The 144,179-nt window shown below is 39.5% G+C and overlaps 1 protein-coding gene and 1 long non-coding RNA gene across 6 annotated transcripts; one reads left to right on the forward strand and one right to left on the reverse strand.

Annotated features, from left to right (window-relative positions):
• Nucleotides 1-37,173: 37,173 nt before the first annotated feature.
• Nucleotides 37,174-77,133, reverse strand: LOC140620794 (uncharacterized). 2 transcript variants are annotated; one of them, XR_012020495.1, is made up of 6 exons: nt 74,848-77,133; nt 68,322-68,397; nt 61,113-61,263; nt 59,617-59,860; nt 37,447-37,680; nt 37,174-37,291 (listed from the first exon to the last, which is right to left on the reverse strand). It is a non-coding gene; the product is annotated as an uncharacterized lncRNA (long non-coding RNA). The 2 variants fall into 2 exon arrangements; XR_012020496.1 differs by lacking the exon at nt 74,848-77,133 and adding an exon at nt 70,614-70,852.
• On the forward strand, nt 75,112-110,186 carry FAM204A (family with sequence similarity 204 member A). 4 transcript variants are annotated; one of them, XR_012020493.1, is made up of 9 exons: nt 76,803-76,959; nt 81,738-81,979; nt 82,493-82,580; nt 82,708-82,738; nt 82,899-82,998; nt 94,809-94,898; nt 105,916-106,108; nt 109,397-109,503; nt 109,988-110,186. XR_012020493.1 is itself a non-coding variant. In XM_072805148.1 (9 exons), exons 3-9 carry the CDS (start codon nt 81,746-81,748, stop codon nt 110,037-110,039), a joined length of 702 nt encoding a protein of 233 aa, XP_072661249.1. In that variant the 5' UTR covers nt 76,918-76,959; nt 77,493-77,605; nt 81,738-81,745; the 3' UTR covers nt 110,040-110,186. The 4 variants fall into 4 exon arrangements, 3 of the variants coding, with proteins under 3 accessions (XP_072661250.1, XP_072661248.1, XP_072661249.1); XM_072805148.1 differs by lacking the exon at nt 105,916-106,108 and adding an exon at nt 77,493-77,605 and having other exon boundaries at nt 76,918-76,959; XM_072805149.1 differs by lacking the exons at nt 76,803-76,959; nt 105,916-106,108 and adding an exon at nt 75,112-75,231.
• Nucleotides 110,187-144,179: the final 33,993 nt, after the last annotated feature.

The raw sequence follows: 144,179 nt of genomic DNA on the forward strand, positions 1-144,179 counted from the left end.
GCCATAGTAACTTCTTGCAAGATACATCCACGAAGGCAAAAGAAACAAAAGCAAAAATGAACTATTGGGACTTCATCAAGATAAGAAGCTTTTGCACAGCAAAGGATACAGTCAACAAAACTCAAAGACAACCTACAGAATGGGAGAAGATATTTGCAAATGACATATCAGATAAAGGGCTAGTTTCCAAGATCTATAAAGAACTTATTAAACTCAACACCAAAGAAACAAACAATCCAATCATGAAATGGGCAAAAGACATGAACAGAAATCTCACAGAGGAAGACATAGACATGGCCAACATGCACATGAGAAAATGCTCTGCATCACTTGCCATCAGGGAAATACAAATCAAAACCACAATGAGATACCACCTCACACCAGTGAGAATGGGGAAAATTAACAAGGCAGGAAACAACAAATGTTGGAGAGGATGCGGAGAAAAGGGAACCCTCTTACACTGTTGGTGGGAATGTGAACTGGTGCAGCCACTCTGGAAAACTGTGTGGAGGTTCCTCAAACAGTTAAAAATATACCTGCCCTACGACCCAGCAATTGCACTGTTGGGGATTTACCCCAAAGATACAAATGCAATGAAACGCCGGGACACCTGCACCCCGATGTTTCTAGCAGCAATGGCCACGATAGCCAAACTGTGGAAGGAGCCTCGGTGTCCAACGAAAGATGAATGGATAAAGAAGATGTGGTTTATGTATACAATGGAATATTACTCAGCTATTAGAAATGACAAATACCCACCATTTGCTTCAACGTGGATGGAACTGGAGGGTATTATGCTGAGTGAAGTAAGTCAGTCGGAGAAGGACAAACATTATATGTTCTCATTCATTTGGGGAATATAAATAATAGTGAAAGGGAAAATAAGGGAAGGGAGAAGAAATGTGTGGGAAATATCAGAAAGGGAGACAGAACGTAAAGACTGCTAACTCTGGGAAACGAACTAGGGGTGGTAGAAGGGGAGGAGGGCGGGGGGGTGGGAGTGAATGGGTGACGGGCACTGGGTGTTATTCTGTATGTTAGTAAATTGAACACCAATAAAAAAAAAAAGGATAAAAATAAATAAATAAAAAAAAAATAAACCAGAAGATATATTTAGCAGTGAATTGCCTTAAATAGTGAGTCTAAAAGTAATAGACAGTTGCCAACTTATGATGGTTCGAGTTAACGATTTTTCAACTTTACAATGGTACAAAAATGATACGCATTCAGTAGAAACCATACTTCAGATTTCGAATTTTGATTTTTTTCTGGGATCCAGCAATATGCTGAACAATACTCTCTTGTGTAGCTGGTTAGTGGCAGCAACCACAGCTCCCAGTCAGTCATGCGATCTCCAGGGTAAACGACCGGCCCTTTAGAACCATCCTGCACCCATACAGCCATTCTCTATTTCACTTTCAGTAGAGTAGTTAATAAATTATGTGAGGTGTTCAACACTTGATTATAAGATGGACTTTGTGTTAGGTGATTTTGCCCAACTATAGGCTAATGTAAGTGTTCTGAGCACGTTTAAGGTAGGCTAGGCTAAACTATGAGGTTAGGCATATTAAATGCATTTTTGACTTATGATATTTTTAACTGACCATGGGCTTATTGGGATGTAACCCCCCTGTAAGTTGAGGAAGGTCTGTACTCTTAGTATGGCACTGTCATTAGAATAGTCTGAAGCAGATCTCTTTGCTAAGTCCTAAATTTGGACATGACAGGAATCTTTCCAGGAGACTGTCTTCCTGGCCTGAATTAGAATTCAGAGTGGGCTGAGATATCTTCCTCATATCTCTCCAGACACCCCCACCTTGTGTTTCTTGCTGGTATACATCAGGGTGTTTATTACACACATTCACTCTCATATATGGGAACGCAATGCAAATCCAATGATCTTCAATCTTACACACGATTCTTTGGTCTGGCCAGATTCTCCGAAGGGGCTTGGCTTCAAATGGAGCTTGAAGTAAATAGTTTATTTTTATTTTTCTATTTAAGTATCAGGAGACCATCTCCTGAGGCTTTTTTTCCCCCTAGCCATTTTAACCATATATGAATTCAGATAGCAGAGAGAATTGAGTATTTCTCTTTAAACAAGATATACTGTTTTCAACTGCAGAATAAAGGCAGGAGTTTAGATTTTTCCTGGACGCCAAATGCTGGAGCCCAAAGGGGCCCGCAGAGGATAAAGGAGTGCGGGGTTAACTAATGGAACATAGAGTCCTACAGTTCCTTCTCAGAGAGGTGACCCTAGGGAGGTGAAGAAAGGAAAAGCCAAGAGTAAGAGGTCAACCCTGATAAGTACAAAGAAGTTGCTTCCAGTGCTTTCTTGCATTGTGCCTGTTACACTTATTGGTGTGAATAATGTTGTTTTGTTTTCAGAAAGACAGTCATGAGAAAAAAAAAAAAAAGGCGAGTGATAAGCCGAGCTCAGGAAATTTGAGAATGACACGTTTGTGATAATATATGTTAATTTGGTTGGATAGATGTGAATATTTTCTTAAAGAACAAAGAGAAAGATGGACGATGGCTTAGATTCATTCGTTTAGATTTTTAGGTAGGTATTACCTGTGTTCGAAATGCACAAATCTCTTGGAAATGGTTTTCTTTTCTTTCTTTCTTTCTTTTCTTTCTTTTTTTTTTTTTTTTAAGAAAATGCATTTTGTTGTGGTGGCTTATTTATTTAAAATTACCATAGTTTTCTTGCTTTGGAGATAAAAACTCTCGTGGAGCCAGACTTCAAATAGATGATGTTCTGAGCACATCAAAACAAAGAAAGTGTTTCTGAAACCAAATAAAAGCATTTTTTGAATGACTCCCTTACCCATTCAAACCTCCTTTCAGCTTAGTGGCACTGGCTCAGATAAAGTCCTAAACACCTCACAGCCTATTCAAAGGTATCAGATTCAACTGAAGGTGAAGAAAATGGGCTATCTGCAATATTCATGAGTTGGGAACTTCTCAAGTTTGACAATTGTCTGAATGACTTTACAACTGCTTGGGGTATGTATTACATAACAGATATTCACAGGCACCCAGTGCTCCTATCAAGCCAAACCTTGTAAGTGAGTCCAAAGGGAGCACCCCCCTCTCCCCGCCCACCTCCATTCTTTCCTAATTCAGGTCCCAAGAAAAATCCTGTCTAGCCTTTGAAGTGTGCTATCCTACTCCTTTGGCTTACCAGACTGAACTAAAGGCCTCAGTAACACTTCTTCAAGTGAACTAACTGTACTAAAATGTTTTGTTTTCATGGCATTTGGGGTAGTTTTGTCTCTCTTTGGAGCAAAGCACAGTTTAGTATGCTGCAACTAAACTGAAATAAGGAGACGGATTCATTTTTTGGGACAAGCTAAGACCTAAGCAGAAAGTACTAAGTCCTTTGAGTAACCCTGGAAGGAAGGAAAGATGAGAGGAAGAAAAGAAGAATTCTGGCTATGGTCTGTCTACCAGGAGTGGATTTCTGCTACTGGATAAGGAATTATAAGATGAATGATACCTACTTTTAACATTTCCTCCTCACAGCACCCGGTACCAGCCTGATGCCCAATCTATAAGCAAGGTCAAACACAATTGCCTAGAATCTCATGTGCAGAGCATGGAGTAGTGGAAAGAGCCCCTCAGAGGTTAGTCCGAGCATTGTCACTAACTGTGACCTTGGACAAGCAACTGAATTTTTCTGACCAAGTTTTCCATCAAAATAATGAGGATACTGAATCTCATTTCTTTTTTCTTTTTTTTTTTTAAGATTTTACTTATTTATTCAGGAGAGACACTTAGAGAAAGAGAGAGAGGCAGAGACATAGGCAGAGGGAGAAGCAGGCTCCATGCAGGGAGCCCGACGCAGGACTCAATCCCGGGTCTCCAGGATCACACCCTGAGTCGAAGGCAGACGCTTAACTTCTGAACCACCCAGGCGTCCCTGAATCTCATCTCTAAAAACACACCATTTTATTATCTCCACTGTTCTCTTTCTACCCAAAACAACATTCTAGGTCGATGGCAAGCCAAGTATGAGGTCTAAGATTGACCCTAAACCTGGTGGACACAGTGGAGAATGAAGAACTTGGGAAAACCAAGGAAGCTGACTGAGCATCTGTAGTGGGTTGAACTGTGTCCCCCCAAAAGATATGTCCACATCCAAACTCCGGAACCTATGACTGTGACTTTGTTGAGAAAAAAAATCTTTGCAGATATAATTAAGCTAAGGATCTTGAGATGAGATCATTCTGGATTACCTAAGTAGGCCCCAAATCCAATGGCAAATGTCTTTATAAGAGACAGAAAAGGAGAAGACACAAACAGAGCCACCAGAAGCTGAAAGACAGAGGGAAGAATTCTTCCCTAGAATTAGGACAAGCTGGGACACCATCAAAAGAGTGCTAAGTATGAAGTAGACACCTGGACTTAGGACTCGTGGCCTCCAGAACAGGGATGGAATAACTCACTGTCATTTTAAGCTGTTGTTTGTGATAACTTGTGATGGCATCCCTGGGAAACTAATATACTGCCAGCGTGGCTGTCCCACATTTTCTCTCAAGAGGTCACAGGCACAGGCCATCTGCATTCCATAGGGCCATGGCAAGCACAGAGTGCTACATCTTTTCTTCTTGGATGCCAGTATTTGACTCCAGAAAGAGAAACATATAGGAAAGTCATAGTGCTTCTGGGCATGTATGAACTACCTCTTCCAGAGAAGGCAACTCACGTCTCCTGTCTTCCCTGAGTGTTTTCCTTCCCACTCCAGCATGGCAATTCCATGCACTTGGCTTCAAGTCCATGTTACTTGAAGGAATAACTGGTCCACTTGTATTTTTTTTTTTTTAAGTAAGCTCTACACCCAGTGAGAGATTAAGAGTCACATGCCCTACCTACTGAGCCAGACAGGTACCCCCACTTAGAAATTTTCAGAAAGGTTTTAGACCTCAGGAGGTGAAGGTTTCTGGGCAGGGGCTAATATTCACTGATCTCTGTGGAAGGCAGAGATAAAGGGTGATGAAAGGAATGTCTGCTCTGTTGTTGTTACCTGTGTCTTCTTGGCACCTGCAGGGGCATCTGGGTACTGGTCAGATGGGAAAGAATGAGGGTGTCATGGGGGTGATCCCAGACTGTAAGGGAAGAGTACTGACTGGTGACCCAACCTTTAGAGAGGTTTTTCATAGTCACTTCCACACAATTTACCAATTCTCCTAACTCCCAGGGTCTCACTGGAAGAGGGAAACCGGAATGGATGAACTAGTTGGAGGTGCTGCTTCCTCACCATGGCTCTTCACCCTCAGGTCTGGAGTTCTGACACCCCACTTCTTCAAGTGAGAGGCTGGGCTGCCTCATTGCCCAGCAGACCCAGGAGGAAAGTGAGGCACCTTCACATGGACCCCCATAGCTCATAGGGATCTCGTCCATCTGACCAGGGCTACCCTCCCTTCAGAATTCAACTTAGGTACCACTGCTTTGGGGAAGCCCTCTGTGATTTAGACTGGGTTATGTGCCTTTTTTGGGAGGCTGCTAAGCCATCTTGAAATTTCTCTATTAAAGCACCTGTTCCATTTAAATGCCAATCATACTTTTCTTACCTGCCTTTATCTCCCAGATAAACTTCTCAAGGAGGGGCAGGACATGTGCTTTTGTCATATTGTTTTGTTTTGCTTGTGTCTATCATTATATACATGACACATTAATATGGCCTCATAAGAGTTTTTCAGGTACTACATGAACGTGATCAAAAGTGAATATCCCCCCTCACCCTAATTGTACCCTCACTCTCTGTCCCAAGAGTACATTCTGATAACCATTTGTCAAGTCTCTTTCCAGACCTTTATCTTGGCATGTGTATATGCACTGTATCCATCCATCACCCATCCATCCATCCATCCATCCACCCATCATCTACCTACCTACCTAATCTTTAGTTTTACTCTATGTTTTTCTACAACTTGCTTTTTCCTTGAACACACGTCTTGGAGATCTTTTCTTGTCCATACATAGCAATCTACACAATGTCATAGTAGTCCATCCACCTGTAGATGGACCATCAGGTTTTTTTCACTGCCATGAGTCAGGCAGCAGGGCCCATCCTCATTCACACATCAATGTATATATGTAAGTATTTCTCTCAGATAAAATCCCCAGGTTAAGTTCCAAGCATCCTGGTGACTCCTCCTCCCCCGACCCTTGCCTCTGTGCTCTCTTCCAGAATTGCTCCTATGTCAGCAGCAGTTTTTCCCTTTGTGGGTTGTAGTTTTTGCTAGGCCCTATGTTTATTTCTCCTTTTATTTGATCCCTTCTTTCTATTTTTTAGAAATTCCTCAAGATCTCTCATTAACTTTCCTTATTTTCAGCACTGTTTATGAAGACAAACACACACACACACACACACACACACACACACACACACCCCTCTTCTGATTTGTGGCATTTGGGATGGGAAAGCATAGACACATGTGCTTAGCCTGCTGTTTTAAGCCAGGTTATGACAATACCTTATTTCCCACGCCCAGTACTTGACAACTGCTGTGCATGGACAAAGTCCGTGTTGAGAGAACAAATGGATTTTTGCTTTAGGCAAGTATCAACATTTGATCAAGGACAAACGTCTCCTCAAAGGGACTGATTTGGCTCTGATTTCTGTGTTGGTGGATTACCCTTCAATTAACCACTCACAATGATAAGTTAATGTGCAGCAGACTACCTATATGCAAGTGAAAGTGGGGTTACTTTTAGGGAAAGCTTTTGCATCTTTAACTTCCATGTAAATTTAGCATAAAAGGCTGTGCCATGTTGTTCATAAAGGCCTAGAAACCTCCTACCAGACAGCCACAAGTAATTTTAATGGGGCTCCATCTGATGACTTGTGTCTGATAAAAGACGGTTGGCAGACATGTCCTGCACTCAGCTGCTTTTCCATTTTTCCTTTAGAGAGTTAATCCCACTGAAATTTAAGGGGATATGTGACCGTTAATGGGGCAGCATCAAAGAATGCTTAAAAATAAGTACATGCCCAGAACACTTGGCTTAAATTTGCCAAGTTCCACGTGAGGTGCACGGAAACACTCTAGCAACCTGGATTCTGTTTGTTGAGCCCAAACGGGCCCTCGTCTGCAGCCCTGCTCTCGTGTGTGCTCCTGCTGACAGGTGCTGCAGATGTGAGCCCTGCTGGGCCTTCCTCGGCAGCCATCTGTCAGCGAGGCCTTCACTCCTCCAGGCAACAGGCGTGTTGATAAGAATATACACTTTCTGCAGTTGACAGACTTTGCTATTCAAAACACTGTAAAAAAAATGGCTATAGGAATTTAATTAGCAACTTCCATTAAGAGATTAGATGAGAAGAACAAAGAGAAACCGAAGGAAAGGCTTCTTAATAAAACCGGAGAAGCTGCAGAATATTCATAGCACAACAAAGGAAATGGAGAATCTGTTCGGTGAATTGTTAGAGGCGACAGATCTGGTCTGCTGTTTTCTCACGGCCCCGGCTGGTCTATGACTAATGAGGTGCAGTGTGAAGGGCAGAGCCTTACACTGGCTCCAGTGGGTAACAGGTGGGGGAGCCAGCAGCCCTGCGAGGCAGCAGGACCTGTGTGCTTTCTGGTGATGCTGTGTGGCCCCTGCGGTTGGTGGCTGGTTGACTTGGCACCAGCACTCAAGGCCTGACTCTAAATGGGTCGACTAGCTGCCTCTGTGGGTTGGTCACCTAGCTCACAGCTGTGGGTTGGGTCAATGGAAGTGAGAGAGTGTAAATGGACCGGAATAAATTCATCGCTTTTGCTAAGAAAATAGATGCCTACAAGGCATTCATTCAGCAGCAGTATCACTGTGTGTGTGTGTGTGTGTGTGTGTGTGTGTGTGTGTTGGTGGGAAGGTGGGGATACGCAACGCTCATATAACATCAGGGGAGCTGCAGAGCTCGTTTTGTTTATTATACCCATTAGACTGGCTAACAAAACAAATGGTTGGCTCAAGCCCCTGTGGTGAAGAACCAAGCATGGATTCCTATGATTTCTTAATGCCAATACTCTTCCTAAAAAAAAGCATCATCAAGGAAGCAGGTGAAGAGATAGTTCACGTAGCACTGCATTCTGGAAAGCAGTTCTTGGCCTAAAATGTTACCAGCCATTCCTATCGGAATCAACTGCTTCCCTCCACATGCCCCTGAGACAAAAGATGGTTTCTGTGTTACAAGGTATTTTCTGATTTTGATCTGATTCAAAAGGTTGATAAATAGATTTAGATGGGACTCCCTCACACCCTATTAGATAGTATCAGTGAAAACAACAAGGCTATTATTCTTATTTATTAATTGGCACACACTCTGATGGAATCAGATTAATTTTACACCTTCCAGAGCAAGTCCCAATAGCCACAAGAAATCTGAAAATATAAAAATTTATATAAACTCGGGTTGGCATCAAAACTGACCCATGCTATAGTTCTGCCAAACGCATGTGCATTGCACGTGCACGCACACACACACACACACACACACAGATATGTTTAGTAAAGTTGAAATGAAATTCTTATGAGATTAACTATTCTTAGCTCCAAAGTCAAAATTAGGTAAAAAATACTTTAATTAATAACTGAGTCATATCCTATATACTGTGAATACAAGATATCCCTGTAATGGGTTCTGGTTCTTAAAAGGTTAATTAATTCTTTTCTGTATTACCAAGAAAAAATAAGAGTAATTCAAGATAATGAGATAGATGGGAGGGACAGGGGTGGGGGGTGGAGACTAGAAACTTGCTGCTGTCTTGGCAAATAAGATGAAATTACCATCATTGTCTTTTGTTCTTGTGAACTTAAAGCTGTTTCATGTAGTTGTTAGTGTAAAAAGAACTAAATTAGAGAATGTGTGATTGCAGTGGTTGCTGGGTGTAGCCAGCCCTCTTTATGTGGGTCATAGGTTTTGTGCTCAAGCTTTTGTAGGTTGACAGGATGACGGCCCCGACCCCTCCTGAGGACTTCTGGCACCACTGCCACTGTTCCCTCTTGCTGGTCTCCCTAGGAGCCCTTCCTTCATCTACTCTGGGTGAAGGTCCCTTATGACTCATGACTTATAGTCATACAGCCTCTATAACTAATATGGAGAGTTGATTACCTGTGTTTGCACAGAAAGAAAAGGCTAGAAAGGGTCATTGGCAATAAACATTATTTCCTGAAAATCTTGTTCACAAGAAACTCCCCCATTACTTCCCCATTTCTACCATAATAGGGGATGGCAAAACATATTTCTCTCCAGATCTGTTTCTTTAGGTCTATCTTCAGAATTGAACAAATGTCCATCTTTCTCTCATGTACCTGGGAAGCAAAGGGCTTTCTTGACCACTTCTGCTGCCCTTGGCATTTCTCAACCAGCCAGGTCTCTCCCCTTGAATTTGAGCTACCATGCTACAATGCTCTTCAGCTTCAGCTCTGGACAGGAGTGTATTCATTCATCAACTACCTCTTGGGCACCCACCACATGTCAAGCTGGTCTAGGCACTGGAAATACAGCAGAAAAAAAACCCAAAAAACAAAAAGAAGCCAAGAAAGAAAAGACACGCATATCTGTCCTCACGGGGCTTCTGGTATTAGAGGTAATGAATAAGCAAAGAGCAATGTCAAGTGCAGTGGAGCTTCCATTAACTGAGAGAAGAAAGACTGGGAATTCCTTTTGGATGTGGTAGGCTCTGTGGAGGGAGGGTATTCACAATGCCTCACTGAGGAGGTGTTCTAGAAGGAAGGGCAGGGGCCATCTGTGCCTGTGCACTTCAGGTGTCTGCTGAGAGAATGCATATCAGACAAACTCAATAGCTCCCTTATATGGGGCCTTATGACTATTTTTCACCAACAAAGAGAAGCTCACAGAGTTAAGACTTAAACCTATATAGTCAGCTCAAGAAGTGGAGTGCTTATGGAAATTAAACACCTCCTCAGATCTTTCATTCTTTCTTTCTTTCTTTTTAGAAAACATGTAACAGGGGTTCCTGGGAGGCTCATTTGGTTAAGCATTTGACTTTGGCTCAGGTCATGATGTCAGGGTCCTTGGATCAAGTCCCATGTTGGGCTCTGAGATTAGCAGGGAGTTTGCTTCTCCTTCTCCCTCTGCCCCTCCCCCACAATATAAATAAACAAAATCCTAAAAAAAAATGTGGAAGAGAAAATCTTGGAGTGAGGAAGCATCCTTTGGCTCTTGATCTTGAGAAGTCAGAGGTGGCCAAAGCTATTTGGGGATGGAGAAGGTTATCTGATCTTTAGGGAACAGTCAGGCAGCTTTCCCCAAGATTATCCTTGTAGGAACAATGCTTTCCCTCCATCCTGCAGTATCTTTTTTAAACTTATGTTTAAATAGCTATACTTAAATGATAAAGCACCAGCCTTTCACCTCCGGGATCCTAACTGGATTCAAACTCTAGTCTTGTGGGAAATGAGTTTGGTCGTCTAAGCTGAACCCAGTGGACAAAAAGTCCTTATCTCCAAACTTCAAGCATCATCCAGCCCATCCTGGCAGGCCTGGAAGTCTGCTCTTGGGGAGAGAAAGGGGATGGGGGTTAGTTGAAAGGCAATGACTTAAGTAGTTAAATCAATCCTGAATTCAAATCCCAACAATTTAAGTTATAGCCCCTTTCTGTCTGGACTACAAAACTACTTTTCAGCAGCACACTCTCGAGCGGCATTCCAAAGGCAGAGGAAGTCACTTAGAGCAGTTAAGCCTCTGAAAATGAGGTCAAAGCTGCAAAGAGGCATCAGCTTGAGCACCTTAATAAATTTAAATTTTCTTTGAATAGTTTCCTTATCGACCTCAGAAGAATACCTCGAGTCTTTGCCCTGTCTATGCTGCAAGTGACAACCCCGACTTTTATCTCTCCTACACTCGAAGATGTCTAAACATGTCAGGGAAATAGCACGTGTGAAGATCGTGTGTTCTTGAGCAAACTGGGCAAGTTTAGAATAACACAACCAATGTTGTCCCCCAAACACTCTAAACATAAAAATAGAACAGAGCCAAGAAAAGGCTACGGAAGACCCCATCTCGTGGGCTTTGCTTGAGACTCAGAAAGGAATAATTACAGGCAAGGAGCTTTGAGGACTCAGCCTATTGATGAGAAATAGGCTATTGAGGGATACTTGGGCTGTTTTGAATAGTTTGCTTTCCAGGTATTCAGAGGCAGGCATTTCTTTCCCGCCTCTGGCCTGCTCCCAGCCCTCTGCTCTCCTCCTCTCCACGTTCCATTTATCAAGTTAGCATTTTGCTCACAATAAAATGGATGACAGTTTCATTACAGAACAGCATCACTTGTCAAACTTTGAATTACTGATCATAAAAATATCTGTTCTGCTTTGAAGGATTGTTGGAGGACTTCCATTTTTATATATATATATTTTTATCAGTAGGACTGTTTAGTGCAACATGCACAAGGAGAGAGCTGGGGAGGGGGGGAGAAGAAATCAAACCCAACCCGGGAGCCCAGGGTTGGCTGTATCCTACCCATACAAACAAGCTTCGATCACAGCTCTAGACAGCAGAAATAAAAGGGAGCTTTTTGGCTCACAGCTATAAAAAAAATTATCATAGTGATGAAGTTCCTCAGCCATCAACAGAGCTGTGATAACGCTGTTTGATGATGATTTTCCCATGAATGTTAAACAGCCGCCACTGCAGAGGGAAAGGAGCTTATCTGCACCTAATACTGATCTCTAATTCCTGCCCTTCTTGAACCATCCATTTTCTAACAGCATTAACTGGCAAATTTACATCCCATCTTAATGCTGCTAAAGAGGACAGGAGATGAAGAGTAAGTGACAGCAGTGTAATGAGGGTGGCTTTTTTCTCCTTTCTCTTTAATGGCTGAAGATTTACACAATTGTCTGTAAGCTTATATAGAGAGCTTACCTGAACCTTTTCCCAGCATGGATTCAACTTACAGGAGCTTTTGTTAACTAAACACACAGAAATATTTTTAAGGAGGTTTAATAGTGTGACTTCAAAAGAAAGCCCAAGGATGGAAAATGAAAGAAAAAAACAAATTTAAATGTCATAAATAATATAAATATCTCCAAGGGCTGATGATTTCCGAACAAATAAGGTGGGAAAAAGGATGTTCTCTTCGGTTACCGCATAGCTAGAAAAGATTTTGAATATTAAGGAATAATTAATTAAAACAAGGATTTAGAGGGAGCTATGTTCCACACTCCACCAAGACCCGGGATTTCTCTGATCATATAACATCCATCAAAATACTACCTGTTCACTAACAGGGTGTGAAGAGATAGCAGGTAATTTCAATGGTAAATCTGAATGTAGGGAGCTACAATAGCTAGATGTGGGAAAATCCCATTTGTGCATCCTGATGATAAAAGTAAAGCAAATAAAAATCACCATGGGCGAGCCATTTAACATCACAGGCTAGAAACCTTGAAGTTGTCTTTGACTCTTCCCCTCCTTTCATCCTCTTTATCCAATCCATTACCAATCCTGCTTTTCCTCCCTTTGAAATGTTTTTTGAATTTACTCGCTTTTCTCTCCTACTACTCTAACTGATGTCTCCAGCCCCTCTCATTTTAAATATGGCAGATTCCTCTTGTTTTCCCTGCTTCTTGCCTCTGTAGGTCCTTTCACTGTGTTTTTAAAATAATACTTTGGCATTTTTCACCATGTAATCTGACTTCTAAAAAAAAAAAAAGAAGGCAAACTGTGAGTGCCCTCTGTCCCTCACTGCTTATGGCAACGGTTCTTAAAGTGTGGTTCACAATAAGAAATTATGAAAGACGTGTAAGACCCATGCACCGAAAGCTACAAAACATTTTGAAGGGGAACTAAACAGATTAAATAAATGGACAGGGGGCACCTGGGTGGCTCAGTGGTTGAGCATCTGCTTTTGGCTCAGGTCATAATCCTGGGGTCCTGAGATCAAGTTCTGAACATCAGGCTCCCTGGAGGTTGATTCTCCCTCTGTCTATGTCTCTGCCTCTCTCTGTGTGTCTTTCATGAATAAATGAGTAAAATCTTTAAAAAAAAAAGTAAGTAAATGGACAGATGTGCCATATTCAAAGGTTAGAACAGAGGTAGACAAACTTTTTCTGTAAAAGGCCAGACAGTAAATATTGGTATCTTTTCAGACCTTATAGGTCACTGTGGAATATTCCCTTTTGTTTTTGTTTTTTTAAAAACAACCCTTCCAAAATGTAAAAACCATTCTTAGCTTGAGGGCATATTAGAATATTCTAGATTTGGCCTGCAGACCATAGTGTGCTGACCCTTAGGTTGGAAGTTTCAATGTTGTTATGATGGCAATCTTCCCCAAATTGATCTATAGCTTTGAAGCAATCCTAACCAAATCTAAATGGGCTTTTTAAAACAAATTAATATGTTTATTTTAAGATTTATATGAAAAAGCATAGGACCTAAAAGCTAAAACAATGTAGAAAAAGAAGATCAGAATTGGAAGACTCATACTACTTGATTTCATGACTTACCACAAAGCTACAGTCATGAAGACAATGAGGCACTAATGTAAAAATAGATCAAGGAACAGACTAAAGAATCTGGAAATAGTCCCACAGTTACATGGTCAATTGATTTTCATCAAAGATACCAACGTAATTCAGTAGAGAGAAGATAGTCTTTTAAACAAATGGTGCTGAACAAGTGATGTCTGCATCAAAACAAAACAAAACTTATCACCTCACACCATATAGAAAACTTAATTCAAAACAGGTCATGGATCTAAATGTAAGATCTGAAGTGATTAAACTTCTAGGAAAAAAATATAAGAAAATCTTTGTGATACTGGGTTGGACCAGGTTTTCTTAAACTGGACACTAAAACCAAATATTATCAAAGAAAAAAATTGATAAAATGATTTCATCAAGATTAAAAATTTCCCATCTTTGAAAGACATAATTAATAAAACTAAAAGGAAAGTGACAAACTGGGGAAAAAAATGTTCATGACATATACACCCAACAGATGCTTTGTATTCAGAATATCTAAAAAAAACCTCTAAGAATTCAATAATAAAATAACCCAATTTAAAAATGAGCAAATGAATGGGATAGACACCTTGCAAAAGATAGTCAATAAGCATCTGTAAATATGTTCAATATCACTAGTAATTCAGGAAATGCAAACTAAAACCGCAATAAGAAATCACAACAAATCCACTAGCATGGGTAAAGCAGTAGCGATTGTCCATACTGGCATTGGTAAGGATGTGGAGCAACTAGAACTCTCATGGAATTGTGGCTGGAACTCTACATGGTGCAGCCACTTTGGAAACAGTATGTCAGTGCCTTATCAAACTAAACATATATTTATGATAATATGATCCAAGAGTTCCACCCACAGATATTTACCTGGAAGCAATAAAAATACACATCCACATAAAATACAAAGGCATAAAATAAAAATACACATCCACATGTTGTATATAGCCCCAAACAGGAAGCAGCTGGAATATTTAGCAGCCGGTGAATATATAAACAAATCGTCATATACAATAGAATACTACTTGCCAATAAGAAGGAACAACATAGTAATATACACGATATGACATTAAGATTAATGTTAATCTCAAAAATATTATGCTAAATGAAAAAGGGCAAAGATTGAAGACTATGAATGATTCCGTTTATATGAAATTCTAGAAATGACAAACCGTAGTGATGGAAAGCAGATCACTGGTTGCATGAAGCTAGGAATAAGGGGAGGGAAGTGCAAAGGGGCATGAAGGAATTTTTTAGGGTAAGATGTTTTATATTTTGATACCAGTACTAAATTTCATTGCTGCTGAAGATGTAAATCTGATTAATTTTCTTGGATATAAATAATGCTGTGACAAAGAAGAAGTAAAGAAACAAATTTCCAAGTTTTGGGGTGATATCAAAGATTACCCACAATTATCTGAAAAGGCTATTATGATATTCCTTCCTTGGAGTACCTGGCTGGCCCAGTTGGAAGAGATACAACTCTTGATCTTGGGGTAATGAGTTTGAGCCCATGTTGAGTGTGGAGATTACTTAAAAATAAATAAACTTAAAAAGAAGTTACTCTTCCCTTTTCCAACTACATATGCAGATATGTGGAGTAGACTTACTTCATATGCTTCAAACCAAAACAACATATCAAGGCAGATTATGAAGAATCAGATTTGAGAATCCATTGTCCTCTATTCTATTAACAGACATGAAGGAAATTTGTAAACCTGTAAAATAGTGTCACCCTTCTCATTAGATTTTTTTTGTTGTTTTGGAAAATACAGATGTTCTTCATAAAAATGTTACTTATGTTGTAGGTATAGGTTTATTATTGTTATTTAATATTTTAATGTTAAATATTTTAATGTTTAAAAAATTCTCAGTTTTAATTTTTATATGCTAAATACCAATAAACATAACCCACACAAACAAAAGCTCTTTGGGGTTCTCAATTTTGCGAGTTATAAAGAGGTCCTGAACCTAACGACTTTAAGAACTGCAAACTAAAACTCAAAGTTCTGCATAACTCAGATGGCTTTGTTCTCATAATTCTCAACTGGAATATTTTTTCCATCTGGGCGAGGGAATCTCTATTCCCAATTTCCAGGCCAGGTTCATGATTAGCTTATGTCATTCTCTCCCTAAACCTACTAGCTTTATGACTTGGTAACTCTTTTATCCCCAAGCTCAGTTTCCTTATCTGCAAATTGAGGAGCATAATAGAATCAACTTCATAGGGTTGCTGTAGGGATTTTAAGTGATTTTATGCAGAGCATTTAGAATAGTCCCTGCCCATAGCAAGCATGCAATCCATATGATATTGTAATGGTCATTGTAATACTCTTGTTACCTTCTTGATTCCCTTCCATCTTTGTAAATGCCACTTCTCCATGTTCCCATATCCCCTCTACCATCCCCAAACTCTGACAGCCATAATGAGTGCCATTTGGTTTTGCTCTCTTTTTCTAATTGCTTGAAACACTTCAAATTATCTCCCAAAGTATATCTAAAGCTCTTTTAAACCAAACTCTCTCTTAGGCATATTTGACTTAGCACAGAACTGGGCAAGCAATAGATGCTGAAGAAACACTGAGTTGTAGGTTTCCAACTCTGTAGTATGGGAGCAATACTAGCCTCTTATTTATCTGCTTCCTGGATATGTTGTGATACTTATAAAGAGGTTGAATTTCCTTTAAAGAAAAAGAAAATCCATATGCTAACCGTGGCCCTTTTTTTGGGTCCCAATATATGGCATGATAAGGAATTTTTCCATAAACAAATTATTGTTAAGTGGATGCCCCTACTTACATATTCCCTTAGTATTCTGAATTCTTCAGTATATTGAATTTTTCGTACCTAACAATGTGTTGGGTTAAATAAAAATGTAGGGGAAATAGCAAAACTTTGGCTTTATAGGGCACGTGAAGATGACACTTTCTATTGACCTTGTTAAATAGATTCTTATTAAAGATTTGCATTGTCAAGTTTCTGTCCATGATATTCTCAGGAGGGAAGGGATTAATCCATTAAAATCCTAAATGAACAAGACCTCACCAACACTTCTGAAAGCACTTTTTTGCAGCATTACTGTAACTACTTTAATCTGTACATAATTTTTTTGGACATGGTGGTCATCAAATTTTAGCCAAAATTCTAACTTATCTCAATGTTGAGCTAAGGAAACTTGAGTAAAATAATTTCAGACGTTTTACATACACCAAAACCACAATGCTGTAAGATACCATACAGAACTCATTACAGTGATCCTATACACAACAGAATAGGAATATTAATTCATTTAAGCAACATTTATTGAGTATCAACTGTATACTCAGCACCTGGGATATACGGGATGTTCAATTCTATTAGTAGGAGACAGGGAAGAAATGAAAACTAAATAATTTTAGACAGTGATCAATGCAATAACAACCATTAAAAAAATAGGATGACGAGGCAGAGAAAGACTGGGGAGTAGGATGCTATTTTGGTAGAATGAGCAGAAATTTCAGCTGGTTATTTCTGGGATGCTCAAAAATATATCTCTAATGAAAATGCTAATGGGGGCTATCTTTTTACTATTGTCTTTTTTATACTTTTCTGTTTTTTCTATTTTTTTACTTGATATGTGCTATTTTCATAATCAAAGAAAGTTTATATAAACAGAACTTTACTCTGATAACAATCTAATTCAGTTCATGTTGGCCCTGTGAATAAAGATAGCATGGAAAAAAAAAAAGATAGCATGGAGATCTAAAATTCTAAAGAGAAAATACTGAGTTTTTAAATATTTATTATTCAGCTGCCTATTAAATAAGTTATTTGTAAAGCCCCTAGAAGAGTGCTTAGCTTAGCACCTAGTTAGTGCTAATAAAGTAATAATTAATAATAACAACAATAATAAATTTGCAAGTTGACATGATTTTTAATTCATTTTAACAAACAACTTTGGAGAACATTATCATGTGCAATCTATTTTCTAACAGCGTGGGGTAAAATAATGGATATGACATGATATAAAATTCCTATGTCTATTCTGTTTCTCTAAGAGATGTAGCAGTCCTGCCTTCAAGAAAGTTGCTAAGATAGAAAATTATGTACACAATTATCAATCCATGATACCAATGTTCCTTTTTTTTTTTCAGCAAAAATTAATGAAACTATAGGTCTGATCAAGAAAGGAAGAGTTGAATTTTTTAGGTCCAAACAAATTCCAAGGGGGCGTTTACTGACTTCCCCATTATTATTGAATTACTTTGTCTTATTGGCCAGAAGTCTCAATGTTTATCCTTTCAAGTGTGTTCATTATAGTCCACACACAGGCTTTATGAATAACCTGTGGTTATTTGTGTGGGTGAAGTGTAGTGAGGTACTGCAATGTCCCCCAAGATGAGAGATGCTTTCAACCTGGGTGCATAGACTGCACCAACCTGGACTGTTTGCAAACACAATGTGGTCCTTGATGTTTCTGGAAACGATTATCTGCACACCCACATTTGCTTGACTTTGTCGCATAAAAACAATCAGCACAAACTTCATGCCGGAAGATATCAGCTAGTGATATCAAGCAAGATGTGTACATTTGGCTGCTTCTTTTGTTAAGGTATTTCCCATCTGAGAGCCTGGAATTAATGGATTTCCCTCCGTGGATGCAGAAACTGTTGACTGCTGTGAGCCAGTTGGAAAGGGGTTTTAAGGACAACCTTAGGACCCCTTGCATGGAGATCTCTTTAGCTCAAGGAAGGAGAATTTTGATAACACAAGAAGGTTTCTTCCTCCTCTCACTTCTTGTCAACCCTTAGCCCAACAAACGTCAGCTTCTCAAAAGCCGATCTTGAAGGTACTTTTGGGAGGAAAAAAATCATGGAAAACTTTAATCTGGCATAGACAGGCAGTTTTCACTTTTCATATCTCTGCTTATTCAGCACTGCTTAATATAGATCTAAACAGAAAGTCTCCAACTTACCAATGTGCTCAGTTCTAGAAATTTACCTTCAGGTTGATTATGTGGATCTGGGAACACAGTTTCTCTCAGGAAAAAAAAAATGTTATAAATGGTTGTCAGAGTCCCAGGCAGGCCCCAAAGCCAATTTAATTTAATGTTCCTGAACATTAAAAATAGCAGCCTAAGGAAAAGAGAGAGTCTGTGTGAGACTGCGTGCTTGTTTGTGGATGGATTATTCAGCTCCAGAAGGATCCCCAGTCAACTGGATGTGGCTTCCTGGAGATACTATTTTGTGCCTTTTGAATTTTGAACCCTTAGAAATGTTATCTTAAAAAAAAAAAAAAAAGAAATGTTATCTATTCCGATTTTTAGTTAAGAAAAGGAAAGGCCACTTACAAATGATAATGATTAAATCTGTCTGGGCTGTGATCTCAGGAATACTACGAAGTGAAATGAGAGGAAGAAGGAAAAGACTTACCTACCGTAAGTAGATTAACAACCAGTCCTAAAATGTGAGGGAGCAGTGACAACAAGAAATTGCTTTTCTCTTCCTTAGACCTCTCTTCTGTCCACTGGTGTCCCTGATTCGGGGGCCCAGGCTGTCCTTACAGCTTCTTTAACCTCTCTACCTCCCCACTTGGGCTCCCATCTACTTGGAGAAAGTTGCCCCTGGCCTCCACAGTCTGGATTATATTACCCCACCCCCACCCTATCCCAAAACTGCAGACTCACCCCTACTACCATTCTGTGCTAGATACTGAGAGGCAAACAACCGCATCAAACTATTTTACAGTAGAATGCGAATGATGGAACATTTTCTAACTTTCCACAAATTATTTGTATATTTCAAAGGAATGATTCTTTCTTTATAATTTAAATTTTTAAAAATGATTTTATTTATTTATTTGAAAGAGAAAGAGCAAGTGAGAACCTAAGCAGGAGGAGGGGTAAGGCGGAGGGAGAGGGGGAAGCAGACTCCTTGCTGAGCAGGGAGCCCGACGCGGGGCTCTGTCCCAGGACCCTGAGATCATGACCTGAGCTGAAGCCAGATGCTTAGCTGCTGAGCCATCTAGGTGCCCCCAAAGGGATGATTCTTAAAAGAAAATCAGAAATGAAAGTCAAACATTCCAGGTAACGTGAGGGTGGGCATGTCTGGGCCCAGCGGGCCTCCTGGGACGGCGCCTCCTCCAAGTTGCTGTTTTCTTCCACTTCTAACTGGCAGCTCCCCAGCAAGCTTTGAGTTGCTTTAGTTACCCTGGCTTCTGGTTCTAGTGCCCAAGCAATCCGGCTCCCAGCATGCCCTTGGCTAGAGCCTTTCATCACGTTGGAGTCGTCGTTACTCTTGCCACAGAGTTCCTGCCTAAACTCTCCTGCAGCCAACATCTCTGTTAATAAAATAGCTACATCTCAGTCCAATTGCTGATAGCAACAATATTTCTATGGCACTTAGCTTTTGCCGTACACATCTACTTTGATATGCATTAAACCCTGCAAAATAGGTAGGTCCAATATTATCTTTGTTTCCATATGAGAAAGCTAGGACTCTGAGTTATTTGGTTTTGGAAATAGAGCCATTAAAACCCTTGGCTGAGATAAATGACCATTATGACCTAGACCTGAGTGCTTTTCTTACTGACTTATGCTGCCAATCCTGGTGATGCCAGTCACACAAGGAAGTCAAGTATGATTCCTAGTTGGCTTATGGTCTTGATCAAGAAGCTGGGAGTGATACTTAGTCATTCATCGGTAAATGTTTACGGAGTGCCCACGATGTGCGAGACACTATTCCAGATGCTTAGGGACACACTAGGCAACAAAAGGGAAAAAAACCCTATGGCTCAGGGCACTTGAATAGGTGGTCTATTCCTTAGAAATGCAACAATGTTAGTCCTGAGGTGAGACCTGACTCTGCCCCTTGTTTAACCTCTCCAAGTGGACATAACTATCCTGGTGACTCTAGGCTTTGTCTTGCTTTGGATCAGTGGCTCACCCCCTGAGGACCATACTCAGTCAGGAGCTGGGAGTCTGCATGGGGGTCCCTGACTTGTTCACTTGTGCAAATCTGGACAATAGTCTAGAAAATCATCTCAGAGAAGAGGCAGGAAATAAAATAAGGCTATTAGTCCTTAGTGCAGCCGTTAGAAAGGGTTGGTGACGTAACAGGGCATCTCGTAATGTCAGAATCTCGAGCAAGGCTGGATGATAACACTGAATGGAAAAAGCAGCTTCCCTATGTTGTTTCATTTTCAGCTGGCTTTACAAAGCCTCTTCACCGATGAAAATCATTTTAGAGCAAAAACATAAAATCTATATCTGGACTAAAAATACAGCATTTTGCAGTGCATGTTGAGCTTCAGCACAGAAAATAATACATAGTTGATTTGATTCACAAAATAAGCCTTAAAGATCTGTTATATGCTATAATTATCTTGGAATTCTTTGTTCGACGGGAGCATGAAAACCCAGCTCTGGGCTGTCATAAATGTTTTCCTTCATTCCTTTTTTTTTTCTTTCTAATCTTCCTTAAAGTATTGGTGTGAATTAAACTCACCAAGGAGGAAACCAGTGAACATCTTCCATAATGCAGTTATGAAAATATGAAGAGAGTTGCTATTACTCCCATCTGGGCTACCAGATGTTTGCAAACTGGGGTAGGAGTTGTAGCACATTTCTGACCTCCAACCCCAGACCTGGCTACGTGTGTTCAAAATGTTCCCCTTCCCTCTCCAGACATGTAAATGTAATTGAGGAAGAGCAAAAACAAAAATAATAATACTTATAATCTGCTATAAGAAGGCATGAGAAATAGTCACTGGCAAAGCGAAGTGACTTAATTGGAAATTGGTAGTACGTACTGTTTATAATACAGGAGGGCAGTAGAGAGTTTTGGTTATACGTGCAGGCTTTCTGTATTTTTATAAAACTACACCCTTTCTGGCTACAAAAGCAGGAAGTCCAGTACAGAAAGTGTCCTCAGAACTTTCATCGTGAAATGTCAGAAATAATATAAATTTCCTTTAGCCATATATCTACAGGGTCAAGAGTGAACACATATGACCGAACTGAACATACTCTTTCGTGAGTTGTAAAGTTTCTTTGTCATTTGTTTGAAGCCAGATGGTACACCCATTTATCATCTTAACACTAAAGTCTCAATGAAATGCCTCATCTGGGACGGGTCCTGTTGTTCATCACCTTGTCCATCCAGAATCCTGGGAGAGTAGACCTCCGTTTGTGGTCTCTGAGAGACGGCGGGGAAATGCGATGTCTAATAGAGTGCTGAACTTCTGCTACCAACCTCTGGACTTCTAGAAGCTTCTTTTAAGTACAAAATATTTGAGAAATGCCCCTGATAATATACATGTAATTTAATAGGTCTATAATATGGTTAGTTCTTCAAAGTACAGGAAAAACATACAGTAATTGTCTTGACCCACAATGAAATGAAATAGGTCTCATGACAGTTTGATGACAAAGATCCTAGGAAAGAGTTTCTGTGCAGTAAAAATAATCATGCATCTGCTTACCTCTGTTGACAGTAAAATACAGATTTCAGCTTCTTCTGTGGCTCAGGAATATACCTTGTTGAAACTCCAGTTTTCTATTCTCGGACCAAATAAGATCACAGGTATGACCTGCTGAGCAAACATCTCAAGAATTTCTTTAAAAAAAAATTAAACTTCAAGGAAACATAAATAAATAAGAAGAGAATTTGCATCATATCAGGTTAATGAATTTCTTAATGTTTACATTTATAACCAGGTAACTAATGTTACCTGGAATTTTTTGATGTAGATAATTTTTATATACACCAGACAGATTGTTATATGAATAAGCCTTGGAATGATTAATTTTGTAAGGCAGACGATTTATTTGGAATGTAAAGAATCATTCCTTAATGTACCTGTTTTGAAAGAATGGACTTTCATGGATTATCTTTTCCTGGAATGACCCAAATAAGACAAAGCTTCAATATCCCACCCTCTGCTCTTTATAATCAACAGTTGAACAGAGATGGGGAAAAAGATAAAGATATCTTTGTTCCTTGCTTAACCATGGAGAAACCATAGATCACTTTAAATCTCTCCTAATCCAAAGACATTATAGTAAAGTTTTATTCAAGCCAATGCTTATTACAACTTTTAAAAGACTACATAATTCTTCTCAGCTACAATATGGTTTCTTATCTTGCATAAATAACATTTTTATGAAATCTTTGTATAATGTCAGTGCAATGGCCAGGTAGCTCTCTACATCAGTTTCTTCATCTGCAAAATGAGGAATTAAAAATTTCCTACCTAATAACTCTCAAATCATGTGTTTATAAATCATTCTTATCACGTAGGAAAAATGGCTAAAAGTAAATTTGTATTTATGCACTTTACAATAGACTTTGAGCCTTCAAATTGAAATCTTCTCTCCCTTATAAGTATAGTCTGTATGTGGACATGATGTCAATATGCAGAACACTACCAGGCACTTACTTATTTACAATTAAGGGGACTTATTATTATAGTCTCCCACAGGCTCTGCCCAACATACTGTTATTTTCATCTCATATTTAGGACAGAGAGGATTGTTCTTCACTCCCCTTGTGGATAGAGCCAGTAATGAGAGTCTGGTATCCAAGTGCTCAACTACTAAATCTGAAACATTCAGAGGGCCTTCCTCAGCGGATGTCTTAGTGAGAGCTTCTAAATGGAGTCAGGGAAAGGATAGAAAGTTAGGTCACACTGCTCAGAGCGAAAAAAAGAGAAAATCCTTGCCAAAGAGAGAGCAGAAAGCGGGAAAGGACCCGTGCATCTATTGTTTGAGTGTGGAATCTACTTCTTTCACTGGGGACTAGGAAACAAATGCTCCCATTGGTTTTATCCTGGAGGAAACAGCTGACCCTAGATATATTATGCAGTGGAATTGTATGACCTTTCTAGTAGGTTGAGATGCTCTGGAGTTGTCTTGTATGTTTCCTGCCCCAGTTCTAGAATTAGACATTTTTCTAAGAAGCCCTAATTCCTTTTATTGGAGAATATAACCAAAATCTGGACACTGGGTGAGCTCATTGCTATTGGGGTGTCATTGCTTCTAGCACCTCTCAGTTGCCAGAGCAACGAAATATATATGTATACTAAACCATATATATATATATACATACGTATATATATATCTGTAAATATTTCTGTGTGTAATCATCTGTGCATGTTTAGTAAGGTAAACATGAATTTATACTTCTGTATCCAAGTCTAGGCCATTACTACATTGCTCACCATAGGCTCTTCCCATTGATGATCTGTAACCTTCTCTTGTGATAGTGAGTTTGTCTCATACAGTTGTAATTTGTTTGGCCATGTTTTATATTTCATTGTGACCTTCTAAATTATTTTTTAAAATTTGTATGCATTAAAATTCACTCTTTGTGCTATAAAGTTTTATGAGTTTTTAAAAAGATTTTATTTATTTTTTCGTGAGAGACACAGAGACAGAGACAGAGGCAGAGACATAGACAGAGGGAGAAGCAGCCTCCCTGTGGGGAACCCAATGTGAGATTCAATCCCAGGATCCCAGGATCACACCCTAAGCCAAAGGCAGACTCTCAACCATTTCACCCAGGCATCCCAAGTTTTACGAGTTTTAACAAAAGCACAGAGCTGTGTATTCACTGTTAGTGTATCATATGATATAACTTTACCACCTTAAAAAATCTTCTCTGCTTATATTCTTCATCTGTTCTTATATGTTGTCTATTTTTTTCCACTAGAACCATTGACATATTAATCATAGTTATTTTAAATTCCTTCTCTGATAATTCTAACATCTGTTTCATATCTGAGTCTAGTTCTGATTCTTGCTTTGTCTCCTCAGATTGTTTTTCTGTTCTTACCTTTGGCATGCCTTTTTGTTAGAAGTTGAACATGCTGTATTGGATAATAGGAATTGAGGTAAATAGGCCTTTAGTATAAAGATTTATGGTAATCTGGGTAGGAATTTAAGAAATATACCTAAGGCTACATGACTTCACAGAAATTTATATCTCGCAATTCTGGAGGCTGTAGAGTCCAAGACCAGGACTTCCCAAGAACTTGCCATCTTGGTTGGGTTCTGGTGAAAGACTTCTTCCTAATTTGTGGACAGTCGTCTTATCACATCTTCATGTGGTGGAAAGAGAAGACAAGAGAGGAAGCAAGGTCTCTCCTGTCTCTTTTTATGAGGGTACTAATATCATGAACTTAGTAGGTATTTTAAAAGTAAATGATCAGGAACAAGACAATGATGTCCACTTTTACCATAGCTATTCATATTGTACTAGAAATTCTAGCCAGAAAAAAGTAGAAAAGAAAAAGAAATAAAAGGCATCTAAATTGGAAAGAAAGAAGATTCATAGATGACATGATCCTATATAAAGAAAACCTCAAAGAGTCCACATGAATACTGCTAGAGGTAATAAACAAATTTATCAAAGTTTCAGGATATAAGATCAACCCACAAAAATCATGTGTGTTTCTGTATATCCGCAATGAAAAGGAAATTAGAAAGGCAATTCCATTTTCATCTAAAAGAATGAAATATCTGGGACTAAATTTAATCAAGTTGGTGAAAGACTTGTACAATAAAAACCCCAAAAATATTCTTGAAAGAAATTAAGAAGACCTAAATAAATGGAAAGACATTCATGTCCATTGATTGGAAGGCTTAACATTGTTAAGAGAACAATATTCCCTAAGGTGATTTACAGATTCAATGCACTCTCTATCAAATTTCTAGTGCCTTTTAATTTTTTTTTGGCAGGTCCTCAAATCCATAAGGAATTGTAAGGTGCCCCAGGTAGCTAAAACAATCTTGAGAAGGAACAAAGTCAGGATATTCTCATTTCCCAATTTCAAAATTTACTACAAAGCTACAGTAATCAAAATAATGCGCTGCTGGCATAAGGATAGATAAACCAAGGGAATAGAATTAAAAGTCAAGGAATAAACCCAAACATATACATCCAATTGACTTTGCCAAATCCATTCAATAGTGAAAGAGCACTTTCTTCAACAAATGGTAATGGGCAACTGGATTTCCACATGCAATAGAGTCAAGTTGAACCTCGACCTCAAACCATATCCAAAAATTAACCCAAAAAGGACCAACAACTTAAATAAAAGAATTGAGGTCATAAACACTTAGAAAAAAACAGAGGTAAATCTTCATGACCTTGAATTTAGCATTAGATTCTTGGATATGACCTAAGAGCACACACAACAACAGAAAAAAAAAAAAAGTTAAATGGAATTCATCAAAATTTAAAACTTCGGTGCATCAAGAAAGTGAAAAGCAACCTACAGAATGGGAGAAAGTCCTTGCAAATCATAAACACAATAAAGATTTAATATTCATAATATAATCTACAGATCCACTGATATCCCTATCAAAATTCCAGTGGCATTTTTAACAGAAATAGAACATATAATCCTAAAATTTGTATGGAACCATAAAAGACTCCAAAAGCCAAAGCAATTTTGTATATTGCTTAAGGGAAATGCAAAATGGTGCCCCTGCTGTGGAAAACAGTTGAGTGATTCCTCAAAAAGCTAAAAATACCATTACCACATGACCCAGAAATTCTGCTCATAGGTATATATCCAAAAAAATTGAAAACAGGGACTCAAATAGATACTTGTATGACAATATTCACTGCAGCATAATAGCCAAAAATGGAAACAATCTAAGGAATAAATAAAATATGGTATATACATACAATGAAATATTATTCAGTCATAAAAATGAATGAAGTTCTGGTACAAGGTTCAACATGGATGAATCTTTTTTGTTTTTTAAAGATTTATTTATTTGAGAGGGAGAAAGAGAGCACGTGCAAGCAGGGGGAGGGACCGAGGGAGAGGGGGAGGGAGAGAAGCAGACTCTGCTGAACATGGAACCTGATGTGGGGCTCAATTTTATGACCCTGAAGTCATGACCTGAGAGCCAAAATCAAGAATTGGATGCTCGGGGATTCCCTGGGTGGCGCAGCGGTTTGGCGCCTGCCTTTGGCCCAGGGCGCGATCCTGGAGACCCGGGATCGAATCCCACATCGGGCTCCCGGTGCATGGAGCCTGCTTCTCCCTCTGCCTGTGTCTCTGCCTCTCTCTCTCTCTCTCTCTCTCTCTGTGTGACTATCATAAATAAAAAAAAAAAAAAAAAAAAAAGAATTGGATGCTCAACCAACTGAGCCACAGAGGCACCCCTCAACATTGATGAATCTCTCACCTCCCGGTTTTTAAAATTTATTTTATTTATTTATTTATTTATTTATTTATTTATTTATTTATATGTATGTATGTATATTTTTTTATTGGAGTTCGATTTGCCAACATATAGCATAATACCCAGTGCTCATCCCGTCAAGTGCCCCCCTCAGTGCCCATCACCCAGTCACCCCGTCCCCCCACCCACCTCCCCTTCCACTGCCTCTTGTTCATTTCCCAGAGTTAGGAGTCTCTCATGGTATGTCTCCTTCTCAGATTTTTCCCACTCCTTTTCTCTCCTTTCCCCTATAATCCCTTTCACTATTTTTTATATTCCCCATATGAGTGAAATCATATAATGTTTGTCCTTCTCTGATTGACTTCACTCAGCATAATACCCTCCAGTTCCATTCACATTGAAGCAAATGGTGGGTATTCGTTGTTTCTAATGGCTGAGTAATATTCAACATGGATGAATCTTGAAAACATTATACCAAGTGAATTAAGCCAGACACAAAAGGACAAATATTGTAATATAATAAATAAAAAATATATAATAAATATAAAATATAGTAATAAAAATAAAATATAATGAAATAAAAATATAATTATACTATAATTCCAATTATATGAAATTTCTAGAATGATAAACTTATAGAGACAGAGAGCAGATTAGAGATTGTGGGATGGGGAATGAAGGATTATTGGTTAATGAGTAGAGAGTTTCTGTTTGAGATAATGAAAACGTCTTGGGGAAAGATAATGGTGATGGTTGTTGTGGCGTAATTAGAAATATTTGGGTTTTGTCCTAGTTCCTGGCACAGGGCAACCAGAACCTTTGTTTCCAGAGTGCTAGGAGTGTCTTTTCTTATTTGTAATAAGCCCCTTTTGATCACACCTGAGTTTATGATAATGAAATGACTTAGGGTGAGGCTCCTAGTAGAGAGGTTTCTGGGTGGGGGCTGGTGGCAGAAGGGCTAAGTTATGATTAGAAGATTGGAACTTGCAACCCTACTCCCCAGGCCTCCTCCCACCCCCATGCTCTCATCTATGGGGAGGGGAGAGGCTAGAGATTGAGCTTTATAGCTTTATAGAAACTCTTGAGCAATGAAATTCAGAGACCTTCTGAGTTAGCCGACACATTGAAGGAGGACGGCACACCTGGAGAAGGAATGTGGAGTTATTGCTTAATGGCTACAGAGTTTCTGTTTAGGTGATAAAAAATTTGGGGAGTTGTAGTGATGGTGAATGCAGTAAAAGCCAATTGATTGTATACTTCAAAATAATGAAAATGGCTACTTTTCTGCTATATATATTTTACCATATTAAAAATGGAAAAACAATTTTTTAAACTCAAGATTAGGGAAGTTGGAGAACTTGTAATCAAATAATTGGTACAGATGGAATTCAAATCCAGGTCTCTCTTATTCTGTGCTCTTACATGTTCTTACACATTACAACCTATTTGTGCTAGATTAAACTGTGCAGAACTATCTTTCACATAGAATTTTTGAGCCAATAACTGATAGAATAAGGTGGCCTTTGCCATGATCACTCTCATGGGATGGATTGTTGTGGATAAGAATAGACCCCTAGGAGGGGCTAGAAGGCTAGTGCTGTAATCCAGTGGAGATAGAACTAGTCTGGACCAGGGGCGTGGTTATGAGAATGGAAAGGAAGGTGGGGATTTGGATAATAAAGTTCAAGGAAAGGACAGAGAGTATTTGACGATGCCTGGAAATAGATAACGAAGAACACAAAAGGTCAACCCTGGAAAGACAAGAGTGGAGCGCAGCTGTTAGCAGAAATGAGGTATCTGAAAAAGCATCTCGGGGCACCTGGGTAGCTCAGTGTTTGAGCATCTGCCTTTAGCTTGGGTTGTGATCCTGGGGTCCTGGGATCAAGTCTCACATCAGGCTCCCCGTGGGAAGCCTGCTTCTCCCTCTGCCTATGTCTCTGCCTCTCTCTTTCTCTCTGTGTGTGTCTCATAATAAATAAATAAAATCTTCAAAAAAAGGAAAAGCCTCTCATCATCTTCATATGCTCCAGAATGTGTCCTCATCTCCCAATCACATGAACCCTGGGGTCCCTAACAAAACTGAGCTCATCTATACTGGTTTCTGGGCACCAGCAGGTGGAAACACAAACCCTTCTGTGGACTAGCTCCCTTCCACAGAGACAATGATTAATCTACAATGGGAACTGGGAAAGGGAGAAGACAAAGGTGAGATACAAGATGCATTCTTTCTATTTTCCACCTGAGTTAATCCAGTGATAATTAACACCTAGTTTTATCTTACCTTCCTAGGCACAAAGTTCAAAGTTCTACCTGCCTTTTGGCTAGGGAGCTAGGTTTTGTTGTTGTTGCTTTCCCATGTGGACTATAACATAAAAATAGCTAAGCACCTATCAGCACATGTGATTAGTGATGGAGAAGGAAGAAACATAAGGCCAGGACAGGGTAGTGGTGGAGCAGGAAGTAGGGGATGGTTGTGTGTGGTGTTGCTGTGGGGGTGGGGAGGGTGTTAAATTTCCACCCACCTCTGTTCTCTGGCTTCACATGCTATTTCTGCACATCTATGGCTAGAAGAGAAGCCAGTCTTCTTCCATAGCTCCTGCAGCTGATGTTAAGTTGACAAATCATCTTTGTAGCCCTTGGAGACAGAGCAGAGCTATCTAGAGACACAAAGACGGCTGAAGCTTATGCTGTACTCCTTGGTTCTCACATTTTTCCCCAAGAGACCCAAGTGATAGAGTTTTAGATAACTTGCCAGATTTTTATATTCTAACAAGCCAAAAAGAAAAAAAAAAAAACACAACAAAGCAGGTCTATTAATTCAATGAGAATTTTACATATTTATGTGCTCAATTGCCATCCCTTAGGACTCTCAAAGCTTTTCACTACAGGGAGGAGTGTATTGAAGCAGAAGGGAAATATTCCTAAAAATGTAGCATAAAAGAGGTTTCTGATCCATTTGTCATGTTCTTATATAGCAAAACAACAAGAGACATGCGAATATAAATGTTTATTGGTCTACCACATATGGTGTTATTACAAAAATAAAGCAGAGTTCTCGTATTAATATACTTAGGAAAGCGTCTGGAAATGTGATGATTATATTTCACCTTATAGTCTTGAAGTACATTGGAGCAGTGACCACATCAGTTATGTCCACCGTTGTATCTCGATGTCTAGCCCTGGTGCTTAATATATATTCACTGAGTGGAGGGGTGGTAATAACACTAATTGACTTTAGTGATGTCGTGTAATCTCTCTAACTGTATTATGCGTAAAAGATACCCTAAATGGTGGCATCAAAGTGATATAGGAGAATTTTCATGTTGCTTCAGGGCAAAAATATTGTAGTGATGAAAATTTAAATAAAAAATATTTATAAATATTTTAAGGTTACATCATAAATTGCAAGGTGATGTCATTGGCTCCTTACCTAACTGGGAGCGGAAGAAATCAGAAATTACAACCCTACCTACATCTCAAGGTTGCACCTCTCTCCACTGATTCCCCTTGAGTTTTCTGGGGATCTGTTTTGTTGTATTTGGCCAGTCTCTCTCTCTCTCTCTCTCTCTCTCTCTCTCTCTCCCTCACTCTTTGTTTTGGGGGGGGGGAGGCAGGGGCAGAGGGAGAGAGAGAATCTTAAGCAGGCTCTACACCCAGCACAGAGCCTAATGCAGGGCTCCATCTCACAACCTTGAGATCATGACCTGAGCTGAAACCAAGAGTCGGACACTTAAGCGATTGAGCCACCCGGGTGCCCCTAGCCAGCTTTACTTGAAGGATTCCAATACCCCAGACTATCTTGGCCTAGATGAGGCCACACCTCTTCTGTTTTTGGTTGACCTGAGATGAATTGGACTATTGCCAAGCTACCCGCACATACTCCATTTGGGACCATGTATCCCATATCCTCAATCACAGATGGCTCAAATGACAGTCTTCCAAAGCAGCACATCTTCAACTGTAATGTGTGTAGGAATCCCTGGGAACCTGTGACCACGCAGATTCTCACTAAAGAGGTCTGAGTGGGACATCCAGGTGAGGCTGGTGCTCCTGGTCCTCAGACCACATATTGAGGATCAAACTGGGTCTTATGCTTCTCATTTCTTTTGGCTCTATGGATATATGAGAGGCTCAGCTAAACTACTTGGTCTCCAAGCCTGAAACAATTTTTTTAAAATTTAAATTCAATTAGCCAACACATAATACATCATCAGTTTCAGATGTAGAGTTCAATAATTCATCAGTTGCATATAACCCCAGTGCTCATCATGTACCCTCTCTAATGCCCATTACCCAATTACCCCATCCCCCCACCCACCTGAAACAATTTTGAGTCCGTGACATTGCACTTTTGGTGGCATTCTCAGTCCCTTCCAAAATTTTCTTCTAAGTTTCAGTTCCAGAGGAGAGCCCAAAGACTACCCACATAATCCTGGGCTACTCAAGCTCTTTCCCCTGTATGGTTGGCCACAATCTCTGTCCTCCGAAGTGGGAAGCACCCTTCCTCTCTAGCCCCAGTGACTCTTCTCCTGGCCTGGGTTATCATGCACCGACTTTGCCAAATTTTCCACAACTTGGATCCTACTGGCCTCTACTGTTTCAGTCTCTGGGAACCCAACCCTTGTCATTGACCTGTTTTGTTTTCCTGAGTCATTTTATAAGCTGCTTGTTGAGTTCCATTCTTCACTGATGGTGACAATTTTGAACCTGGAATGACTCATGCTACCAGTCATGTGAACTGGGTCTGCTTCCACTGGCCCAGTCCAAGCCACCAAAATGTCTTACCTGGACATTGAGCTTCTTAACTCATGTGTTCAAACCACTTTTGCCCTCCTCCAATCTGCAGCTAGAATGATATTTTTGGAGTATAAATCCATTGGTCTCTCATTTTTTTTCTCTACTCCAAAAGGCAGACTCTTCCTTATCATGTCCCTGTGCTGGTGAGTGAGTTTTCTTACTTAATCTTTGCATGTCCCAGCTCCAGCAGCTCACCTCCTGTGGCCCAAGATCTCATCTTCTGTTAGCCAAACCTTGGGGTTACTGAGATCAGAAACCTCTTTAGGGGCAACAGCTTGCCAGCTCACTGCTTTTCCCAGTTTCACCTTTAATTCCAGCCGCAGAGGGTTTCCCACTCTCATGAGTTCTGCTCTACAGTAAAGAGAATATTTTTATTTCATCTCCAGCACTTCCTGGTGCTTTAGCAGGAGTATTGTTAGGGTGCCTACTCTTCCTGGCTCCAGAAGCACCTTGCTCTCCAAACTCTCCCTCCAGGCCACTCTCAGGTCTCCAGCATTTACTTCCTTGCTAGGGGTTTTAACACTGTTCTTTCCACAGAGAAGACCCTCCCTACCGAAACTTTAGACCACGATGGAAGGTCAATTACACAGCAATATGTCCTGGTTCCTTTGAGAAAGTTGAGCTCTTCTCTTACCTATGTTTCCACAATTTCTCCAAACTTTTCCTGCATAGCACTCCTTACAAGTGTGCCTGACAAAGTCCACCTCCTCTACGAGCAAAGCTCCTTTGTGGGAGGGCAAAGGCGCATTAGTCTTGTTCCGCACTGTACAAAGCCCCCAGCACAAATGTGAGTAATGATGACCATTAGCATCCAATGAGCTCTTTCTGTATGCCTCCCCAGGGATCTATTAGCATTTCCATTTTGTAAATGGGGAAACTAAGGGATAAAGAGATTAAGTTACTCAAGGTTATGAAGCAGGGCTGGAGTTAAATCCAGGCAGTCTAGCTCCAGAACCTACTGTCCTCATTTCTTTTTCTAATACATGATTGTTGCTCAGTAAATTTTTGTGGAGTGACTCTTCCTGAGAGCCTATGAGCTCCTGTGCTCCTTGGCAGAGCCAGCCAAAAACATCTCATTTCTTCATTTTTCACCATATGGCCCTTCTTAAGGCTACACAGAGGTATGGACACACCTCCTGGGGTCATTTGCCTGGTGTTCATTTGACAAGCCCTGAGCTTGGTCACATCACTGCTCTCCCTCCTCCCCCAGGTTTTCTAGGTGAACATATCCAGGTGACACATAGAAGACAACTTTTGGAACTCTACAGCTACTGATAAAGACAGATTTTGATTCAGTATGTCTGGGGTGGGGCTGCAGATTCTACATTTCCAATCACTTCCCAAGTGATGTTGGCATTGCTGGTTTGTAGATGAGGTTTGAGGAGTCGGGTGCTAATGCAACATACTCTAATCCCTGACCTTCCCTTTCCTAGTTTGTGCTTGCAGCTAATACCATTAAATATTAAAATATTAAATTGTAATATTAAATAGGAATAAAAGAATGTGTGTTAAGCACATGTTATTGGAACAGGTTAAGTGTCTGGCTAATGGTTTTCTTGCTTTTTCTAGTTTATTTTTTGAAACATGTCAATATCAAATCTGTAAAGATCTTATATTACATTACAGTACTTCCCCTGGAAATTAAAATACACACACACACAGAGCCCTTGGGCCACTTTTTTTTTTTTTTAAAGGAATCCAATCAATGAATTTAAAACATTCTTCTAACATTATGTTAGTATTAAAAAAAAAAGTAGTCACCTTCACCCCCTTGAAACTTAAATTCATTCTCCAACCACCTAACCTCCGGATATTCTCTGCCTAACTATTAAAGCCGATGATGAATCACACCAAGAAGAAATTCTTATTGCTTCTGGGTTCTCACCATTACTGCAAATCCCTAAATTGCCCAGAACTGTAGCTTTGAAGGTTGTTAGCTCCCAAGATTTCTATTATGAATTTGCACTTAATCTTTGATTCTGACATATCTTTTAGGCTTCCTATTTAATTATTTACTAAATGCATGTTTAAAGGCCCTAGAAATCAGCCTTTCCTGTGGCTCCTGTCCACTGCTCTCACCTCTTGACATGTGTTCACAACCTCCCGTCCTAGGGCCCTGTGCTATGCCCACAAGCCAATATTCTGGGGGGCCCTCCTAATGGACTGATCAAGGAACTTCTCCTGGTCTGGAACTCAGTGACTGACATTCTGACTGACACCAAGCATGAAAATCACATTACCCTGGTTGTAAAAAACCTTCACTGGCTACCTGTAAAGTACAGGATTATGTGTAAAGTCCTAGTTATTAACTTACAAGTCCTTAAATTGACTTGGTTTTGAATACCTCAGAGACATTCTGGAACCATACATCCCTGTCGTCTTCTTTGGTCTCAGTCAATTGGATTAGTTCTTTTTGGCTGAAGACATTGAGCTACGGGGCATTTTTAATGTTTGCTCTCTACTTATGGAATTTATTAACCATGGAGGCCAGGCTGTCTTACTCTCTGTCAAGCTCTCAGTTGAAATTTAAGAGGTACTCTTTCCAGTTTGCTGATTTGGTTAAATAAGCCATAAATTGATACACTGTTGTTTAGTTTTTGAATCATTGTTCTTTGGTATTTTTATGTATCTGCTCCAAGAGTTTGTCTGACATGTCAGAGTTAAATTTTATATTATTGCACTTAATATCTTTTTTCCCCCACATCTTAACTTTAAACACTGTCAAAGTGAATTTACTAATTAAATGCTTTGCATGACATATTACCTTTTTCCATCTGCTTTAGATGGGTGTCACAAGGGCAATGCGATGTTATATGTGAAAGTACTTGGATTGTGAAATATTGGGTATTATAGTCAATTATGTACATCTACTTCACCTTATTTTGTTTTTTTTTTTTTTTTTTTAAAGATTTTATTTATTTATTCATGATAGTTACACAGAGAGAGAGAGAGAGGCAGAGACACAGGCAGAGGGAGAAGCAGGCTCCATGCACCGGGAGCCCGACGTGGGATTCGATCCCAGAGCCTCCAGGATCGCGCCCCGGGCCAAAGGCAGGCGCCAAACCGCTGCGCCACCCAGGGATCCCTTATTTTGGTTAGTAATCAATCACTCCACTGTTATGGTGCTCCAAAATTAATTGTCGAATGGATGGATGAATGCTAGACCCAAAGAAGGGCAGAGGTATAGGTCACATGGGGTTTCTTTAGCAAATGTTAATCTAACATCTTTTGATAAGGTATAAATATGTTTAAAGTTAGCTAACAATAAAATATTTAAATAGCAGGCCAAGAAAAGAAGAAAAATATGGCACAGGAAACTACACAATGAATGGCCAAATATATTTCTCATATAATCCCAGCTTTATGATCTATCCATGAGGAAAGTGACACTCCTCAGGCTGTGGTAGTGAGGAAGGGTATCTGACTGAGAAGTGGGTTTATATTGGACCCGTGTGTGTGTGTGTGTGTGTGTGTGTGTGTGTGGAAATGGGTAGGCAAAGAAGAGGTGGAGAGATTGGAGAGTATTACATAAAGATGGAACGATAGCAGGAAAAAAAAACCAGGTGACTGTTATTTTTCTTTGAAGTTGGATGAGGGGCATCTAAATTCAACCCATTTGGTTGGAAGAGGATAATAAGAATAAGTAGGGATGCACTGCACATTTATCAAAATAAGATTTTCTGTTTTCTTTTAACAAGGAAAAGATACTTTTTAATTTTTTTTAGGGTCTTGAGATGCTTGGCTGGGGTCAGAGAGATAAGGTAGGTAATAATGGGGAAGTTGGTAGAGTTCCTCAGGGAAGGAGAAAATAAAACATCAGTTGCTGGGGGCGCCTGGGTGGCTCAGTCACTTAATTGTCCAGCTGGTGGTTTCAGCTCAGTTCATGATCTCAGGGACATGAGATCAAGCCTTGCATCAGCCTTTGTGCTGAGTGTAGAGTCTGCTTGTGTTCTCTCCCTCTCCCCCTACCCCACCCCCTGTGTGCACAAACACACATACACACATACTCTCTCTCAAATAAATAAATAAATAAAATCTTTAAAAAAAATACTACTTCAAAAAAAACCACATCAGTTGCTTCGTTGTATTTTCGTTCCTGTTTTGGTTTGTTTGAAGGCCAAGTGGTGGGATTGGGGTGGTAGGTAAGGTCTACTATCCAATGCTAGGACTTGATAGCTAATTTAAGAATTACTGCTCTAAACATTTTAAAATGCAAAATCTCCCGTAAAGCTCTGACATAGTCTATCAATACTGTTTGGAAAGAAATGTACTCTGGAGACAGTGCAAGAAATCATAGCCAAAGCAATCCAATCAACCTCGATTCTCCTCAACAAGTAGGAACACAGTGTCTGTGCTTTTGGTGTCATCCTTGAAGGAAGGAGGAAGCAGAGCTTGGAATCTACGTGGGAAGATGAGCCTTACGCATGGGAAGCATTTATCTATCAGACAAGAATGAGGCTGCCTAAGTACCAAGATCAATACCAAATACTGTTGCTCTGTGCTCCCAGGTTTCAGAGAAGAACTAAGGAGAAAGAGAAGGGATTTGTTTTGGGGGAGAAAATCCTGGAGCTTGCTTGCAGGAGTGGAACCCTCCATACTTGAAGAGTGGTCCATAGACCAGCAGTACCAGCATCACTTGGATGCTTGATGAAAGTGCAGAACTTCAGGTCTCATCTTAGAGATCCTGAAGCAGAATCTGCATTTTTAACAGGACTCCAGGTGATTCATATTTATATCACGGTTTAGGAAACATTGTATTAGAAGACTCCAACCAAACTATGCAAGCATGGAAATAGCAGACAAATGGACCGCTGGGACAAGAGATCAGGCCTGTGGGGAACCCCAATGGTAGCTCAATGCTCCTCAAATTCCCCTCTGGCAGATCTCCTAGAGGTTAATGGACTTTGCATGGAGTCTGTGCATGGAGTATCCAAAGACAGGGTTGGCCTCATGTGCAAGGAAAGCTCTGCTTCATAGCCAACCCTTGGCTTGAAACATACTCCTGAGCTCTGACAGAAATGTAGAAATATTTGGAAGGTGAGCACAGGCTTGGGACTATGCAAGGAGCGCAAATGCCCTCTCTAGCATGTCTGGTCCTACACATAAGTGCCTGCAGGGATGGATTTGAGCCATCGCTTTCAAAAGTTAAAAGAAAAATTATACACATGCCAAAAAAAAATGCCCACCTTCCTGTTTCTGTCATTTACGTTCATGCCTGTCTGGTTTGAATTAGAGTGGTTCATTATGGAGAAGGGAGAGAAGAGACATTTTAATGGAATTGGCAAAACCCAATGCCCAACAGAATAGGCTGGAAGTAAACAGCTATGGCCTGACTGTCTATGTATGAAGAAGGTTTCTCAGGCTTAGGATTGAGAGTGCTTGAATAACTATAGAGACCATTTTATAATTATTATAGTCCTCTCCCCTCTCCCTCCCTCCCTTCCTCATCCCCACCCTGCCCTCCTCTTCCTTTTCTCATCCCTACTCTTCCCTCCCTTACCCCCTCCCTTTCCACATCCCCCTCCTCCCCTCCCCTTTCTCCCTCCCCTCCCCTCCCTTCCCTTTCCTTTTCCTTCCCTTTCCTTCTTTCCTTCCTTCCTTCCTTCCTTCCTTCCTTCCTTCCTTCCTTCCTTCCTTCCTTTTCCTTCTTCCTCTCCCCTCCACCCCCTTTCTATAAGATTTTTAAAATAATGTGGTTTCCATGCAAATCAAAACCAGCTGAAAGCTTGCCAAGGCCAAGATGTAATTGAAGCTGGCATTTAAGCCTTTGTGTCTCCTCTGTCTCCAGAGATATCATCATAAAATAAAAGACTTCATCAGGTAATGTTTTCTTCATTATTCAACATCACAATTCTGAAGCGAAAAAAGATAATTAGACATACGGTGCTGTCGACACATAGTTTATGAGGAGCTTCTAGTTAATTAGTTATGGTAAAAGGTTTTTATATAGTCATAATTACTTTATATTTCAGAGAAAAAGAAGCAAACATACATGTATTTTATTTTACCTGGTGACAAGTTTATCGAAGCGAGGCTGGTATTTTGATGATCCTTTGGCACCTTCTTCAGACTTCTCAGGATATAATGCAAAGTGTCATGAGGAGGTTTTAACAGTACAACTCTTGTTAACTTTAATAGGAGCTACGCATCTGAAATCCTTACACATCGTCTTGCTAGATTCTATAAGAAAATATCATCCTCTTGGTGTCCTAAATTTCCTTTGTCATTGATGAAAGGCTCACCTATGGAATCATTCAGAGAAGGGTTTTAGTAATTTTGTTGAAGATATGAGACAACCCATCTTCACAAGAATGCCTTGTCTGTTTGCATTTCTGGGGGCCGGCCACTGAGCAAGAAATGATGGCAAAAATAACATCCTGGGAAATGTAGCCTTCTATACTATATTTGTTTAAAATAATTTCAATTTATGAAAGTGATCTCTTTTTTTCCACCGGCTGTTTCTGCTGAATGGCTTGTTCATCTCCATCTAAGAAATCAAGAGAATTTCAAAAGGAGGTCGATATTCTTGGTTTTTCCTTTTGTGTCTGTACTAGCTGGGGTGGTGGGGGAGAACTGGAACAGCTCTGTCAGGTCCTGTACCCACCTGGGTGTCCTGAAGCAAAGGGTGATAGCCAACCCTGAAAAAAAGTGAATCCGGTAGCAACATGCACTGATCTTCCAGTATGTCATATGGCTAACGTACCTAGGCTTGGGTTTGCCATCAAGGTGCACTCAACCATGGGGCTAGAACACAATGTTCCTCCATCTCAGTCTGGTTCTTTATTTATTAGAACAAAAGGCAGAAACCTGAGATCTGTGCTAAAGAAGGCATGTGGACTGATCTCACAGCCCAGGGCAAAATGCTAGTGTTGTCTTACCCACAGCTGGGGTTGCTAGCTATCCAGCCCCAAAGACAATGGCAGGTTCACACTTCCCTCTACTCTCCAGAGTATTTGATGTCCTAACACTTTTAGATAGATGCATGGGCATAATAATGGTTGTCATTTCTTGACTAGTTAGCAATGCCTGCACTGTGTCACATACTACATGGATTATTTTTCCCTTGAGGACTTGCCATCTTTTAGGTGAATGTCTGGGTGAGGTAATCAATCTTTCCAAGCTTTAGTTTCCTCGTCTATGAGAGTAATAACAGGAAGAAGACAGATAACAAACGTCAGGAGATTAGCACAATGCCAGACACACAGTAAATGTTTGGTTAATGTTGGCTATTGTTATTTGTATTCTGAGAATAACTCTGAGTGAGGTACTGTTATTACCTCACTTTATTGATGATAAAACTGAAACAGAGGTTAAGTTACTTAGTATGGGGTAAAGCTAGGGTCTAAAGCCCATTTCCAAGCCCAAGCTACCAGCCTCATCAGAAACAACTGTAACAACCCTGAATTGTCATCCTGTCTTGACTCTCCCCTATCACCCTCCATTCTGGTCGACATACTGGAAAACAAGATCTAAAGCTTCTGGTTCCTAGGACTTGGCACTTGTGTGGCTTTTGTGTGGATCTAGAGGACCTAGGAGCCTGGTGTATTCTGGTATTGCTCGATTTAACTTATCCAGATTTTTCTTTAAAGATTTTATTTGTTTATTCATGAGAGACACAGAGAGGAAAAAAGAGGCAGAGACACAGGCAGAGGGAAAAGCAGGCTCCATGCAGGGAGCCCAATGCGGGACTCGTTCCTAGGACTCCAGGATCACTCCCTGGGCTGAATGCAGGTGCTAAACCGCTGAGCCACCCAGGGATCTCCAACTTACCCAGATTTTAAGGCCTCCAACTTATTCATATATTTAAAGAATGAGTAGGGGAGGCTGGAGGAGGACCAATTAGAACTTCCCCTCACATCCTTGTTCTCTTAGCATAGCTGAGGGGTCTTTTGTGATGGATGACAAGGCTCTCATTGGTCTCGTTTTTTTTCCCTATAATCCTCTCTGAGTCATTTCTGTCTTAACATTGTTCTCTGGGATGTAACATATCTTTCTTGGATGAATGAGGAAGGGACTCCTCATTTCTCTAGCCAGTTTCAGCATTCAGCACCTCCAGTATCCCTTCCACTTTTCCAAGTGGAGAGAGAGAGAGAGAGAGAGAGCACTAGTGGATCTTTAGCATAGGTTTCAAGGTAGCTTGATGCAATTTTAGACTGTGCTAATACATATGAGGGTATCTCTTTAGATAGGAATCCCATTAATAAACTATGGTTTTTTATAGCCAAACTGAAGAAAATTTAGAAATACTAAACAAATTATGTTCTATTTGGGGCATACTCGGAGCCTAAATAAGTGAGATCAAATTGTTCACTGTGTTGTCATTAATGGGATTCATATCTTGCATTCCTATTACACCCTGAATCTAATCACGTGAGTTATGTCCCGGATATAGAGTTATGACACGGAATTATATCCTAGTAAAGAAGAGCCACCTTTAATCTCATTTTCTTGAGGCACATAAGACAATAGTTATGATTTCTATGTATTTTTAATAGGAATATTTTTAACTATGATTCTAATCACTGGTAATCGTCCTGTCATCTAAGAAAACAGTATAGATTAGAATGACAAAATAATGTTTGGGATTAACCTCTTTTTTGTTTCTCCTTGTAGGAATAAAAGATAAAATTATATCCTTGGTATCCAAGGATAAATGGTTTCTATGATTTGCAATACTTCAGGTCTGATCATCATCGTTAGCTTATTTATGTAGAACACTATAGTACTTAAAATTCTTTTTTTTATAGAGAGAAGGAGAGAGACAATCTTAAATAGACTCCATCTCATGATCCTAAGATCATGACTTGAGCCAAAAATCAAGAGTTGGACACTTAGCCGACTAAGCCATCCAGGTGCCCCAATATTTAAAATTCTTGAATAAAGAATTCTCAGCTTTGTTAATTAATTCTCCATTAATTATGGTAATTTATACTAATTACTAATGTAATTACAAAATTGAAGATTAACCTGGAAATTTGGAAGAGCAATGTTTCTGTTAACTAAACAGGAATAAATTACACAGGCAAGAGCAGAGGCAGGATTCTTTTTGTTTTGTTTGGCCAGCTCAACACCTTCAAAGTACAGTATAATCTGGGAACATCTGACTTTAGCAACCTACTCTCCATTTCATTACCACATGTACCCTTTGCCTTCAATATTCCGGATGTTTTCCAAAGCTGTTACTAACAACAAGATCAACTCTAGCTACAAAGGAAGAAAGAAGACTAGGTCCTGTCCTAGAGCATTTTGTCAGTGCCTGCCAAGGCTGTAGGAAAGCCACAGAACTGCTGGATCTGTTGACTATTTAAGGAAACTGAGAAACGTATCAGTCATCTTTGTCAAATCCAATGTAAAGACTCTAGAGTACATGCTCACTGGGACTGCACCTTAAATCACAGGGACCGGGATCCCTGGGTGGCGCAGCGGTTTGGCGCCTGCCTTTGGCCCAGGGCGCGATCCTGGAGACCCGGGATCGAATCCCACATCGGGCTCCCGGTGCATGGAGCCTGCTTCTCCCTCTGCCTGTGTCTCTGCCTCTCTCTCTCTCACTGTGTGCCTATCATAAATAAATAAATTTAAAAAATTTAAAAAAAAATAAATCACAGGGACCACTTTTATGCTAAGGTTCAAACAGGTAGATGTACAAGAAAATTGGAATGAGTTCCAAAGTAAGAGAAAGAATTAGGCTGTCTGAGATGATCAGCAGGATCATTCATTAGCCATTAGGAAGAAACAGAAGTAACTAGCCCTGATTCAGTCTATTGCTGCACTTTGCATACTAAATGTTATTTATAGGGCTGAAGGGGTTATGTTTCTCTATGACTTACTGACATTGATTCATTTGGTTCAGTTGGTAACCAGTGTGTGTGTGTGTGTGTGTGTACGCGCGCATGTGTGTGCAGGTGTATCAGAGAGAGAGAAAGAGAATTACTCTGTGCCAGGTTCTAGGTCTTGAGAATATAAAGATGAAAAAATAAAATTCCAGCCTTCAAGAGGCTCTCATTCAAGCAGAAGTGATGGCTCACAGTTTTCTGAAGAAAATTGTAGCTTAGAGAACACAAGTTATCAGTGGGGGGGGGGGGGGGGGGAGAAAGATCACCTTGAGAATATGACTCATTGAGCAACAATTTCCAATTCATAGTTCATAGGTTGACCTACCCTAGACTCATAGACAGAAGGATTTTGAGGGTTTGCATATGGTAGAATAATTCATCTCATTCCTGAGCAGTAAAGAAAGGGTCATCTTTGCTTTTTTCACCTCTAGGCTCAAAGAGAAGTATGTTCCTGAGAGCTGGTAAAGAAGAATCCATTGGAATTTGATACAATCTTTATTTCCCGTCCAAAAGGCTTGCTGACTGATGTTAGGTCCTAAAACTTCTTTTAACTCCTAATAAAACTCCGTTTCTTCTTCTGAGGTGGAGCACCCATGGCTCTGGAATACTGTGCAGAATAACAACAACAACAAAAAAGTTTCTAAAGTCCTTTAAACACCTCAAATGAAATTTGCCACATTAAAGCCAAATATTGTTATTAATGACAGGAATTGCCAACATGCTAAGAACAAAGGAAAGCTTCAAGCACTTATCATTCATCTTATGCTTTTTTCTTTAACAGCAGAACCTATCTTGTTGTAAATTATTAGTTGTAAATTACTTCTTTAAAATATTAGAACTGTTCATTTGAGTAAACCACGAGGTAGATTTTTCCTGTAATTTAAAAAACTACCAAAAGAGCTATAATTCATTTACTATTAACATCCATATAAAGACTATGAGCCATAAGAAGAAAATGAGTCATGGTTGCATCAAAAGAATTAACTTCAGAGATGTATTAAAGAACAAAACATTCGTTTCAGTACATTGGGATTAACTATTATCTGCAACCCAACCACCGGTAGCACTCTATTTTCTAATAGAAAGCACAAAAACACACAATTAATCCTGACCTGATATCTCTCTCTCTCTCTCTTTTTTTAAAGGATTTATTTATTTATTTATTTGAGAGAGAGAGAGTGAGCAAGGGAGCTAGCATTGGGGTAGGGAGAGGGAGAGAGAACCTCAAGTAGACTCCCCACTGAGCATGGAGCCCTTTGTGGGGTTCAATCTCAGGACCCTGAGATCACTACCTGAGCCAAAACCAAGAGTCGGATGCTAACTCAACTGCACCACCCAGGTGCCCCCTGACCTAGGATCTATTAACAATCTAGATTAGTGTCTCCTAGTCCTAGCGTGTTCCACTTCAGGGCATTTCCAGCTACCTCAAGGGATGGTATAAAATTCTTCCAAGTTCCTTAAGCAAAATTAATTTTAATTCACATTAATATTAAAAATAAATGTATACCATATGGCAGATGAGGAAAAAGAAAGTCAAATTCATAACTCAGCAATACATTCCAACTCATTAGCCAACATAAGTGAGGATTTAGATAACACTTTTTAAGCCACAGATTCTCAGGAAAGAAGAATGTAGTTCTGGAAACCATGAAAAAATATTACTGTGTTTTAAGTCCTCAAATTGCACATTGAGCTCTCTTGATGAAACACTTTTCTTTACAATGAGCTAATTCTAGTTTCAAAGACATTTACACATGTCCTTGCTTCCTCATAGTTTTGGTAAGGACAATGTCTTAGTCCTATGCTTCATAGTTTATAATACACTTTCATATATCATATCTCAGCTGCTAAGTAATGCTGGGGACTCGTCTGGCCACAGGGAGAAAAAATGAAAAGGCTGTCTGAATGAAAGATCTTCACCAAATTACATCACAGGTGGACTAAAGTTACACATTCCTGAGAGTTCATATCCAATATGGTGCATTTGGGAGAGGTGAGAAAAGGGATGGCTGTTACATTCTATTACACCTTCAGCTCTATCATATGCAGAAACTAAGCGACCTGTGGACTTGGCCTCACTCTATTCCACTCCCAGATAAAGCAGAAGGAGGAACGGTCAGGAGTCAGTGATAGAGGGGATAAAAGGAAAGAAATGATTGCTTCAGTATAAACTGAAGGAAGCATTGTGGGTAACGATAATTTGGAGAAATGGAGTGGGTTGGTGGGTGGACCCCATGGAAAGCTCAGACTGGAGCAGTTTGAAATAACACCTATGGATGAAGGCATCTGAGACCCGAAAAGAGATCCAGGAAGAGGCTCACTCACTCTTTTTAAAAAGATCAACTCTCTCACACAAATTTAAAACAAAGATGTGCTTGTTCTAACACTCAGAGTGTGGAAGAGTATTTTTTCAACCAAAATTTCCTCCCGGTTTGTGATGATATGGGCTCTTCTCATATTCTAATTTAAAAACTTATTCAGAGGAAGGTAATTAGAAATAATACTTGGACATTTTTAATGTTTTGAGCATGAATATAATTTTTAGTATATTTAAAATTCAATGAATTCGCTGAGGGCATCATTATAAGGAAGCTGAGCACTAAGGAAACTATTAATAATTTGGGAATCTCGGTTCTCATGAGAAGTGTTAAATCTACCTCCTGAAGAACTATACCACACATATATTTAACTCCTAGATCCTAGTATTATTAAAATGCAGAGCAGGATAGATATGATTTTTCATGCTATCAGGGTATCCTCTGAATCTCTTCTTGTAGGTGGCAGGCACAGAAAAAAGCCTAAATAAACTTTGAAGGGATTTCTGGTCCTTGGGAAATGGAAGAGTCATAGAACTGATTCTTCTTAGTTGGTTCGGTAGCAGTTGAGCATTCAAAACTTCTTGAAAACTCTTAGCAATCTATAGTCTTGGCCTTCTAAAAGTCACAGTTCAGTGGACACAAAGAGAATACAAGCAAGTAAAGTTAACAAGATTTAGTGAGGGCTTCAGAAGAGATAGGAACCCAAGATCCTAGAAGCTCATAGAAGGGAGTGAGGATTTCTTTGTAGGGGAGCTGGGAAAGCCCTCTCACAGACCGTAGCATCTGAACTCCCAAATGGAAAGCAGGAATTACCACGTATCAGAGAAGGTCATTCAAGACAGAAGGAAGAGCAAAATGAAAAGAAACGAGGTATGAAAAGGTGGTGCTCCAGGGAGGAGGGAGATGGCTAGAGCACCTGGGGTGTGGATGTGTGGTAGACAAGTGGAAGAAAAGGAAGCTGTACAAGATAACAGGAGGGTAGATAATGGAGGGTTAAAGGTTGAGGGGGAGGATTTAAAAAAAAAGCATCAATGGCACAAAAACCTCTAGGAAAACAGTATTGGATTTGGCAGTCATTTTAGCCTTGTGCTTACTCCCAATTCTGAACCTTCTAGTAGGTAGTTTATTCAAGAGAATATTAAGCTGAAGACAGAAATCAGCATGAAAACATGTTTTTCTCTCTAGTTTATTTGCTGTAATAGGCTTATTTTATATTGAACTCATGATTGTTATTTTAATATTTGAAATTATTTGGCAAAAAAATCTAGAAAGGATTTACATCTTGATTATTAAGAATTGTCAGATTCTTACAATTCTATTGGAAAATTAAAAAGACTTCAAGTATACGAATTTAATGAAACCACAATCCACATTTACAACTGAATACTTATAAATGAGACCAAATTTTCACCTCCTGTGTTTCCTCTGGCTATAATCTTCCCAAGTATACTAAAAGGCTGCTGGGAAGTATGCCTATCATGAAAATTGCTCAATTTTCAAAATGATCTATGAATCATAATGGGAGTCTTGGTAGTTAAGTGTCTACAATAACGTAAAAATGCCTCCCAGCCTTTTAACAGGTGGTAGAAAGAAGTCAGAAGTGACTCTTACAATGGTCTTTCTTTCATGCATTTAAATCCCAGTATATCAGACAGCATTAGGGTAAATAAAAAAAATAGAGCAAGACTATAATAAGATATATAAGCTTATAGTATAATCATGATAAGAGAGATGGGCCTCATGCCATGGAGCCAGACTGCCTGGATTACAATCCTGAATCTATCCTTTATCAGCTGTGCAATCTTGAGCAAGTTATTTAACCTTTCTGTGCATCAGTTGCTATTAAAAAAAAAAAAAAAAAAAAAAAGCACCAATAGTAGCTACTACAGGGGCACCTAGGTGGCTTAGTGGGTTAAGCACCTGCCTTCAGCTCAGGTCACAATCCCAGGAGGCTCAGGTCATGATCCCAGTGTCCTGGGATGGAGCCCCACTTGGAGTTCCCTCCTCAATGGGGAGTCTGCTTCTCCCCCTGCGTGTCCCCCTGCTCGTGTTCTCTCTTTCTCTTACTCTGCTCTCTCCCTCTCTCTCAAATAAATAAATAAATAAAATCTTAAAAAAAATAGTAGCTACTACATAGGGTTATTATGAACATCCTGAGTATCTTTTCTTTGCCTCCCCAATCCTCCTCGGACCCTTCTTCATTCTGCTTCTGTACCTTGGGAGGCTGGCCCATAAAGGTGGAAACATTGAGCTCTTTCCCCTCTGGCTTTCTGTCCTGTTTGGATGATGGGAGGCAGGACAAAAGTGAGGTCGGGGTGTTTGTTCTTGTTCCTCCCTGCCAAGTCACCATGGTTGTCCAACCCACCCACGGGCACTCTCGGGTCCCTCTAACCAGGCTCTCTGCTTGTGCCTTCAGGCCGGCCCGTGGTGGAAAGGCTTCCTGCGGCTGTGAGCCAGTGCAGCGGGTTGCACAGTCCTGTACTGCATTGTCTAAATCCCTCTCACACCTTTGTAAATATTCCTTTTGTTCAATTCACTTCGATTTATCCAATTTGAGTGCGCCATCTGTTTCCTGCCAGAATCCTGACTAATAGAATGAGTTCCTCTTTGTAAAGCACTTGGAATAATAGCTAGCCCATGAAAAGCACGATATAAGTATTTGATAGATAAATAAAATAAATGAGATTTAGAAACTTTTTTTTTTTTTTGCAGTCGATTTAAACATATCTTTCTGTGGCCTGCCATACAAAGCAAAATCTTCAGAAACATTTTCCCAAGTAAAACTGTTCTCTTCAGTAGATTTTCTGTGCATGAAGTAACCATCATTTTATTTCTAATCATGTTTGTAGTGCTTTGGTTTAAAAAATTCTAAGTAAAATATTATTAAAGTTTTAAATTCAATATGAGCCTATGGGCAATTTTTGTAACTCTACTCATTGTAATCATTACCTATAGATGTTCCCTCCCTTTTTTAATACTTCTTTATTGTCTCTTCTCTATACACCTTTTATTGCATGTACAATATTGTCTCCTTTGATGCTTTAAAACATGCTGAATGTAAACCTACGTTTCTACTCAATTGGCTAAAGGTAATTGTATTTCCTAGTTTCTAGAATTATAAGCGTATCTCTTACAAACAATAGGCTCCTTACTTCTTGCATGAAAGACACAAGGTTTTGCATGCTGGATTCCACTTTCTTCTTCTTCTTCTTCTTCTTCTTCTTCTTCTTCTTCTTCTTCTTCTTCTTCTTCTTCTTCTTTTTCTTCTTCTTTTCGGCGAGAGAGCAAAAGCAGGAGGAGGTGGAGGTGGGAGGGGCAGAGGGAGAAGAAAAGGGAGAGAGAGACTCTCAAGCAGGCTCCCCACTGAGCGCAAGCCAGACCCAGGCGAGCCTCAGGATCTCAAGACCCTGAAATCATGACCTGAGCTGAAATCAAGAGTCAGACACTTAACTAACTGAGCATCCCAAGTACCCCATCCTCATCTTTGTTTCTTAACTCTAAGGTTCCAGAGTATCTATTTTGTGCACTAGTATGTATATATATACACACACATATATATTAGTCACTTGAACCTGATAGCAGAAGTAGCCTTCTTGCTTGAGCTCATATTTACTCATTTCTTTTTATGTAGTGGTAGCCTCAAATTCATCTTACAGTAGTATCTCCATTCAATATGTTTTTTATTCTAACTCATACCTAATATTATGGAGTATGGCCTCTAGCAAGCTGCAGAAAAGAGAGTTTGAAACTTTGTGATCTGAGGATATCCTTCCTTTTCCTTTTATATCTAAGTGATGACTTGACCAAAGTGACCCAAATCTTTTTCTAAAAGTTCTGTAGATGTTACTCAAGCATCTTGCAATACTTACCATATCGAAATATGGAGACAGTCTGGTTTTACCACTTTGAAATTGAGCAAAGTTTAGAAGACTGTCATACAAAAATCACTTGTGTTTTTATATGTTAGCAGCAAACATTTGAAAAAATATAATCTTATTTTTAAAAGACACTACTGACAAAGCAACTAAATGTATAAGATATCTAGGAATAAATTGACCGAAAGTTATCTGAAACTTCATTAAAGTTTTTTGTTACACTTACAGTTACAGAGGTCCTGTACTAGCAGTCTCAGTGTCCCCTGAGATCTTGTTAGCAATGCAAATATTTGGACCCCATCACAGATGTACTGAATCAGAAACTCTGGGGGTGGGGATGGCAATCAACCCTTAATGAGTTCTCGAGGAAATTCTGATGCACACGTTGTGATTCAGGACAACACTCTGAGAACCACTGCTCTAGAGCAACTCTTAAGCACATGAATACAAATTTACTTACAAGAATGTTCACAGAAGCATTTTTTGGTAACAGCAAAAAGCTGTAAAGTCTAAATAGTTATGGAAGACAGAATAAAAAAGTGAACCAAAATATGTTCCTAGAATACTCTGATGCAGGGAGAGTGAATGAACAGCAGGGAGGTACATCCACTTGAGTGAATATCAGAAAACACATCATTAAGTAAAAAATGTAAGTTGCAGAAGAAAGTATATAGTATAATACAATTTATTAGAGTTCAAAAGCATGCAAAATTAAGCTATATATTTCTTAACAGTGAGTGCACTTATATTGGAAAGTCAAGGTATTGATAAAACTCAATATAGTCATTATTAATAGCAACGTGTATAGAGAAATACATTCAAAGAAGGGAGGATGGGAGAGTTTAACAGCATTTGGTAAGGTTTTCTTTCTTTCTTTTTTTTTTAAGGCGTTATTAAATTATTCATTAGAGACACAGAGAGGCAGAAACCTAGGCAGAGGGAGAAGAAGCAGCCTGCAGGGAGCCTGATGTGGGACTCGATCCCAGGACTCTGGGATCACATCCTGAGCCAAAGGCAGACACTCAACTACTGAGCCACTCTAGCATCTTGGTAAGGCTTTATTTCTTAAACTAAGAGTATATATATTTTTGCCGCATTATTTTGAAGTTTTTCTTGATATATGAAATTTTTCAAAATAAATTTGAAATAACAACTGTATTGCACTTTCTAAAAAATATTTTACTTATTCATGAGAGACACAGAGAGAGGCAGAGACATAGGCAGAGGGAGAAGCACGCTCCTTGCAGGGAAACCCATGTGGGACTCGATCCCAGGACTCTAGGATCATGACCTGAGTCAAAGGCAGGCGCTCAACCACTGAGCCACTCAGGTGCCCCTCTAAGCTAGGGATTCTTAACTAAGACCCACGAAACATCTGAAACCATACAGAAAATTTGTTTGCGATTTTCTTTTTTTAATCTGGGGAGAAAAATCATAATTTTGTCAGATTTCTTAAAGTGGACTGGCACTGAAAAATATTTGATTCTAAGAACTACTCTGCTCTTTTTATGTCAAAGAAAATTTGCCTCAAGTTATTTCATTAATTTCTACTCCCTCAAATTTTCCTTCTTTATATTTTTAAATTTTCCTTGTTTTTTTTAAACTTTTTTTTAAAGATTTTATTTATTTATTCATGAGAGACACAGAGAGGGGGAGAGAGAGATGCAGAGACACAGGCAGAGGGAGAAGCAGGCTCCACGCAGGGAGCCGGATGTGGGACTTAATCCCGGGTCTCCAGGATCACACCCTGGGCCAAAGGTGGCCCTAAACCGCTGAGCCACCTGGGCTGCCCTGAATTTTTCTTGTTGATAGGAATCTCGTTAGTTTCTTGGTTTAGATTTTGATTAATATCCAGATATTTTTTGTTCCACTGGAAAAAATAAAGGCTAAAATTTTAATTCCTGATTATAGTTACTGCTCGTTCTGTGAATCAGGCTGCATGATATCAAATGTTCTGTATTCTTATCATACAAAATGACATTAAAGTAAATATAGAAATATTTGTTTGAAAGAAAGAGGTTATTTCCAGTTGGCAGAATTTTGGAAAATGTGTTGGAGAAACCAATATTTGCCCTGAGCCTGTAGATGGGTGGGGATAGGAGAAAAAAGTGCTTTAGGTTTTTTAAAAAAGTGCTTTGGGATCCCTGGGTGGCGCAGCGGTTTGGCGCCTGCCTTTGGCCCAGGGCACGATCCTGGAGGCCCGGGATCGAATCCCACGTCAGGCTCCCGGTGCATGGGGCCTGCTTCTCCCTCTGCCTATGTCTCTGCCTCTCTCTCTCTGTGTGATGACTATCATAAATAAAAATTTAAAATAAAATAAAATAAAGTGCTTTAAAGTTAAAAAGGCAGCATAGCAAAGACAAGGTATCAGTAAAGTATTCAAGAATGTTAATCCTTTCAAAGAACCAATTTTTGGTCTTATTAATTTCCTATATTGTTTATATGTGGTTTTTAAAAATTTCACTAATTTCTGCTCTTCCCTCAATTTTTTTTCTAGTTAATTTGGGCTGGCTTTGCTCTTATTTTTATAGGCCAAAGCATAGGTCATTAATTTTATTTTATTCTTTTTTTCTAATAAAAGCATTTCAAGTTATATTTTCCTTGCAAGCAGTGCTTTACTTACATCCCACAGATTTTGATATATTTTCACTATCATTCAGTTTAAAATATTTTCTAATTCCCCATATGTTCCTTATATTCCCTTTATATTTTTTCATTAATCTATGAGTTACATAGAATGTGTTGTCTAATTTTAAAATATCGGAAGGGATCTAGATGTGTTTTTGCTATTGATTTCTAATTTAATTTCATTGTGGTCAGAACACATATACTTCCTTCAATTTTTTAATATCTATTTGGACTTGTATGATCCACATATGGTTTGCTTGCTGAATTTTCTACATGCACTTGAAAAATTGTGTATTCTGCTGATAGTATTCTGTAACCATCAATTAGGTCAAGATGGTTGATAATGTTGTTTCAATCACCTATATCTTAATTTTTTAAGTCAGTTTTAAAAAATCAATTATTGAGAAAAGAGAGTTAAAATTTCCAACTATGATCATGGATTTGTCTATGTTCCCCTTTAACTTGCTAAAAAATTTATTTTGAAATTCTGTTGTAAGACACACATATATTGACTATGATTATGTCTTTCTGATTTAATATATATGTAATCTACATTTGAATGCATACATTCATATGTAACGTATATGAAATCTAAAATTGTATTTTAGAATATACCTATTTCCCTATGGCATTTTTCATATATATTACATCTACATATACCAAATTTACTTAAAGTTTTTCTTTCTTTGTTTTTAAAGTTTTGTTTCTTTATTTGAGAGAGAGAGAGACTGAGAGAGAGCAGGGAGGGGAGGGTGTGAGAGAGAATCTCAGGCTGACTCCCTGCTGAGCACAGAGCCTGATGTAGGACTTGATCTCACAACTCTGGGATCATGACCTCAAGCTGAAATCCAAAGTTAGACCTTAACTGACTGAGCCACCCAGGTACCTTCAAAGTTTTTCTATCCCATTCCCTCTCCTTCTAAGACTCTAATTATATGCACATTAGATCTTTTGATATAATTTCATATGTTCTTGAGGCTCTGTTCATTTTCTCCCCAATATTTTTTCCTAAATGTCTTTCACATAGAATTATTTCTACTGATTTTTCTTTGAGTTCTCTGTTTGGCCATCTCCATTTTTGTCCGGCTGATATGATGAAATTATTATCTTTCGGTTTTGAATGTCCATTTGGTTCTTTATTATAGTTTCTAGTTATCCATTGAGATTCATATTTGTTAATTCTTTATAAGTGTATTTTCCTTTACATTCATAAGCACGGTTATAATAGCTGATTTAAAATCCTTCTCTCGGGATGCCTGGATGGCTCAGTGGTTGAGTGCCTTTGGCTCAGATCCTGATCCCGGGATCCGGGATCAAGTTCCTCATCACGCTCCTTGCAGTGTGTCTGCTTCTCCTGCCTATGTCTCTGCCTCTCTCTGTGTGTCTCTCATGAATAAATAAATAAAATATTTAAAAATAAATAAATAAGTAAAATAAAATGAAATAAAATAAAATCCTTCTGTTAATTCCAACCACCAGGTTATCTCAATGCCAGTCTCTACTGATTGCCTTTGGTCTCACATTTTCTTTTTTCCTTCAGGTGCTTAGTGTTTTAGATGACATCCAATAAATTGTGAATGATATATTGCAGAGCCTCTGGATTCTGTTGTGTTCCTCTGAAGGGCACTGATTTTTTTTTAAAGGAGTCAGCTATCTTAATGACCTCACATTCAAACTGTTTTTCTTGTAGTTGGTAGCAACAGAAATCTCCGTTCAGTTCTTTTAGCCTTAGCAGGGCTGCTTGCACACATGCTTGGGTTGTCAGTAATGATTTGTATAGAGTTTATACACAGAACCCATTGCCTCCCTTCTTTGGCTCTCTTCTTTGCACGATTCTCCCACACTTTCCAGTTACTGTAATCACCTTGAACTCTATCTCCTGGCTCTTTATGCCAGGGAGACTACAGGATTTTTATCCAAATTCTAGTCACTCCTATTTGGCACAGACTGAGTCTTCCTTTCTGGTGAAAAAACAGTAACAATGGGAAACTTGCCCATTGTCATTGCCTTCTCCAAATGCAGACTCCTCCTGTATTTCCCTGCTAGTGCCTTTGGACAGCTGCTTTTTATATTTTGTCCAGATTTATAGCTGTTATGTGCAGGAGGATTACCAGAAGCCAGAAGCCTATTCCATTTCTTTGAGTTTGCTTGTATCTCATGGGTTGTTTCTTCTTCTGCTTTATTATTTATCACTCTTTCCTCCTGGGCCCCAGCACAGCTCTTCTGGTGCCCAAAGTCTCACCGTCCTTTCTGAAGCAGTTCCAACAGACCTCATCTTTCTAGTTCCAGAGGCTCAAATCCAATCCAAGGAGCCAGACAGGAGATGAGGATAAGCTATCAATGACCTTGTCTTAGACCACACTTTAGCATTTTTTTCAGAGCAGCATAGTTTGTAGACCTGGAGTTGTTTATTCAACTCAACAAATATTTACTGAGTGTCTATAAAGTGCAGGGCTCAGCTTTTGGCCTTTTGGATACATTGCTAGACAGAACAGTTGAATATCTTTACTTATTTGGGGGAGTAACATTATGAACAGGAACACAGACAACAAGCAATAGCTGTCATTGATAAACAGGATAGTATGTTAGCAGGTGGTAAGTGGCCACCCAGGTTCTCATCCTCAAGCAGTTTGGGCTCTGGGGAATCACAATCATGTCAACATCTTCATTTCTCTTAACTTTACTAAGCTGTTTGAGTTGTTTGCCCAGAACTAAGAATTAGGCAGTGAGCACTTGGTGGCAGCTGTTGCAGTGATTCCTTTTCACCACTGAGTGGGAAAAAGAATGAAAGAAGCTAGAGAGTGATTGCAAAAGGACAGATGGCAAAGGAAAAACTATTATTCAATGATTACTAAATTCAACCTAATCTCACTTTCCATGAGATCTCTTTTACTTTTAGTGCAAAGTCACACAATCAGGTGGGACAATTTCATCACAGGGTGGTTGTTTGGTGCCTAGAAATTGAGAAAGAATTGCGTTTTTTTTGGCACTTGATTTTAAGTATGTGTGTTTTGTATATGTACTTTATTTTCACTAATAACTATTTTTTCATTTTTACATATATTGTATGTAATATATATGTATATATGTGCATGTATATCCTACTTGCATTAATACCTATATACAGCTTTTTCATATTTATTGTGTGTGTATATTATATATAAAATATACATGTTACATATAATAATATATATAGTATACAATATATATATTACATTATATTATATCATAGGCCTTTAATAAGCCATTTTAAAAATCTTTTTGTGGTATGGTCTCCATGAATGGTGATTTTCCTCATATATTTGCTATCATCATCATCACTGCTCACATTTAATAAGCTTACCATGTTACATTTCGTGTGCTAGTGTTTTGGGGTATGTAGTACTCACAGTAACCCTATCGAAGTAGATACTATCATTATTCCTATTTTACAGATAAGGAAGCTGAAGTGTAAAGAGGTTAACTCACTCAAGTTGGAACTAGGATTTTTTAAAATAATTTTATTTATTCATGAGAGACACAGAGAGAGAGACAGAGACACAGGCAGAGAGAGAAGCAGCCTCCATGCAGGGAGCCCCACGTGGGACTTGATCCTGGGACTCCAGGACCATGCCCCGCGCCAAAGACAGATGCCCAACTGCTGAGCCACGCAGGCATCAATTTATTTATTTGAGAAAGAGTATGCCTGCATGTGCTCACACAAGCTGGGAGAGGGGCAAAGACAGACGGAGAGAGAGAATTTCAAGCAGATTCCCCACTGATCATGCATCCCAATGTGAGGCTCAATCTCTTGAGCGGGTGATCATGACCTGAGCTGAAACCAAGAGCCGGACACTTAACTGACTGAGCCATTCAGGCGCCTCATGAAACTAGGATTTTTGTCAGTTTTGACTGACAAAGCCATTCTTTTTTAACCAGAGTCAGCAAACTTTTTCTGGAAAGGGCCACGTAATAAATATTATAGGCTTTGTGGGCTATACAGTCTGTGTTGCAACTACTTAACTGTGCTGTTGTAGTGTCAAAGCAGTTAGAGACAACATATAAACAAATGGGTATGGCTCTCTTCTGATAAAACTTATGAAAGGACAATTTGGAAAGGATTTGGCCTACAGGCCATAGTTGACCTGTCTCTACTCTCAACCACCAGGCTCCATTGCCTTTGTGATACAAAGATTCAGATGAAAACTGGAAGTTCTTCCTCTCTCCTGCTTCACAAAGGCATGTCACTTGACTATTCTGGGCCTCAATCCCTTAGTTCTTTGTGAGAACAGAGAAGTTTGACTGACCCTGTGGCTCTGAAATCTATAATTCTGGGTTTTTACGAACTAAGCTCAGCTATAAGGAGTGGACAGAGCCACCCAGAGTCAATGGGTGGGTAAGCCAGATCTGACATTTGGGGAATTCTAAATGTTAGTATGCATCAGATGCAATGCTAGATACTTGACAAGGCTTATTTCACTCACAATACCCTTGTGTGGGTAGGTGCAGTACTCTGGGGTGGAGGAGGAGAACCACTGGCTGTCAGTACCCAGATGGTTATAGGCAAGGGTCTCTCAGGTCAATACCTTGCCTGGGAACCTGGCAGGTCTAGAAACAAGGTATCATTAGTATGTCCAGTGATGTCAAAATCAGCTACTAAATTAATAGGCCATTTGCTCTAATGCATAGGCTGGAATATCAATTTCTTCACTTATCTGGGAGTATTCACATCCAATAAGGTAGGAAAGTTGGTTCAACAAGCATTTCTTGAACACCCAACATGTGCTAAGGCCTCCAGAACAGAGATAGGAAAGAGGACATGGACTTTGCCTATGTGAACCTTCTGACTTGGTCACTGTATGCCTCTCAAGGATGTGAGGAGTGTGGGGTAGAGATGGATCAGGGGCCATTTGAAAGTGGATTGCACCCCAGTATGGACCTACTCTTTGAAGAGCACTCATCTAGAATCTACCTATAGGATAGAAAGAAGGATATTAAACTGGCTACCCAGGAGCCCATCAGTCCTTGCTTGGCCCCAGCTTCTTTGGAGAGTTCGGACAATAATAACAGCTCATATATACTGAACACTCACAATGCAGCCAGTATTGTGTCCTAAGTACCTTACACACATGACCTTACAACTGAATCCGAATTTCCGAGTGTGATGGTGTAAGGTTCCCATAATGCAGCCCCAATATAGGGTTCTATTTTTCTCTCCTCTACATGTACCCTTATCTGAAGCCATAGTGCATTACTGTACATCGCTTTTATTTCCAGCTTCATATGACACAATCTTTTCCACTTGAATTGCCTTTTCCAATTCAGCCTATCATAATGCTGGCCATCCTTCTGGGCCTACCTTGCATATTAACCCTTCCTTGAAAATTTTCCATGGGGAGAATCTCTCTTATGAACACCAACAAAACTTTGTATCTCATTCAATAGCGTTTAAACTGCCTTAAAAAAATACCTGGTCTTAATGCTCTTAGTTCTGGTTACAAAAATAAGACATTGCTCATTGTAAATAATTCAAACAATAAAGGCAATTTTTGCAAACATGTTACAATCCTCTTACTATTTTAAGTTCCTTAGGGACAAGGACTGTGTTTTAGTTATCTTTATATCCCTCCAGAATCTTTCAGAATGCCTACCTCAGGCTTGAGTCATAGTAAAAACAAAGTAAACGTATATGTGAATGATTACTCCTATACCTAGGACTTTTATAGCTAAACTGAGAGCTGATTTTCAAAACTTAGGTGAGATTTATGGTCAGTGATGTCACTAACATGTCTATATTCTTAATATTATAATACTTCTTCTTCAAGAATTTACTAATGGGGCACCTGGGTGGCTCAGTGTTTGAGCATCTGCCTTGGGCTCATGATGATCCCAGGGTCCTGGGATCAAGTCCCACATTGGGTTCCCCACAGGGAACCCACTTCTTCTTCTGCCTATATCTCTGCCTCTTTCTCTGTGCCTCTCATGAATAAATAAATAAAATCTTTTTAAAAATTTACTAACAAAATCATTTTGTTGCTAGATTAGTGAAACGTCTGTGCTTTCTTGGAGCATGGGCCAAATCCATCTCTGATCATCTGTTATTGCTAGAAATTCTACTGCCTCTATCTTCAGACCACTTTAGAGATGAATTATTTAATTCATCCTGAGAACATTTCAGTACTCAGGATGTTCACCTTTCAAAGTTCCTCAGATATCTGTGAGAATTTGTGAGTGAAAATATTCTTGGGTTATAGGTCTTAACTTCATTGAAAATTGACTGCACATTTTTATCATTAAATCATGAGCATCACAGATGACTTTCACATTTCTGCTGAAGGTATGTTTCTTATTAGGCTAAAGCTTTTCAGCCTGTACAATTAATGGTTCATAGCACACTAGGGAACATTTATTAATTTTCATTTTCCTTGTTTTTCGAAGGTTATGAAGGCTGTAGGTTCTAAGTTGGAGTTACTGAAATTTTAAAAGGTATAAATAGGTAAATATTATGGTTCCTGGAAAAGTGAGACTTTTTTCTTTTAAGCATGTGATTAATATGACTAATAAAAATGTCATCAACCTTCCCTGCCAGGGTCATGCAGTTAGAAAGACATTTTGTATATGCGCGTGTGGTTTGCCTTCCAGATCTAACAGGATATTTTAAGAGAATGCTTAAGATAAGAAATACTTTTAAAAAAGCAGATGCTTGATTCTTTGTTGGTCTTATACAATAATTCTAAATGGAATGTAGCACCTCCCTACGCATTTACTAAATACTTTTCTTGACTACATTTGGCGGCTTATGTCAGCATTTGAGATGCAGAGAATCTTTCCCTCTTGTCAGATGACTTGACACAAATACTATTCTTTTTTGCAGGATACAGTCCTGAAAGGCAGACCTCCTTCCCACACTTTAGTAGATAGATTACTGATTTTATATCTTCATTCAATTTCATTCACGAACCACTCTCCTAAGTAGTCATTTCCTCTTACTTAGAGTTCATGATATTGGTTATATACAGTAAAATATTTAATTTGGGCATATGTCAAATGGCAGTTTTTAAACACTTATAGCAAGATTTGGTTTACATGCCACATAGTTTGCCCATCTGAAGTGCACAACCAGTGGTTTTTTAGTCAGTTCACAGATGTGCGCAATCATCACCATGGTCTAATTTTCAAACATTTTCCTCACCCTAGAAAGAAATCCTGTGTTCATTGGCAGCCACTTCTCATCTACACTTCACCTGAGCCCTAGGCAACCACTAACCTATTTTCTGTCTCCATAGATGATGTAGTATTTTTTAGAACAACTTTTAATTATCTAAAAATTTTGGTGATTTTGAGACATTATTTAAAGCTCATACAGGGGATCCCTGGGTGGCTCAGCCGTTTAGTGCCTGCCTTTGGCCCAGGGTGTGATCCTGGAGTCCCGGGATCGAGTCCTGCATCGGGCTCCCAGCATGCAGCCTGCTTCTCTCTCTGCCTGTGTCTCTCTCTCTCTCTCTGTGTGTCTCTCATGAATAAATAAATAATCTTTAAAAAAAATAAAACTAATACAGTCAATACAATCTCCAGCTAATGACATTTTTTCTTTATCTTCCTATCATTTTTATCTTTAAAATGAAACATCTGTCTGGTTTGCAATAATTTCAGATCCATTGGTAGTTCAGTTTACCTGTGCTGCCCTTCCTCTTGGTTGGTACTTGTAAGAGTTCTATATCTCTACCTACACCAATGTAGAAATGCTAAGTTAGAAAAATGGCAAATCCTTAAATGGTGAGCATAAAGCACATTTGGAAAAGAATATCTCAAACTACTGTATTTTCCTTCCTTTTCATTCTCCAGTTCCTCCCCAACACCCCCCCCCCAACACACACACACAGTGAGTAGTCATGGTCACATATGGTGGAAGATGCTAGTGACTTTATTAAGTGACAACCAGAAGTAGTAATACATGTCCAGTATTGATATATTCTTCTGCATGCTATAAAAATAACATGTGTTGTATATTTTGATTGCATATACATATGGTTTATTTCCAAATCATAGTGGGAGTCACAGAGCATTCTCCAGAGGTTAGAAGTGCAAACACAGAAAACAGAAACGTATAAAACAGTATTCTAGGTCGATGCTTGTTTCTACTAATTTTATTCAAGGCATTATCAGAAAACCTGGAGGTCATTCATCTAGTCACTCATTCTTGCACTACCTATTTATTGATTAAAGATGATGTAAAGCACAAGGCCCCAAGTAATAAGGGACACCTAAATTTGGCTTTCTTGGGAATGTTGCCCAACCACAACACATCAAAGGGAGGGCTGTCTTCTCAGAAGGAAGGAGCTCAAAGAATCATGCATCTTTTCCTTTTTTTCTTGAAAAACCACCGCCTATATTTTTCAGGAAAATTCAGCATAATTGGTGTATACCCATCTTTTTAGGTGAATTAGGCCTTAACTGACAGATAACCCATTTTGTTCTAAAATTCAACAAACTCTTGGAAAATCTTATTCCAGACAATCTTTTGAATATGTCATTTGCCATTTATATTTGATGGCCTTAAGCAAAAAAAAAGAAAAAAGTTATAAAAAGGTATTAATGCAAGTAGATAATAAAGCTGCATTCTATAAATCTATAGCAGCTTACAGTAATCATTAAAGCATGCAAAAGTCTTTCATCTATTCAAAAATATGCAGTGCACAGAATGTCTGCTAAGGTGCATGACAAGTCAGAGTTAAATATATATTAATAAATGAATTAGCTTCATAAATAATAGCCATAATGACATTTTAGGAGACAATAAGTCTGAGGATTGTCAGAAAACGGTTGATGTATGAGCTTCACGTCTCAGTGATTCTTCAAAATGAATAGGCTTTGCGAGAGAGTTCAGACCCGCGACCAGCCTATTTCCTTGAATAATTTACTTGTTGTCAATTTGTACAGCCACATTACACATGCAAATTGTGCTGCCTGTGCAAACAGCACTTGGAGATGATAAAAACAAATTTACGAAGGCTATAGAAGAAGGATTTATTTCACTTTCTCACCCAGGTCAAGCAATACATGCATCTGATGATTGTGTGTACCCAATTTTGTTGTAATTATATCAGCAAATTATTCCTTATAATCTTATTATTTTTAGCAGTCTCCTTGTGCTTGGGATAATTAGCTTTCTTCACTCAGTGTAAAAACAATTCAACTTGCCAGCCAGGCAGGGCAGAGCTCCATTATCTGTTTTGGGTTTAAATTTATTCCCTATATTCTTGGACACTTTGTGTAAATTAAAAATTTCATAGTCCCTAATACTGTACACGCTGTTCATTCAGTGATGAATTAAGGCCCCTAAACCTCTCCGTTTGCTATTAGATATCTCACCCACTTTATATGTTAATCTGTGCTAATGAATTCCACAACCCCTAGCCACAGCGAGATGACTAAAATTATTACCACTTACAGAGATATGCCTTTTTCATTTAAAGTTCAATTCAAATTGCTCCCATAAACAGTCTGCCACACAAAGATACCTCCTATAAAGGAGAGTTACTTACCTCTAAGTAGAGTTCTCTGAAGGTAGTATTATCTTGGGATGCACATTCCTAGGTCACGTGCCCTCAGGTCTCTGACGTGGGTTGGGGGAGAGAATTCATAGCTGATAGGTAAGACTTTCTTTCCTCCGGGCACTTCATTAGCTCTGTGTCCTATATTCCTGAGGGTTCTTTGTGGCACACCCCTTCACACAACCAATCCCTTCTTCGCAGAACATGCCCCAAGTGAAGTAGTAGGGCAGTGTAACTACCAAAAGAGAGTTGAGAGACTAGTTACCTACCATAAACAATTGCTGATGATCAAGAAGCACATTTTCTGTCTTCACAGATGATACCTATAAAATGATGCACCTGGTAATTGGGGAGGAAAATCTAGTTTTTTAAAACATATCATATGAAATTGAAAATCTCTATTTCCTTTTTACATAAATAACATTTTTACTGCAGAAACAACACATTCTCATTATGGGAGAATTAGCGTAAACCAAAAGAATAAAAATCACACATGTTCCCACCCATAGTCTCACCACCCAGTGACAAGTTCACTAGCGTACAGTGTCTATTTTTACAGACAAGTTCAGTACCTACATACCCTCACAATGGCAACAAAATCACTAATTTCCTCGTGTTCCTCTTCAACCCATTCCAATGAGAGGCTCTAGGACAGGACAGGAGCCTGCCCTATTTGCCCCTGTCTCTGACGTAACTCATTTTAAGAATGTTATTTGTTGTCTTCTTGTAAAATTGAGTGGTTCCTAGAGTTTCAGGTGCTGAGCCCTCTGCCTCTGCCACCCACTTTTCCTCAGCAGAACATTCAAGCAAGTTCTCACCCAGCTTTAGCTCTAAGATGCTCTTGGTGATTACCAACTCCCAAAATAGCCTTCCACAAACAGTACAGCAAGGCACAATCTGAAGGCAGGTTTTTGTGCCAGACAGCACCATATTTTGTATGCGTGAGCGTCCTATGGGTATGGGTGGTGCCCCGCATTACACTGCTGCTTCTACTGTTGAGGAAGTGGGCAGGGCAGGTGCTGTCATTCCTGTCTCACAGATGAGAATATCTGAGGTCCAAGAGGTAAAGCAACTTGCCTGTGAGAAGGTAATTAGTGCCCAGGTCTATGTGAGTCCAGAACAAAGTGTGCTTCTATTCCATTCTTGCTCTTAATTTTCCCAGTGGCATTGGGACTTAGGGTGCCTGGTGTGTTTTCAGGATTTCTTCCTAAAGACAGATCATTTACAAAGGCCAACCTTTTGGGAGTCTTTTTGGTTAGAAATTCAGAGCTTCATACATGATTTTATTTTGAAGTTCCTTAATTATTTATTACCCTGAGAAGACTATTTACATAGAGCAAATACAGTGTTTTGCTTCAGGAGAGTTTATAAGGGTCTCCCTTTTCTAGTATCCTCTGTTTAAAAGTCAAAACAGCTCCTTGGAAATGAGATTTTTTTCATCCATGATTAAGAAAATACTCACAGATTAACTTAATTCAATATCACACCTGGATGTAGCATGACTAGGGCTCAGTCTGAACCCTTCCTCACTCCGTTTGCTCTTCTGTTTTTGCCACGGGGTCACCGCTCACAGCAATACCCACCAAGCAGTTAGGATGGCATATTACATGCGACATTCAGTATGGGAGGAGCATCAACCTAGAGCAACAATTTAATGTGTCATTTAAAACTTTGAAACCATCACATGAATGCTAGATTGCACAGCCTGCTGTTAACCTGAGTTAATATTTGGCAGAGCCAGATGTACATCTCCTAACATCTAATCTCACACAAAGTGTGATAGGTTCTTTAGCTGATAAAAACCAAATGCACTTTAATTCAGCATCTTCTCTGCAACACAGTGTGTTCACCTAATTGTCTCATCTAACTTATGAATCACAAATGTGTGAGTTTGGCTTTAGCAAGACTAAGCCCAGAAAATGTTAGGTAGAAAGGGTTGGTATTCTGTGCCTCAAACTTTTTTCCAGGAGTGTCTCCTCCCATCTTCCTCCCTCTGACCCCGCTCCTTCTTCCTGGGTGCCCTGTGGTCTGCTAGTGCTCCTTCCCCTGTTAAATACCCGCTGTCCTGACACCAGCTGGTCCTTCCATCACAAAGCAGTGCAGGTAACTAATAAAACTTCCTGACTTTTCATTTCCAAGGTTATCTTCATCTTGAGTGGAGCAAATCCTGGCAAAAATATTTAGAGACCAGGTAAACATTTCCAGGGACCACCAAATAATGCGACTTAGTTCAAAGTTCTTGGTGATGAGTGATAGTTCACTTGTAGAATTGTTGACTGTTATGTGGAAGATCTGCTTCCTTCACTGGTCCATGTGACAACTTATTCTCTTTTTGGGAGGAATAGTTCACTCATATACAAAATAAAGGTAATGAAGAAATCTCTCATAATTGCTGTGATGATTTAATTACGTACTATGTGTAAAAGTAGATACTGGCATTTAGGAGGTACTCTTCGTTTTTTCGGTATTCTCGCCTTTTTCAACCTCTTCCTCTTCTTCATAGAAGAAGAGACACGGCAGAGAAGACAACACAGAGAAGAGGTTGGAAATCAAGTGATCTTGGGCTTAGATCTAGTTTCTGCTATGTGATAGTGGGCACATAACCTTTCTGAACTTTAATTTCCTTCAGTATAAAATAGGGATTATACAAGTATCTCATCCTGTTCTATTAAGTAAGAAAATACATATGTGGTGTTTAACAAGGTGTTTTTCAGGGATGTATTAATGAGTTATTGCTGTTGATGCTAATAAAGGCATACATACCATTTGAAGTCAACAGCACAGTTTTCTAAATACTGCCTCTTATAGTCTCTTAACTAAATATGATGGCAGCTTGTTTGCACTTAAGTAGTAAGAGTTTCTAGGTTTATGAACCATAAATACCATCTCCTTTATATGAATATTTTCCCACTATCCAAAACAAACAACAGCAACAAACCCACAATAGTATTATTTGGGGAAAACATTCCAATGAAGTGCTAGGGAGGTGCTAGTGAGTAGGTGGTTACCATAAAGAAAGCTTGAATATGTGGGAAAGTATGAGGTATATGTTAGTAAGACTTCAATGAACAGAAAAGTAGAAAAAAGAAAATATAGAAAATCTGTTTGAAGCAAAATTGTGGACAAAGTTCCTTGAGTTTCTTTTTATTTAAAAAATTAGAACACTTTGGAGTCCAATGGTCGCTTCTAAGTAGCTGACATGGCTTGCTAAAGCTACTACCCAGCAAAGGCTTGCTACTTTTTCTGGAAGGGAATTCCTGCCTTTTGTAACTTAGTATGCAAGTTGTTCCCTGCCTCTCAGATTGCATTCCTCAATCAAAGGGATACCAAAACTGCTTTGCTCAAAGGAAAATCAATTTTAATTTTATATGACTAATTTTCACAAAACTATAGATAATAGCAGTACAAGGATAAGAATATAAAAGTAGCGACAGAATCAAGACAAAACAATTAAAAGGAACACAGAGAGGGCTCCCCTCTTGAGCATCTAGTCTAAGTGAAAAGAAGAAAAAATTCTAGGATGAAACGGACCAGTTTATGACTGCTTGCTTTCACATAAAAAATCTAAAAAACTCCAAGTCTTTTCACTCTACCAATTTCCACATACATAAGAATAATATTGGGACAATAAATAAATAAATAAATAATAAATAAATAATTTTTAAAAATCCTATTGGGAGGAGAATTAGAAAACTTTAAAAATTATTTTTTCTCTTGGCATCTTTAAAGCTCCATTGCCATTTATGATTATATTATAATATATCAGATAATTGCCTTTATATCAGCAACAAAGAACCCAAAGCATATACCATACTGAAGTAATGATGGTCATCTACAACCTAGTTCTGGATGCTTTCCTTACACTCCCTGAGTTTTACTTCTTTCTTGTGTAAAATCTGTTGCCAAATCCTGGATGTTTGTAACCTCTTTTTCATATTTTTCTTGAAAGAGAAAGCATGGTTTTTGTTTTCAGGTTCAGTGCTACTGCAAGCACTTGTCACCCAGGTCATTGTTCAGCCTGGTCACCGGCTTCCCGGTGACAGCCTACATACCTCCATTAGCCGCCTTTAAAGCCCACCATGGTTTGATCTTTAGTCAACTTTTCTGTGTTTTTTTTTCTGATGATGAAACAGGTTCAGGTTTAAGAATTTTAAGACATTTAAGATTAAGAAGTTTAAAACATTGAACATAGTTGCGTGTATCTTTGTGCAAAGTCTAATGTCTTACTTTTAAACCAAGTTACTCTTCCCTAAGCTAACCTAAATTTCCCTAATGTGAATTTCTCTATCAGATACACTTATTAAATTCCTTATACCCTCCTAAGACCAGCATATAGCCTTCCTTTACCAAGAAAGTCTCCTGCCATACCTATCTGATTGTATTATCTCCTACTAATTGCAATCATAACACTTTGTTCTAATCTCAAGGTAGCACTTACCATTGTCTGCTTCATATTGAGGTTATTTACATCTATCTCCCCACTAGCTTTTGGGTTCTTGGATAGCAGGGAGCATGTCTTATCTGTCTTATGTAAGTATCTTTCCCTTTCATCCTAAAACAGGATTTCTCACAGTGCTTTGCATCTAATAGATATTAAATCAGTATTGGATGAATTAAATTAAAACTCCATTTTAAAATAGAATAAAGTGGGTTTCTGTGTTTTTGAAAGAAATTTCAGTGTTTTCTTTCAGTCCCAATGACAATTTTTATGAAAAGATAGCAATTATTAACTAAACATTCCTATATATAAGAATTTTTCTCAATAAAAACATATTTTGTATACATTCTGAATGTACTCCATATAGGTAAGGAAAAATCTATGCTATGTTTACTCATTATTCATCATTTAAATATTTACCAGGAGTTCAGTATATGGTACTGGAGGGCACGCAACATTTTGAGGTGGTGCCAAGCAAAAAGCGTCAGTCCTTGATCTTAAAGACTATGACCTAAAATGAATAAACTCTAACAACAACAATAGTAAAATTCTATGAGAAACACAAGGATGTTTAAGAACATATGCACCTATAGGAATTAGAAATGCTTCCAATTCCAGCCATGGCCAAGTAAGCTCTGTCTGACTAATCTTTCCACTGATAATAACTTGAGACTCTGGAAGAGGTAAGATAATTTCTTGAAGGCACTAGAGAGTGAATGAAAGCAGTCAGATACTAGTGAGGTTGGTTACCTGGAAGAAAAAGATTTCAGGAGAAGTTTAAGTTTGTTTTACAGCTGTTATCCTGAGAGAAGGCCATAGTCAGATCTGTGTAGGAAGTTTAGATATTGAACAGAAGTCTGGTCTTACTGGGTCAATCACAGTTACTAGGAAGTAAAAGGGAATCTTGAAAAGAAGTGAAATATAGAGGGTAAGCCTAAATTCTACACATAAACTATGCTGTAGTCTCTGGATGACCCTTGAACTCTGCAAGTGAAGGGCAGACTCCAAGCAGCCCAGCTAACCTAAAATCAGTGAGCTTATATTTGGGCTTCCGCCTACCATGGGGAGATGGAGCTTGTACTCTGGGCTCAGCCATTGAACTGCTTATTTGTTTTTTTTTGTTTGTTAGTTTGTTTTGAAGGGGTTCTTTGGAGGCACATAATATAGCCTAGAGTTTCCACAATATATCATACACAATTTCCAGGATGCAATCCAAAATTCTTATATAAATAAATAGGAAAACATGAGCCATTTAAAGAGAAAAGAAAATCAGTGGAAATCAATCTTGAAATGACCCATGTTTGAATAAAGGAATAAGGATTTTAAAATAGTTATGCTGAAGGATTAAAAGGAAAATATAGTGAATAAAAACATGGGAAGCATCAGTCAAGAGATCTAAACTATAAAAAAGAACTAAATAAAAATTTTGGAAGAGAAAAATAAAATACATAAAATAAAAAATTTGTTATATGGCTTATCAACATCATGGATATGTCTTAAAAGAGAACCAGACAACCTGAAGATATACCATTATAAATGATATAATCTGAAAAACAGAGACAAAGATTGTAATAAATGTTCAAAGCCTCAGGTTCCTATAGACCAATAACAAAATGAGGAGTAGAATGAGAGAATGTATGAGAAAAGACTATTTGAAGAAATAATGGCTGTAAACTCTCCAAATTTGGTTAAAGATGCAGATTTTCTAGTTTAAGAAGTTCATTCAGCTCCAAGCAAAATATGCAAATATAAACTGCACATCTAGAAACATTACAGCCAAACTGTTGCAAACCAGATAAAGAGACAATCTTGGGGCACCTGGGTGGCTCAGTGCTTGAGCGTCTGCCTTTGGCTCAGGTTGTGATCCCAGGATCCTGGGATCCAGTTGCACATCAGGTTCCCCGCAGGGAGCCTGCATCTTCCTCTGCTTATGTCTCTGCCTTTCTCTCTGTGTCTCTCATGAATAAATAAATAAAATCTTTTTTTTTTTCTTAAAGAGACAATCTTTCAGGCAGCTGAGAAAAGTGACACATTTCATACTGGAGAACAGTAGTTTGATAGACCTCTAACCTCTCATCAGAAACAACAGAAGCTAAAAGCAGGGGAACAATATTTTTTAAAATAATGAAAGAAAAAATCTAGAAAAAATATCCTTTAAAAATGAAAATGAATTCTACTTCCACCTAGCATGTAGGAAGCTAGAAAGAGCATTGCTTATACTATAAAAATGAAAAGTGCTCAGGAGACTAAGTTTTCAAAGCAAACAAGTAGCTGGAGATCCAAGAAATGACAGAGCCCATTTGAGAGAGGTAAGCGCTGGCACACTTGAATAAGGAACAGAGAAAAGCACAGAAGTAAGAAACAAAGGAAATGTGGAACAAATAGAACATAATTACAATGATAGTAGATTTAAATCTGACCATGTGAATAATTACATTAAATGTAAATACTCCAATTACAATGAAAAGACAGAGATTGATAGGATAAAGAAAGACCCACATATATATTGTCTACAAGAAACATACTTTAAATGTGACTGTATCAATGTGTTTAAGGATAAAATAATGGTAATGATGCCATGAAGATATGACTAACAAAAACCTAGAGTGACTATATAAATATCAAACAAAGTAGACTTCATAATGAAGAATTTTGCCAAGAACAAAGAGAGCTGTTATATATAATGACAAAGAGCTCAAGATGCCTGGGTGGCTCAGTGGTTGAGTGTCTGCCTTCAGCTCAGGGCTCTGCCTCGCTCTCTGTGTCTCTTAGAATAAACAAATAAAATCTTTCTTTCTTTCTTTCTTTCTTTCTTTCTTTCTTTCTTTCTTTCTTCTTTCTTTCTTTCTTTCTTTTTTTTTAAGAAACAGTACCATGTACAATATAAAAAAACATGAAATATTTGGGCAAAATCAGAAATATGTGCATAACTTATAGGTTGAAAATCACAAAATATTCATGAGAGAAATTAAAACTTAAATCAATCAGGAGTTAAATTACTCATGGATTCGAAGACTTGGTAATGTTAGGATGTTATGTCAGCTTTCTCCAAATTGATCTATAGATTCAATGCATTCCTGACCCAAACCTCAGCAGTATATAAATTTTTAATAAAAGTTGAAAAGTTCCAAAAGTTCTATGAAAAAGCAAACAACTAGAATAGCCAAAATAATTTTTGGGGAAAAAAAGAATATGGTAGGAAGACTCACATTACCCAATCTCAAAATGCACTATAAAGCCAGTTATTAAGAGAGTGTGTTATTAGAGAAAGTATATACACATAGACAAATGGGACAGAATTGAGAGTCCAGAACACAGATGTACATAAATGTGGTCAATTTGATTTTCAGAAAAGGTGCAAAAGGCAATTCAGTGGATGAAGTACTTTCAACAAATTACCCCCAAATCAATCTCCATTTATATTTTGGACCATATACATAGTTAACTTAAAATGGATCACAGATCTAAAATCTAAAACTGTAAAAGTGTTTAGAATAAAACAGAGGAAAAATATCTTTATTACTTTGGGGAAGGCAAGTATTTCTTAGACATAACACAAAAAGCACACACCATGAAAGAAAATATCAATAAAATGCACTATATTAAACCTGAAAACTTTTGTTCTTTAGAAGAAAACTTTTGTTCCATACATTGCTGATGGCAATGAACAGTGGTACAAACCACTTGGGTAAACAACTGGCAACTTCTTATATAATTAAACTTAATCTTACCCTACAACTCAGCAATCCCACTCCTTGGTATTGACTTATGAAAAATGACGGGATCCCTGGGTGGCGCAGCGGTTTGGCGCCTGCCTTTGGCCCAGGGCGCGATCCTGGAGACCCGGGATCGAATCCCACATCGGGCTCCCGGTGCATGGAGCCTGCTTCTCCCTCGGCCTGTGTCTCTGCCTCTCTCTCTCTCTCTCTCTGTGACTATCATAAATAAATAAAAATTGAAGAAAAAAAAAAAAAAAGATTAAAAAAAAAAAAATGAAATCCTTTGTTCACACAAGAACCTATATGTGAGAGTTTTTAGCATCTTTGTTTATAATTCGTAATTGCTAAGGCTGGAAAAGAATCCAAATATCCTTCATCTGCTCAATGAATAAACAAACTATGTTATAGCTATACAGTGGAACACTACTCAACAATAAGAAGGAACAAAGTGCTGATATATTCAAAATGTTCACATTCATAATGGTACATGAAATAGGCTAGACTCAAAAGACTATATACTATTTTATTTACTTACTTACATGACCTCATTCTGGAAAAGGCAAAACTATGAGGACAGAAAACATCTCAATGGTTTCCAGGACTGAAGGTGGTTTCCTGCAAAGAAGCATAAGGGAACTTGAAGTGATTGCAATATTCTGTATATCGATTGTGGCAGTGGTTATGTGATTATATGCATTTTATATAATCTCACAGATTGTGCATTATAAGAAGTGAATATTTCTGTATGTGAATTCTACCTCAATGAACCTGACTTAAAAAAAATAAAAATAATGGATGGGGCTCCTGGGTGGTCCAGTCAATTAAGGGTCCAGCTCTTGGTTTCAGCTCAACTTTGATCTCAGAGTCATGAGATAGAACCCCAAGTAGGGCTCCACATTCAGTGGGGAGTCTGCTTGAGATTCCCCCTGCCCTCTCCCACAGTCCCTCGCCCTGAGTGTACTCTCTCTCTCTCTCTCCTCTCTCTCAAATAAATAAATCTAAAAAAAAAAAAAGAATGGAGGTGAAATAAAGATATTTTCAGATACAAGAATACTAAGGAAATCCAGCGCCAGCAAAAGTACACTTTGTAAGACATATTAAAGGAAATTCTTTAGAATAAAGGTAAATGAAAGCAGATTAAATTCAGGACCATAGGATGAGATAAAGAACATTGGAAATAATAAATATGTGGGTGAATGCAAAAGATTATTTTTTTGCTCTTCATTCTTTTACTTTTTTATTTTATTTTTTAAAGATTTTATTATTTGACAGAGAGAGAGCAAGCATGAGCACGGAGAGCAGCAGAGGGAGAAGGAGAAGCAGGGAGCCCAATGCAAGACTTAATCCCAGGACCCTGGTATCATGACTTGAGCCAAAGACAGACACCTAACCAGTGAGCCACCCAGGCACCCCTGCTCTTTATTCTTTTAAAAAATATATATGGTTTAAAGCAAAACAAAACACTGTCTTGTGAGATTTACAATATGTGTAGATTTAATGTATGTGACAGCATTGAAGATGTATCAAGAACAGTAAATGGCCTGTACAGTTTCAAGGTTTCTCCATTTTACACGAACTGTTAAAATATTAGCCTTAGGTAATCTGTGAAATGTTAAGGATGGATACTGTAATTCGTATAGTGACCACTAAAATATAAGACAAAAAAATAAACATAAAAAGCCAGTATATAAATGAAAGTGATATTCTAGAAAGGGTGTAGGAAGTGAGCTGGGGAAAGGGAAGACATTGCTCTAGGGATGGGCAAGCCTGAGAGGTAGTAGGACAAGGCCTGTGGCTGAGTACCAGATTTGGTTTAATCAACTAAGAATGTGTTGATTCTCAACACATTCTTAGGACATCATCATATCCTTGAGACCACAGAATCAACTAAGAATGTGTTGATTCTCAACACATTCAAGGATATCATCATATCCTTGAGACCACAGAATGGAATGTGCTTTTCTTAACTGGAATGAAATAGGTAAACTTAGCCAAAGTTTAAAAATAGAAAGCACTTTGGGTCACCTGGGTGGCTCAGTTGGTTAAGCATCTGCCTTTGGCTTGGGTCATGATCTCGGGAGCCAAGTACCGAGTCCTGCATCAGACTCATTGCTCAGTGGGGAGCCTGCTTCTCCATCTGCCTGCCACTCCCCTGTTTGTGCTTTCTCTCTCTGACAAATAAGTTTTTTCAAATCTTTAAAAAAAGAATGTATATCTTTCTTTAAAAAGAAAGGAAGAAAGAAAAAGAAAAGAAAAGAAAAGAAAAGAAAAGAAAAGAAAAGAAAAGAAAAGAAAAAAGAAAAGAAAAGCTGTTCAAAACAATTTCCAAGATAGGACCTTGCAAGGGTAAGATTGTATGGAGGCAGATCACTAAGGATGTCCTCAGTTTAGCAAATACATAGTTTTGAGTATTTATTTCCAAAGAATTATAGGAAACTCAGAATCATTATTTCATTGGAGACACTACCCTAAATGCTAATTATATTCCCAGGTCTTAGAAGATAAGACCACATTGCAATAAAATCAAACAAAATAATTAAATAATAATATCAAATAATCCAAATGGCTCTCCCTTACTCTGATTGGTGGAAACTTTGGAAGACATCCTAAAGAGTTCTTTTGGACACGTTCAGGTGAGATGCAAATTCTTTAGTTATTTCACTTTAAACTTACAGCTTTCTTTTTCTTTGCAAGCACAACGTCATCTTGCGCTTGGCAGTTGGGATTAGTATGGTGGGTAGAGGTGTTTAATAGGTCACAGAAAAGTAGATGGAGAACAAGACACCAAAGTTACTACACTGAAACTAGAAAGAGGTTTCTAGGTGGCACACCTGTATCTGCAAGGAGGAGATTAGTTGACATGGAATTTCCATACTCTGACCTGTAAGAATCGAAGGAGAAGCAGAGATCACTTTCTACATTCTCTCTGTACCAAAAGGAAAATGTGTCAGGTCACTCTGGAAGCAGACCACTAGGAAGCCCTCTACATGACCAGTACTCTCCTGTAACAGCTTTGTTATTCTTTTTCTTTTTTTAATTTATTATTTTTAGAGTTATTCTTTAGAGTAAATTGAGGATGTGGTGCTGAAGGTGGGAAGGAGGTGAAGTGGCATACAATAGGTTGTTTGTGGGGGGTACTTGAAAGACAAATTAAAAATGTTTTATGATAGTTCATAGTTCATAGCAAAGGAGATATGTCTGAAGGGTGGGTTGAATTTATAAAATTGTGTGCAGAATATGAATTGGTGGAAAGCAGGGGACAAAAATGAGGTCAAAGGAATACAAGCAAGAACAAATGAATGAATGAGAAAAATATTAGGCTCGATGCTCAGTTTGCCCCCATCCTGTATGACCATTGTCTTTGTCCAGATGCTGATCACTTATTCTATTATGGCCTCTGAGCTGTGTGCCTTTCATGTTGGCTCAACTACCTCCAAATTCATCCTTCCTATTCACAGGAGTGTTACTTTAATTTCCCTGGAGAATCTGCATCATCATATCCTTGGTTAGAATTCTCTATTTCCTTCACTGTTTTAAAGCATAACTTGTCTGTTTGCCTGACAGGCTCCCATAGTCTGACTCAACCTGGTTTTATGTCTTACTTAAACCACAGCATTCTTTTTTTTTAATTTTTATTTATTTATTTATGATAGTCACAGAAAGAGAGAGAGAGAGAGAGAGAGAGGCAGAGACACAGGCAGAGGGAGAAGCAGGCTCCATGCACCGGGAGCCCGATGTGGGATTTGATCCCGGGTCTCCAGGATTGTGCCCTGGGCCAAAGGCAGGCGCTAAACTGCTGCGCCACCCAGGGATCCCCAAACCACAGCATTCTTGTATCTCTGCATTGATTCACATAATTCTCCTATGTCATCTTCCCCGTTTCTCTTTATTCCGTGCACTGACATCTTCGCTTCTGTCATCCATCCTCCCTCTCCACAAGCATTTACTGAGCACTTACTACTTGAAAAGGACCGAGCCTTCAAAGGGGCTCACAATCTATCCAAGTGACCTAAGACAACTAATTGTATCTTAATGGAATAAAGCCCTTGTTGTGCTATGTATCAGGTATGAAGACATAGAGAAGAAAAGCATGAACTGCACAAGTCAGGAAAGGTTTACTTAGGAGGTAATATTTGATCTTGGTTTTGAAGGTTGAAAAGATGTTCCACATGTATAAAAGAGAAAGGGTGGCACCTGGGTAGTGCAATTTGTTAAGTGTCCAACACGTGGTTTGGGTTCAGGGCATGATCTAAGGGTCATGAGATGGAGCCTCACATCAGGCTCTGTGCTAAGCAGAGAGCCTGCTTAAGACTCTCTCCCTCTCCCTCTGTCCCTCCCCACCATGGTGTCTCTCTCTCTCTTTCTCAAACAAATATGTAGATCTTTAAAAGAGTAAGCTATCCCACTGAGAGGAAATAGCATATGCTGAATCCCATCTAGCTTACGTTTCCATTCTACAGGACTTCTATAGTTTCTGCTTACACTATGCACCTCACAATTTTAGTACTCATGGTGTACAATGTATAATTTATATTCACATGAGATGTCTCAGGCTACAAACTTCTTGACAAGCCAGTTCATATACTTCATTTGTATTCTCCTTGAACCTTAGCAAAGTGCTATCATTGGGCACATAGTAAGGACCACAAAGATGTTGACAGATTAATCTGGTAATGTGTCAACATTTATGTACTCCTTATATTTTTTTTGTGAGTGTGTGTGTGTGTGTGTGTGTGTGTGTCAGAGAACTTTATTTAGGACACTAACGTTTGGACTTCGTGTAGTTTTCACCAGTAATGAACCATTGTTCTTTTGATTTTTAAAAGACTTATTTTTTTAGAGCGGTTTTAGGTTCACAGCAAAATTGAGGGAAGGTACAGAGATTCTTCCCCATATTCATTGTCCCCACACATATGCATAGCCTCCCCCATGATTTATATCCCCCACTGAGTGGTACATTTGTTGCCAGTGATAAGCCTGTGTTGATGTATCATCATCACCCAAAGTCCATACCTTACATTACAGTTCACTCTTGGTGTTGTATATTCCGTGAGTTTAAACAAATGTATAGTGACATTTATCTATTGTTTTGGCATCATGTAGCATATTTTCATTGCCCTAAAAATCCTTCTGCTGCCTGTTCAGTCTTCCTAACCTCCAACACACACACACACACACACACACACACACACACACACATACAATTCTTAGTTTTTATGTGTAAGGCAAGGAAACTAATATTTATTGACTACTGACTACATGCTAGGTTCTGTGTTAAAAGCTTCACACATGTTCCTTTATTTAGAGATATTAATCAGGCAGTGGGCTGTTTTAGGAGATGAAGGTATTGGGAAAAGGGAGCCTAATATAGACTTCAATGTAGCAAACCAGGAATGATAGAAGGGGATGCCTCTAATGGAATTTGATCATTCACTGTGTACTAAAGGGGATGGAAAGAGAAGACACATTTTGCTGCTGAAGCCTCTCTTTTCATCAGCTCCCACCAAGTACACATCCCACCCAGTAGCAGTGATGTCTATACTTTGTTGACTATACCAAGCTGGGTTTCATTAGGAACCTTAAAAGGGGCAGTGTGTGTTAATGAAAAGAGCATGATCTTCAGAGTCCAGTGAAACTTCCCACCCCAGTGTTCCGTGTTACTAGCTGTGTCACCTTAGGCAAGTTTCTTAAACCCTAAGACCTTAGTTTCCTTGCCTGTAAAATGGATACAACAGTACATATCTCGTGAAATCGTATGTTATCAGTTGCAAAATACTTAGCATACAGAAATGCTCTAAAAGCCTTCCTTTTCTGCCCTCCCATTCTTCTTATGTACAACCTATTGGAACTGAAGAAGTTGAAAATACCAGACATGACCAATAAATAAAGAGTGTATTTCTTTGTCAACATCCTTTATTACAGAAATTTTGTTTCCTCGAATGTCAATTCTTGCTGATGTCATAGTGTTAGCTGTTCAATGTATTCTTGGAATGCTAGCACTATTTATAGATGCTTCAGTTTGCAAATTTAGAAAGCAAATCCAGGTGGAGAAATGGTCACATATTTCCTAAAATTCAGAACTCCCTTGTTTCTATTCTTTTGTATAAGTCACTAGACTACTTTTCTTTCAGTGCAGAACATTAAGCACTTTGTACAGACGGAAATTAACTATTCTCTTTCTCAGTCTCAGCAAGAAGGACGTTTATTATATATTCAACAAAGTCACATTCAGTTTTCCAAACTGAGAAATATTTAAGGGACTTCATTATATTTGGGGAAATTTTCATCAATCAGAGATTTTACAGCTACCAAAAAAAAACCCTCCACAATTAATCTTTTATAACATGAGTGTGACTTGTAATCTCCACACTAAGGAAAAAAATCACTAAATATAGGGGAAAACTCTTCATAAACGGTAATATTTCTTGGCAAAGAAAAACTGCTTTATGATTTTTAAGATATGTTTGAGAATTTAAATGAAACTTACATGTTTGAAATTAGTTGCAGATGCAACACAATTCAAACCCAATTCACTAGCTGCATCACATTCACTGTGATTTAGTAAAAGGTATTCAATAATTCTATGTTTCATAGAAATCTCACAAATACAAGTATTTCATTCACAAAATGCATGGTTTGGCAGGTTTCCAGGGCAGGAATTTGCTGGAAGAGAGGTAAATTTATTGATTAAAATAAATCAAATGACTGACATTTCCCCCCAGAAAACTGGCAAAACAATGATATTCAGAGACTGGAAGTCTTACAACCGGACCCAGAAGAAAAGTCTGAGCTATTTACATTTATTATAGGAATCCAATAATATGATAAGCGTATCAGACATTTGAGAATACTCAAATATTAAACTTTACTTATTTTGGGAGTAGGACTTTCCAAAACCTTTAATATGAAATTTAGTGTTGGTAGGTCTTTGAAGTCGTTGTAATTATATTTCTCCTGTATCCTTCGTACATTTATATGTACTGAGTAATGAGTACTCTGATGGAATATATGCAGAAACAGTTCTTAAACAGGTCAGCATCACTTCCCACCGACCCTGTGTCTTACCTGTGTTCTCTCTCTCTATTCTGGTCATACTTCCACCAACAGTATTTGTTATGAACCAAATGTTTAGGTACCCACAGACTGCTGTGTTTAAACTCTAACAACCCCCACTGTGGCCACATTTGGACATGGGGCCTCTAGGGAATTAATGAAGGTTAAGTGAGGTCATAAAGATGGGGTCCTGATCCTCTAGGATTAGTGTCCTTATAAGAAGAAGCCCCAGATAGCTTTCTCCCATGCACACAGGTTCTTTCTCTACAAACACAAAAGGAAGAGATCCTGTGAGCACACCGCAAGAAGGCTGCTGTCTACAAGCCAAGAGAAAACACTCCCGGATGAAACCTACCTGCCAGCATCTTGATATTAGACTTCTCAACCTTTAGGATGGTATGAAATTAACTTCTGTTGTTTAAGCCACCCAGTGCGTGGTATTTTGTTATGATAGCATGAGCAGACTAAGACAGTAACTAAGAGGCCCAAATGCAACAGCCATAGCGGCACTTTTATACACATCCTTTCTTTAACTGCCTAACTTGTTAAAGATTTGGATTGGGGGACCCCTGGGTGGCTCGGTGGTTGGGCGTCTGCCTTCCGCCCAGGGTGTGATCCTGGAGTCCCAAGATAGATTCCCACATTGGGCTGCCTGCATGGAGCCTTTTTCTCTCTCTGCCTGTATCTCTGCCTCTCTCTCTCTGTATCTCTCATGAATAAATAAAATCTTTAAAAAAAAAAAAAAGATTTGGATTGGGGAAAAATCCTATTGAGAAGCTGGACACAATTGGCCAAGAGAGTTTCACACAGATCCTGAAATCACTCAGACCTGCTTTTTTTTTTTTTTTTTTCAAGATTTATTTATCCATGAGAGACACACAGAGAGAGAGGCAGAAACACAGGCAGAAGGAGAAGCAGGCTCCATGCAGGGAGCCTGGTGTGGGACTCGATCCCAGGACTTCAGGATCACCTGAGCCAAAGGCTGATGCTCAACCACTGAGCCACCCAGGTGCCCTCAGACCTGTTTCTATTCTAGAACCTGAGAAGGTCAGCATGAAGGACTTGAGTGACCCAAGGTTGTCAATTCAGGTTCTATTATGATTCTGGGCTTACAGAAAACTACTCCATAAACCTGGCATATCCTTCTGGGACACACTGAGGGTGAGGTAATGAATAGTTACCTAGTAAGCTTAAACATCTGTTTACACTAAATCATGATATATTAGAGTGCAATGCAAAACTCTTTCACATTTTTAGAGTATAGCTAAGACAAAATCACTGTGGTCTAGGCATTATGTTAAGGACTTTATGTGTATTTTATCATCCTCACGAACTGGAAAATAGTATACTTAAAAAAATAGGAAAGTATTTTTAGTCTTATCATTATTACAGAGCACGATTTCAGAAAATAGAAGCATTTCTAAAAATAGCCTGCTCTCTCATCACTATCACATTATCCTGCTTTATATTCTTCATAGCACTTTTTTTTTTCTAGTTTCTTTTTCCTTACTTATTTTCTATGCTCCCCCAAGTCCTGCCCGGGGGCCTGAACCAGTGGCAGTCACAGAAAAGGGGTTCGATGAGCTTTTTAGACAAGGCCCCACATCTGGTCAGTGCAGCAGCTGGTTAGCACCAGGAGAGCAGGAGTCCGGGCTGTTTCTGGCAGGGTGCCTGGTCAATAATTATGTACAGGAGGAAGAAAAAGGAAGGGAGGGAGGAGGGAAAAGGATGAATGAATGGAAATGTTCCCAGAAGAGCCTGGAGAGCATCTACATCGAACTTCCCCTCCTTGGGGGAAATGAACTCAGGTCAAGGGCTAAGCCAGCACTTTCCTCATCCTCAACAGCAGCGAGCAGCAGGGAATGGGGGGTGGGGTGGGTGGGGGGAAACCAAAGCCTTTAAAAAGGTCCAGAAGAAAAGGGAGGAAACGGTGAAGGAAAAGAAGCAGAAAGAAACGAATCCGCCGCTGCAGACACATCCGAAAGCGGAGCGAAGCGCGGCCGGTTGCCATGACGACCCGAGGCCAGAACGGCCGCAGCCCATTGGCTGAGAAGCCGGAACCAATGGGGAGGCGCGGTGTTGGCTGGGTCTTAAGATGGCTGCCGGGCGGCCGGCTCCCGACGGGTGAGTACGGCTGATGGGGAGGCCGCTTCCCGGTCGCTCCGAGTCTCCGACCTGACGGGTCCGGGAGGGCCGGGTGCGGGGAGCGAGGGGGCAAGTGTGGGCGGCCTCGCAGCCTCACGGGCGAGCCAGCGAAGCCCCCCCGGCTGGGCTCACGGGAGCGTCGGTGAGGCTGCCCCCCCCCCCCCCGCCCTCTTTGCTGGGAAGGGACGTCTCAGCGTCTTCCCGAGCCTGTTGCGGGGAGAGGGGCTCGCCGTCCCGGCCTGGCCAGAGTGAGACGGCGAGGAGGCTCCAGGGCGGGGGGGAAGCAGGCTCGTGTGGACGGCTGCGGTCGCTGGGACCGGCCGCGGGCCCGACGTCCCGCCCTGACTGTGCGGCGCTTGGTGGTGGGGCCGGGCCGGGCCGGGCGTGTCCCGCTCGGGCTCCGGGCTCCGGGCTCCGGGACGGGCAGCCCCGCAGGAAGTACTGTCACGGCGGCATCCGACCTAAAATGAGCCTCGAAGTGTTCCCGGTCAACTGTAAGTCTCTCCGCGCAGGGTCTTTCCAGGCCTTGACCGAACACGTACTTGCATCGCATCGAAACCTGTGCACACGTACAAAATCCTGCCGAACGGGTCCGGAGAATCGGACGGCGGAACTTAAACTGGAGGTCAGGCCTCTGATTCAGTCTCGTAGTTTTTACCTTTTTTTTTTTTTTTGAGAAAAAGAGAACACACTTCATGAACAGGACATGGACGCGAATGTTGATGATAACGTGCTTCGTCAAAAGTGAAGTAGTTCCAAGTCACGGAGACTGATTGTTGTGTAAATCATTTCACAGGATTGCCGGGCGGTGGTTTATAAGATTATTATGCAAGTTAGAATTAAATTCACATCAGACCAAACTCAGGTTTCTGTGATGATTCTAGTCGAAGGCGAAAGTATGGGAAATAAGACCGCTTCGTATAGTGAAAGTGGAATTGGAATTGTGGAATATCAGAGACAGGAGACTAAATGACTCAGGTTGGGTTTGGTTATAAGCAGTGGCCTTGATCTTCCAGAAAATGGTGACGTTATTACCCAAACCTCTGAATGTGGTTTTTATGTATACGTTTTCGTATAGCATCTTAACATGACTTTCGGCTTTTTAGAAAGTAAAAAAAAAAAAAAAAAAAAAAGATTAAGCAGATTTTAACAAAATTACAAGCTAGAGTCATTTCAGATCCACCCTCAAATCTTTGTCTCCAAGAATATATTGCTACTTAAATTGCATCCTCTAAAAGTTTCTAAGTCGAAGCCCATAGAGTTCTGTTTTTGTAAAATAAGCAGATCACAGTCACAGTGCGTTAGGCAAGTCAGTTCCCTCTCCTGTAAAAGGGCTGTAGATAGTAATTTCTAGTGGAAGAGTTATGGGGATTCATGGTAAAAGAATTTCTGTTACATGGTTTGTGACATTGTTTATATGCCATATATAGCATTGACTTGCTTTGTTTTTCTTTCTGGTTCTTTTTTTTTTTTCTGTATAACAGGGGTCTCCTTTGCTTTCTTTAGAGCATCTTTCAGGTGTTTGGTCTGACATGTAGTCTTACTGAAAACTAGAAATCTTGGCTGTGGTGGCAGGATTGAGGAGAGAAGCCTTATCCACTGGGGTATTGGGGTTTAATCAGTATTGCATCTGACTGGTATATCACATCCCTTGAGAATGGCTGAGTAATTTTCAGATTTAAAGGGTAATTTGGGATGATTTGCTTTAGAATAAAGGCATGGGGTGAGAGACATTTCAGAGAATTAGACAATCATCCTTAATAGCAGCCAAAACAGGAGTGAGCGCCAGGCCTAACCTAGTACCATAGTTGGTACCATGGTACGACTGGAAATGTATGCGTGACATATATATACTGTGAATTCAAAGACAGTGTTTCCAAACGTGAGCCCAAAGCAAGTCATAAAGCAGCCACTTGATATTGGCTGATTTACAGTTGAGTTGCTGCTCACGTGGGCAGCTCCACTTTGCAGGCTCCCCCAGTGAGTTATCTTTGTTTATCAGTGGCCATGGAGTTGTCCCTGTGTGTGTGTGTGTTTGTATTTAGAATCACAGGAGAATGGCATATCACTTTAAAGATGTTCGGGAATTGAGTTCAGAAATGTGTTGTCTGAATTTTGCCTTATTTTATGGATTTGGATCTACTTTCTAAAATTTATTTTAATTTTTCTTTTTCCCATGTGCACCCACAAGAAATTATTCTACCAGCCAATGTCATACTGAACAGCTAAATGTCACAGCAACGAGAGCTAAAAATAGATGATTTGGGGAAGGTCTAGAATGTGATTAAAAAGATGCTTGAAAAAAATAGTAAAAAAATAAAAAGATGCTTGAGAGGTGATGGAGAAAGGCAACTCCAGGGCAACCGAGAGTGCTCCCCAGGGTGAAGCACATTTGAGTGGCCAGAGCATAGACACACTCTATAGGGGTATTGAAGCAGTGCTCTAGCAGGAGAACTGTGCCCATCAGAGAGGTGCATGCTTTTCATTAGCAGTCACAATTGAAGTCTGGGTGGAGAGCTATTTGGCTGCTGCTGGACAGAGACGCTTGCCATGTGTGTAGAATGTTGGCTTTATGAAGTTAGATATTTTTGCCTGTCCCCATGTCTTAAAAGAGTGCCTGGCACACAGTGGCCATGCGCAAGATGTTATGGACAGGGAAAAGAAACCATGGTTTAAAACAGAACCCCCACTTTGCTAAGGAAGCTGAATCTGAAATCTGTTGGTGTTCTTAAGTTCTGAAATAGAAAATGAGCCTAAAGGTATATTATATGCCAGTGGCAAAGTCATGTTGGAGCTTATAATCATTCCCACTCTATCTACTCCTCAGAACAGTAGAAATATTTTTATTGATGGCATAGTGTCTGTTTTCAGTATTGACATATTTCACATATCTTTTGTGCTAACAGAGTATCTAAAGATTATCCATTCCAACTATTAAAATCCTCAGGCCAGGCTTAGGGATGGATCCATGTTTTATGGGGCTTGGAGCTTATATAATTTTGGGTCTCTTCTTTAAGAAAAGGAATGCAGATTCTAAATATAAAATTAGGTATAATGCTTTGGAAAGACCTGTGCAAAAGAGGAGCCTTGACACTTAGACTCCGTTATCTTTCTGCTTCTGGGTTTATTGTTCCATTTAGAAAACCAGACACCAATGTTTTTTATATAAACTTGTGTTAAACTGTGGACATCAGAGAAGTAAATGATTGGCATCAATTGCTAAGTGAATGCACCTCAACCTTAGAAACTTCAAAACTACCTTGTGAATGCTGCCACCCATAATAGAAATTATAAAAATATAATACATTGCCAAAGAAATACTAATAGCAAAAAAGCTCAGCATTGATCAAGTCCCTAGAACCTCCTAAATATTGTGGCATTTTCATAGCTTAGCTTGTTTAATTCTCAGAATAACCTTGTATGCAATATAATTATCCTTGTATTACAGTGGGAAACACTGAGGGTCAGAGGTGGTAAAAATGATTTCCTCATAGAGCTAATATATGGTGGGGTCAGGATTACAGGAGCAGTTAGATGTCAGAGCCCTTCTCAAAAAGCCAAAAGAGTATTTTGTTGAGGTTGTTTCAGAAGGCGGAAACAACTCAGCCTTCTAACAACTGAGGAGGCTGGACCCAAACCACCAGAAATAAGATCTGATTATGTGGACCTGGGAGCCTTCCTTAAAGGTTATCAGGAATCCATTATTCAGATTAGTGCAAAATCCCGTGATGCCTTTGTCTCAGAGACAATGGTGGTAGTTTCCTCATTAGGTTAATCACAATAGGAGGCAGAAAACTCAGCAAAAAAGATGTCCATCCTTGTTTTTTATTCCTTCAGGTTGGGTAGTACATCATGAGCAGTACAATCAACTTCTCTTTTTAGGCATCTTTTGAATGAAGTGGTTTTGCCTCAATATGTATACTAGGAGATTACTAGTGAAAGTATACTCAGTTATTATCATTTTAGCAAATGATTATAACTCCAGTTTTTAAAAATCATTTTTTGATAAACTTAACAATAGTTAATATTCTCTCTACCAATGCGCCATATAGCTAATGATAAATATTATCCTGAACTTCAACCTTAGCTTCCTAAACGCAGTATTGTTACTCAAAAAGGCTGTATTCTTTTGTTAAATTGTCAAGATTAACATTTAATACTCCATTATTTTAGCCAACAGTGTAAAATTTTAAACTAGGACATTCTTTTTACCACCAAGCTTTCCTCAAACCACTTGCACAGCCTAGACATTTTCCGTTGAATAATTGTTTTTCTACTCCTTTGACAATAAGTCCCCTGAAAGTTCAATTAAATACCAGTGAAACATGACTTCATTTATTTTCTTTTTTGATTGTGATAGCTTGAAATACAGTATTATAAATCTTAAATTGTGTGAAGTATATATTGTTAGGCCCTTAACATTCTTGAACAATGACTGCTTTTACTGAATTTATTTATTTTTAAACAAAATTATCCATTTATTAGAGAATCCAGGTCCTATTTTCTTTAAGTCATTCATCTGTAGGTGCCTCTTGTAGCAGACTTGCTTAAACTACTTTGTACTCTTAAAAAAAAAAAATGTATACAAGCAAAGATGTTAATTCTTTTAATATGGAAGGTAAATCTCCTTTTAGCTTAAAAGAAAAAAGTCTACATGGGCTCTTCCCATACTATTGGGATAATTGCTAGACTCCTGGGGTTTTAAATTTCTTTCCATGTCCATTTTGTAGGTCTAAATTCATCTTTTTTCCTTTTAGAAGAAAGGATGTGGAGTGGGTTGCTACCTCCTGGCCTAAACGAAAGTGATATTGAATTGAATTCTGAAGATGAAACCCCATTAGAGAACTCTGGACTTAACCTACAGGAAGATAAAGAAGATGGGGCCATTACAAAAACAGAGGTCTCCGATTTCCCAACAGATGGACCAAAACCTGGAGCAGAGGCTAATGTCAATGCATATGAAGAGTGCCCTTCTGGAATTGCCTTAAATATGTGGCATGTAAGTTTTCTCTTGTGTGTCTTATTAAAGCCTGTGCATGTGTGTCGGTGCATGCTCCAGTGTGTTTCTCTGCCATGGTCAGAATGCCTGTGTTCTTGGGAGGTAATAGGTAGGGAATATTGACTCAGAATACTCTGGGTGTGTGGTCAACCCATTGGGCACTCAGATGCTAACTTTCATTTTTGTGTTTTTTATAAAAAGGAAGAAAAACATTTAGTAGGATTAGCTACTTTGCCCAACATGTTACACAAGTTCCTATATTAATTTGATCTCTTTGTCATCCGTATGAGTCATTGAATTTTACTGTCAGATAATCAGATTGACTTATGTCAAGATAAATGAAGATAAAAACTCAGGTTGGGGGAGAGTCTTAGAGAATAGAGTATCTCCAGAAGAAAACTACTTTTGTTTATAAATGCTAGAGTATATTTTTATTAGTTTGTAATTTTTTGAACATATGCTTTGCTTCAAAATTTACTTACTACTTTTTTTTTTTTTTTTACATTTATATAGAAATTTCAAGAATTGCATAAAAAACATTCTGAACAGAAAACCTCAACTTCAGGATTCAGAAGGAAAAAAAGAAAACGCTCCAGGAAAGGTGTTTTGTTTTAATTCAAGTTAATTGTCAATAGTGCTAATGTTAAATTGTGACTAATTTTAATAAGCATGAATTTTGAAATAACAAACAAATACTCAGGTATTGACACTTTGTGAATTCCTTTCAGGTAAATTGAAGAATGAGGAAGAGTCTCATAGGTAGGTGGAATTTAAAATATTTGTTTCTTCTAGAAAATCCTGTAAAACTTGTATCAGTATTTGAACTACTTATGTCTGCAACCTAAGAACTAGTTTTTGTGATTTGTAATTGTAGTAACCAATTAAAGACACTAAAAATAAGTTATTGTCTATCTTGCAGTGAGCAGACCCCAAGTGAAACCCAGTGGAAGGAGCTTACTCAGTATTTTGGAATCAATGATAGGTTTGACCCCCCTGTTAAGAAGAAAAAAATCGATAAGGTAAGATCTTTTTTTATTGCATCTTATATTAGCCATTAGAAATGTTTGTAATTAGCCTTGCCTAAGGTATTCTCCTCATTAATTAATTCAGTGAAAAAGTTAAAATGCCTACTGTATGCTTAACAAGATGCTAGGTAAAGAAGTAAATATATAGTTAGAAATCATTTAAAAAATCATGTTAAGGAAATGAACAGGATGTTGTGAAGAAATTAAAATGGAGGCCCCACTTTAGGCGGTCAAGGGGGGGCCTTTTCTGGGAGATACCATTTCAGTGAGACCTGAAGGATGGGAAGGAACCATCTCTATGCAGAATGCTCTTGTAGAGGCAGTGACCTGGGTAAAGGTCCTCAGAGCAATGAGCCATAATGGGACATTTGAGTAACTGTGAGAATGTCAGCTTGGCTGGAATGGAATTAACGAGGAGGAGAGTGGCTCAGGATAGAGTTGGAGAGGCCGGCAGTCAGGGCCCAAACTGTGAAGGACCTGAAGGGGCAGAATAAGGAATTGGGTTTGAGTTACCATGTAGTTGAGAGTCATTCAAGAATTTAAGTTAAGAGAGTGATATGATCGAAGTGCTGTTTAAAATGATGGTTCTTGTGTGGAGAATGGGCTGTGGAGCAGCAAGAGTAAGTTAGAGAACAGTAAAGAGACTCTTGTAGGCACGAGAGGACGGTGGCTTGGACAAGAATGGTGCTGCTGAAGATGAAGAAGAGTGGATGGATTGGGGGTCTACTGTAGAAGGAGGATGGACGGTATTTGCCTCTAATGCTTTGTAAAGTGATGGAGAGGACTTGGGATGTGAGGAGGGAAAGAGCCATTTGGGGCTTTACCTGTAGCTGTGGTGTGAATACAAAGGTGGGACGGCTGGGGGAGTAGTGGGGGGAGAAGATTTAGAATGTGGCCTGTCCAAAGTTCATTTTGGGGCATGGGTGATCTAAGTGGGTGGGAGCAGAGAGGCAGTTGGTAAAATGAGGAGAATCTGAGCTGGAGATTCATGTTTGGACGTCATCGGTCGATAGGTGATGTGAATACTTAGTAGAGTCTTGAATGAATGAGTAACTTACATACTCAGGTCAGGGAGTGTGAACTCCAGGAGCATGAAAATTGAACACTGAGTTAGGGCTCAAGGCTCCAGAGCCTCCCTGGTTGAAGCCCAAGTGTATTGTATCCTGCCTGTTTAGACAGATTCCTCCTTCACAGATCATTTCTGTAGACTACTGCATGTACATAGAGACCATTAGCTGACTAATCGATATTTCTTGTGAAATAAACCTCAGATATTAAACCCATCATTGGGTGGTGTTGCATGTGCATTAAGGAACTGACAGAGAGGGATCCCTGGGTGGCACAGCGGTTTGGCGCCTGCCTTTGGCCCAGGGCACGATCCTGGAGACCCGGGATCTAATCCCACGTCGGGCTCTCGGTGCATGGAGCCTCCTTCTCCCTCTGCCTATGTCTCTGCCTCTCTCTCTCTGTGACTATCATAAATAAATAAAAATTAAAAAAAAAAATGGAATTGACAGAGTAGAATTTTTGCATGTGAACCTTTTGATTCCGGTTTTGCCAAGAATTGTTGTCATTTAGTTCCTAGAGCACTGAGGAATTAGAACCAGCATCACTTTTTCTTTTTTTTAAGATTTATTTATTTATTTGAGAGAGAGAGAGCATGTGCACATGAGGGTAGGGGCAGAGGGAGAGGGAGAGAATCTCAAGCAGATTCCCCACTGAGTGAGGAGCTTGATGTCGGGCTTGATCCCAGGACCCTGAAATTGTGACCTGAGTCAAAATCCAGAGTCAGACACCTAACCGACTGAACCACTCAGGCACCCCAACCAGGATCACTTTCTGCCACTCTCATTGCTACTACTGAGCAATCTCTTTTTTTACAAGTGTGAAGCAGGTGCAGAAATGCCTACATTCAGTTGAAACTAAAACCCAGGCTTTATGACACCATTCTCAGTTCCTTTGCTTCACTGCCCAAAGGCTGGTCAGCACTGTAACGTGCAGATGCTCTGCTCTTGGCCCCTATGATTCTGGTGCTGGGAAGAGGGCGCTTGTGAGAAGGATGCTCTAGACTACATAAGCCTACTCTAAAAGCATGAGGTGGAGGGTTGTGGCTGATGGCAGTGGGCCGATCTCTGGCCAACCTGCTATTAGTCCCCACTGCTGACTACATGGTTGTTTTTGAGGGAAGGGATGGTTAAATATTGGTTCTTATATGAATTTTTGAAAAAGTTTTACTCATGAATTAGGTGGTCTTTGATCTTCCATTATTTATAGTTTCTGTTATGTCTTCTCAGAACTGTTGACTTCAGAGTATCTAAACGATTTCTAAGTAAAGTTGCTAACCATTCTAAACAGTAAAAAATTTGAAATTTTACAGTCTCTCCATATTAGAATTTTATTGTTACCCTACATATATGAAATTGTACCTTCTTGATACTGGCCAGATACTGCTGTTATTCATTGTCTAAAATTTGAGATTTGTATAGAGTAACCTTAATAAAGGTTAGGATTACTTGTGCACAATCTTTTAAACAACTCATTTTTATGAATCAATATTCTGTTTCACATTATACGTTAGATGTACTCTAGGAAAAGAAATTTAAGTCAAATGTCATTTTAAAAACAAGGTTTCTGTTTAAGGGAAGTCCTCTATAAATCCTTTTGTGATCACTCAATCTATTTTATGAGTTTGGATTTTCTTAACAGTAGACATTCCTCTGTGGGAATGACATCTGACTAAGAAAGTTATGGCATTTTTCTAAACAAGGAAACTGGTGCTGGCCAGGCTTGCCTCTGCCCAGGATTTTGCCGGCACTTAATATTCTATAAATAAATGCAAGCATAAAAGTAAAAGAAGGATTTAGTGAGGCCAAACTATCTCGTATTCTCTTAGTAGTTCACTATGAGTGCATGCCAGCAGGTTTGCACTCTCCCTTTGGTTTGGGATCGCTGTTTCACTGTTTTACATGCACCCTTTTTGCTGTCATGCTAAAATCTACTATGAATCTACAGAGTAAATAGACATTAAAGAATGTCCACAGTGGAGGCACCAAGATAAAAGCTAAGAATAGATGTAAGTCCAGCCGATAATAGCTACTGCTCAAGAAATCTAGAGAGGATCATGAAAATCTGTGATGCAGTTTGGACAAAACTAACATGGATTTCTAGTCTATTATTTCTCTAGAGCAGAGGCTGATCCGTTACCATATCTGAGAGAGCCCTTTTCTTCTGTATTCACTCTGTCCTTAAGAGTGGTAAAACAAAACTCCTTAATCTTGTGTCTATTGTGGGGGTGTCCCCACACCCCCAGTGTTTTCTTTCTTTTTTTGCTTGCTTGCTTCCTTTTTTTTTTTTTTTTGAACACTGTCAAGCTAAAACTATTGCTCAGCTGACTATGTGCATTTACAACACTGCTGTCACCTGCTTTCCTGACAATGAAGAGAGGATTTTTTTTAAATGTAATTTTCTTAGTATCCAAAGCTGTTTTAAAGTGTTCTTTGTATTAATTACAGCTATAATTGTGTCTCTGGCAGTAGTTTTAGGGCTTATTAATAATTCTGTAATCGTAACATAATTATTTTCAATCTATGTAGGAATTTCTTTAGAACAAATTTTATTCATTAATTTTGTTATAAATGTCTCAAGTATTAGTTGAATCATTTTGATTAGTCAACAATCATTACTGAAGTTTTATATATACTTAATGGATACTTTTGGGCATGAAAAATTAGAGTTAAATTTTAATAATTTTAAGAGTAAGTGTACAATGTCTTTGATAAATTTTTTAGTTGTTTTTGAGAAGAAACTTTTAATTGTATAGTGTAGCTTTTTTCAAATTTATTTTATTTTTTTTTTACCAGAATGCTTTTTTCCAACCAGAATCTTACTTGGAACTCTAATACGCAGATGAGATAAAAGGTTGCCTGCTGGGGCAAGGGGTGGTGGGGGTGGGGAGGTGGTGGGGAGAGATGTAGAGTAGTGGTCTGGACAGGGCAGAAATGGTGGTGGTGGAGGGGAGAGTTGTAGTGGTACCATAGCCATTCCCCTGGTGTCAGTTACACAATTGCAAAGCATTAGCTTTTTATCCCCAGGTGGTGATTCAAATAATTTAAGTAGGTATGATTTATACATAAAGTTGACATCCCTAATTCTTAGTAGTTTATTTTCTCTCATTCATGGAGAGATTACCTAATTTTTTTTTCCTTTGATATTTAGGTCTAATTAGAGCACAGCAAACTTTAGTGAATAGTTCATTTGTATTAAGCTTTAAGAATTGGACAAATTGTCTAAGAATTTAGTAGCAAATTTTTTTTTAAAAGATTTTATTTATTCATGAGAGACACAGAGAGAGAGAGAGGCAGAGACATAGGCAGAGAGAGAAGCAGCCTGATGTGGGACTCAATCCCCGGACTGGGATCACGCCCTGAGCCAAAGGCAGACGCTCAACCACTGAGCCACCCAGGTGTCCCTAGTAGCAAAATTTCTATAGAACTATATTCTACAGTTTGACTAAAGGAGCTTTAATCACATGTTAAAAGAGATCCTCCATATGCACATGTGGCTAATTGGTTTTTCTTGTTAAACCTTAGTACCCATACGTTTCATTGATAGTTGTCTTCTTGACGTCTGCAGCAAAACTTTAATTAGAGGTTACTTATGGCCTCGTGGGAACCTGTTAGATACCAGCCTTGGATGTTTTTCCACCTGTGGCCAAATTGCCGTCTCTAAATTTGTTTGACTCTTAATTTGTTGAGGTATATTTATCTTAAGCTAAATTCTGATTCCTGACAAAAGGCACCTTAGAAGCACACCGAGGCCCTGCAGAGTATCATCAGTTTTTCTGTGCTATGAGAGACATTAGAGATAATACCAACAGAGGTATGCTTGGGTCTAACTTAAGACTTTTTTAAAAGACTTACTACTCAAATCTTCATGAGACTACTTACTGACTCAAAGTTGAATTCTTGGGTCTTACACTTGGGGCTGAGGCTTTGGTACGTTATGATGAGGTCTGTAGCCATATGGAGCTAGGCCTTTTGGTTTTAATGGTATCCTAATACTTAGATAATATATTATGAACAGCTTATTTATCAAATGACTTTATATTCTAGAGTTTTGCTCAGTATTATACATATATTTTCTTTGACCCTTACCATAAGCTTGCAGAGGATGTGGTATTACCTTCTTTTTGGAGGTAAGGTAATTATAACCTGTAGAGGTCTAAGAATCACCCAGAGTTTCTTGTTCAGTAAGTAGAGGAGGTGGAATTTGAATCCCTGGGTCTGACCTTACCAGCCATGTTCTTTGTAAATTGTTACTAACTTACGGTCTTAAGAAGATGGGAATGTTTTACCTTAGGATTTTTTTTTTTTTAACTAATGTTAGCATTTTGAATGTATTTAGAATGTTAATATCTTCTTATAGAAGCAGAAAATTTGGGGGTGCATGTGGAACCAGAAATTTTTCAGAGTCAGAAGGAGCTGTTTTATTTTACATAAATAAATCATTAAAAAAAAAGAAGGAAAAAGAAAAGAGAGAAAAAGGAAACAGTTGTATCCAGTGAAATTTTGTTGAATTAAAAAAAAAAGTTTTAAAAGAGCTAAAAACATAGTTGAACATGGGAGTGGAATTTTATTTCTAGGAGAGAATTTTGGTTATCAAGCCCATCATCTTTTCTTGAAGGAAACCGAGGCTTTGCTCTCTCTTTAAGGAAATCTCATTTACCCAGAGCCGTGACCACCTCTCTTGACTTCTGTTCCAGTGCTTTTTCTGCTATATTATGCTAGTGCTCTGAATGGCTGGGGTAATAGGAATTAGTTAATGATAAAGAGAGAGACTTGTAATTTTAGCTGACTTATTTTTAAGTGAAAATTATACTTAGAAGCTCAGCAGTTCATATAAGTTTCTGGGAGAGGGGAATATTCTTGTTTTCTACCTTTGTGACATTAACTGTGAATGCTGACTCCATGATAACCAAGAAAAGTTAGCAAGTTGATACAACAAAATGACTTGATAAGCAGACCACTGGTTTATTCAGGGTATTGGTGCTAAAAAACAGAATGGATTATGCACTGATCTGCGATTACTGTAGGTCCTGGAGTAAAGAAGTATAGCACCCAGGTCTAACTAATCTTAGGAAGCCTACATAATTGGAGGGAAACACAGAGCTGTTATGTGGAGTAAGACAGACTGTCCCAAGAACGGATGCCATTAGTGACCAGGCTACTGAAATGAAAGGCTGGGACAGATTAAGTCTGGATTTGGGTAACTGCTTCCCCAGAATTTGTGGTGCAGGAAAAATTGAAGTTTGCTGTATTTTATTTTCATATATATTTGAGGAGATACCTAATATCCTGTGCTGGAAGGAGGGCCCACTAGGCCACTGTATTAGCTTTTCTTAAATAAAATACCTCATTTCTATTGTAAAAGTGAATAATAAATACAAAGTCCAGAGGCAGGGACTGTGCTAAGCACTGGGAGTCCAAGAGGGAGAAGATATTCTTCATGCCCTCAAGAAATGCATATTCTAGCAGTGGGAAAGATTTATACATCAGTAAGCATAATAAAATATGACTCTTGTTTAACCATAGGGCTGCTATTAATCCAACATTACTGTTGTGGAATTCTCTTGGGAACTTGTCAAAGCAATGGCTTTGTAATAAGTGTTCCTCATTTGAGTGGGATCTTTTCAGTATTAATACACCCATGGATTACTGCACTGTGACCATTAACTCAGTAATGTAGGCTGAGAGCCTCTTGTGTGAGAAGAACAGGCTAGGGGGTAGGACACACCAAGCCAGTGACCATACATGTTTGCCCTTAGTGAGCCTGGAACCCAGCAGGGAAGACAGACCCACAAGTGCTCAAGAGAGTCATGGAGTGCAGTGATAGTACAGCTTGGAGAAAGCATTGTGGAAGGCAGTTAGGTACTAGGCACAGGGCAGAGTGAAGCCGGGTCAGTGGATGTATTGGTGAGTGAACCTGTAGAGGTAGAGAAGGTAACATTGACATGGGACATACAAGGGGGGCTAAGATTTTTCTGGTAGAAATATATCAGAGGCACCGAGGACATTAAGAGATTGGTAAATGTGACCAGAGATTGGAAGCACAGTATTGCCCAAGATGGGGCTGAGAAAGCATTGTGGGAACCTATTGTAGAGGGATTTCAGTTGCAATTCAAGGTGTCTAATGACATGGTGTCTCTACTTTAAAAAGGTAGAAGACTAGTTTGGAGGAGGTTGTCAACTTCCAAACAGGAGTTGATGAGGCCTCTAAGAAGCCCAGAAAAGAGACATGAGATACCCTACCAAAAAGTTAAAAATAAGAGCACAGGATTGGAGGCATTGAAGACCACTGAGGATTCCCGTCCAGGGTGACTGAGTGGGTGGGCAGCTCTGAAGGGGAAGCAGGGCAGCAAGGGATGAGCTTGTTTGTAGGCATAACAAAAAGTTGGAGACCCTGCCTTTCCAAGGCTTCAATATAAAGATAACTAGCAAGTGGCTGGAGATATAGATCTTGGTATAGCTGAGAGATCAGATGTTTTGAATTTTTAAAGATATATGAAACAGCTTATAAGAAGTAATTGAAGTCCTAGGACTGAGTACATTACTGGAGAAGAGGGAAAAGTCAGAAGAAAAGGGGTCTAATCACAGAGCCTTGAGGACTGTCATCATTAGAGTTATAATTCAAGAAAAGGAGATCAAGGACCTCCAAGGAGATTTAAGTTCTATATTTGGGGAGGTAGTTTTAAGAATGAGGATGTAGTTGACATAATAGATGATCAGGTAGGAGGAGGACAAATGGTGTTATTTGTGATTGTTGAGTTTCAGAGAAGGGTGAAGACAAAAGGAATAGAGAATGCAGTGGGGGATGACACAGGCCTCTCAGTACACTGACCTACAAGAGAGAAATGAAGTACCAACCTAAGAAGCAAGCTGTGTCATCTCATCCAGTCCCTGGTCCAGAATGGGAAAGACAGACATGTTTGTAGGGTGAGAAGAATGAAAAAGAGAGGGGGAGGAGAAAATTATTTTTATTTATTTATTTTTAAAGATTTACTTATTTATTTGAGAGAAAGTGAGAGAGAGTACAGAGAAGAGGGAGAGAGAATATTCATCAGACTCCTCACTGAGTTTGGAGTGCGACTTGGGGGTCCATCTTATGACTGTGAGATCACAACCTGAACTGAAATCCCGAGTTAGATGCTAAACCAACTGAGCCACCTAGACACCCCAAGAGGAGAAAATTTAAAGAGCAGGCTTCTGGGTGACATGTAAGCAGATAGGATTAGGATGAGCACAGGTAGTATGGTTAGTTTTGGAAAGAGATGATTCTTTCTTGGAGGCAGTAGGGACAGAGGGACAGGGTGAGTGAAGATAACACCTTGTGAGGTTGGATGAGAGGAAGGTTGTAGAAGGGACATAGAATGTCCCTTCTTTGGTTCTTCTCTTCCCCTCCGACTCTGCCTCAGCCTCTCATGAATTAGAAGGTAGAGTTATAATCTGAAAAGGATGGAGGTAGGGTTGAGGGCATTTGAAAAAGTAGAAAAGTAACAACTTCTTAGAGGAATGTGGGAACTTTCAAGGGTAGAAGTTAGAGCCCACTCAGTTGAATTTGAAGATCGTCTTTTACTACAAGCCAGTGAATTGAGTTACTTGGTTTTCTCTGACACAGCTGGGACACCTAGATGTTCAAGTAGTAGAAATAGGTGGTTGGAAAGAGCCGAAACAAGGTAAATGTGGGAGGAAATTGTACATATTGCTTAGGTCATTGATTCTTTTTTTTTTCTTTTTTTTATGCATGAGAGAGAGAGAGAGAGAGAGGAAGGGGCAGAGACAGAGGCAGAGGGAACCTGTGGGGAGCCTGCTCCAGAACTTGATCCCAGGACCCTGAGATCATCACCTGAGCTGAAAGGAAACACTCAACCACTGAGCCATGCAGGCATCCCAGGTCATTGGTTCTTAAACTTTGGCCTGATAAGTATCAATGAATTCCTGGGTCCTGATCCCAGTTTCTGATTCAGAGTATTTAGATTTCTAACAAGTTCCCAGGTAGTGCTGATGCTGCTGGTCCAGACATATACTTTGAGAACTCCTGGCTTAGAGTTTGAAAAGGTTAATCATGGATGGCAGGCCAGAGAGAGAGAGGGCAGGAGAATCCAAGAAGGGCCTGAAGGACCGGGAGAATAAATATGGTGGTGCCAGGGTAGGGTTTCAAATGAAGACAAGGCAGGTTCACTGGCTATGAAGACTTGAGACTAGTGAAAGGACAGAATATTGAGTTCAGAAAGAATTCCAGACTGTAAAGCTTTGGAACTGGAGCTTTCAGGTGATGTCTGTTGCATGGCCCAGAGTGAGCCTTTTCAAAGTATTGGTCTTCTAAGACATACAGAGCTTGTGTCTGAATATAACTCAGTGTACTACTTCCTTGTTTGAGAAAGTCTTTTCTTCCTCCCCTCCCCCTTCTCCCCTAAAACCAAAAGTCCAAGCTGTATAGTCATGTAGTTGATTTGCATTCTGGCACACGCTCAGGTCGTGGACTGGCAATATTCACAGACCTGAGCAGGTGCACACACCACACTTGGTGTGTCACAGACCTTGAGTATGGATCCTGGGATGGGCATTAGAGGTCCCTGAGGATGAAGGATGTTGGAAAAGTGAGTCCAGAGTGTTTGTTGGATCACGAGGAGAAGAGTTCTTCAGAAATACAGAAAAGAATTTCTGGAGACTGATCGGTAATCATAGGACCAGAATGGGAAAAGGACAGAGAGCCACATGGCCTGGGATCAGAGACTAAGGCCTATTGAATGATGGTCTCAGGCTATAGTTGGGAGCAAGGATGATAAGCATGTCATCCTATCAAATCCTTAGATGGGGTGAGAGATTGTGAGAAGGGATGATCTTCATTCAACAGGGACACTAGTGATAACCTTGCCTGTCTGTGTTCCGTGTTTTTAGGCAGATTATGTATGGCCACTTTTTTTGTTTTCAAATTTTTATTTAAATTCTAGTTAGTTAGCATACAGGGTAATATTGGTTTCAGGAGTAGAATTTGGTGATTCATCACTTACATATAACATCCAGTGCTCATCATTAACATGTGCCCTCCTTCAGATCCATCACCCATTTTGCCCCTCCCCCACCCATCAGCCTCCCTGAACCCTCAGTTTTTCTCTATCATTAAGAGTTTATGGTTTGTTTCCTTCTCTTTTATTCCCCCTCCTTATATATTCGTGTTTTGTTTCTTTTAAGATTTATTTACTTTAGAGAAAGAGCATGTGTGTGTGTGATGTGGGGGGAAAGGGGACAGGGAGAAGGAGAGAGAGAATCCCAAGTAGACTTTGCACCCAGCATGGAGCCTGACATAGGGTTCGGTTTTACAACCCCAAGACCCCAAGATATGACCTGAGCCGAAATCAAAAGTCAGACCCTCAACTGACTGAGCCATCCAGGTGCCTCTTACGTGTTTTGTTTCTTAAATTCCACGTAGGAGTCAAATCATATGGTATTCTTCTTTCTCCAACTTATTTCGCTTAGCATAATGCACTCTGACTCCATCCACAACATTGCAAATGGCAAGATTTCATTCTTTTTGATGGCTGACTAGTATTCCATTGTGCGGGGGATAGAGAAAAAAAAAACGGAGGAGGGGCAGAGGGAGAAGCAGGCTCCCCACTGAGCAGAGAGCCTGTCTTGGGACTCAATCCCAGGACCCCAAGATCATGACCTGAGCCAAAGGCAGACACTTAACCCACTGAGCCACCCAGGTACCCATGTGTATAGACATTTTTAAGTCTTGTTTCAACAGAGGCTATACAGGAACAAAATTTCTCTTAGTTGATGGGTATAATTAAGCAGTACACTGACAGGCAGAGGCATTCCCGGGGTCCCTTTTACTAGGTGAGGGAGAAATTGGGAACTGAAAATGTGGAGGACAAACTGGCTAAGCCATTGTTAGGGCAAAATTTTCTTGTGAGAAGCAATATATATTAGACCATTTAAACATTTTAAAACTATTTCCACAAGCTAAATTCAGTTATATAAGTCCAAGCATCTTTCCATAAATGTATGATGAATCCTACCTCATCTGTTTGGTAGCCTTATGAAAATTTTAATTATGATTTCCTGAAGCATCTTCAGCTAATAAAGAAAAACATTTTCATAGGAAAATAAAATCATTCTCTTATGTAACATTCCTCCCATATTTAATATCTACCTGAATACCCATAGTCAGACGCTGGAGGGCTGTTGAAGGAGGGCTTCAGCTACAGGAAGGAGCAGGGGAGGGTGGTGTGAGTACAGGCTCTGGGCAGACCCAGATTCATGTGACAGCCTTACCACTTGCAGACTCTGGACCTTGGCCATGTTAGTGAGTCTGAGGCCTCGGTTTCCTCATGTTCAAAAACAGGATAGTAGTATTTTGTGAAATTGTTGGGAGGATAAATGAGCTTTGTTATAATACTAAGCTGGAATCCACTACATAATAAGCTTGCCATCATTTTAACTATTGTTATCATTAACATTATATTGTAATTAAGGGGAAGTGTAGTCCTTGAAGTCACAGAAGTCTGGATTGGCATCTCCTTTTTCTTAGTTCAGGAAGTTACCTAACCTTGATTAAGCCATTTGGTATCTCTGCATGGCCTTCTCATCAGTAAATAGGAATGGTACCAACTACCACAGGGGTCACCATGAAAATTCAGTGGTCTAAGTAACATGCTCGGTATAGCCCTGTGACATAGTTTTTGCCAGCAATTGTTTGCCTTTCTTTCCTGCCTTTAAGTTTTAGGTTTCTTTGCTTTCTAGTCGGGCCTTGAAAAGAGCATAGACCAGGCTGTGGAAGAATGGAACATCGAGAAGGCTGAGGAACTCAGCAACCAGCTAGCTACTCGAGAGGTGAGTCAACTGTAGTATTTCCAGATTTTCTAAAATGAATGTACATTCTTTTTGTGACCACAAGTAAGTTTAGTATGCAAATACTTGATCTTAGCTTTTTTTGTTTGTTTTTTAAGTAGGCTCCATGCCCACTGTGGAGCCCAGTGTGGGGTTTGAACCTCATCCTGAGATCAAGACCTGAGCTGAGATCAAGAGTCGGATGCTTAACCGACTGAGCCACCCAGGCGCCCCTCAAATATTTAATCTTAGATTTTCCTTTCTGTCCATTTTCTTTCGTCTTATACTGCCATTTATTTTGAAGGGCTGGGTTCTATTTTTGTCTTCAATGTTTTTAAATTATTCTGGTCTAAAACTTATGGTAGAAATAATTCATGATTGATATTCAACCCTAGATTTCACCTGGTTCAGAGGGGTTTTTGCCTGTTATGATTAAAAGACTAGCTTTCTTTTTCCATTTGCATCTTTAATTCTGTTTAACTCTCCCTGAGGGCAGCTGTGTGTTCCAGTGTCATATCTCAAGGTTTTCCTTGCCCTCACCTCCCCAAATGCTTTTTTCCTGCATATTTTAAACTTTCAGTCCTAAAAAATTTTCAGCTTTTTAAAACCTATAGTCTAGAATATAAAACCAGTAGAGACATTGAATATTCTTTTTTCAAGTACACAAGGCTTCCAGAAGATTGTGACTTGCACCTTTTCTCCAATTGCTGCTGGGTGTCAGTAGGCAAAGTTGCACATTGAGTAAAGACCTCAAATGGGCATATGTTGTGGTGTTGTTAATGGGTTTTGTGATTCTTTTTTGTCTTTTTTAGGGAAAAAGTTCTACCATAGCTTTCCTTTTACTGTATCCCTACCTTTTTCACCTTACTCTTAAACTAGACTCCCAGAGGTTTAATTGCATGGAGAGCATCATTGGTTGTCTGTGCAAGTTGCTGTCCATGTACCCTGTTCTTTCTTAACTCACCTACAGGTGAGCATTTGTTCTAAACAAATGAGGCTAGTGATGAACTTAACTATTTCAGTAAATCCTTCTCTGGAAGCACCATTTCACTCTTCTGCTGCCAATGGCAAAAAATCCACTATTTATTGCTGTTTGTTGGTCTGTTTCCCATTTTTGGATGCTGGCCATAAGTATCTTGTAAGGTATATGTTTTTATGTAGGGAAATAAACAAATCCAGAAGTGAGGCTTTGGGATTCAGAAGTTCTCTTTTTCCCCGTAAACCATTAAGATCAATTGTCGTAGTTAATATTTATGTTTGTGACATGTCTACATATGTGTGCTTATTTATTAAATGGCTACTATATAGGAAATTATGAAGCTTGGAGCTTGAGTTTGAGACACAAGCAAGCAGCAGTATAAATGGCAGTTAGGGGGCCTTTCAAAAAGTGACATTTTAAAAAAATTGTTTACTTTTTTTCTCATAAGATTCATTCTTCCCTTCCCAGCTTTTATTTCTTGTGCTTTGACATTTGCTCTCTTTTTTGGTAGTCATGTTTTGATTTTATTGATTATAACATTTATTAGATACAATAGCATTTTATCACTCTGTTTTCAAACAAAGATTCAAGTATTACATTTCTTTTATTTTTTTTTATTTTATTTTATTTTTTTAAGTATTACATTTCTTTTAAAGATTTATTTTAGAGAGCATGAGCACACACAGGCACAGGGTGAGGAAGGGCAGAGGCAGAGGGAGATGGAGAGGGAAAGAGAATCTCAAGCAGACTCTGCTCTAAGTGCAGAGCCCAATGCAGGGCTTGATCTTATGGCCCTGAGCTGAAACCAAGTTGGATGCTTAACCGACTGCAATAGACTGCACCACCCAAGCACCCCTATTATATTTTAATAAGATGAATTTGATAGTGTGTTGAATGGTACCACAACCTTGATAAGATTTAAGTGTCAGTTGGCAGTTATTATAGTGGCTTCTTCAGCTTGGTGTGTACCTGGCACTTATCTCTGCAAATCAGCTTTGTGTTAAAGACCATCTCTAAGATTCTGTCCCATAATAGAGCACTTAATGTTTGTTGTTACTATTTTGGCATCTGGAACTTACTTTTCCGTAGAATTGTTGTTAGACGTAGTGGTTAAGATTCTTGGGTAGCCTGCAAGTATATACAAAATAGTGGATTATATCAGTAGTATATCTCCTCTCCAAATTTTGGAGAGTTGACCTTGAAATGTCAGAGAAGGGTGGGGAGGGATATGCTTCAGGGCTGGAAGAGAGTCCCATGGATAAAAGTGGATCTGGCTGCAAGGATGATGAGGGGTAGGCACAGTAGGATGTATGATGGAGGTAGTGGCTGAAGGCATAAGTGGGCTTTCAGAGACTCAAAGGCTCGCAGGGCAGCAACACCAATCAATCACTAAGTCTTGGTCACATCTAAATAGGCAGGTATGGAAGCCTTTGGCAGCTTTCTCTGAATATCCACCTCATTTGGGTCAGAAGCAACCCTTTTGGAGAACTGGTCCTTAAATACACCACTTTGGTCCATGTTGTGCCACATGTTTGAGATGGTGTCTCTTGAATCTCTTTAAAAATTGTGGGTATTTATGACTGTTTGCTCTCCAGCAAATGCTGTACCATCAGCATGTGGCTGATCTCTGAAATGCCTGTATAGTTATACTAAAGCTAAGGAAAGAAACATAATAAAATCCAGTGAGGCCTTAGGGTATGGCTTCCTGATTGTTCTTAGAAACACTGTAGACTTGTCATTACCTCTCTCTCAGGGATCATAGGATTCAACAAACTGGTGTCCCCGTGTCATTGCTTGTCCAGTCTTCCTCTTGGAAGACCTGAGAGTTAGGTATTTTGTGATGTCTACCAAATAACAAGGTGAGTGTGACTCAGCGAGCGGCCCCAGGTCAGTTACTTTTTTCGGATCTTGGCTTATTACCAGAAGAAAAAATAATGCAAGGCCTAGTCTGCAGCTTTAGAATGTGGGCTCCACATGACCCAACCATGGCTGGTTGTTTTTCTTTTTGTCTTTTTCTGTTGATTAGCACCCCCATCTTAAGGGGGAATTCAGAGAGAAGCATTTACTTTATTGCAGGCTCTGTGTTTTTTCTAGGTAAAGTTAATAGTGCTGAAATATTAAAAGTTGAATGTATTTGAGTTTAAAAAAAAGTTTAATTTTGTAATAATTTGACTTTCAGAAAGTTGCAAAGCTTGTGAAAAGATTTTCTGTTCACTTTCACCTAGATACCCAAGCTGTTAACATTTAACATTTGCTTTACCATTCATCCTGATTTATATACTTCATTTAGATTTGCCAAATGTCTCACTGATTTCTTTTATAGCAGAAAAAATGGTTTCTTCTTCCTGGTCTAGGACATTGCATTTTGTTGTTATGTCTCTTTATTCTTCTTCATTCTGGAAAGTTCCTCAGTCTGTCTTTATTTATTAGGACATTAGCATTTTTGAGGAGTCCAATTATTTTGTAGGATATCCTTCAGTTTTGGTTTATATATTGTTTCCTCATGCACTTTTGGCAGGAATATCACATAAATGATGCTGTGTCTGTCTCAATGCAAGATACTAGGAGGCACTTGGTATCTGCTTGTCCCATTTATTGATGATACTACTTTGAAGTTTTGGTAAGGCAGTGTCCCTGGGTTTCTCCACATTATTATTACATTACTCTTTCCCCATATGTAATTAATAAGTATCTCGTGGCAAGATGGGTGATAATTTGAGACTGTGTAAATATTCTGTCTGTCATTATACTTTACCCATTGGTTTTAGCATCCACTGCTAATTCTTTTCCTGTTTAGGACAGTTATTAATCATGGTGGTTGCCAAACTGGATTTTTAAAATGTTACTTAATTGTATTTTTCATCTTTACCTGGCAAACCAGACCTAAAATTTGTCTTAAATGAGATATTGAGTTATATATAATCTTTTATGTATCTGTTAAATCTCTCTGTAAAACCTGGACAATTGAAAAATTGGATATAGTTTTTTTAAATGATGCACTGGGAGGAGATGGGGTCACCGTGGCCCTGTGCTCACCAGCAGTTGCATGTTAACTCCCACCTTACCTGCTTTGTCAGGGATCACTGGTGAGCCTTCCTTCCTCTGCCATTTGAAGCTGCGTGTCAGAATGTACAGGACTGTATGCCTTAGCAGCCTCCGAGATGTGTGTTATCTTTGAGGATATTAGGTTTCTTTTTTTGCGTTTTGTTTTGTTACACTGCTTTGGTAGAAATGTGAATCACATAGCACTGACTAGGTATTTTCCATTTTAAGCTTGTTATTTCCTGTTACATTTATGATAAATGAGATTGCTTCAGAAATATAGGATATTTTCATCATTTGTAAGGATAGTAAGCATTTTTCTCAAGTTTTTTTTTTCTTTTTTACTTCCATACAAATATAATGCCTGCTTCTAGTAAAACAAGTTAAATTTATTTAGTGTGAGGTTAAAGAATACTGATTAAAAGAAAAAATAAAATTCTATTCTTTTCCTTGCATAAATGGCAAAACATCTGGACAGTGTTTGCAGTTCAGACACAGACTTTGGAAAGATACTGATGGTCATTAAACATCCATGAAGAATAAAGTAATCTAGGTAGAATTCTTGAATAAATAGTTCAGTTTGAGATTTAATTTTTCATATTTATTCCCTTGGTACCAGTTACCACAGATATGAGAGATGGGATTTTGAAAAGTAAGTGATTGTGAGTTTGGGGCAGAAACCCTTTATGAATTAACTGTATACGTGCATGGTAGGTGTCCTTTTGGAAGTCAGGTATATTGGTTTTTAATCAGTTCCGTTTTCTTTTTTCAAGAAGCAGAGACTGGGACCTGCTGATAAAGCCTTTGCTCAGAGGCACAGATCCCAGAGTTCTTAAAGCCTTTTCCAACCATAATAAGTGAAACTAATTTTTGATGTTTAACATTTATAAGCCTGTGAAACCAATAGGGCAGCATCAGTATTGAAAAAAATGAAGCCAAAAGTAGAACCATGCCTGCGAATGGGCCATGAAAACAGTTTCTCAAAAAACAGAAACAAAAACAACAGTATACTGTTTGTTCATGCACTATCATTGTAGCATAACAAATGCATATTTTTCCAGAATCACATTCACTTAAATTAACGATCACATCAAGGATATGTATTTTCTGGTTTTAGGGGACGGCTCAAATTCACAGGTTTGAAACCTTGATTGTGCTAACATCTTTGGTTTTGCTGTGTAGTAATGTAGTTGCCTTGGGACTGTCCCTCCTGTTGATTAAATACTTCTTTGTCATTAACAGTCTTGGAGGAGAGATGCAGGGGAAAAATATATTTGGGTTTGTGTCATATTGATGAAACTGTTCTAATTTTTTAAAAAGTTGTTTTTAAAAAAATACCATTTTCCCATACACAAAGTATTTGAGCATATTTGTGGCTTGTTAACCTTAGACCTAAATTGGAAGTATATTCTGTTCATTGATAGTGATCCTTAAAAATTCCATCCTTTGGTACTGGTCTTTTCTGACACATTATCTTTTTTTACAATCCAGGTTATACCGATTCATAGAAATCAGTAGAAGCGTTTTAAAATTAAGTGCTAAAGCCTAGATTTAATTAATAAGTAGGCAGCACGTAGGCTTAATGTCACATTTTGGAAAGAATTTTTCTCTAGGCATCTTCACATTAGCCTCCTGTAGATAAATAAAACCCTCTTGGTTTGGCAGCAGTGAGTTTCTTGCCATGGAGTGAGTCACATCTAGTCACATTAACTCGATACATTGCTCCAGTTGATTTCAGTTATAACTGAACAGTGTCAGAGTAGAAATGAAGAGAGGCTGCCTGTGCATTTTGTTTGAACTTTGTGCTGTCTTTGGCAGCACCAGCTAAACTTAATTCTTTGTAAACAGCAGTACTTCATGTTGTAACATGATAATTATTTTGTGTAACCTAGAAAGAGCATTCATGACATTGGCAGTATGAATTAAACTGAGAGTTAAATTTGAATTTTATGAATTAAGTAAGACGATTTAAATTTTTGGATTCCAAAACGGGTGAAGTTAATATTGTTGAAATATATAGTTTGTTAATACTTAAATAACAAAGGTGAGAATGGCCTTTTTAAAAAACTAATGGTTGAATTGATGGTGTTCTTTCCTAGTTAAATAAAATGCTCTCTAATTTGGAGAGATGATTAATTTGTAGACTAAGCTCTAGTTCTAGAGTGATTTTCTAAAAAGTCTGAAGGCGTCGTCATTGAAGAGGGGCATATATATATGTTGGAGGAGGTAGTTGCTGCATTCTATGTGCATATTTAAGACAGGGTCCTTTCTCAAAGATGCCGCGAGTACTCCCGCACTCTCTCTAGCATTCAGAATTTCTCCAGTGCACTTCGTTGTTAGGCTTTAGTTTCTCTGAGAGGACACCGACTACAATTTGCTCTTTTCATTCTCAGTTTTAGTTTTATGTTGATGTACATGCAGTGTTGTCGTAATGGGGTAAGAGTTTGAATCACCCTCCTCTTCCCCCCAGATAATACAATTTTGGCAGATGTACCTGTCAAAGTACCTGGAATGTTATCATGTGTAGGGTTCAGACTTGATATATTTGTTTAAATTTTTGAAATACAGATTCTGTCAAACTTGGTAAGTTTGAAGTTACTTTTTGTTAGTGCTATTTTCAAAAGCTCTAATCTGTTTGCATTTCGTGTCTTCCCGCCCCCCCCAAAAAAGAAAACTGAATTTAAAGACATATTACAATGAAGCAAATTTTGTCATTCTGAGCTCTTTGGGTCTTTAATCCAGAGAGCAAAATTATTTTTTCATTTTCGTGTTTGCTTTTTTTTCAGTAGAAATATTTTAACAACTATGTTTCCAAAGGTAAAACAGTTCATTCAGATATGAAGCTGAATGTATATTCCAATTACCTATTGTAAGAATTTATCATTGGAATGTGTGACTCTAAGGATGGCAGATTCTTTCTGTTTTCTTAATTATCGTGATCTCTTGCCACTGAAGATTGGGTAAACAAAGTAAAATGCATGGAATATTATATATATATATATATTAGAGAGAGAGAGACTTTAAATATCCATTTCAGCATTTCATTTTTACAGAAAGGATATTATTTTTGTTGCTAGTACCAGGAGGTGTAGGTAAAGAATACATTATTTCATACAAAGTCATCTAATGCCCACAAAATATATTTTATGTTTCTCCTTGAAATGTTACTGCTCTGCCTTCTGTCCCTTATTTTTTCTTTGTGGTTTCGTTGTTATTGTCGTCGTTGTTGTTTTTTCTCTTTCCAGTTAAGACAGGAGAGTTTAGAACCATTTTCTTTGTGGTATATTTCACTGATTGGCAGCAGAAAGGAATCTAGGACACTGGGGAGAGAGAGAAGCCGTCACTGCGCAGCCTTCTGCTGGCAGCAGTGTGCTCAGCCACCTGGGGAAGTTGGGCCTTCTCTGCTGTGGGGAGCTGTGTGTATCTGCTAAGGATCATCTAGAACTGACTTACTTTCATTAACTTTGGTCATTTCTCAGTGGTTTTTTAATTTAAATGTTCTTCTGTGTATCATTGTGTAGTCTGAGCGTAGTCCCGGGGGGCTTTTAAATGGTGATTTTAACTCTTTGAAGCCTTGTTCTTCTGAGTTGTTAGAGGTAATTTCAGTAATTTCATGTAGATGAACAGTGATCAGAGTGTGTGGGAAAGAAGCTGTGCCTATCCAGGTAAGGGAAGGTTTAGCTATGTGAATTCCTTTACGTGGAGTGGATCCCATACAAAATTGTGTATAGCCTTGAAGTTGGACCATGTTAATATGAGAAAACTAAAAATGGGGCTGAATGATGGGTTTCTTTCTCAGGTTTTTAGGTGTGCCTACTTAGATCTCCTTGCATTGAGGATGTCTTCTTTTAACCTTTGTGGTATGATTGGATGATCACCTAGAATGGTGTTCCTTATACTCTCTTTTAATTATGTTTATCTGTGCTTTTAACAAACCTTAAGAAAAGATTTCAGATGTTACAAGTCTAATTAAAGAGACAGACAAAGCACAGTTTATACTGTAGATTTTTTCTGCAGTTCAATTAATCAGCATGTTTTCTCTTTTAATTAAAACCATTTTAGTAAATTAAAGCCCACAGCAAAACACATATATAATTTGTTTGTAATTAGCTCTTAATTGGTGGTAGTTGAAGCTTAGCACCCTTGGTTTCTTTCTTCATGATTGCCATTTTATTAGCAGCCAGTCATTAATTAATCTTTTTCTAATTAGCTTATAAAACTGTTGATGGCACATTATTGTAAATGTGATTTTAAGTTCAAAGCTTGTTAATAAGCTTTCTTACTTAGAAGAACAGAGATAAAGAAATTGCTGAAAACAGTACTACAGTTCTTTAAAAAAAAACTGTCTTTCTTATGGGGACTGTGTAAAGCATCTAACAGCTTATGGTTAATTTTTTAATGCTTTTTTTCCCTTATGAATGGGATAAGTTGCTTGAATATAAATGTCTATATCCAGGAGTAATTTCAACAGTATAACATCTTTTCGCCCTCCTCTGGATTACTATAATCTACATATAATTTGAAGCCTTAATAGTCATCATTAAAACAGGTGTTATATAAACTATTTCACTGTGAAATCAAAGTTGAGTATAGGAATCAAAGTATATCTTCTTACACCTCATGGACCAAATACATATTATTTTTATAAATTACAGGGTGAAATCATATGTAAGTATATATATGTGTATATACACATGATATATATGATATGGGTATATAAATATATCATGACAGGTTTCTAAAACGAGATTTGTTGGGTTATATTTTGAAGTAAAAACTACTTGGCTTTAACTGATAGGCAGTTGAGGTACAAAAATAAATAATAGGTGTTTCTACAATTTTGCACGCACATAGATATATATAGCACACAAATGTGTAAACGTTTGTGCACATTTTAAGATGACAATGAAATTAGGCTATTTCCTATAACAGAAAATGACGATGTAAGCTCAGAGTTTAAATGACTGGATGGAGTATAGCTTGTTTGTAGTCCTCATAACTTTGGCATCTCAGGTATGACCAAGGAGGGGTACCAGTCTCAGGTGCAGACACCCCAAATTCACTATAGCATATTACCACATTACATTCTAGATCGAGTAAAACAGATTAGCCACATCATATTCTTTATTGAAATACACAACTAATTTCATAAAACTCCTTAACTGCGAGATATTCTGAGCTATTAATATTAGTGCAGAGTTTTGAAAGTTACAAAAAACACAAAGCATCATCAGTCATTGGAAGAGCTTTTTCTTATTTGCTTTTTGAACTTTCCATGTTATTTCAACTTTGGCTATTTCTTTGCTTGTTTTTACGAAGGCATTTTATGATGCTATGCAAGAGACACTAGAAAGGGATAGCTGACAAGGAAAAAATTAAAAATTGGATAAAAAGTAAATGAATAATGTCATATTACCAAAAAGATGAGAGGCTAATTTGTGCCGACTTTTTGCTAATTTTGTTCAAGCCTCAAAATGAGGAGCTGTCACCCGTTCTGTGTAGCAGTGATGACAGTGCCAATGATCCATGAAATAAGCTGCCGCTGGCTTTGTTCTGATAAGAATGAACAAATCTGCACAATGTTCGGCTCCCAGAATCTCATTTTCATACTTGCATGCAGGCTAAAAGAAATAAGCTGTTTGCAGGCTTGATTAATCAGACATTGGAGGGGTTTTTGTCTCTTTGATCTCTTTCGTCTCCTAGGTAACTTGCTTGACATTAATGTTGAGCTTGAGTAAAGACAATCAGGAATTGTCGACCAAACTGATATAAAAATTAAAGACCTTAACACTTTAAGTACTCCAGTAATGGTTCCGCTTTACTTCAGAAAACATCTGTTTTCATTTAATTAAAGAACAAAAGAGAATGGCATAAATATTTTTCATAGAGACCTATTATTCCATAAAAAGTTAAAGTATGATAATTGGTATTTTTAAATAAGTGCCTTGAAAGTGTTCAAAAGGGAAGAAAACTTCATAAATCTGTTACAAGCTAGTAATTTTGAGATGAGTAAAATATTTTATGAAATGGATAAGAAGTTTACAGTTATGCTAGATTAAGCTGTTTGAATCAGATGCTTCAAATGATTATCAGCAAACTTTAGAATTGGCACAGGTTTAGCAAGAAAAAAAACCAACTTTATTTTGAAAGTTTGTCTTTTAAAAATCTCTACTATGTTACAAGATGTGCCATTATATCTATTTTACAGCCCAATATGATTTACACATGCTAAACCTGTAAAATTGAAAGGAATTAAAAAAATGTCGCCGTGCATTTGCTTGAGGTTATGCAGACGCTTTTACAAATCTTCCAAGTGGCTGTAAAGATGAATGCCCCAAGGGTCCAGCCAGGGCCCTGCTTTTCCAACCAGCTAAAGCCCTTATCTTAAATCCAAGCAAAGTACCATTAATCTTTTTGAAAGACCTTTTATGGCTTTTAATATATCCCAAATTAGAACATTTTACACCCTTGGTTCCTGAAATATGGTGATAAAAAGCCTTTAGAGCTTAATTTTCCTTACCGCTTGCTCTGACCAATTTGCAGTTCTTTGTGATAATGTTTAGACACCTTAATTAAAATGCAGCAAAATATTGGATGTTCTATATGGAAAATGCTGATACTTTGGCTACACATACAAGAAATTCTGTATATATTTTTATTCATTTTAAAAATTTTCTCTCCACATTGTGTTGCTATAGTTATCTGATGACCTGAAACATTTTTTTTTTTTAATATGAAAACCGTTGACCAAGCTTTTGTGATGTTTACTTTGGGCATGAAGATACATTTTTCTTTTTTACAGAAGTAAAAGGGGGATTCTTGTTGGCCTATATTACTTATAATACTGAAACATAGCACGATATTCTTTTATCTTTGGGAACTCGGGTTAGTCATCTTTGCCTGGGAAAATGAGTTTCTTCTCAACTGTCTCTTCCATAGAAGATCTTATTATCCTTTCATATTGCCAAATATTTCTGTTCTTTTTTTCTTTCTCCACAGGAATAAGTGAAACACATTTTAAGCATGTGAAGGACACAAAATTGATATGACTTTTCATCATCATTACAAGCCAAAAGATTCTTTCTATAAAATACATAGACCAGGCTTGTTGAATGTTTATCAGTTGAAGAACATTCCATTTAACCTAACCCAAGAAAAATACAGTTGGAAAATATACCTTTTACATGAACAGGTCTGTTTGAAAGTATTACCTATATACCCAGCCATTTGTTATATTTACTTAGTCCACAGAAATGGTGGAGCCCTCTTGTGTAAATATGTGTTTTACATGTTTTAATGAATTATTTTTAACAAATTTATACTATGTCTTATGGAATGTATGCTCTGAATCCTTACTGTGATGCTGACTGTGCTAGCTTGGCCTTGATGTTGCCAGAAAACAAAAAGCTTTTACTTTCTTAGGGTCTGTGACCATTTTGATGAGCTCCACATTTAAATCAAGCACATTGAGATACTCTTTGGTTTACTCATCCCCCAATCCAGAAAACCCATGTTGGGAAATTTCAATAAGTTAAAAATATAAGCTACATCTTGATTTACAACAGTTTTAGAAAATAATTTTTTCACATGCTTAATGGTACATGGCAGATATGGTTTAGACCATTTTTGTTTTATCCTCCAAGTATAGGCTCAATTTAAATATAAGATAAACTAGCCAAATGGGACTTTTGTTGGGAGGTAGACTTGGCAAAACTATATCATATATCAAATTTGCATTTGATACATAATACATAGGAATATAGTTAAACAGAAAAACACAGAGTTCTACATTTTACCTTGTGGGGGGTGAGGGGCAGAGAGGATACTAAATATTCTACATGAATGTGGAGAGACATGGCATACATCCTAACTCAGGTAGCAAGCTGTGTTTTATGACAGTAGACAGTTTCTTAGGTGTATTCATTGCTCCTCTGGGAGCCCACAACACCCCATGATCCCAGCCACCTTGCTTTAGGCAGAATTGTGTGAATAGTTGTGACAGAGAACTATGGGCAGAAACAATATGTGTCACCTCTGGACGAAAGCATTTAAGAGCCCGTGTGAGACCCTCCAACCTTCTTTTCCTCTGCCGCAGCAAACTTTAAAGTCAGACGTTGAAATGCTGGTGCCACAAGATGGAGGAGAGCCCATAGCTGACTAGAAGTGAAACAAAATATAAAAGTTCAGCCAGTGGGATTTGGGGATTTGTATGAGAGGTACAGTTTTGGCTAGCCTAACCTGACAGGTGCCCAACCTGATTTTGATGTTTATGACAAATGGATAATTTTTCAGTGGAATCCATTTTTTTTAAGATTTTATTTATTTATTCATGAAAGACACAGAGACAGAGGCAGAGATGTAGACAGAGAGAGAAGCAGACTTCCTGCAGGGAGCCCAATGTGGGACTTGATCCCAGGACCCTGGGATCACAACCTGAGCCAAAGGCAGAAGCTCAACCACTGAGCTACCCAGGCATCCCTCAGTGGAATCCATCTTAATAATAAATTAGCCACAGCATCTTTGCAGTTGCATTTTCTCCTTAGATGGTGTGATGCTCTAGCTCTTTGATTCTTAGCCTTTTCTTAGTCGCTGTATCTGAACTTTTCTATGATGAAGAACTGGAAACAAAAGGATGACCAAGGGAAGGAAGCCAGTATTGAAATGGATAGACAGCCAGTGTAACTAGCAACTCCTTTTGCCTAGCCCCCACTGTGAAACTCAGTTTGGTCAGTGCTGTACTTCTAGCTTCTAGAACAATACCTCGCCAGACAATACCTTTATGCCCTCATGATATTTGTTGAGTGAATATTGTCCTATGAAAAAAGATAATGAAGGTGGCAGTGGTGCTGGTTGTATTGGTTTGAATTTTGAGACTCTGAGGTTAGTCTGCTTTCTCAGGTGGGCTCCTAAGTCACAACTGATCCTTTCATCTGTGGCTTTTCAATTGGTGTTGACCAGTTCAGCACTCTGGTTTGATTGTTGAGCTACTTCCATTCTTTTTTTTTTTTTTTTTTTAAAGATTTTATTTATTCATGACAGAGAGAAAGAGAGAGGCAGAGGGAGAAGAAGCAGGCTCCGTGCAAGGAGCCTGATGCGGAACTTGATCCTGGGTCTCCAGGATCACACCCCGGGCCAAAGGCGGTGCTAAACCACTGGGCCACCAGGGCTGCCCGAGTTACTTCCATTCTTGATGTCTATTCTCATTTGAACTGGAAAATGAAATCAGTGTGTCCTGTTGTTCATGAACCCCAAGCAGTGCTTGATTCCTACTGGTTTGTTTTATCCTAGAGGAAACTGTTCTCCAAAATAAGCTGAAAGAAATGTCAAGCATATCAAACCTCACTTTCCTAAGTTGGCTTCTCATGCATGTGCTCTTAACCTGCCCACGATGCCTTGCTGTTGGCCAGCAGATCCCTAAAACACTCGGGCTCTAACACATTGACTTGACAGTGGCTTCCAGGTTCTTTCTTCTCTTCCACGTCTGTTGTCCCCTAACATGCATTAGGGTGAGTTCAGGGATAGAAAAGGAAAGAAACACCAGAAAGAGATTTTTAGCCTTTGTTGCTGAACTTGGGTTCTTAACAGATATTTTTGAGCTATCCATGTGGGCAGACATTTTTAAAATCAGAGCCACTAAAACTAGAAGATCACCACACTTGTCCTGGAGATGTTTGCTGAGCAGCCAGACCTATGCAGAGCGGGGTATGGTAACTGTAGTTATGGCATAGAGACTGAAGGGCTGGAGGACAGAACAAAAACTGTTTAGGTTGACTTAGAGAAGACTTCAGTGGGCAGTGGGATAAGAAGAAGGCTTGTTTGAATTGAATCTTACAGGACTGGGGCAGATGGGTGTCAAACTGAGCAAGAACGAGGGGCCCACAGAGGCAGCACAGGTACTGTAGTCCTTGTACCCAGCCTTCTCACCTCTTAGCACCCCTATATCTGTGTCCTATCCATGAACTAAAAGCTATTGCCCATCACACAAAGTGCGTTTATGAAGCAGTAATTAGCTTTTCCCATGTTTTATTAATCACATCTATGACTGTCAATCAGAGCCTCTGATCAGCACGAGATAACTGATGTGACCATACTGACTTGCTGTAATTCTAGCCCAGAGCAAGGAAACTTGATGTCTCTGTCAGTGTGCGCAGCCTTATCAGGGCTGAATTCCTGTTTGGCCTACTGAAATGCTGGAATAGCTCGAAGATCTGCATCATATCCTTGTGGACCCTCGAGGGCCCTCGGTTTGGGAAGGATTTCCATCCAGGAGACTGGGACAGCCAGGGTATAGAGGGAAATATGGGCCACATCGGTACTTTTGTTCACTTTGCTTCTTCAAGGGGGCCTGAGCATAAGAATTCCTAATTTGTAGATATGGCTTTCTTATCCACAAGTTCTCAAGTATTTATATTACTATAATTCTTGTATGAGCTAGAATATTTCTTTTTCACTGTTTGTTTTTCTCCTTTGTAACTCTTAGCTTGGTGTTAAAATTGCCAAGGCAGTTGCCTGCCACAACTTTGTAAAAGCCAAAAGGGATGCTGAAAATTCGCAGGTTGCTCGAAAAAAGAAAAAACTTGCATGGGGGTAAGTTTGTTTAAGATTTTTACTAATAATTCTAGTAACTTGATAGGAATTACAGAAATCCTGGGATACATCATATGAATCCAGTTGGTGTCTGATTGTTACTGATTTTATTTTTTGTATCTCTGCTGCGTGTTTATCAGATTATAAATATGGAGGCATTTCTTCATCCTTTTTTTTTTTTTTTTTAAGATTTTATTTATTTATTCACGAGAGATGCAGAGAGAAAGAAACAGAGACATAGGCAGAGAAAAGCAGATTCCATGCAGAGAGCCTGATATGGGGCTCGATCCCGCGATGCCCTGGGCCAAAGGCAGGCGCTAAACTGCTGAGCCACCCAGGTGTCCCTCTTCAACCTTTTTGATACTTATTTTGTCATCGATGGAGTATGTGAAAATGTTTGAAGTTTATTTTACTGTGTCACTTAGTTAGCATGTCTAGGAAAGTATTTAGAAATAAATTGAGCTTTTTATGTTCTTTATTTTAGGTTTGAAGCAAAGAAGAGATGGGAAACCAAGAGCAACATGGGATATATGTAACTTGCCAGAATTCCTCAAGACATTTGAGTCTTGACTTGGGTTTTTACCTGAGTCTTCAACTGCTCAATTTGCTGATAATGTTAACTATATCAGGAAACTAATAGAAGCTGGAAAAATAAGTATAAAATTTGGGAGTTGGTTATTAAATCTTGTCAGTCTTTTTCTAAAGAGTTCCTTCTATTGAAGTGAATAAGATGGAGTGATCTGTTATTTGTATGAGAAATCTAAGCATACGTACTGGGGGAAAATTATTTATTTATTTATTTAGCCCTCTAGTATAAAATCAGTTTTACTTTTCATCCATTTGGTGTAGCATAGCCAGGGAGTTCCTTGTTCGTTCTTCTCTGTACCCAGTGGAACTGCACTCACTCTGGAATTATGTTTTAAGATTGGCATTTGTTTATAATAGATTAGTAGTGCAATGAAGTCTCAATTGATACTGTCTTTACAAATGACTTTAATTATCTTAATGTTATAAAAGTAATTATTCTTTATTGGAGGCAATAGAGTTGATATTTCACAGTCAAATAATGACAGCAATTGACTAAATTTTGTATACCTTCAGATAAAATGTTAAAATTTTAAAAAGGTCAGAATGTAGTATTTGGATGATGATTTAAATTCAGCTCTGCCTGGAAATGTCTTCCTAAAAAACTCTCTCAGCCATGTCATTTCTTAAATTATGAGATGGTTCTTAGAAGAGAAGATGGTATAATTGTACTAGACAGTTACAACTCCAGAAGATACAACTTAGAACCTTCCAAGAACACAGTTTGTTTTTACTCCTCTTTCCCATTACTTTTTTTTTTTTTTTTTTTTTTAAGATTTTCTTTATTTGAGAGAGAGAGCACGAGCTGGGAGAAGGGCAGAGGGAGAGAGATCCCAAGCACTCTGGGTGCTGAGCACGGAGCGTGATATGGAGCTTGATCCCAGGACCCTGAGATCATGACCTGAGTGGAAATCAGGAGTCTGATGCTTAACTGACTGAGCCACCCAGGCACTCCTCCCTATTGCTTCTTTAAAGATGGAATGAATTAATGAAGATGAGGTAGATTGGTGCCATGGGAAATAGTTTTCACTAGATATGTGTTTCATAGTCCTAACTAGAAGGAGCTTTGAGCAATCATATAAGAAACTGGCAAAAAAGACTGGGTGTTTGACAGCTCCCTGCCAAGTACTTAGTAAAGGTAAAGAGCTGCTTATCCCTGCTTTCATCAGTTCACCTCCCTTCCTCAGTCTTCGTCAGAGGTTTTCTTGCTGGCTGGTATTAACTTTCTCTGTGTTGATAACATAAATTCAGGATCATTAGAAAATTAGTTATGATTATTGTTTTATTATTATTTTATTTTTAGATTTAAAATAGTAACAAAATTTTACGAATTTGTGGTAGCCTATTTAATGTTTTTCCTGTGTTCTGGAGTAAGGAAATAACTAGTTATGATTTAAGAGGACAAAAATCATATCTTGCTTCTACTTAGGTGAGAAGAGCTAATATAGAAAAAGCAAGATTTTAAGAGATTATGTATCTTCTTATAGAATTCATCCTGAAAAAGTGTCCAGACCAAATACTGGAAAATCTTGTATTTTATTATTTAATATCCCCTGTCGAGTTTACCTACAACATTACATTTCAGACTCTTAATAGGGGAATACAGATGTACAATATAGGAATCTTTTCCCTAAAAAAAAAAATCCATCATGGAGGAAATATCCACTGTGCAGTTCAGTGCTTCTGCCTGAGACATTAAATATGTTATTATGGCACAGGTGAATAGTGTAGATGTTCTTACGCACTAGGCCCATGGGCGGGCATTTCCCTGCAAGCTCTGTCTCATTTTTCTTTTCCTATATCCGCTTCCTTAGAGCACTTAGTGACCCCTGCAGGCATGTTTCCCCTCTCTGCTCATGCTGAGGCCTTGCCAGAGTGGCCTCTTGAAAGGCTGACTTAAGAGCCTATGAGCCAAAGTCCAGCCCCAGCCATAGAAGCCCTTCTACAGCCTGGCCAGTGCTGGTGGTAAGGCTGCTGTCCTTGGGGCTCTCCTGCAGACAGGAGCATTTTAACCCAGTAGAAGGCATTACAGTAGAACCGAATGTAGCAGCGGCCTCATTTGATGAGTGGGCTGCATCTCATAAGTCTTCATTTTTGGGGAGCCTGGGTTGTGAAAAGTCCTAAAATATGGTATAGTGGGCGGGGAGGGGGAAGGGAGGGATTGGAGGAGAGGAGAGGACTGGTTGTCTATGATGAACCCTGCTGGCATGTCGTCGGGACCAGTTTTATTTTACCAGCTTTAATTTGAAGTAGACATTTTGCTCAGTAAAGCAATAAAATGGGAACATTATTCTTAGAGCACCCATGTTGCCCAAAAAGTGTAGTCATTTGTCTTCTCCATCTGTTCACAGCAAAATGCGGATTCTTTTTGGATCAGTAATAACTTCAGTTCCTGAAGCTTCAGCGTGTGCATTTACTACTGCTTGAATGCCTGAATTAGACAAGGAATATAATGTCAGTTATTGTTAACTGAGATTAATACGTTTCAGGCCATCGGTGTGGCATTAATGTAACTGTGATTTACTGTTTCAGTACTTCAGGCTAAAACAACTTACTAAGGAACAGTAATTTTGAGCTTTATTGTGCTGGTTCTGAGAAGTAAGGTTGGTAGCGTTCTTGTTGGGAGCCCTCAGGATGTTTCTCATTTTCAGCAGAACATTCTATTTCTTTCACCAAAAGGAGAGTTTGAATATATAATCTCAGGTTTGCTATAATTAGTTCTGATGACAGAGTTAAATACCTTGGCCAAAACTGTAAATCAGTAGTTAAACAGGTTTCTGCAACTGATCATAAATCTCAAACTCCATATTTTAAGCACACTTATTTTTTTTTAGAGACACAGCTAAAGGAGGGGTAGGCCAACGATGGGAATAAAATGTTATCTGAACTTTGAGTAGCAGCCTAGAACCTTGTATTTAAAATCTACTGATTTCCCTGATACCTTTGGTCTAAAATATTCTCTTTTCAGGTATTTTAATAACCTCATTTATTGTTTACTCTATGACAAGTTTGAATTTAATTCTTACATTTGAAGGTTAATTTTCAAAATGTCCAAATTTCTTTTTTTTTTTTTTTTAAAGATTTTATTTATTCATGAGAGACACAGAGAGAGAAACAGAGACATAGGCAAAGGCAGAAACAGGCTCTCTGTGGGGAGCCTGAGTCAGGACTCCATCCCAGGACTCCAGGATCACGACCTGAGCCTAAGACAGACGCTCAACCATCAAGCCACACAGGTGCCCCCAAAATGTCCAAATTTCTATTTGTTAGGACAGGATACCACTTTTTTAGAAACGTTATGTCCTGCGACACTAAAACAATTATGAGGTTGATATTTTGTAAGATGCCAGTTGGGTGTGTTTTTTTATGAGATAAGGTTTTGGGGAGACAAGGTAATGTTATGTCAGACCTCATTTTGGAAAATTAACTTAGTGTGAAACCCAGTAGTCAAATTCAGAACCAAGTAAAACAATTCAAGTTTTTCCATGTTGGCAGAAGTTGCTTTTATTTTTAGTATCTGGCAGAGCAACAAATGCTTTGCATGTCAATTTAATATTTTTTCAAGCCAACTGTTTATTCATTGGCTTAAAATTTACACTCTACTAAAGTCTTAGTCCTGACTTTCATGAAACAAATAGTAATATTTGGACAAAATATGTACACGGAAATCTTTTTCCAAAACCAAATGTAGATTGCTATTTGTGGCATCAGTGCTTTTTAACATGGTAATGGATCTACAAGTATTTTGAAAGTCTAAGGCATTAGAAACCCAGGGCAATGAATTTCAAGGAATTAGTTTTTATTATGAAATAATCAGAGCATCTTTCTAGGTTTTCAGATTTAAATTAGTGAGAGACTTTCTGCTAGCAAGTGGAATATATGTTAGAGTAAATTTCAGTGAACTATCAAAAGATTATTTTATCAGCGTATATCTATTCATGATCTCTATAGCATACTGAGACAATAAGACCCCATTTTCCATTTTGAGGTTGGGATGTTCTCTATAGATTTTGATAAAATGAGCAGAACTGCCTTCTGTAGTTTTTATTTCATCCCCTTTGAACACTGCTCACCTTGAAAGAAACACACACACACACACACACACACACACACACTTACACACTCTTCAATGTTGGAGCTGTCATCAGCCTGGGACGTAATGGTGAAGGGATTTGTGACTGGCTAAGAACATGGTGGCATGTAGCCGATCAAGATGGCCATGAAGAAACCTCTAAACCATTGTGCTGTTGTGTTAAAATGAAGTGTGTTGCTTCTTCAGCAGTATCTCCTTCTGCCCACTTGTGAGTATTACAGAGATAAGTGTTCATTTTCCTAGAATTTCTTCAGACTGGTGCCATCAGAGTAGCTTCCCGCCACACTGGCTTTTGTGATCTTGATCCCCGGAATACAACTACAGGCTCTTGGGAGTGGGGTGACTCTGTGGGTTTTTTTTTTTTGGGGGGGGGGGTGACTATGTTAAATATCATGCAGTATGCTGTCTTTTTATTTTTTTATTTTTTTTAGTATGCTGTGTTTTTAGATGTGCTTGTAAAATCAAGAATTAGCTGAAGGTACTTATATTTTTATTAGTATTAGTAACCTCTTTTTAGATTTAAGTAGAAAAGGCATAAAAATGTTCCTAGTGAGATGGCATTTTTAAAACATTGAATTTGGGTACCTGCCTTTTATATCCAGACAGGTTTCTTTAGGAGGCACAGAATAAAAGGGAATGGAAGGAGAGAATTGGGTAGTACCCAAGAGAAGCCTTGGCCCCTGTGCCAGGTTTCCAGTTGTGCCTACTCCCTGGCATTGTTCTAGAAGCCCCGGCCTTTACTTCCTCTGGGGCCCTTGGACTGCCTCTTGTTGAATTGCTGCAGGGGGCCTGCTGTGTGACAGGTATGGAATGAGGTAATCTTTTCCCACCTCTAATTTCTGAAGGGTGTGTCTGTCCAGTTATTACTTGTTCATTGAACTTAAAGGTTTAGAAACCAGTGGCTACAGTACAAGCTGTAATTATTGATGTCTGTTTCATATTCATCTCTAAGTTCTGGCATTTGATCAAGAAGTTAATATATCACTTCATCTTCAGGCTGAATGTGCCTCAGCTATAAACATTTTATTGTTTGATGGATAGTATATAATTATGACTGCCCAGAATCAAAAGTTTTCATTTGTAATGTGGTGATACTAGAAGAAGTAATTAAGAATGTCACAAGGAGTAGTGAAACAATGAAGCCTTGGATTGCTGTGAATTCCTCCCTACCTAACATCTGAGAAACATTTACTGAGCACCTACCGTATATCAGATAGTATGCTAACTCTTGTGGTTGCACAGATGAGTAAGCACCGTCTGATGGGAAATTACGTAACCCATCTTTTGGACGACTTGATTTTTAGGTGGGATACTAGAAAATCGGTGACTTTTTCTTTGCCAAATACAAAGGAATCATATACATACAATAAATAACTTTTACTTAAAGTATACTTTTGTTAACTTATGCTTATACCCACATGGGTGGGTATAACTTCTTTCTAGGATGGAATTTCCTAGCTGGGCAGCTAGCTACAGTCTCACTAGCTTTAGTGACTGATCCACACGTGTGCAACTCACAGTTGGTGGGGTTGGCACTCTGACTTCCTCTTTATTTTCCAGACTTGCTACAGAGGTGAGGGAGGGTCACTGATGGGGTCCCATTCAGAAATGAATGCAACTGTTTTTGCACAATATTTGGTCATTTTAAGCGTTATGTTTTTGTCAGACCATCTCAACGTGTCCTCTGTTGGAATGGCTGTGTCATAGTGTCTGCTCCTGTTAGGGCAACATTAACCACTGCAACAAATAGGCCCCCAAAATATGATGACTCAGCACAATAAAGATTGTTTCTTGTTCATAGGGCAAAGGAGGAAGTTTTGTCTGCAGGGCCTCTGCTCCATATAGTCACTCAGAGACCCAGGCCGATGACCACTCTCTCACCTTCTTTCCCTAGTAACCCTGGTGTCACCCCGAGGTGAACTGGAAGGGAAAAGAGCATAGGAGGCCATTTATGGGAAGTTTGGGGCCCCGCCTGGAAGTGAAACACGTTACTTCTCACTTTGTCCTGGCTAGAACACACCTAACCACAAGGGAGGCTGTGAAGTGTAGACTGGCTGTTTCCCAAGAAGAAGAAGAGGAAATAAATTTTAGTTAATACCTAGCAGTGTCTGCCACTTTGCCTCAGTCATATATGACCTTGACTTGGAGAAGTAGCTAAGTTCTGCTGAAGTACAATGTTGAATAGCACCAACTGCTCTTTGTGATGTGATGTAGGCATTTTTACTTGGATGTGTTGACAGAGCTGATCAAAATAGCCACTCAATTACCAGGTAATGTTGGTAGAGCTCCCTAGGATCTAGTGCAATGTGTAAGTGCTGACATAGAATTATATGCTCAGTGAGGGCTCGAATGAAAATGTCGTTGCCACCTGTGGAAAGTCAGTCAAGGCTTCATGGCAGAGATGATGTTTAGTATAAGTCATAAAGGGTAATTGGGACTTTAGCCGGGAGGTGCAGTTGAAGCACAAGGATCCCAAGTGGGAGGAACACTGAGGGCCCAGCAAGGAGTTTAGCAACAAGGTAGTATGGGAGTTGGGAGATCAAACAGCTGAGTGACGACACTGGAGAGGGTGCCTGGAACCCAGTTGCACAGCTGGTGAGACTCTAGGAAGTTTAGACTGACTGTAGGGAGTTGAGGGGACATTGACACATATTAAGCAAGAAATGTGCAAACTCACATATTAGGAATGGTGGGTTGGAAGGCAAAACGAGAGGCTGGTTAGGTTGTTTCAGTAGGAAGAAACAAAGGGAAAGAAATGAAAAGAACCTAAACCAGGGCTTGGGAATTGAGAGCAGTAATCCTGGAGGTGTTCAGGCAGCAGATGTAACAAGATGCGGTGACAGCATGGGGTAGGAGGGGCGCAGGGAGGGCTGCGTGCCTCTGGATGGTGATGTGGAGTGTGGAAGGGAGTCAGAGAGCCGCAAATACAGGTTGTATTTAGCAACTTAGTCCCATTTAGTCATGCCAAATCTGACATTTTGTACTAAGTCATTTTTAGTGATGTAGGTCGTGGAATCTCACTGTGTCAAGCTACCTGTGGATGCTGCTGACCCACTAGGCAAGATAACTGGGTGGACAGCCCTTAGAGACCGCATCAGAGGGCCCTGAGGATCTTGGCCAAATTGAGGATCAAAGCATGATCACAATGGATGGTGACTTTGCTCCAGTTTCCTAGAAAGGTTATCTCCTGTGCCTTGTGGAATTTATTTTTAAAAGTGTGTGCTTCTGGAAAAACCTGTAAGAGAGGGAGTGAAGCTGATGTGGAAGGGAAACAGTCAGTAGAGCCTTGAATCTGTGACCCCCCACCCCACCCCTTGCAACAAAAGAGCAAATCTGCCCTCATCTGGGTCAGTCAGGGGCTATGGGCTGCCCCTGGGGCAGAGGGGCATTACTTCCCTGGGCAAGGTGGTCTAGCTCTGGTGAGCAGTCCTCACCCTCTGAAAAGGGGGACCTGGTAGTAGCCTAAATAGCAGCTGGAGATAGGTACACTAACCCAGGAAAGGGGAGATCATGGGAGTATGAATACATGTGCAAGTACAGGCACAGACAATCCTGGTCATGGTTCTTGGGCCCAGGTCTATCCAAACAGTGTGAGGTGATGGACTCGAAGCTAGAAGAATGTAAATAATCTACACCTTGCCTGGTGTCATGAGTAAATGTGAATTGATATGACCGACTACGGTGCTACGTGGAAGCCTGCTGGATTTGGAATCCTAAGTGTTGGCAGTATTGATTCCAAGAATAAATTAATAAACCCTTTAACTTTAATAATCCGTCTCTGAGATAGTTTGAAAACTAGTGAGCTGTTTAAAGATTTAAAAAACTCATGGTCAACCTACAACTGTGCTTATAGCAAGCGCTGTACAAGGATTTGGACAGTGGAAAAGGAGTAGAAATTAAAACCAGGCCAACATTTTTTTGTGGATGAAAGGTTGGATGGGTGGGTGGATGGATGGATGGGTAGGTGCAAGGATGGGTGAATATATATATACCTGGAACTTATTTTCATGGAACCTTGACCCATTCAGGAAAACATTTCTGTGGTCAAATATAGAAATATTGCATGCTATTGCCCCTCTACACATCATTAGCACACCGAGGGCTTGAAGTCAGTAAACTTTTGCTGGTATTTATCAGAACACTTACCAATTTTCTTTTATTAAAAATATGTTTTTTTGGTCACCTAACCATTTATTAACAATCCACATATTTAGTTGCAACATCCCGAGAAATACAAATCTAACTGTACAGTATCTGTGAAATGGTAACATTTTAGACTAACAGCTCTCTTGCTCTGGAAAATTTGGGAAGAGCCTGTGTGCATTCCCCATCTTGTATTCATGCTGAACTTTTCCTATCCCCATCTAGCAGAACCCATCCTTTATTTGAGGCTCACCTTAAATTCTCATATTCCCAATTTTTCCTTGACATCTCCCTCCAAGGCTTGGAAATCACATTATTAGAACCCCTGTATTATGTAAGTTTCTGAGTCCAAGAAAGACCTACCAAATGATTACATCGTTTGGAACTTTTGTTTTGTTTTAAAGCTCTCAGGTGATCCTCATGCAGCTAGCTGGGCATAGGATTTCAGGCCAACATTTTATGCGGATGAAAGGATGGTTGAATGGGTGGATAGATGGATGAGTAGGTGGGTGGATGGGTGAATATATACATACCTGGCCCTTCCAGTTAAGCCATTTGAAATCTTGTCTTGATGTTCTTATTAAATATTCATGACTGACTGAGAAGAGAAACCTTGGAACTACTGTTCCAAGGAACTGTTCTACTGAATATTTTTTAAAACTCTGAGAATTCAGTATTGTCTATGCTCCTGCCTTAAACAAATACCTTAATTCTTCATATATTAGAAAAGTCTAGCAGGTTGAGAAGCTAACATGTTCTCATCTCTCTTTCCATATGATGTTCGTGGAAGCCAAACACACATTATACCTGTTTTATAGACAAGGAAACTGGGCTGCCAGGAGCTCTAAGAGAGAACTCTAAAGCCATACATTTAGCATTAAGGGTCAGGATTAGACCCAGGCCAGGCCTTTGCTTTTTCTCCCCATTCCAGTGATTGTCACAGTGTGAGCCATGCATCACCTGCAAGCAGAAAAATCACTTGTTAAACAGTAAATTACAGTCCCCCCCCCCCCCTTGCGGGGGCAGGGCCTGGGATTCTGCAAGTTCTCTGCGATTAATGCATACTAACACTGAAGAATCTTTGTCTTGGAGTAGGAGCACCTCTTTGCTCCAGGCTGGAATGAGAAAGGAAAACAACCCATTGAAACTTGCATATGTCTAATCACAAACCAAAGGGAGGGAGGTTACCATGTAGTATAAATACTGAGTCTAATTCCATTAATATAAATGGTCATATCCCCCAACTGGCTGGCTCACCACTTTAATTTGAAAAAAAAAAAAAAAATACTGGAAAAAAAGGTTCTGTGTCAAAGAACTCAATTGGAATCCTTGTTTGGTACTTGTGTCCTTGCCAACAGTGCTCAAAAATAAAAAAGAAAAAGAAAATCCAAAGTCCCTGTACATAAAAGTTCCATTCCCCATGGTGGAGGGCTTAATTAAAGTCCTCAGATGTTTCTCTGCACCTTGGAAGGCATTTTTATGAAATCCACAAATTACCAGAAGTGGCTCCAGCAATTCTTGAGGTCAGAAGCTGTGTAAATTGGGCATCTCCATCAGGAACAAGCTGCCTTCCGTCAGGATTCAGTGTCCTGGTTCCTTCATCTCTAGCCTCGTAGCAGGAAGGACCACTCAGGGCTGGTGGCACTAGAGCATTCTCCAAAGTTAAGGACATGTAACAACCTGGAAGAAATGGATTTTCCCTAATTTTCTTTGCTGATTCAGTAAATATGTATTGAGGGCTTGGGTGGGATATGCCAACCACTATTGTAAGCTCTGAGGATATGGCATTGGGAGGAGGGCAGGGGAGACAAATCCTGAACTTCCTGGATCTCCTAGTGGGGAAGACAGATAATAAGTTAATTCTATTGCATCACAGTGGTCCCCAGAGTGGGGTGCTGGACCAGGACCACCTGGGAAATACAGAAATTGCAAGTTGTCAAGTTCCAGGCCAGAACCAAGCCAGAAACTGTTATAACAAACCCTCCAGATAACTAACTGGTGCACACTCAAGTTTGAAAACCACTGAACTCTGTAATGATGAGAAGCTATGGAGAAAAGAGGGTCCAGTGAGGGTGTTGCTCAGACCCACAAATGTTCACAGTGAAGTGGTTACACACTGGACTCTGGAGAAACCCAGATTCAAATTCTGGCTCTGCCACTAAGAATCGTAGAACCTCATTACTTAATCTCTCTGCTTCTTGGTTTCTCCTGTAAAATGGGAGATCATAATAGTACCTATCTGATCGGGCTGTGGGGATTAAAGATTAACAAATAATGAAAGTGCTGAGATCTGACACGCAGCACATCATATCCTTATGGGGAGACAGTTCTCCGGGGTCTCTCACATTTCTGCGCATCTTGCAAGCAAGCAAGCAGTAACTACCCTTTATTCCAACCTATTTTTGCAAGAATGCTTGTATATAAACAACCTTGGAAGGCTGAGATAGTGCCTCCCTCTGGGGCGAAGAGCCGCCATGTTTACTGTCCAGTATAATAAAGCAATGTCTCCCTCTGGAGCTCAGGCAGCCATGCTTAACTCCCATTACAAAAGATTCAGTTCCCTAAGCTCCGAGTTCCTCTCCTTTAATGAGAGCCATGCAGTAAGCAGGTGGCTTCTGGCCCTCTCTCAGTATTACACTGTAGGAATTGGCACAAACAATGTCAGGACAATGGCTTGCTGCTCCTCAGAAAAAAACTCCCTTTGTCTCTGAATCTGATGTCTTCCACCAGCAGTCAGGAAACAGTGGCAGGCTCACTTGCTAACTTGAAGTCTGGTGAAGTCTCAGCTCCTTCTCAGTTCTTGATGATACAGTGTTAAGTGTTTATATAAATGTGTGTTAGTATCACTGTTATTACTCCCCGTGGTGTGCTGATTATTCTGGAAGAAACAAATGTAACTGGTTTCCCAGTGACCCAGATAGTCTCCCAGTGACCCGAAGAGGTTAAGTATTTACTTAAAGTTGACATGAAAGACAGTCAAGGTTGGGTTTGAATCTAGGCTCCAGACTCTGAGTAGCATTGGGAACTAAGTCTCAGTGTCTTATTTGGAAAGTGGTATTAATAATAATGCTTACCCTGTCAAGTTGTGAACATTAACATCCCTGCATGCAAAGAATTTAGCAGAAGACCTGGCATGCAGTAAACACTCAGTTACCGTTAGCTGTTATTACTGTATTAATTTTGTAGATAGAATATAGTCAGAGCATTTTCTATTCTCTCCCTGGATCTTTAGGGAAATAAGACCCAATCCTGTACTATAATGCAGGTAGAAGCTGTTTTATGTGGAACTACCTAAATGTCAACTCAGTATATCCCTGGATTCTGTCCAAAGACTTCCCCACAGCTGAGTTCCAATAGGTGAGCTGGATAAAGAACTGGCCTTAGAGTCAAAAGGCTCTCAGTTAAGACCTAATTTGAGGTTTAGTATCATAATAATTTAAAGTTTATATGATGATTTGTGAAAACTATATTAATGTTCATAAAATATATATGTTCCACTAATGTTATTCAGTCCCCTAGGCCTCAACACCATGATTTAAGTGCCCTTTTCATGACTATATCCCTAGGACCTTTCACACTGTCAGGTACATAGTAGGTACTCAATAAATATTTGTTGATTGAATTCATGAGAAAAGTCCCTACCAACCAGTTAACAAATTTTTACTTTCTCTTGTCTCTTTTTTGGAAACATTTCTGCTTTAATGTGTCATTACTGTATTTGAAACCAAAAAATCTTTGACAAAGCCTCATTTCCTCATCTTCTCTACCACTGGTTTTTAACCTTCTGGAGGCTACAGACATCATATCTGAAAGGATACATGTATAAACATACACACTGCATTTTGACCTGATTCTAGTGGTTCACAGCCCTCTTAAACTCTTTCCACCTAAAGGATCCTGCTTAAACACTCCTGTTCTAGGGTATCCAGCCCACTAAGCTGGGTACAAAATCACATCCTGTCTATCAAATCAGCAAGCTTTCATGGACAGTCTACAACACGGTAGCTTTTCCTCTCTCTCTCCAAGGCCACACAAGACCTATTTCCAATCTACTTAAGATTTAGGGGTAGCAAAGAGTTAAAGCAGATTGGGTATTTTGGGTTCCTTACAATAGACTTGTGGTTTTTTGAGATAAGCTAATTGGAAATGTTATTTATAAAAATAAGTAATTCAGTCTCACTGATCATACTTATAATCCTGAAAATTCTAAACATACTTTCTATAGTCATAGTTCTCCTCCCCATCCATTTTCTAGTTGTGAGAAAACTCGATGGTCAAAGATTTATCAAGCTTCTCATGGCTCTAGGGAACTGAGCAGTCAAGACCCTTGTGGAAGCAGAAAGGAGGATAAGGCAAGAGAAGACTTTCTAAAACTAAATCATATCAAGCGCCTTGCTTGACCTCAGAAAAATACTTAACCAGGGTTGATAATTGATTGACAGGGGAACTCAAAAGGGGAAATGGGGAATATATGAAGACACTTAAGTAGAACTGCCCAAAGGAAGAACCTGAAAAGTTCAGCCATAGATTTTCTGAGAAGATGAAAGTGTAGGCATTAGTGTATTCAAGAATTAGGCACTGAGTTTTCCCCTTTTGGAAGCTAAAATGGAATGATCTGCTGCCCAAGACAAGAAAATGATTTGGGCCCAGAGGGAACTGTCACACACATATACACTGTCCAGGGGGCTATTGAAGGATTATAGCCGCCATTTTGGCTTCTCTAGAGTGAAGCAGCAAAACAATGTCTAGTGGTTGCTAGGCAACCATTAGCCCATTGCTGCCCTTTTCCATTAAACATTATCTGCCTTCTTAGATTGTTTTAATTTATTTTTTAAACAGGAAAGGTAATGCAACAGGGAATTACCAGTGTGACCTAACAATAAAAATGCATTTGAGGTGAAGGCTTTGCAAAGGTTATATCACTCTTGGGTGGGATGTTAAAGATAGTGAGTTGACTGAAACCTCTTCCCCCCACAAAATTTCACCATTTGACCTCATGTTTCCTGATGCCAGAAATAATAACACTGGAGACATAATGAAAACATAAGCCCAGAAATTTTTATATTGATGCAGTTTGAACAATCTTAGTGCTCTGCTATGACCTACCCCAAGCTAGTTCCTATCCTAAAGCAAGTCTATCAGCAAAGAATGATTATCAGAGAGGATGAAATGAAGTTCTGCCTCTGATCAGCTTTGCAGAGAGCTAAAATCCTATTATTCCCAGTCCCTAAGCATAGACACATGGAAATAACACCTGTTTATGTAAGGGACACTTTCTAGGACATAAAATGAAAAGTACCTGGAAGAAAAAACAAGAGTCTTCACTCAAAACCCATTTGCATTCAAGTTTTAGAGCTACATTTATGACTTTCACAAGAGGATGAGGAGGTACCCAGCAAAAAAGTGTAAAATAAGGATTAGGAAAGAGTTACTGCTAGCCTGTCACGCACCATGCACAAACGTGTTTTTAAGTGCCAATGGGTTGACTGTCTGCCTCAAAGGATGGGTCTGGGAAAGGATTCAGGAAAAGAAGATGGGTTGATTCCATGGACTGACCTCAAACACTTACAGCCATACATATAAAGTTAGCTCTCTTACTCCCACCAATATCCAAGAAAAAGTAGATGGGAGGAGGTGTATGGCCTAGGAGGATGAAATATGTGAACAAGTAGGTTCCAAGCCTGGTTCTGTTCACCAGTTGTCCCTGGGCAACTTTCCTGTGTTCTTTATAAGTGAAGGTAGTAATACATCCACTTCATCAGAGCTGCTATGAGAACCAAACAATATGGTGCATATTGGTAAATGGCAGTTTCCGTTATGATTATTATTTAACTGTTGCTATTACCATCACCTCTGCTACTAATATTGTTCCTCTGGAGTAGAGAAACACTGTTTCAGGTTGCCCCTTTCAGACATCTTCTCTTCCTCCAGGCTGCCACTGGTGTTCCAAAGGCAATGTCACCTGAATAGCAAGAATGTATAAATATATGAATAAATGAATACACACACACACACACACACACACACACACACACACACAATATAGCTCAGGATCCTTTAAGAGGAAGGAACTCCATATCCATACCTGGCCTGTGGATTAATTGATACCTTTAGACAAAGATGGCCCAGTAATGTGATGCCTGCAAACTGTGGGGCCCCGACTTGACAGCTGTCGGTGCATATGTTCACATGTGCTGAGATATAGCCACCATATCTTGACATGGTGCTAAGCACTGCATATGCATTATCATTTAATTGTATAACTCTGTGAAATAGAAACTACTATCCTTATCTTACACATATGGAAGTTTAAATGCAGAGACATTCTAGAACTTGCCAAGACCAAGCCATGGTAAATGGTAAAGCCAAAGCCCAAAGCTTGGCTAGTGCTGTATTGACACAATGGCCATGGTCTTGATGAGATGTGACATCTGGTGACAAGAGAAAAGATCTGTGCAAGTCCTGCAGCCTCATGGAATTTTTAAGCTTCCCCATCTTCTGATAGGTCTAGGAGGTACAGTACTGAAGAGGGCCCAACCAGTGCAAATAAGGGCGGCTGACAGCAGAATCATAAATATAACTTGAATTCCCATACAACCAACAGGCACATCCATGTTCAGGTTATTAGCTCAAAAATAACAACTGACAGGAGACATTTACATGAGATGTGTATTTAAGCTCTGTGGTTGGGTGGGGATAGAAAGTAGGTAGATATGAGTAGTGATTAGGAGAAGGAGGAAAATGAATCAGAGGAATTTGGTGTCTAGACTCAACAAAATGAAAATAAACTCATTCATTCATTTCTTCACTCAACATGAATTCACTATTATGTGCCAGTATATGCCAGACATTGTATAATCCTAGCAACTTATTTATGGATATTGACACACTGACTTTAAAGCTTATGTAGAGAAGCAAAAAAACCAGAATAGCCAACATGATATTGAAGGAGAAGAACAAAGAGAACTTACACTACTTGACTTCAAGACTTAACTATAAAGCTACAGTCATCAAGACTGTGTGGGACTGGTGAAAGAAGAAATAGATCAATGAAACAGAATAGAGAGCCCAGAAATAGACCCATATAAATATAGTCAACTGATCTTTGACACAGGAACCAAAAGCAATACAATGGAGCAAGGGTAGTTTCTTCAACAAGTGGTGCTGGAATAACTGGATTTCCACAAGAAAAGAAAAGTGAATCTAGGCACAGATCTTACACCTTCACAAAAATTATCTCAAAGTGGATCTTGATTTAAATGTAAAATTCAAAACTATAAAATTCCTAGAAGATAGTACAGGAGAAAACCTAGGTGACCTAGGGTAGAGTCATCTAACTAGATAAAAAGTATAAATGGGTAAGTGGTATAAAGGAGTTTGAAATTCTAGAGGAAATCTGATAAGGGAATATGACCTGATCAAGGAGGACCAGGTAGGCTTCCCTGAGGACATGAGAGTAGAGCTACGCTCTAAAGGGAGAGGGGGCCAGAAAAAGAGACATAAATATTATAATCATAAGAGAGCATGGAAGCATACACTGCCCAGAGGGAACAGTTCTGCTATGCTCATTTACTGAGAGAGGGTTGTGGGTGGAGGAGAGAAAGTCAGGAGAGGTGAAGTCTGAGATGATCCTAGAGGGACAGGAATAGAGTAAGTCAGGCCCAACTGTGCAGTGGGATAGAGACATAAGGACTTCTGTAATCACGAACACCTGTCAGTCCTACTCAGTGTCTGGGCTCTGAGGTCACAGGGACTGCTGGCTGCAGTGGGCTGACATCTGGACCTCCCTGCCCCTGCTCCCTGCAGCAGTGCACTCCACCATGTTCTCAGCCTCTGGGGACATTGCTGGTGGCCTGCCGTTCTGCACACCTGCCACCTACTCTTAGCTGCGTCATTTAATTATAGCCTGCGTTTTCCTCTGTGGCTGAAGAGGTTTTATTTGGGGTTCTTATTTTATGACCCCCTACTGCAGGGATTCTGGAACAATAAATTAATGAATGAATGAATTAATGGTTCTGGAAGTGACTGCACTGTGTAAGAAAATGATCATGTAACAACTTGATCACTGGCCATCCAAAGAACTTGCCCTTCAAATCTCAGAATGAGTAAGCTTCCCATCGCCTCCCCCTTGCACTCCAGGAGGATGATAGTTCACAAACCTTTGGTGTCAAGAAGGCATGTGATACTGCGCGAAAACATAAAAGAGAACTCAGTGAGACCCCATGCTGGAAAACCACCCCATCGCCATCATTTATATGTTTTTTTTTCTTTATCACCATTTATTTATTTGTTTATTTCAATTTAGTTATCATACACTGTATCATCAATTATTTAAAAGTATTTACTTGAAGAAACTCCAAGGTGGTTATTTTATAAGCATACTTCAGCTGACTGTTCATTAGCAAAATTAGCAAATTCTTAATAGCAAATGTAGTAACTATCAATTTGGTCACCTCTGTAAACCACCCAGCTTATGGATATAGAGCCGTTTCAGTAGAGCAGGGCTTTTTCTCCAGTTTCAATTTTTTTTTCCAATTTCAGTTTTTAATCAAAAAGTCATTGCTATTGAAAATGTCTAAACACAAATCCCCTTCATTTTTTTGTTTATTAGAACTTTGAAATTGGCCCATTGTCATAAGTGTCTCATTAAATAGTATTTTGTTAGGAAAGGATAAAGCGTTTTTTGATCAATTTTAAAAGAATTGCCACCCAGATTTTAAATTGCAAAAAGTACATCTTGAAGCCTGAGAATTTGGCATTGAAGATCAATATTTAAGGGGTTCCTGGAAATGGTAAATGATGGAAGCTGCCAGCAGCCAGCCCATTTCACAGAGCATCTCTGCTGTTTGCCTGGAGAGTCAAAGCTCTCAGCAACTGTTTGGCACAGAATCATACCCAGAAGGAGCCTACACTCCTCTGATTGTACAGACTTGTGCTGCTGCCCAGGCAAGGTCTGCAGTGCATGATGCTGCAGGCTGAGGCTACCCCAAGACTGCTCAGGCCACCAAGAGTTTTCCTGCAAGGCCAGACTGTGGGTAAGTCTCCAGGGTCCTGGTCTGGCTGTCACTGTGCAGATCCAGTTATCTGGCCTTGCCAAAGTCTTAGAAGTATTCCTAGGTAGGGAAGTTGATTCATGTTGCTTAAAGTTATGAGTCTGCTTTATATAAACCAGATGTGAATTTACTAATTCAGATCGAGAAACAAAACTATCCAGGGAACTGGGCTCTTGCATTCATCAGTTAACAGAGTCTCTTGTAAGAAAATGACACAGGAAGCCAAAATCACAACCTGCCATCTTTAGCCATGATGACATCCTTCTACAGCTGGCCTCTACTATCCACCCACCACTCTTCTGATGGGCACTATCTTCCTTTTGCTATGTCAATAGCTTCCACCAGGTTTCTGTGGTCAAGGTCTTTCTGAAGTGACTTTGTTCCAATCTTTTAAGTACAGAGTTGTAATTTAATCCTCTGAAACTAACCTATTTTCAGGTTCTTGGTGGTGAGGTGAGTATTCACTGATGTTCTGTTGTACCTCTTCCAATTTACAAATTGCTGTAAAATCTCTTTAAAGAAAAACAAAACTAAAAAAAAAAAAAAGAAAAGAAAAACAAAACTACTTTGGGACTCTTTAGCAAAAGAGTCTGTGACTTAAAGGGAAGGAAAATTCGGTATCATCAGACTTTTTCAGGCAACGCTTTAGGTCATAAGCAAATGAGATAACAGAGGAACATATTTAAGATACTTAAGAAAATGTGAGCCAAGGATTTTAATCCACCAAAACTGATCTTCAAGTATAAAGGTCATGAATGAACTAAGTGGTCATGCAGAAACTCAGGGAATATTGTTCCTATGAGCTCTTCCTAAGGAATCTAGGAAAGAAGAAACTTCAGACTGGAGAGACATTGACATAAGGACTGGTGGTGAGTATTCTTATACTAGCAATTTGTAGAATTGGAAATAAAGGGCATCTAGGAAGTTCATAATGTGTAATAGCTATATGATCTGACAATTCACATATGAGACAGACAAAAATTGAGAGGAAAGGAATGAGAATTGTGTGAGCAAGAGCAAATCCCAGCAAGGGATTAGGGAAAATCAAATCTCTAATCCCAAATTCATACCCACTAGGATAACTGTAATAAAAAAAAAAGTAAGTAAGAAAGAAAATAGGTGTTGGTGAATATGTGAAGATATTGGAACCCTTATACATTTCTGAGGGGAACATAAGTGGTATAGCCACCATAGAAGACAGTTTTGTAGCTTCACCAAAAAGTTAAATAGGAAGCTGGCATATGACCCTGCGACTCTATCCCTAGGTATATACCCAAGAGAACTGAAGACAGGTGTTCACACAATAATTTGTACATGAATGTTCATCACAACATTATTCATAATGGCTAAAAGTTGGAAACAACCATGTTGTTTGTCCCATCAACAAATGAATTGATCATCAAAATGTGATACAACCATACAATGAAATATTATTCATTCATAAAAGGGAACAAAATAGTAATACACACAACATGCATGAACCTTGAAAAGATTATGTTAAATGAAAAAGACTAGATACAAAAGACCACATACTGTGTGATTCCATTGGTATGAAATGCCCAGAACAGGTAAATTCATAAAGACAAAAAGTGGATTAGCACTTGTGAAGTGGAGAGGAGGGTGGGATGGAGGTTGTGGAGTAACAGGGTTTCTTTTGGGGATGATGATAATGTTATGGAATTAGGTAGTGATGATGGTCATACAACACTGTGAATTTATTAAAATCCACTAAACTGTACACTTTTAAGTGGTGCTTTTTACTTATGTGAGGTATATCAATTTGAAAAAAAGTAAATGCTGGCAGGTCATAAATATGACAGCTGAGATTATATTTACTCAGCTATTAGTACTCTTGTTTAGACTAATGTTTTGCAGATGTGGTCCATGAGCCACCTGTAGGGAATCACCTGAAATAACTGATCAAAATGCATTTTCCATGGGGTCCCATTCTAGAGCCCAAACAGAATCTCTTAGAATGGGGGCAACACAATTTGCCTTTTTAATAAGCCCTTGGGTAATTCTTTCACACACAAAAAGAATGTTTGAAAACTCTGCCTTATGGTTAGGGTTTTTGGTCTTTTTCGGTGTGTGTGTCGGTGTGTTTAAATCTTTTAATGCACAAGAGATGCTACTTGGGTTATTAGCCCCTAATAGGAAAAGCAACTATTAATTGCAGACCAAAGATATCATTCTGGGATCTCCCTACATCATCATTCTAGCATTTTTTTCCTTCCTCCTGTGCTGAACTGCTATTACCTGTATCCCAGATCTTCTTTCTTAATCTCTTGTTATGTTGGAACACAACTTCCAGACATTCTTGAGAAAGAGTGCAGAGGAGATAATGATTTTTAGAGAGCTTGCCTGATTGAAAATGCCTTATTCTATCCTGTCATTGATAAATAGGCTGGATTTGGAATTCTAGGTTGGAATTAATAATATTCCTTCTGAGGTTTGAAGGTCTTTCTTGTCTCATTATTTTCTAACTTCCCATGTTGCCATTGAAAAATCTGAAGATGTCATGAGTTCTGATTTTTATGCATGTGATCTTTTTTTCTTTCTTTTTAAAAAATTCTCTCTGGGGATCCCTGGGTGGCTCAGCGGTTTGGCACCTGCCTTTGGCCCAGGGCGTGATCCTGGAGTCCTGGGATCAAGTCTCGCGTCAGGCTCCTGGCATGGAGCCTGCTTCTCCCTCTGCTTGTGTCTCTGCCTCTCTCTCTCTCTCTCTCTCTGTCTATCACGAATAAATAAATAAATCTTTAAAAAAATAAAATAAAAAAAATAAAAAATTCTCTCTGGATGCTTATAATCTCTTCTATCTGTCTCCTGTGTTCTGGAAGCTCATATTGATGTGCCTTTGCAAGGTCTTTGTCATTTATGGTCCTGAGTACTTAATGGACCCTTTTAATACATAAACTAATATTTGTCAATTATGGAAATGTTCTTGAAATATTGTATTGCTTTACTCCCCCCACTTTTTTTTTTACAAGAAAATTCACTCATCTTTCTAGAATCCCTGTAGTTTTTTTAAAAATCTTTTTTTCAGGTAATATTTTCAATTTCATCTTCCCAAGTTTTCATTTTTGCTATTTTTAAATTTTTAGAGCCTTTTTTATAATCCCCAGAATTTTCCCCTTTTTACTACTCTGTTCTTGTTTGATGGTTACAATATTTTATCTCCCAGAGGCCAGCTTCTAATGGTATATGTCTGTTACTTTTTTATGTTTGTTTTGCTTTCTGTGCTTTGCATTGTTTCCTTGGTTGTCTAGTTATATTTCAGAGTGGAGGGATGATATGCTTACTTAAAGCACTGAGAGTATGAGGAGGGTTCAAACACCATGGCCTTATCTGTGGTAAGATGGCCTCACTGAGCTGCAATTTGATGACAATATTTTAGGTCTTTCCTTTCAGATTGGTCACATTTTCCAAAGACTCTGTTCTCTCCTTGGAAGTTGAAGTCTAGGCTATAAGCATTCTGGGACGTAAATGAGCAAATGGGCAGGGATCTCGACTTCCAGCATGTCTACATCCTCTTATAGCCCTGGTTTTGCTATGTTTTCCCCCTCCCTCAACCATGTCTAATATCTCTCAGTGCCAAGACATTCAGTCTTCTTCAGAGAGAGGGTGGGAAGGCTATCAGTGTAAAAGCTGAATGCCTATAAGCATATTTTCAGTTGGTCCTCATTTATTAAACCTTCCTTCACTTTCACATCCGGAGAGGTAACTGGGACCATCATAATTCCTTACCCTTTGTGCAGTGAATTTGTCTTGGCTTTCCCCACTGGCCCCTTAGGATTCAGTCATCTCAGGTTTATGGTTTACTCCATCCTTTTCAGTTGTTATTAATTTTGTTGCTAATGACTCCTTTTTCATTTTGCTGTTCTTGTAAATATGCCTTTTTTTCAAAGTGATTTTACTATTATTTGGTCAAAAGGATAAAAGTAGATTAGTTCCATCTGCATCTTTGTCTAGAAGTCCTTCTTAGTTTTTAAAGATTTAAAAAAAAATGTATTACTTGAGAGAGAGAGCGCGCAAGAGAGCACAGAGGCGGAGGGAGAAGCAGCCTCCCTGCTAAGCAGAAAGCCTGATGCGGGACCTGATCCCAGGACCTGAAAATCATGACCTGAGCCAAAGGAAGGCACCCCAGAAATCCTTCTTGGTTTTTAAAATTAACCTTACTACAATGTGATATATGCATAGTAAACTGCTCCTATTTAAAATGTGTGATTTGGGGCACCTGGGTAGCTCAGTTGGTTAAGTGTTGGACTCTTGATTTTGCCTCAGGTCATGATCTCAGGGTAGTGAGATCGAGCTCTGCACTAAGCATGGCATCTGCTTAAGATTCTCTCTCTCCTCCTCTTCCTCTTCCCCCCACCATGATGCTCATGCTCTCTCTCTAAAAAATTAAATTAAATCGAATTAGAAAAAGAAGAAAAATGTGCAATTCATTAGTTTTAACAGAAGCATATACCTATAAAATCTCTACAACAATTAAGATATGAAACATTTCCATCACCCCTAAAATACTTTTTGAGCCCTATTTGCCACCCCACCCTAGCATCCCAGAGAACCACTAATTTGCTTTTCATACTGTAGATTAGTTTGCATTTTCTATAATATTATATAAATGGAATCATACTCTTTTGGTGGAGGGCTCTGGCTTCTTTCACTCGGCATAATGCTTTTGACATTCATACTTGCCTTTAGCAATAGTTCGTTCCTTTATATTACCAAGTAGTATTCCATTGTGTGGATATACCACACCTTGTTAATCCATTCTGCCTAAGGATGTTTGGTTGTTTCCAGTTTAGGGCAATTGTGATAAAAGCTACAATGAGAATTCATGGACATGTCTTGAACCCTTGCATGGACTCTTTCTGTGAATTTATCACTGAACTGATTCAATCTCCTACTGAGCCACCATCTCTAGTCTTTCTTTATGCCCATACAGCCCACGTATTGTGCCCAGAACATTCTTCCAAAGGCACTGTTCTGATAATATACCTTCAATGATGTCTCAGTCTACAAGTAATCCAAAACTCTTTATTGCCAATAACATCCAAATATCTTTCAATATCACTGATAACCCACTGCTTGGCACTTTCCTCTGGCCACACCAAAACCTACTGCCCTCTGGAAGGATCCTTCATGTTCCTGGACCCTTGGACCTTCCCCTTATTCTTCTAGGAAAGTCTTCCCTATCACTGTCCATCTGATGCTCTGCAGCCATTACAGGTGTGGAAGAAGGGCTGTTGCTTCCCTGAAATTCAAATTGGCTGTCTGTCCTTCCTTTGATTTTCCACCACTCTTTTGTACTTCTCATGAACTCACGATTCTTCCCACAGAAGTGCCACCCTACCTGTTGAGTCAACATGTGAGTGCATTTGTAACGTATGTGTAGGTGTCAGCAGAATGTGGTTTATCTTACATCATTGGGAAGTGAAACAAAACATGTAAGTGAAGTATCCAGGTAACTTAAGTGCAGTTAGCATTGAAAACATTACACATTTTATGACAATATTTCCAGAATGAGTTACAAATGCCTCTACCTTCTTAACCAGATTTAACTGAACATAATTGAGACATTGTAATGGGTCAGGGTAATCACTATAATCATCATTTATAGATTTGTGTTGTAGTGCAGGGATGTCCATGGGGCAGCCGTGTGTGGAGTTTTCACCCCTTTGCTAAATGACCCCATACGGCGATACTTTTGTACTTTTATTTCCTTTCACCATTAGGCTGTCATTTCTTACAGTGCTGTGCCTAGTTACTGCCTTATGTTACTCATAATTACCAATGTATGGCCTGCAGAGTAAAGAAATGGGTTTTGTTCAGCTGCATAGACATCAAATTCTTAAAGATCGAGATCATGTGGTTGCAATAAAATCATCCCAGGCACAATATAGAGAACGGCTCATCTACGAGAGCTGTTTGTCAGCGCACGTACATTATGTCGCATGTGAAGGAAAGAAGGTTCCGGAAGACATGAATTGATGATGGCTTGCTGGTTAGCTGCAGAATAGATACCAAAACCCAAGCCCCAGTGCTCACCAAAGGACTTACTCTTCCCTCACAATGTATTTTCAGAAAATAGAAATACATGATTCTACTCTGATTTATCCTACCTCTTGGGTGGCTGAGTTTCTGGAAGTATGGCCATCAGATAAATGTGATGACTGTAAATATTCATGAATATGGACCTCCTGGTCTTCCAGTGAACTTTTTGAGAGTGAGATTGAGAAACATGTCAACAGCCAGCAAAAGGAGAAAGGGGTAATTTCTTGGTCTCTATGTGTCTCCAAAGGGATCAGCTATGAAATGTGCCAGAGGTTAAGCCATTGATTGGATCGTTATGGGCTCTGCCCTAAAAGCTCCCCGTCATGATCTTCCACATCAGCGCTTGGCTCTGGGCATATTTTCAGGCAAGAGTGGTAAAGATTCCTGGGAAGCCAAACTTTATAAAGAGCTGTTCCTTATGTGCAGACACTGCTGGCTGCCTATCCCAAATCTGCTGTCATGTCTTTCTTACTTATGTAATCCTAATTTTATTCAGGATGCAAAGACAATTTAAAATATATAATCTCCCAGCCTGCCTTGCAGCAGTGTGACCATTTGATACATTTCTGGCCAATGAATAGGCATGACAAAACCTCATGAAGGTGCTAAAGTATTTGGGAGGAAGTGTACCAATGTCTGCAATTTACTTTGAAATGCCTCAAAAATCAACACTGAATTGATGGGCGGACAGAGAGCTGGCTAGCTGGCTAGCTACATGATAAGGCAAATATGGGAAAAAGTTAATGATAGAATCTAGGCATTGGGTAGACAAACTCCTCCTGTAATATACTTTCAACTTTGCCATATGTTAAAAATTTATTTTCAAAGTAGAATGTTGGGAAGCAAATGTCCTGTGGAGAAGGTGTTGGCCCTTAGCCCTTCATCCTTAGCCTCCTTTATCCTTGACCAAATGCAGGAAGGGCCATGGCCATCTTGTGACAGCGATGGTGGGTCTGAGGCCCACAGGACCTAAGAGCAGGAAGACAAAGGAGGCGGGTCCTTGATGAATTCCTTGCACAGTTATTCCAATGATTTCCTTCCAGCCTGGAATCCTCGCATGTTTGGGACTCTGCAGGCTGGGTTTTCTAATGGATGCACCTGGATACTCTAGAAAAAAAATACTTGAAGTTTCAGAGAGTGCTTGGTGGAGAGAGACGGGCCCACAGTGCTTTCTCTCATGAGTGCTGTTTGCAGTACCTCTGTTGACGTTTCTCTTCTGAGGTCCAGAGCCTATGGCCCTTGTTCTCATTACATGGACTTTGAGGGAGGGCCTGAGCCCCTAGGTGGGCAGCCGCTGCACTTGGCAGGCTGTGGGGTCAGAGATTGCCCGATTCCTCCTTTTGGAGAAGCAGCTTTAGTCAGGTAGCCGAGGGGTCATTCCTAAGGGCACAGGGGTCACTTTTGTGAAGGACAAAGTGGAATGCAAAAGCGAAGCTGGGATCCTATCAAAGACTGACCTGGAATTAGGGCTTTCCTATCAGGGTGGCACTCCAAATGACTTTGTGCCCCTCCCTCTCCCTGTCCCAGGGTATCCCAGTGTTTTCACCAACATGGGCTGATGTCTAACTTGGGGAAAAAAAAAAAAAAAAGCAAGATTCCAAAAGTATGGTCAACGGCAGAACTCCAACTCCTCTTGTTAAAAAATAAACTGCAGGAAGAGTCCTATTTTGGTTTTAGACGGATTTTTAAAAATCTATACTTCTTAGATTTCCCGTCTATTTTCTAGAAACGGTCCAGCAAAGCATTCCCTCTCCCTTCTGTGCCAGGGCAGTCATTTTTCCTAGGTCCTCATTTGGGTTCTGTGTCTCTTAGGACTGACCCGCAGGAAAGAGACACCGACAGCCTTTGATTGTTTCCATGTGGGTGTGGGCGTCCTGCTTCCTGGTACAGCGGCTGGTGGAGGTTAATATTTCTGTTTCCGAAGGCCAGGAGTGGTCCAGAACCCTCCGCACCTCCACTGCTCCCCCCACTTCCACCCCTCACCCCCCACCGAGATGAAAGTTCTTCAAAGGATGTTTCAGGTGGAGGAACAAGAAAAGGATCTGAGGATTGAAAGGGCTTCTAGAACATGGTCAGATCTGGCTGTGCTCTGTGCCTATGATTATAGTCAGAGAATGTACTTCCTCCACTCAGGTTTCTTGAACTATTTGTACTTGCACCATCGCGGGGTTTGCTAGTGCATGATCCAGGAGACAACACAGTGTCAAGGCCCTGCTGCTTTGGGAAGTATAGCCTGACACAGAAATGATAATCCTTTTACTGGAGCTCCCTGGGTTTTTAGGCTATGGGGCCTCCAGAGTGGCAGGGGCATGTGCCCTGCAGATTGGTTCTGTCCCCTAGTCACGAAGATCTGTGGTACACCTCCTGGACACTGGTGGACCTGGGGAGAGAGAGCCCGTTCAGGTCCCCTGGGGACCAGCTGCAGCTTTCTGGGCCATGAGCCTGACCACCAACCTTTGAGAGAGCAAGCCTGGCTTCCAGACATACAAAGGCATCTGATCCGGGTTAGGGGAGGGCCAGGGTGTGAGTCTCCTTTAGGAAAGTCTTCTTACATGGGGAAAATTTCCTAATTTATTACATGCTTCTGATGCTCATCTCACTACCTTCCACCCAGACCTCACTCTTCTGAGCTCAGATAATAATCCAGTTGCCAGCTGAATGTCTCTTTACTCTCCTCAGTGAGAAGGCCTAAGGAATCATAGGGGACTTAGCTCCCTACTCATCCTCCAGGACTCATTAGATGTCCCTCCCTCCAGAAGGCTTCCTGACTGTATGTCCTGACTGGGTTCCCCTGTCCTGTGACCCACACAGTCCTGTAGAGTCCCCATCGTAAGCCTGAGCATATTCTGCTGTGATTCCTTACCTTTGTCTGTCTCCTCCCCAGACTACAAACTTTGTGGGGATGACACTGCACCTCTGTGCTGTTCATGACTATAGCTCCAGCTCCTGGTTCTGGGCAAGGTGATAGTGCTCAGTAGGTGTGTGTTAAAAGACTGCAGAAATTACTGTGCCATCCAAGCCTGCACAGGTGAGTGTGAAGCATGCCTGTTAATGGTCATGCCTAACTCCTGGGCTGACATTGAAGACACTTCCAAAAGAGAAATTTCTGAGATGGTTTGAGCAATGAATTAAAGAAATCTTCCAAGCTAATTGCCTGAGACAAATTTTGTGCCTTTGAATATGTTTTAACACATTAGTTTAAAACAAAACAAAACAAAACAAAACAAAAGAAGTCTTGTTGAAATTGCCAAACCTCTTATAAAGTTAACTGATAAAACATTAGTTCTTTCCCCTGCAATTTATTCTGCAATTTTTTTCTGCAGTTGCTTCTTGCTTTCTCCAAAGGCCAGAAAAGGAAGGAGATGTGGACGGACGTGCTGTCAACCAACTCTTTCCTTTTATTAATCTTGAGTTTAAAAAAAAAAGAAAGAAAGAAAAGAAAACCTTGGGAACATATTACAAACTGTTCATTCCAGATGCCACATATAGAAAAAGGAACAGAGGGGAGAGAGAGAGAATAGGAATATTTGCTAAGTGGCTACTATGTTCCAGGTGGCTAAGCACCTACCATGTACTGTTCTAGATGCTTGAAATATATAATTTATTTAATGTTCACAAGTCTGCAAGGTAGGTTTTTTTCTTAAGATTTTATTTATTCATGAGAGACACGGTGCAGGGGGAGAGAGGTGCACAGAGACACAGGCAGAGGGAGAAGCAGGCTCCATGCAGGTAGCCTGCTGTGGGACTCGATCCCGGGACTCCAGAATCATGCCCTGGGTCCAACCGCCGAGCCACCCAGGATCCCCAAGGTAGGTATTTTCATTCCCATTTTAGAGAGGTGAACTGAGATGCTGAGATGTTAAGAAGGGGACCCACTGGGAGCAGAGAGCCAGGATCAGACCACAGGCTACTTGGATTCCATGTTCATGCTTTCTCTACCACTTTGCAGGAATCTGCAACCCTTATGACTGAAGTTGACTAGGGGTTTGCAAATCTGAGTCTGAACACCCAAGAGTGATGAAAAATAAGTGCAGTCAGCTGGCAGTGAATGGAAAACACTGTAAGAGGAAGGGCTTCTTCCCAACCCCCACCTTATAAGACATATGCAGTTTTTTGCTTATCACAATGGGGTTAAAACAGACCTCAGCTACACCAGTACAATAAATCTAGGACATGTATCATAAGTCACCTTACCTATGGTTAAGGTTTTGTGCATGATGGATTCTTGTAATAATCTGAAAAATAACTATAGAACCTCTTTAAAAAAAAAAAAAAAGCACACATATGTATACAATTTAAGGAAGACGCAGAAACCCCAGAATTGGGAAGGGGTCAAGAAACCTGGTCAAGACACTAGACTCTTCAGTGACAATCTAACTGTGCGTGTGTGTGTGTATAATTATACATGGAGTGGAGAGTAAAGCCAGGGAGAGGTAGAAAAAAAAGACCATATTCTTCCTGAATCTACCCAGTGGGTGGAGATAAGCACGTGGCTTAGAGCTACTTTCATGTGTTATCTCCCTGTGGACTACAACCTCCTTAAAGGCAGGCCCTTGCAGCATTATGCATAGGGCCTTCCAACTTTCAGGGCTTTTGGTAGGTATTTGCTGGCTTAACCAGCATTCCTATGATTCTCCAACCCCTTAGCCTTCTATTTAACCCCGCAGTTAACACTATATTGACATGGAGAGATTACAATGTCATGACCTGGATCTGGTCCCTGTGCAGCTGTTTATTAGACTATGTGACCTTAATCAAGTCCCTTCTAATTTCTCAGTCTCATTCATTCAAGTCATGCTCTTTTGATGCATCAGAGGCTGAGCTTGAAAGTCACTTGGGTTACAAGATGGTTGACTCAAGAGCTCTAACCTCAAGGAGCTCTAAGTCTTGTAGAAGTCTTGAATTTAAAACAAAGAAAAAGCAAAGATTATATTTAACGTTTAACATGCAGAGAGACATGGGTGCTAACCACTCAGCACATTCACACTGGTGCATCCCAGCCGAGGACAGCCCTCCAAAGAAGCACAGTACCAAAAGACATTGCCACAGTCAGATGTAAGATTTAGTGATGGCAGGAAAAGGAGCCCAAGGTCTCAGTTTCCACTTATGCAAAAGGTGGGATTAGATTAGATCAGAGGTCAGCCAATGATGAGTGGCCTGTGAACCAAATTGGACCCACCAGCTGCTTCTGTAAAGAAAGTCTTGTTGGAGCACGCCATGCTCATATGCTCATGTGTTGTCTGTATCTGCATTCATACTACAACAGCAGAGTGAAGCAGTTGCCACAGAGACTGTATGGCTCACAAGACCTAAAATATGTACTATCTGGCCCTTTACTGAAAGGTTCGCCGACCTCAGACTAGATAAACTCTAATATTCCTTCTATCAGGAAACCTCCATGCTTCCCTGAGCGAGTAGAACACAAAGTTGCATCAAGTGTGCATTGCAGACGGCAAATGTCATTCTCTGGGACAATGGGGAGTGAAGACCAATTCCTTGGAATACTAAATGTAGTCTGGGCTCTGTCCTTTGGGGAAACTATTTTTTATTCTGTACAGAAAGTTCTGCTCATTGTCATAATGAAGCCCATTGGGGAACTGCTCATGCGTACCAGTTGGCGAGCATGTACTTGCAATGAAAAACAATGAAGCTTCCAGGCTCATTTGTGTAAGAGGTGATCTGCTTGCGCACTGAAGGGTCTAACTGGCCTCGTTGGACTAGCTTGGAAGTCATCAACCCCGTTTGGGTTTTCCTTGCAAGACTGCAAGAGAGAGCAAGAATCAGGACCTTGAAGCTGGGCTGGCTCCATGAGATCCTCTGATAATTGAAGACTTGAGCCATTTCTGGGCCAGTTGGAGACAGCCTTGAGCAAGTAGAGAGATGGGTGGAGCTGGGCTGGGCTGCTTTACATTCAGGTTGTGCACCTTTCCTTCTCCATGCCCTTCCTCCTCTCAGACCATCTCTTTGCAGTCCTTTCCCTTGAATCTTTAAAGGTAGACTCCAAGTCAAGGGATTTCTTGTTTGTTTTTGAACCACTGTGGGGCATTCCTGGCCTCAATTCTTTATGCCTCCTGTATTCATCCTTTCCCAGTGAGTTTGTAGTTCTTCCTCAATCTCCATGCAGAATGGAAGAATATCATTTCATGTTCTTTGAATTTGGGCTTGGCCACATTATTTTTTGGTTAACAATATATAGGTGAAATGACAGCATGCCAACTCTGATCCTAAGCTCATGTTTCCACTTGTCAATTTGATACATCTACTATCACCGTAAGAAAAATATGCCCACATTAGGCATAAGAGGCCAAAGGAGGAGGTCAAAGGAGAATGAGAGACATATGGAGGGGAGATGCCCCAACCAACAAAAAAGACCAGCAGTGAGAGCTGCCAAGATGTCTGAAGCAGAGCCCTTGGCTGAGCCCACCCTAGGTCTGCTAAATCCTGGCAGAAGCACAGATGTGAGCAATAATAAATCTTTGATATTTTAAGCCACTGAGATTTGGGTAGTTTGTTATGCAGTGGAGCTAATTGATACCAACCTCCCACAAGCTATGTAAGAAAGTTTTTATCAGAAAGCAAGGAGGGACACCTATGTGGCTCAGTTGGTTGGGCATCTGCTCTCAGCTCAGGTTATGATCCTGGGGGTCCTGGGATGGAGCCCTGCATGAGGCTCCCTGCTCAGTGGGGAGTCTGCTTCTCCCTCTCCCTCTGTCTGCTGCTCCACCTGCTTGTGCTGTCTCTCTGCCAAATAAATAAATAAAATCTCAAAAAAAACCCCTTAAGAAAATATGAACTTCTGAGAATAAGAAATTAAATGTAAGATGAGACAACATTATTAACAATATGCAGTCTCTTGAGTCACTTACTCTGGTTCACTTGTCAGTTGCCTTGTTGTGAGGACACTCACGCAGCCCTATGGAGAAGCCTATGTGGGGAGTGGACCTGAGACCTCCTCTAAATAGTCAGCACTGGTTTGCCAACCATGTGAATAAGCCCCCTTGGAAGTGATCCTCCAGCCTTTAGATGGTGGCTTTTGGAAAAGGTGCAAGGTGCAGTGACTTTTATGACCTACCCTCAGAGGTCATGCTCTCCCATTTCCTCAATGTCATGTTGGTCACACTGTCAGCCCTATTCAATGCGGAAGGAACTTTCAAGAATGTGATTGCCAGAGACTAAAATCATTGGGGGCCATCTTAGAATGAGATTCTTGCCCACTGAAAGACTTCTTCCAGTAAACAATAGTAGCTAACATTTATTCTTGAACTTGTTAGGTTGTGGACACTGTTGAACTGTGCTTTTCATGAATTAGTTCATAATCTTCCCAACAACCCTTGAGGTAGGTACTATTATCCTCATTTTATAGATGAGGAAACTCTTCAACTAAGAGTTTAAGTCATGTTTGAAATGTCAATTTCTCAGTATGTAGAAAACCCAGGCTTGAAACTCACACAGTCTGGCTTCAGAAGCCACGCTCAGAAGCACTTCACTGTCCTATCCCTTGGTCATACTAAATTCCGCCACTACGGCTTGGTTTGCTATTGTTTTGTGGGAGTTGAAAAGGAAACATCAAGGATAAGAGGGAGCCAGGGAAATTGGGGTTGCTTGTTTGCAGCTGTGCTAAGAATAGCAACTCAAGAATCCAGAAGTTCCTGCTCCGGTGGAACGACAATGGTCTGCACTGTGACCGTCTCTACGCGTGGTGTCAGTGAGAGGGGCACCTGCTTCTCATTATGCACAGCAACAGCTCAGGATGCCTTCTGATGGTGTGCATCTACAGCAATCAAGCTACCAGGACATCTTTGGAAAAAGAATACAATAACCATTTCCCTTTAGGCAGACTTTCTAAGTTGATCTATTAACAGTTATCCAATTATCTGCTCTCCACTCTTCGCCCCCAGGGAGTGCAAGCAGGTGGGGGGCATCTCAAATACCTCTGTTTGATGAGTGCTGGTCCATAAATGATAAGTGAAAATGCAACCTGCTCAGAATGGCCCTGCTTGTACATTTGACCCTTGGCGAATGTTAACTTACACCACAAGAAAGCAACTGGATGTCCCAACAACTGTGCTTGTGGCCCTCAAAGCAGACCTGGGCTGGGGTACACCATTTGTTGACAGCTGAAGTTCTGCAAGAGGCCACCTGCAAAGTCAGGCCATCTCTCACCCCTGGAGCCCCCTATCAGGTTTTGGTGTCTCAAAAGATGCTGTGCTGCCAATCTTTGCAGGGGAAACCAACAGGGTTTGTCACAGAGAGGGTCCAGTGTGACTTGCAGGAGGGAGGTAGCTACAGAGACAACCTGGAGATGACAGTGAATGGACGCACTGCTATTTTTGCTGCTCTAACTTCATATTTCCTCTTTCCTTTTTTTCTCTTTGGCTCAGGAGATGATTTAACATGTGGCTCACAGATGACTCTTGTAGGGGCTCAGATAAACGATGAGAAGACAAATACCACCTGGGCACCTTTATACCATTCTGTGTGGGGGAGAGGGTGGAGCCAGATGAACTTTCCTCCACCTTCTTTATTTATGGAAGGCCTCACTCACTTTCCAACCAGAAGAGAGAGGGAGAGAGAAGGAGGGGCACTGGGATTATGTGTTCAGGGGGAGGAAATGGTATGTATGAGCAAGTGGGCTCCGGTAAACCACTCAGTATGAGCATGGTCACAGGAGCCCACCTCTCTCTTCCAAAAGCTTTTGGTGTGTGAGGTCTGATCAAGTGGTGATAACGGGAAACACAACATCTACATGGAGCCAGGCACTCTTCTAAGTGCAATATGTAGCAATCTTTTGAGGTAGGTGTGCTATTATTCCTATTTTACAGATGAGGAAAGTGAGTCATAGAGATTAAGGGACAGCCCAGATTTATCCAGGTGTAAGTGGAAAACCAGGCCTGCAATCCCAAGCAGTCTGCCTCTACAGCCTGTGTTCGTAACTACAATTCTCCACTGATTTTCAAAGCCGGGTGGGGTGGGGAGGCTCCTTGAGGCCACCTGGCTCAGGCTGTCCCTAATTTACTCCTCAACCACCTTTGGGATCTTTGCAATATGTGTGTCCCACCTCTAACACTAGTGACTTAACTTTTTTCTTCTAATAATTCACTGGGTTTACTTAAATACGTGTATCTTTTTTTTTTTAATACGTGTATCTTGAATAAAATCTTGATACTCAACGAGAGATGAAAAATCAGCATTCTATACCATAAAAATAGAAAGGAAATATAAAAATAAATTCCGTAAAAACAGTGTTACTAAATGTTAGCCAGATACTGCTGCCTCTAAGTCCTGAGCCCCCAGTGCCAGAGTTGGGGGATGACAAGAGAAGAGAAAGGGGAGTCATACTCAGTGGACTTGGCCCAGGAGCATGCTGTGTTCCTTCTGGGTGCAGATGCCGCCTTGCTTGCGTTTTGCACTTGGAGAAAGTGGGTTTAGGACAATGCTCCTTCTCACTACCAAGAAGGAGGAGATGGAGGCTCAGGGAATGGCTGTGACTGAGACCAGCACTCAGGACCCCCGCCTCAGGACTCAGCTGGCCCTCTACACTCATTTCTAGGCACATTTTCACACACCCCGCACCTACCAGGTTAATTCCGGAGCTAATTCATGTAATTTATATGTTGACAGTGACTCTGCCACCAAAGCTTGTCCTCTGCTTCGAATGCTTCTCAAGTTATTTTCAAACCTTGGCTGATTCAGCTGTCATCATCTGTTCTGGAGGGAGCCCCAGGCCACATGGGAATTTGGAATCAGGACTGCGAGATCTAGGGGTCTGCTGTACTGTGAGTCATTTCGCCTCCTTCTATCTGCCAATCCCTCTATACATTGAGGCTAACAGCATTTTCTCTATGGACCTCAGAGGGTTGTTGTTAGGATGCAAATGAGGTCATGGATTTAGAAACGCCCTGGTGGAAAACACAGCCCTGAATGTGCACACTAGCCTTCACCCCTCAACCCTCACTTATCTGGCTTCTGCAAGCCATGAGAACCATGAAGAAGGGGACGTGTGTTGGGACAAAAGAGATATCATAGATATCATAGTTGACTCATGCATTTGTAGGACATCTACCGATCCTGCTGCACAATGTGCCAGGGCCTAGCTGGGTACGAAAGACCTGGGATGGGATACCACGTGGACCTGATGTGAAGAGATTCACAGCTGAGAAAAGGCAAGTAACACAGTGTATGAAAGGATTGGGATTCCTCATGGTCCAGACCCTCAGCCTTCTTTAGACCCAAGTCCAGTGGGTTGGGTAAACTGTTTTCTCAAAAGACACAACTCCAGAGCTAACAGATGAGAAGGGAGCAGGGCGATTTCTGGAACAAGACTGCCTTGATGAAGAAAAGGGGCTGACTTGGAGGGAAGAGAAGAAAATAAAGCATCTGTGTGTAGAAGTGTGAGGTCACTTAGTAGAGGAGTGTAAATCCTACAAACTTCACAGACCCTTCAGTTTGTTGTTTTGTAGAATATAGTAATGAATAACCAATATTCATAATGACCTCCTGAGTTGGGGGCTTTGTATTTATTTGCTTGTCCCCTCTGCCTGGAATGCTCTTCCCCAGACCTCTGCTGGCCTGATTCCTCATCTGCTTCAGGCCTTTGCTCAAATGTTCTGAACTTCAGTGAGGCCCACCCTAGCCACCTGTCCTCAATTATGTCCCATCCCAGCTCTTGGAATGTTTCCTCCTTTTTTTTTTTTTTTTTTTTTTTGTAGCACTTAACCACCTTTGGACATAATATTTGTCATCTC

The sequence above is a fragment of the Canis lupus genome, chromosome 29, assembly GCF_048164855.1.
Source record: "Canis lupus baileyi chromosome 29, mCanLup2.hap1, whole genome shotgun sequence".
Lineage (NCBI taxonomy): Eukaryota > Metazoa > Chordata > Mammalia > Carnivora > Canidae > Canis > Canis lupus.

What these genes read in the sequence shown, in the direction of transcription:
- FAM204A (XM_072805147.1), top strand. Translation starts at nt 76,845, where the DNA reads ATGACGACCCGAGGCCAGAACGGCCGCAGCCCATTGGCTGAGAAGCCG. An exon ending in TTGCCTTAAATATGTGGCAT is followed by an intron (nt 81,980 to 82,492) that starts GTAAGTTTTCTC and finishes ACATTTATATAG; the next exon opens with AAATTTCAAGAATTGCATAA. An exon ending in ACCAGCTAGCTACTCGAGAG is followed by an intron (nt 94,899 to 109,396) that starts GTGAGTCAACTG and finishes TGTAACTCTTAG; the next exon opens with CTTGGTGTTAAAATTGCCAA.